This window comes from Somniosus microcephalus, chromosome 8 (assembly GCF_052327205.1).
Source record: "Somniosus microcephalus isolate GS21.2 chromosome 8, FLI_Smic_1.0, whole genome shotgun sequence".
Classification (NCBI taxonomy): Eukaryota; Metazoa; Chordata; class Chondrichthyes; order Squaliformes; family Somniosidae; genus Somniosus; species Somniosus microcephalus.
The window spans coordinates 244,836,079-244,980,257 of record NC_140994.1 but is presented as its reverse complement, the minus strand read 5'-3'; the positions used below and the strand labels follow the sequence as shown (position 1 = coordinate 244,980,257).

Here is a 144,179-nt window from a genome sequence, read left to right as displayed (position 1 = left end):
AGCCTCTGACCTGCTCTTGTTGCCACAGTATTTATGTGGCTGGTCCAGTTGAGTTTCTGGTCAATGGTGACCCCCAGGATGTTGATGGTGGGGGATTTGGCGATGGTAATACCGTTGAACGTCAAAGGTCGGTGGTTAGACTCTCACTTGTTGGAGATAGTCATTGCCTGGCACTTGTGTGGCGCGAATGTTACCTGCCACTTATCAGCCCAAGCCTGAACGTCATCCAGGTCTTGCTGTATGTGGGCATGGACTGCTTCATTATCTGAGGAGTTCTGAATGGTGCTGAATCAGCGAACATCCCCATTTCTGACCTTATGTTGGTGGGTAGGTCATTGATGAAGCAGTTGAAGATGGTTGGGCCTAGGACACAGCCCCGAGGAACTCCTGCAGCAATGTCCTGGGGCTGTGATGATTGACCTTCAAGCACCACAACCACAACTGTAAGATCCACAAAATTTGAACATTGTATTATAAGGGTCCTTTGGCAGAATAGGCCCTGTTTTAAAGACTGTTTTAAAAGAAGCCCAGGAAAAAGGGGCATATAAAATGGCCGCCAGACCCCATGACTAGCATTTTGGACACTTTAAAATGGTTCCTGCAGTCCCCAGACAGCCTTTGTGGATGCAACCCACAGTAAGTTCTGGAAGCCGTTTCGGAGAAAACGAAACCAGACAGAAACACATACAGATAGATTGGATGCAGATCCAGTCAGATCGGCCTGTAGATAAAGACAGTCTAAATGTTTACCCAGACAAAGGGAAACAGTTTTATATTCATAATGGGTGCATCAAAGACCCATTAAAGACATCAAGAGGACATTCAGAACAATGCAGGGTCATTCCAGACCAGAGATGGCCATCACCGGCCATCCCGAAAGCAGTTTAAATATAATAACTACCCCGCTGTGATACAAGCCCGCCAAAAGTTAAACAAAGACTAACTTTGATTTGGCGGAAGATAGAGGCTTCTCTTGAGAAGTATATTTGGGGAACCCGGGGTAGCCATCGAGAGCGATTAGCCATCGAGGACGCTGGTCATCCTCCTTCACAGATCACCAGCTCGAAAGAAGAAGAAGAAGAAGAAAATGAGGCAGCCATCAAGAAGGTGATTCGAGTCTGCGTCCCGCCCCGGGGTAACCATCGGGAGATCGTCGACAAACCCCGGGCCGTTGACGAGACCAAGGGCAGCAGCCCTACAGAAGAAACCCATGTGAAAATGGTAACCAGCTAGAGACCCCTCTAACCGTGGTCTCCGTCCCCGCCGACGTCCAGGCCTGCCAGTGTCCAGCCTGCCCGTGACCTTCACCTCGAGGAGAGAGAGAGTAGAGTAGCGCAGCTCGCTGTGGCTCCACTGACCACGCGGAAACAGGACGCCTGAGGGGATCAAAACGCAGACTTGTTTCAAAACTCTATACTTTTCCAACTGGATTGGTGAGCATGTTTCTGGCCCTTCATAATCGGATCTAGATAGGTTTAAGGGGGTGGGCATTTTGGGTATAATTAACATGAGTTGTCCCTCGATGTTCCGTGTGTTTCCCCATTTCATGATGACGTTTGTAAAGTATAATATGCCTGTATCTATTTTAGTTAGTACTGTATTTTGATTTGTTTTTCCCTCCCATGTACCCTCTTATTTGCTTGCATTTGATTTGTTTTTCCTTATGCAATAAAATTTCATTTTGTTTCATTAAACTTGGTCCATAAGAGTATTCTCTGCATTGTAGTTCCTGCATCTAAGTCCAGTGTCTAGAACCTAAGGGGTGAGTGGGTCGAACCACTCAAGGTTTTACTGCGCAAGAGGGAGAGAGAGGCCTCTAGAGAGAGAAACCTCTGCGATCCAGATAGGAGGAAACCCCTTACACAATCATTCACACCTCATCTAGAGTCATCTTTTGTTTCTTAACTTGTCCCAATACCTCTCTTTATGCCTTGCACCATCATTCCTTTTGTCAGTCAATCTCTCCTGCCTTCCAGCCTGTCACAGACCTTCCCTTTGTTCTTTCCGCCCCATCTCCCTGCGCCTGCTTAAAAATCTCTCTTCTCTAAACTTTTCTAGTTCTGACGAAGGGTCCTCGACCCGAAACGTTGACTCTGTTTCTCTCTCCTCAATGCTGCCTGACCTGCTGAGTGTTTCCAGCATTTTCTGTTGTTAAACCACAGCCATCTTCCTTTGTGCTAGTTATGACTCCAGCCAGTGGAGAGTTTTCCTACCAATTCCTATTGACTTCAGTTTTACTAGGGCTCCTTGATGCCACACTCGGTCAAATGCTGCCTTGATGTCAAGGGCAGTCACTCTCACCTCACCTCTGCAATTCAGTTCTTTTGTCCATGTTTTGACCAAGGCTGTAATGAGGTCAGGAGCCGAGTGGTCTTGGCGGATCCCAAACTGGGCATCAGTGAGCAGGTTATTGGTGAGTAAGTGCCGCTTGATAGCACTGTCGATGACACCTTCCATCACATTGCTGATGATTGAGAGGAGACTGATGGGCCGTAATTGGCCGGATTGGATTTGTCCTGCTTTTTGGAGGATGGACAAGATGTTTGCTGGGCTGGCAGCTTCTTTCTAAACTGCTCGTCTCTTCAACTGTATCCGTGGTCATCCATTGCCATCCTTTGCCCTTTCTTCCCCCAGTCTGCTCTCTTCAGTTGCTTAAGATACCCTGCCTCTGATAGTGAAGGCATTTCAGCCCAAACTACAAGTTCAAACTACAAGTTTAAAGCTCCCCCTGCAGAGTCCACTGCCCATCCCCCAGTGTCTTTGTTCTCACTGAGCTCCTTCAACTGCTGGAACTCTGCTGACCCTTGCCCTCTATCACTGGATTCCTCGCGGACAGGACCTCGGTGACTACACCGTTTGACTCAGCGGCTGTGGCACTGCTTTGTTTTTTAGTCACTTCAAGTCTTAAGCTGCGGAATTCTTTCGTCAAATTAGTTTCCGATCTCCTGGTCTTCTCCGGACATCTAGACTATATTTCTGCTTTGAACTACATTGGATTACACTATGTTTCTGCACTGGATTACACTGTAAGACATAGCTGCTGTGTCTCTATCTCTGAAAAGGTAAAATGATTTTTACCTTTAACCCTCGGGCTGTGTGCCTGCTGAACTGGTTCTACTGGTTTTTCAGCTCTGCTGGATTGTAGGTAGCAGCTCCACTTGCTGTCCGGTGACTCGTTTTGCCGGTTTTCAGCTTCGCTGGTCACTGGTTTATGGTTTTACATTTTCTCCGTCGCTTTGATCTATGGTGACCTCCAACTTGCGTCAATTTCACTATCATCTTTCTGCACGGCTACCGACTCTCATTCCTACAGCAACAACCTCCATCCTCGAACTCTCTACCCTTCAAATAGCTTCTGGACTTCACTCACCTGCTTTGGACAGCGGTTCGTCGATGCTCCGTGCCGGCCCCATCCTGCTCACGTCAGCTTGTCCTTCCATGGGACCTCTGGCTTTGACCCTGGTCTCCCTGTTATTGTCTCCAACCTATTCCCTGCTACCAGGAAATATGTATCCCATTAATTATTACATTAAAACAGGCCTGTGTAACCTGAGCTTTTCCCGTTTCTATTCGTTTTCGCACTTTGGCTGTCGCTCCAAACCCGAGCCATTCCACTTTTTCCCCCATTTTCCTTTTCTCTCTATCCCTCCCTGTCCGCTCTCTCCTGTCGTCATGCCTCCTTTCCTCTCTTCTCTCTCAGATACACTGCCCTCCCAAATCCCTACCCCAATCCTTCATTACACTTTGACCTTTCTACTCTCCTGCCGCCATCCCAGGATTGACTCCCTCTTAGATAAGCCTACAGCTCCTCACTGTGCCTCTCTAGGCATCCTACGAAGGGCCCATCGATGCACTGATCGCAGCCGCAACAATCCCAACTGTCCCATCCTGCTCTCTGGCCGACCTTCCAGCCCAGCGCGCCCACTGGGGGCAAATCTTGCCAATCTCCTCCCCGTCCATATCATCTCCCCCAGCGCTGACCCTGTGGATGCTGGCAGCGGGGCAGCCATCACCGACCCTCTCCGCATCTCCCTCCAGAATGTCCGTTCACTTGCCAACAAGGCCCTTGCCATCCATGAGCTTATCGTGGATGATTGCATTGACATCATGGCCCTGACGGAAACTTGGTTGAGGGGTGATGACACCTTACCACCTGGCTAGACATTCCACCACTTGCCCCGCTCAGACCGCCGTGATGGCGGTGTGGCTCTCATCACCAAATCTCACCTTGGTCTGTCCCGCTATTCCTCCGCCACTTTCTCCTCCTTTGAGCATCTCACCTTATTCCACCCATCTCACCTCTCATTTAAAAACCTTGTTCTCTACCGCCCACCCAAGTCCCATAAACATTTTATGACTGAGATATTTTCAATGCTCTCCGCCCTCAGCCTCTGCACCGAATGACTTCTCATCCTCGGTGATTTCAACCTCCATCTCAATTCATCATGCTCTCTCTCCTCTGAGTTCACTAGCCTTCTATCCTCCCTTAATCTCTCCCTCCATGTAAACTCCCCAAACCATACTCACGGCCACTCCCTTGACCTTGCCATCCATCATGTCAATTGCAGATAAAGCCATCGCTGACCATTTCCTTGTATCGCTCTCCACCCACATCCCCCTTCCACCCCCCCTACCCCACAACCCTACTTCCTTCAGTGTCTGCCCCTGGAAAAAACAGAAACATAGAAGATAGGAGCAGGAGTAGGCCATTTGGCCCCTCGAGCCTGCTTCGCCATTCAATGAGATCATGGTTGATCATCCAAATTCAGTACCCTGTTCCTGCCTACTCTCCAGATCCCTTGATCCCTTTAGCCTTAAGAAATATATACAACTCCTTCTTGAATATATTTAATGAATTGGCCTCTACTGCCTTCTTTGGCAGAGAATTCCACAGGTTCACCACTCTGTGGGTGAAGAAATTCCTCCTCATCTCTGTCCTAAATGGCTTACCCCTTATCCTTAGACTGTGACCCCTGGTTCTGGACTCCCCGACCATCGGGAACATCCTTCCAGCATCTAGTCTGTCTAGTCCTGTTAGAATTTTATAAGTATCGATGAGACCCCCTCTCATTCTTCTAAACTCCAGCGAGTACAAGCCCAATCGACCCAATCTCTCCTCATACGTCATTCCTGCCACCCCAGGTATCAGCCTGGTGAATCTTCGCTGCACTCCTTCCATGGCAAGGACATCCTTCCTCAGATAAGGCGACCAAAACTGCACACAATACTCAAGATGTGGCCTCACCAGGGCCCTGTACAACTGCAGCAAGACATCCTTGTACCTGTACTCAAACCCTCTCGCTACGAAGGCCAACATACCATTTGCCTTCTTAACCGCCTGCTGCACCTGCATGCTTACTTTCAGCGACTGGTGCACAAGGACGCCCAGGTCTCGTTGCACTTCCCCTTCTCCCAATCTATTGCCATTTAGATAATAATCTGCCTTCCTGTTTTTGACACCAAAATGGATAATCTCGCATTTATCCACGTTATATTGCATCTGCCATGTTTCTGCCCAATCACCCAACCTGTCCAAATCATACTGGAGTTTCTCGGCATCCTCCTCACAGCACACACGCCCACCCAGCTTTGTGTCGCCTGCAAACTTGGAGATATTACATCTAGTTTCCTCGTCCAGATCATTAATATATATTGTGAATAGCTGGGGTCCAAGGACCGATCCCTGCGGTACCCCACTAGTCACTGCCTGCCACTCGGAAAAAGAGCCGTTTATTCCAACTGTTTGATTTCTGTCTGCCAACCAGTTCTCTATCCAAGTCAATACCTTGCCCCCAATCCCATGTGCCTTAATTTTACACGCTAATCTCTTATGCGGGACCTTATCGAAAACCATTTGAAAATCCAAATACACCACATCCACTGGTTCTCCCTTATCTATTTTACCAGTTACATCCTCAAAAAATTCCAGTGGATTAGTCAGGCACGATTTGCCTTTTGTAAAGCCATGTTGACTTTGTCCGATCCAGACACTTTTTTCCAAGTGCTCTGCTATTACATCCTTTATAATGGACTCTAGCATTTTGCCCTCTGCCGATGTCAGGCTTACCGGTCTGTAATGCCCCGTTTTCTCTCTACCACCCTTTTTGAACAGTGTGGTAACATTAGCTACCTGCCAATCCATGGGTACTGTTCCAGAGTCTATCGAATTTTGTAAGATGAGCAACAATGCATCTATTATTTCTAGGGCCACTTCCTTAAGTACCCAAGGATGTAGATTATCAGGCCCTGGGGATTTATCGGCCCTCAATCCCATCAATTTCCCTAACACCATTTCCCTACAAATACTGATTTCTATCAGTTCCTCCCTTTCATTAGACCCTATGTTCCCCGACATCTTTGGGAGGTTATTTGTGTCCTCCTTTGTGAAGACAGAACCAAAGTATGTATTTAGTTGATCTGCCATTTCTTTGTTCCCCATTATAAATTCCCCTGTTTCTGACTGCAAGGGACCTACGCTTGACTTCACCAATCTTTTGCTCTTCACATATCTATAAAAGCTTTTACAGTCAGTTTTTATGTTCCCTGCAAGATTACACTCATACTCCCCCCTTTTTCCCCCTCTTAATTAATCCCTTTGTCCTCCTTTGTTGGATCCTAAACTGCTCCCAATCCTCAGGTTTACTGCTTTTTCTGGCCAATTTATATGTCCTCTCCTTGGATCTTATGCTATCTCTAATTTCCCTTGTTAGCCACGGTTGAGTCACCTTTTTTGTTTTATTTTTATGCCAAACTGGGATGAACAATTTCTGTAGTTCATCCATGCGATCTTTGAATGTTTGCCATTGCCCATCCACCGTCAACCCTTTGAGCGACATTCCCCAATCAATCCTACCCAACTCGCACCTCATACCATTGTAGTCTCCTTTATTTAAATTCAGGACCCTAGTCTCTGAGTCAACTATTTCACTCTCCATCTTAATGAAGAATTCGATCATATTATGATCGCTCCGACCCAAGGGGCCTCGCACAACAAAATTGCTAATTAATCCTTTCTCATTACATAATACCCAGTCTAAGATGGCCTGATCTCTGGTTGGTTCCTCGACATACTGGTCCAGGAAACACTCCAGGGATTCCTCCTCCACAGTATTGTTACTAATTTGGTTAGACCAATCTATATGTAGATTAAAGTCACCCATGATAACTGCTGTGCCCTTATTGCACGCTTCTCTAATTTCCCATTTAATGCCATCCCTGACCTCCGCATTACTGTTTGGAGGTCTATATACCACTCCCACTAACGTTTTCTGCCCCTTGGTATTTCTCAGTTCTACCCATACAGATTCCACATCATCAGAGCTAATATCCTTCCTTTCAATTGTGTTAATCCCCTCTTTAACCAGCAATGCTACCCCACCTCCTTTTCCTTTCTGCCTATCTTTCCTGAATATTGAATACCCCTGGATGTTGAGTTCCCAGCCTTGGCCACCCTGGAGCCATGTTTCCATAATCCCAATCATATCATATTCGTTTACCTCTATTTGCGCAGCTAATTCATCCACCTTATTACGAATGTTCCTCGCATTAAGACACAAAGCCTTCAGGCTTGTTTTTTTAACACTCTTAGATCTTTTAGAATTATTATTTACTGTGGCCATGTTTGATTTAAACCTCTGCCTGTCACTTTTGCTTTTCTACTTCCTGTCTTTTGCTTTTATCCTTGTTTCCCTTTCCTCTGTTTCCCCGCTCAGGTTCCCAAACCCCTGCCATTTTAGTTTAAACCCTCCCCCACAGCACTAGCAAACACTCCCCCTAGGACATCGGTCCCGGCCCTGCCCAGGTGCAAACCGTCCGGTTTGAACTGGTCCCACCTCCCCCAGAACCGGTTCCAATGTCCCAGGAATTTGAATCCCTCCCCTTTGCACCATTCCTCTAGCCACGTATTCATCTGAAATATCCTTCTATTTCTACTTTGACTAGCACGTGGCACTGGTAGCAATCCTGAGATTACTACCTTTGAGGTCCTGTTTTTTAATTTACCTCCTAACTCCCTATATTCAGCTTTTAGGACCTCATCCCAATTTTTACCTATATCGTTGGTACCTATTTGCACCAGTACAACTGGCTGTTCACCCTCCCCCTTCAGAATGCCCTGCAGCCACTCCGAGACATCCTTGACCCTTGCACCAGGGAGGCAACACACCATCCTGGAGTCTCGTTTGCGGCCGCAGAAACGCCTATCTATTCCCCTTACAATAGAATCCCCTATTACTATAGCTCTCCCCCTCTTTTTCCTCCCGTCCTGTGCAGCAGAGCCACCCCTGGTGCCAGGAAGTTGGCTGCTGCTGCCTTCCCCTGGTAAGCCATCCCCCCCATCAGTATCCAAAGCGGTATATCTGTTTGAGAGAGGAATGGCCACAGGGGACCCCTGCACTACCTGCCTGTGCCTAGTACTCTGCCTGTTGGTCACCCATTCCCTTTCTGCCTGTGCCACCTTTATCTGAGGTGTGACCAACAGATTAAACTTGCTATTCACGACGTCCTCAGCATTGCGAATGGTCCAGTATGTATCCAATCACTGCTCCAGCACCGCAATGCGGTCTGCCAGTAGCTGCAGCTGGACACACTTCCTGCACACGTAGTTGTCAGGGTCACAGTATATGTCCCTGAGTTCTCACATAGCGCAGGAGGAGCATACCACAGCACCGGGCTGTCCTGACATGAATTACACTTTAATTAATTGAAATTAAATGAAATCAAATCAATCCCACCAATTACACTACAGATAAATGATATATTTTAGGGCCCTGGTTCACCAACAGTCCCTGCTACACCACAGGGATCCTAGAAACTATAAACCACAGAGTTAGAGTTAAAAAGGAAAGAAATACTAACCAACCAATCACTTAGCTGCTTTCTGGTGACGTCACACTTCCATTACTTTTGACTTCTCTCCCTCTCTGAGATTGGAGATTAGTACGCTATGAGGCCTACCTGGTCTCTGGGGGCCTTTTAAAGCCTCGCCGCTCATGTATCCCGCCGCCGCTGCTGCCGCTGATGCTGTGAGGCCTACCTGGTCTCTGGGGGCCTTTTAAAGCCTCGCCGCTCACGTTTCCCGCCGCCGCCGCTGCCGCTGACGCTGTGAGGCCTACCTGGTCTCTGGGGGCCTTTTAAAGCCTCGCCGCTCGCGTTTCCCACCGCCGCCGCTGCTGCTGACGCTAACATCTCTCTCCCAACTCTCTTACAACTGCACTCATGAAATCCCAACTGTCCAGCCTCTGGCCCTCCATTCACCATAATATTTCTGCAACCACCGATCTGTTCAACCACACCCTCACCACTATCTTTGATGCCCTAGTCCCTACTAAAACAATTACCCTCTCTCATCCTGGCCATTCCCCCTGGTACGGCTCTCATCTCCGCTCCCTTTAGTCCAAGGGATGCAGACTCAAACGGATATGGCGGACAACTGGTTTAGCCATTCACCGCCAGATCTGGATGGACCACATGAAGCATTATCGGGTCCTGCTCTCGTCTGCCAAAATTACTCACTATTCCAGAATCATTCTGGATTGCAAAGATAAACCCTGGCTCCTATTCTCTACTGTTAACCGTCTTCTTAAAACCCCTCCCCTGTCTCCTCCACCATCACCTCCAATAACAAGTGCGAGGAGCTCATGGACTTCTCTGTCTCTAAGATTGGGACCAGCCGTTAAGCTGCCTCTGCCACTTCCCTTCCTTCCCCTAGCCCACTTGGCCAAACTTTCTCTAAGGTTCCCCCCTGCCCTAGCCCTGAACTCACATCTTTCTCCAGTTTCTCTTCGATCTCCCCTCATGAACTCTGTGCTCATCTTGTCCATGAGACCCACCTCCTGCTCCCTCGACCCTATTCCCACCAAACTGCTGACCACCCAACTTCCTTTTCTGGCCCCCATGTTAGCTGATATTGTTAACGGTTCGCTCTCCTCAGGTACTGTCCCACTCTCCCTCAAATCTGCCATCATCACCCCTGTCCTCAAAAAAACAAACCTTGATCCCTCCTTCCTTGCAAACTACCGCCCCATCTCCAAACTCCCTTTCCTCTCCAAAGCCCTTCAACGTGTTGTTGCCTCCCAAATCCGTGCCCATCTTTCCCGCAATTCCATGTTTGAATCCCTCCAATCAGGTTTCCGCCTTTCCACAGTACTGAAATGGCTCTCATCAAAGTCACAAATGACATCCTTTGTGACTGTGACAAAGGTAAACTATCCCTCCTCGTCCTTCTTGACTTCTCTGCAGCCTCTGATATTGTTGACCACTCCATCCTTCTCCAATTCCTCTCCACCGTCGCTCAGCTGGGTGGGACTGCACTCACCTGGTTCCATTCTTATCTATCTAATCATAACCAGAGAATCACCGGCAACGGATTCTCTTCCCGCTCCCACATCGTTACCTCTGGTGTCCCCCAAGGATCTATCCTTGGCCCCTCCTATTTCTCATCTACATGTTGCCCCTTGGCAACATCATCAGAAAACACAGCGTCAGTTTCCACATGTACGCTGACGACACCCAGCGCTACCTCACTAACACTTTTCTCGACCCCTCCACAGTGTCTAAATTGTCAGACTGCTTGTCCGACATACAATTCTAGATGAGCAAAAATTTTCTCCAATTAAATATTGGGAAAAACAAAGCCATTGTTTTCGGTCCCCACCACAAACTCCGTTTCCTAGCCACTGACTCCATCCCTAACATCTGTCTGAGGCTGAACCACACTGTTTGCAACCTTGGTGTCATATTTGACCCTGAAATGAGCTTCTGACCACATATTTACAGCATAACAAAGAACGCTTATTTCCACCTCCGTAACATTGCCTGTCTCCATCCTTGCCTCAGCTTATCCACTGCTGAAACCCTCATCCATGCCTTTGTTACCTCAAGACTTGACTATTCCAACGCACTCCTGGCTGGCCTCCCACATTCCAATCTGCATAAACTTAAGGACATCCAAAACTCGGCTGCCCGTGTCCTAACTCGCACCAAATTCCGTTCGCCCATCACCCCTGTGCTCGCTGACATACATTGGCTCCCGGTTAAGCAGCGCCTCGATTTCAAAATTCCCATCCTTGTTTTCAAATCCTTCCATTGCCTCGTCGCTTCCTATCCCTGTAATCTCCTTCAGCCCCACAACCCTCGAGATATCTGCGCTCCTCTAATTCTGGCCTTTTGAGCATCCCTGATTATAATCACTCAACCTTTGGTGGCCGTGCCTTCTGTTGTCTAGGCCCTAAGCTCTAGAATTCCTTGCCTAAACCTGTCCACCTCGCTATCCCTCTTTCCTCCTTTAAGACACTCCTTTAAACCTACCTCTTTGACCAAGCTTTTGGTCACCTGCCCTAATTTATCCTTATGTAGGTCGGTGTCAAATTTTTTTGTCTTAAAATACCTCTGTGCAGCGCCTTGGGACGTTCTACTACGTTAAAGGCGCTATATAAATACAAGTTGTTGTTGTTGTTGTTTTTGTGGTCAGGACATACCTGGGCAGTTTTCCACATTGTCGGATAGATGCCAGTGTTATAATTGTACTGGAACAGCTTGGCTAGAGTCGCGGCTAATTCTGGAGCGCAAGTCTGCAGCACGATAGCAGGGATGTTGTTGGGGTCCATAGATTTTGCTGTATCCAGTGCACTCAGCCATTTCTTGATGTCACGTGGAGTGAATCGAATTGGCTGAAGACTGTCTTCTGTGATAGTAGGGACCTCAGGATTAGGCCGATATGGATCATCCACTCGGCACTTCTGGCTGAAGATGGTTGCAAACGCTTCAGCCTTGTCTTTTTACACTCATGTGCTGGGCTCCACCATCATTGAGGATGTGGATATTCATGGAGCCTCCTCCATCGTTAGTTGCTTAACGGTCCACCACCATTCACGACTGGATGTGGCAGGACTGCAGAGCTTTGATCTGATCCGTTGATTGTGGGAATGCTTAGCCCTGTCTATAGCATGCTGCTTCCGCTCTTTATCCTGCATGTAGTCCTATGTTGCAGCCTCCGCAGGTTGGCACCTCAATTTTAGGTATGCCGGTGCTGCTCCTGGCATGCTTTTCTACACTCCTCGTTGAGCCAGGGTTGGTCCCCTGGCTTGATGGTAATGTTAGAGTGAGGGATATGCCAGGCCATGAGGTTACAGATTGTGGTGGAATACCATTTTGCTTCTGCTGATAGCCCACAGCACCTCATGGATGCCCAGTTTCGAGCTGCTAGATCTGTTCTGAATCTGTCATTTAGCATGGTGGAGATTGTCCTCAGTGTGAAGATGGGACTTAGTCTTCGCAATGACTGTGCGGTGGTCACTGTTACCAGTACTATCCTGTACAGATGAACCTGCACCAGGTAGATTGGTGAGGATGAGGTCAAGTAGGTTTTTCCCTTGTTATAGTTTTCACACCACCTGTCGCAGGCCCAGACTCGGTCAGCAGTGGTGCTACCAAGCCACTCTTGGACACTGAAGTCCCCCACCCAGAGTACATTCTGTGCCCTTGCTACGCTCAGTGCTTCTTCCAAGTGGTGTTCAACATGGAGGAGTATAGATTCATCAGCTGAGGGAGGGCGGTAGATGCTAATCAACAGGAGGTTTCCTTGCCCATGCTTGGCCTGAAGCCATGAGACTTCATGGGGTCCGGAGTCAATGTTGAGGACTGTATATATTATATCCGTGTATAATTGAGACACGGACTGCAGGAGTTGGTTATAACAGGTCTTTACTGAATGGAAGCAACCTGGAACTACTATGCAAATGTTACTACACGGGCTTATATACAGGGGTGGTCACTATTGGTACTGCAGTATACAGGGGCTGCAGAATATAGTTCCTTCTGCAAAGTACATACACTACAATTCCTCCCCTTTTAGCTAAACAGTACATAACATTCGATTAACAATGAAATAACATATTTACAATTACAGTTGCTAGATACATTAGTTGAAGTTAAGCAATTATAAGTTCAGTCTTTGAGGAGGCTTCCTGATTCTGTCTGGATAACGCCTCTTTGGGGTATCAGGTTCTTCTGGCAAAGTTGAGTCGGGATCAATGTCGTTGTATGGTTCGTCTGCTTCCAATATCACCGATTCCGCGGTAGATGCAATTGGTACTTCGGTTTCACCGCCAGGTGTATCAGATCGTGGTGTGGAGTTGACGTTTTCCAGTGACTCTAGAATCTGGTCAGCATGGCGTCTTACAATGCTCTCTCCAACGTCCACGGTATACATTAGAGGTCCTTGCCGTGTACAGATCGTTCCTGGCTGCCATTTCTCTGTGCGGTAGTCCCGGGCCAAAACTGGTTGACCTATCTTAAAACTCCTGGTCGGCCTTTCATTCATATTCTGAAACTGCCTGTTCTCTACATCTCTTCTGATGTTTGGCTTAATCAAATCCAAGCGGCATCGTAGTCTACGATTGAAGAACATCATGGCTGGAGTTTGGTTGGTAACCGCATGTGTCGCATTCCAGTAGGCAAACAAGAAGTTATCCACCTTGTGCTGTAGGGGTATATCTTCATTACACATTGCCTTGATAGCCTTCTTGAATGTTTGAACGAACCTCTCGGCCAATCCATTAGTGGCTGGATGATATGGGGCGGATGTGTAATGCTTAACACCATTGTTCTTTAAGAACCTCCAGAACTCTTCAGACACAAACTGTGGTCCATTGTCGGAGCAAATCTGTTCAGGCAGCCCATTCCTGGCGAATATGGTTCGTAAGACTGTGATAGTTTTTTCTGTGGTGGTTGAGGACATTTTTATTACCTCTGGCCACTTTGAATGTGCATCCACCGCAATTTAAAAAATCGAGTCCATAAAGGGACCAGCAAAATCAATGTGCACCCTTTGCCATGGAGATGAGGGCCACTCCCATGGATGTGGAGGGGCTTGTGGTGGGGCGTTTTGGACCTTCTGGCATCCTGTACAGCTCTTGGTCATCTCTTTGATTTCTCTATTGATTCCCGGCCACCACACAAACGCTCTGGCTAAGTTCTTCATTTTTACCCCTCCCAGATGACCCTCATGAAGCTCATTGAGCACTCTATCCTTCAATTTGGGTGGAATTACTACTCTGGATCCACACATCAAGGTTCCTCTGCACACTGATAGCTGTTCTCTTCTCGGCGAGAATGCTGGCAGCAGTGGTTCGCCATGTGCTGGCCATCCCTTCACCGTTAAATCATAGACCCAGGAGAGTGTCGGGTCATTTCGTGTTTCCTTTTCTATGTTTGCATTCGTCACAGGGAGACATTCGACTATGGTCGAGTGGAATATCTCCACTGGATCCACTGCAAGTTCTTCTTCCACCATCGGCAATGGTAGGCGCGACAATCCATCAGCATTCCCATGCTGTTTAGTTCCTTTGTACTCGATGTCATATTGGTGTGCCCCTAGGAAAAGGGACCACCTCTGTAGCCGTTGTGCTGTCATTATCGGTACGCCCTTCTGAGGGTTGAAAATGGAGAGAAGAGGTTGATGATCAGTAAGTAGAGTAAATTTCTGACCGTGCAGGTAGTGATTGAACTTCTTCACCCCCCATACCAGGCTGAGGGCCTCTCTGTCAATCTGGGCGTAGTTACGCTCGGCTGAAGTTAACGAGCGTGACGCAAAAACTATCGGCCTCTCTGAACCATCGAGGAATTTATGTGACAGTACCACCCCAATGCCGTAGGGAGACGCATCACACGCCAGTCTTATCGGTAGTGACGGGTTGTAGTGAGCCAATACTTCTCTTGAAGTGATTAGGTCCTTAGTCTTCTGAAAGGCCCGCTTACATTCATCGCTCCATTTCCATGCTATTCCCGTTTGCAGCAGGGCGTTCAGTGGGTGCAGAATTGTGGACAAATTCGGCAAAAACTTATGGTAGTAATTCACCAATCCGAGGAATGACCTCAGTTGCAACACATTTTCAGGCGCTGGAGCCTTAACTACCGCTTCAATTTTGTCAGGGGACTTATGTAACCCCTCTTCATCAATCACGTGGCCACAATACGATATCTGTTTCTTAAAAAACTCGCACTTGGGGCGATAGGCCCGTAGCCCATGTTCACGTAGTCTAGTGAGCACCTGCTCTAGGTTGGCAAGGTGTTCACTGTCATCTTCACCTGTCACTAGGATGTCGTCCAAGTAACACTGAGTCCCCGGAATTCCTTGCAGGACTTGTTCCATCGCTCTTTGCCATATCGCCGGAGCTGATGCTACTCCGAATACCAGTCGATTATACTGGTAAAGGCCTTTGTGAGTGTTTATCGTGAGATACTTCCTAGAGGATTCTTCAACCTCCATCTGCAAATATGCTTGTGCTAGGTCAATTTTTGTAAAACGCTTCCCTCCAGATAGTGAGGCGAAGATATCTTCTATCCTTGGAAGAGGATATTGTACTGTGTGAAGGACTGGGTTCACTGTCACCTTGAAGTCCCCACAGATGCGAACATTCCTTGGCTCCTCAGACTTATTGTTTAACGTTTTCTTCATGACAGGAACGATGGGTGTCGCCCACTCGCTCCAGTCTACCTTAGATAACACGCCTGCATTCTCCAGATTCTCCAGCTCTGCCTCGATGGCTGGGCGAATTGCATATGGTACCGGTCTTGCTTTGAAAAACTTGGGAATTGCATTCTCTTCTATTTTTATCGAGGCGGTTACGCCTTTAAGAGTTCCCAGTTCTTGTTGAAATACCTCTTTGGCGTTAGCTAAGATTGTTGACAATCGTCCAGGAGTGACGTCGTCATCCTTTTTACCAGCCACCGTCAGTGTCTGAATGGAGTGCCAGTCTAAACTTATCTTTCTGATCCATTCACGTCCCAATAACGGTGGTCCACCATCTTGCAGTATGTACAGATACAATTTCTGTATTTCCTTGCCGTTGTATTCGACAGGCACCCTTATTTTTCCTCTGGGGTATGCTTTTTGCCCCGTATACGTCTTCAAGACAATGGATGTCTCTTTCAAGGGTATGTGTGAGAATAGCCGCTCGTAGTCTCGTCGATTCATGACGGTTAGAGCTGATCCTGTATCCAATTCCATTTTGACTTGGGACCCTGCTATCGTGAGGGTGACCCAAATGGTTCGGTGATCCTCTTTTGCGATTATGTTGTGAAGTTTGAGACAGCTTAGTCTCTTGTTCCCGGATTCACTATCACTCATCTGGTCTTCGGAACTACTGTCCGTCGTCTTTTGTACTTTCCTGTACCGTTCCTTCGTAGCCTTTTTGTTGTCGTTGGTCTTCTTCCCAGACCTGCAAACTCGTGCAATGTGTCCCATCTTTCCGCATTGCCTGCATATTTTGTCCTTGGACCAGCAGTCCTTCTGGTCATGGGTTGTTCTGCCGCAGCGATAACATTTTGCAAATCCCCGTGTCATTTCATGTGTGCCGTATTCCTGTGGCTTTTGCTGTATTTCAGCAGCTCCCCTTGCTGCTGCTTCGTACGATACTGCCTCGCTGAAAGCCTTATCTAGCATCAGCTCTTTCTCTGAGAGTAACCTCTTCTGGGTTCCTTCACTCAGGAGTCCACAGACAAATTTGTCCCGTAAGGTATCTGCCAGTCCTGCTCCGAACTGGCAGTGCTTTGATAGCTTGTGTAGTTCTGTAAGGTAATCAGCATTGCTCTCATCTTTATGCTGATTTCTCCTGTGGAATTTAAATCTTTCTGCTATCAGCAGCGGTGTAGGATTTAGGTGTTCCTGTAGGATATCAACAATTTCGTTAAAACTCTTCGCCTTCGGTTTGGCTGGAGTAATCAGGTCCCGCAATAGGCCGTACGTCCTTGCACCCATTAAGTTTAGCAGTACCGATGCCTTTTTCTCATCGGCTACTTCGTTTGCCTCGCAATATACCTCGACTCTTTCCACATACGTGGTCCAGTCTTCTATTGCATTATCGAAGGCAGTGATATTGCCAGTCTTCGGCATCTTGGAAATCTAAGATGGCGCCTCCTGCGTTTTGCCTTCTTCCCCGCTGGATTAAGATGGTGCCTCCTGCGCTTTCTGTCTTCTCCGCTGTTGCTAGCGCTGTTGCTGGCGTTTTATGCCTTGAAGACGACGCCCTATGGTCTTCGCGCACTTCCCCCCACGCTGCTGCTAACGCCGCTCTCCGCGGTTCCCGTGGCAAACTGCTGCTCCTCGCGGCTTTCTGCGCGTTTAATTTTTATTATTTCCCCGTCGTCGGAACAACCCTGCGGGACACTTGCCTCCCTCTTCTCAGGTCTGTACGCTTCCCGGCTTCGTAGCACCGGCCGCGCCCTGTGTGCTCCACCCTCTCTCTCTCTCCTCTTCCCGACAACACTGCTCGGCCCCGTTGCAAAGCCACCCGCTCGAGCTCTCGACCGCCGCAGCCCAGGAAGGATCAGTGTACTACTTGCCACCAGCCCGATTAGCTGAAACACCATCGACAGGATAACCAAGCCCCGCTCTCGACAGCCTCTCCTGCAAATCTTCAACTCCGCTGACTCAGAGGCGGATGCCCACGGTCGACGCCCGTTTCTTCTGTTTCTTTCTTCCTTCTGGCCTCGACCTCTGATAACTTCGCTTCAGGGATGGATCCCCATGAGGTGGTGCAGACTGTAGGTAAGTTCGTATCTGCTGGTCGCCAGTATTATGTCCGTGTATAATTGAGACACGGACTGCAGGAGTTGCTTATAACAGGTCTTTACTGAATGGAGGCAACCTGGAACTACTATGCAAATGTTACTACACAGGCTTATATACAGGGGTGGTCACTACTGGTACTGCAGTATACATGGGCTGCAGAATATAGTTCCTTCTGCAAAGTGCATACACTACAGTATACCGCTGTGCCACCACTCCTGGTGGGTCTGACCTCCTGTGATGGAGGATGTTGGGACATTGGCTGAAAGTATGATACTGTGAGGATGACTATGTCAGGCTGTCTGTGCAGCAGCTCTCCCAATTTTTGCACAAGTCCCCGATGTTGGTGAGGAGGACTTTGCAGGGTCGACTTTGCCTTTGCTGTGTTGGTGCCGGGTGGTCTGTACAGTTTCATTCTTATTATTGTGTTTCGTAGCAGTTTGTTACAACTGAGTGGCTTGCTAGGCCATTTAAGAGTCAACCACATTGCTGTGAGTCTGGAGTCACATATAGGCCAGGTAAGGATGGCAGATTTCCTTCTTTAACGGACATTAGTGAACCACGTGGGTTTTTATAACAATCCGATAGTTCTATTGCTGATACTAGCTTTTTATTCCAGATTTTTTTAATTAACTGAATTTAAATTCCCAGCTGCTGTGGTGGGATTTTAACCCATATCTCTGGATCATTAATCCAGGCCTCTGGATTACTAGCCCAGTGACATTATCAGTATGCTACCATTCCCATAGGGAGACTGTAGTGGGAACTGGTCCAAGGCCCAGAGCTGCACAATCCAGGGAAAGGGGCACAGCCACAGGTTAGTAGGAACCCCATTCAGGGCCAGACAGGGCCGGTTACTGATTGGGGGCCATATAAAAGTATAAATTCAGCCCCACCCTGGGCACTGTTCCCGTGGATATCAATGGTCCCCTGTTCTGTTCCTCTCACAGTGAACGGGCAGCAACAAATCAGCAAACTCAGCGACAGATTGTAAAGGGCAGATTATTCATCAATTTACAGCTCCGCTCCCTCACATATTACTGCCAGTAATAACCTTTCACCCCAGCGTGCCTTGCCCTACCCATGAGCCCTGTCTATCCAGACTGGGGTGACACTGAGTAAAGATCTACAAATTGAATAGTGTGGGGAAACATGCTCGGGGGGTGGGGCAGGGCGACTACCCACTGCGGTTCACACCCGTGCAGGCAGCAGGTAAAATCTGCCCATGCTGTTCATTGGCTGCAGGCCTGAAGGTGGGGCCTAATATTGGGAGTCCAGGACACTACTTAAAGGCAGCCAGCACCTCTTAAATGGGAGGTGCACTGTGGCTGCAATTCCTGTTCTACAAGTACCTGAGAAAGAAATGGGTGAAGCAGGGAGAGAGAGGGCACCAAGGTAGTTAGCAAGAGCGGCGGACCTGTGGGAGACTCGGCGGCGACGGTGAGGTAATAAAAGCGGCAGCGGGGCCAGGAGAGGCCTCAGAGCAGTGGCGGCAGGTAGCGAGAGCGGCGGACCTGTGGGAGACTCGGCGGCGGCGGCGAGGTAATAAAGGCGGCAGCGGGGCCAGGAGAGGCCTCAGAGCAGCGGCGGCAGGTAGCAAGAGCGGCGGACTTGTGGGAGACTCGGCGGCGGCGGCGAGGTAATAAAAGCGGCAGCGGGGTCAGGGGAGGCTTCAGAGCAGCGGCGGCAGGTAACGAGAGCGGCGGACCTGTGGGAGGCTCGGCGGCGGCGGCGAGGTAATAAAAGCGGCAGCGGGGCCAGGAGAGGCATACCAAACTCCAGTCTGCGAGCTCAGAGGGCAGCAGAGAGGTAAAAAGTAATTGGGGTGTGACGTCACCAGGGAGCAGGTAAGTGATTGGTTGGTGAGTATTTCTCTCTTTTCATTACAAGCTTGAATTCTGTGGTGTTAAATTTCTAGGGTCTCTGTGGTGTAGTGGGGACAGTTGGTAATTAAAGCACCCTAGAGTATACCTGTAACTGGGGTATTGAATAAATGTTTTAATTAATTAAAGGAGTAAGTCATGGCAGGAGAGCTCAGCCCCGTGTTCTGCTCCTCTTGCTCCACGTGGGAAGTCAGGGATGCTGCCAGTGTCCCTGGCGACCATGTGTGCGGGAAATGCATCCAGCTGCAGCTACTTGTAGACCGCATTGCGGCGCTCGAGCTGCGGGTGGATGAGTTTTGGAGCATGCGTGATGCTGAGAGGGTCGTGGATAGCACGTTTAGCGAGTTGTTCACGCCGCAGGGTAGGGCTGCACAGGCAGAAAGAACTTGGGTGACCATCAGGCGGAGCAACAGAGGCAGGCAGGAAGTGCAGGGGTCCCCTGCGGACATCCCCCTTTCAAACAGGTATACCAAGTTGGATACTGTTGAGGGGGATGACTCACCAGGGGAAGGCAGCAGCAGCCAGCTTCCTGGCACCAGGGACACTTCTGCTGCTCAGAAAGGGAGGAAAAAGAGTGGGAGAGCAATAGTGGTAGGGGATTCTATCGTAAGGGGAACAGATAGGCGTTTCTGTGGCCGCAAACGTGACTCCAGGATGGTCTGTTGCCTCCCTGGGGCCAGGGTCATGGATGTCACTGAGCGGCTACAGGGCATTCTTAAGGGGGAGGGTGAGCAGGCAGAGGTCGTGGTCCACATTGGGACCAACGACATAGGTAGGAAGGGGGATGAGGTCCTGCATCAAGAATTTAGGGAGCTAGGTAGCAGATTAAAGAACAGGACCTCAAAGGTTGTAATCTCTGGATTACTCCCAGTGCCATGTGCTAGTGAGTATAGGAATAGGAGGATAGAACAGATGAATGCGTGGCTAAAGAGTTGGTGCAGGAGGGAGGGTTTTAGTTTCCTGGATCACTGGGCCTGCTTCTGGGAAAGGTGGGACTTGTACAAGTCGGACAGGTTGCACCTGAACCAGAGCGGGACAAATATCCTTGCGGGGAGGTTTGCTAGCACTATTGGGGGGGGTTTAAACTAACTTGGCAGGGGGATGGGATACAGAGGGGAGCTGAAATAGGGGGTGATGTGCTGCCAATTATAGAGAAAAAAACAAGTCAGCTTGGTAGACAGGGCAAATATACAAGGGCAAAGCTGGATGGCATCTATTTTAATGCAAGGAGTCTTGCAAATAAGGTGGATGAACTGAAGGTGTTGATAAACACATGGGAGTATGATATTGTTGCTATCACGGAGACATGGTTGAGGGAGGGGCAAGACTGGCAGCTCAATATTCCGGGGTACAGAATCTTCAGGCGAGACAGAGGGGGAGGTATAAGAGGAGGGGGTGTCGCAATATTAATTAAGGAGTCAATTACTGCAGTAAGGAGGGATGACATATTAGCAGGTTCCTCTAATGAGGCCATATGGGTGGAGCTTAAAAACAAAAAGGGGGCAAGCACTTTGCTGGGAGTGTACTATAGGCCTCCAAACAGTCAGGGGGAGATAGAGGAACAGATATGTAGGCAAATCTCAGAGAAATGTGCAAATAATAGGGTAATAATAATGGGGGATTTCAACTTCCCCAATATTAACTGGGATAGTCAGAGTGTGAAAGGCTCAGAGGGTGTAGAATTCTTAAAGTGCATCCAGGAGAGCTTTTTGAGCCAGCATGTAGAAGGTCCTACAAGAGAGGGGGCGGTACTGGACCTAATTCTAGGGAATGTGGCCGGCCAAGTGGAAGAAGTGCTAGTAGGTGAGCACTTTGGTGACAGTGACCGTAATATGGTGAGATTTAAGGTGGTCATGGAAAAGGACAGGGATGGGCCGGAAATAAAGGTTCTAAATTGGGGGAAGGCCGATTTTAATAGGATAAGGCAGGATCTGGCCAAAATGGACTGGGATCAGCTACTTGTAGGAAAATCCGCATCGGAGCAATGGGAGGCTTTCAGAACGGAGATTGAGATCATACAATGGCAACATGTTCCCGTAAAGGTCAAGGGTGGTTCCAAAAACCGCAGGGAACCTTGGATGTCAGGGGATATACGAGAATGGATTAGAAAAAAAAAGGAGGGCTTTTGGCAGATACAAAAGGCTAAAGACTGAGGAAGCCCTAGAGGAGTACAAGAAGTGCAGGGGGATACTTAAAAAAGAAATTAGGAGATCAAGGAGGGGCCATGAAATAACACTGGCGAACAAAATAAAGGAAAATCCTAAGATGTTTTACAAGTATATTAAGGGTAAGAGGATAACTAGGGAAAAAATAGGGCCCATTAGGGACAAAAGTGGCAATCTGTATGTGGAGCCGGAAGATGTAGGAGGGGTTCTAAATGAATTTTTTGCATCTGTTTTCACTATGGAGAGGGACGATGTAGACATAGAAATAGGGCGGGGGGACTGTGATACGCTCGAACATATTAACATCGAGAGGGAGGAGGTATTGGCGGTTTTAGCAGGCCTAAAAATGGATAAATCCCCAGGCCCGGACGAAATGTATCCCAGGCTGCTGTGTGAGGCAAAGGAAGAAATTGCGGGGGCTCTAACACATATATTCAGAACCTCTCTGGCCACAGGGGATGTGCCAGAGGACTGGAGAACCGCTAATGTAGTACCATTATTCAAGAAGGGGAGTAGGGAAAAACCGGGGAACTACAGGCCAGTGAGCCTAACATCAGTGGTAGGAAAATTATTGGAAAAAATTCTGAGGGACAAAATTAGTCTCCACTTGGAGAGGCAAGGATTAATCAGGGATAGTCAACATGGCTTTGTCAAGGGAAGATCATGTCTGACTAATTTGATTGAATTTTTTGAGGGGGTGACTAGGTGTGTGGATGAGGGTAACGCAGTGGATGTGGTATACATGGATTTCAGTAAGGCCTTCGATAAAGTCCCGCACAGGAGACTGGTCAAGAAGGTAAGAGCCCATGGAATCCAGGGTGCCTTGGCACATTGGATACAAAACTGGCTTAGTGGCAGAAGGCAGAGGGTGATGGTTGAAGGTTGTTTTTGTGACTGGAAGCCTGTGGCCAGTGGGGTACCACAGGGATCGGTGCTGGGTCCCTTGCTGTTTGTGGTCTACATTAATGACTTGGATATGAATGTAAAAGGTATGATCAGTAAGTTCGCGGATGATACAAAAATTGGTAGGGTGGTAAATAGCGAGGAGGGTAGTCTCAGTCTGCAGGACGATATAGATGGGTTGGTCAGATGGGCGGAACAGGGCAAATGGAGTTTAACCCGGAAAAGTGCGAGGTGATGCACTTTGGGGGGACTAACAAGGCAAGGGAATACACAATGAATGGTAAGACCCTAGGCAAGACGGAGGGTCAGAGGGATCTGGGTGTGCAAGTACACAGATCCCTGAAGGCGGCGGAACAGGTGGATAAGGTGGTAAAAAAGGCATATGGGATACTTGCCTTCATTAGCCGAGGCATAGAATATAAGAGCAAGGAGGTTATGATGGAGCTGTATAAAACACTGGTTAGGCCACAGCTGGAATACTGTGTGCAGTTCTGGTCGCCACACTACAGGAAGGATGTGATAGCTTTGGAGAGGGTGCAGAGGAGATTCACCAGGATGTTACCAGGGCTGGAGCGCTTCAGCTATGAAGAGAGACTGGGCAGATTGGGTTTGTTTTCCTTGGAGCGGAGGAGGCTGAGGGGGGACATGATTGAGGTGTACAAAATTATGAGGGGCATAGATAGGATGGATACTAAGGAGCTTTTTCCCTTAGTAGAAGGGTCAATAACTAGGGGGCATAGATTCAAGGTAAAGGGCGGGAGCTTTAGAGGGGATTTGAGAAAGAACTTTTTCACCCAGAGGGTGGTTGGAGTCTGGAACTCACTGCCTGAAAGGGTTGTGGAGGCAGGAACCCTCACAACATTTAAGAAGCATTTGGATGAGCACTTGAAATGCCATAGCATACAAGGCTACGGACCAAATGCTGGAATATGGGATTAGATTAGACAGGGCTTGATGGCCGGCGCGGACACGATGGGCCGAAGGGCCTCTATCCGTGCTGTATAACTCTATGACTCTAAGGTTCTCTGATGCTGCACTGGAGGCCTTGGTGCAAGCAGTGAACATGAAGAGGGCCATCCTTCCCGCCCCCCACCTCCCCACAACTGGCAGGATGCCATCCAGGCAGCTGATGATGCAGTGGGAGGAGAAGGGACATCCTTTAACCTGTGGGGGCAGGAAGCCCCTCTGGTACCTAAGGCAGAGGCAGTGGGAGGAGATTGCTCACAAAATCAATGCTAGGAGTATTGTTCCCAGAACGTGGAAGGAGTTCAATGATTTGACTAGAATCATCAAGGTAAGAGCACTGAAGTACTTTCTCATCATAGCTGCACCACTCACAGACCATGAATGACAACACTCACAGCACTCACTACACTCCCCTCCCCCACTACCCTGCACGGTGCTACAATCACTGCACCACACTTCACTCAATATCCTTCTCCTCATCCTCACACACTCAGCATGATTACAAACTTCACTTACCCACAACTCACATCTCACACACACATGGTCAGCTTTTCCACCATGACAGCCACATTCTCCAAACACCTCACAAGACTCTCACTGACACACTTCCCTCTTTATTGCAGGAGAACTATTAGTCGAACGTCTGTTGTGGGGAGGTTATTACAAACTGTTATTAGGGACAGAGTGACTGTCGGATTTTTTAATTTACTCTCTGAGTACTGAGTGCAGTTTAAACAGAGTTCTGCTAGTTGGGTGAGTCAGGGAGTCTTAACTGTTTGCTAAAATCAAACTTTTGTTTGTTTTACTTTTACTGTTACTGTTTAAAATCTACATTTCCCAGCTTTAAGCAGGGTTATAAAGGGATATGCAAGGCCTACAATTCAGAGGAGCTGAAGGCAGTTAATTAGGGGAAATAGATTAAACTGGTTCTCCTGTAGCAGGGCAGGGCCTAGCAAGCTCCTTGGTTTCAAGGCCTATAAAAACAGGCTTTGAATTGTGATTTTGCACTGTGTGCGGATTGAACAGAGTGCTGCAAGTTGGGTGAGTCAGGGAGTTAGGTGAGGAGTGGAAGGAGGAGCTCCCTTGCTTCGCCTTTGTTTTTCCTAACTTTTCACCCTGTAGGAATTGGTTCTTACTCTACACCAATGAAAGAGTCTGAGAGCGGGACCAGTCAAACAACAACAACTGCGAAACCGCTAAAGTGACGTCACAACCAGGGAAGGAGCTGATTGGTAGGTAGGGCCTGGTGAGTATTTCTACAGTCCAGTCGTTAAAGGCAAAGTAATGTCTAAAGGGAAGTGACGTCCCTCGTGTAATTAATATTATTTAATTTAAAGGGAGTAAATTAAGGGTAGGACATGGCAGGGCAGCTTGGCTGCGTGGAGTGCTCCTCCTGTGCTGTGTGAGAAGTCAGGGACAATTTTGGTGTCCAGGGCGAACACATACAGGAAGTGTCTCCAGCTGCAGCTACTCGAAATCTGCATTTCAGAGCTGGAGCTGTGGCTAGAGTCACTGTGGAGCATCCGCAAAGCTGAGATCTTCATGGATAGCATGTTTAATGAGGTGGTCATACTGCAGGTAAAGAGTGCACAAGCAGAAAGGGAAGGGGTGACCGCCAGACAGAGTAAAAGAACTAGGAAGGTAGTGCAGGAGTCCCCTGGATCCATCTCCCTTTTGTGGTAGATTTTCCATTTTGGATACTGCTGGGGGAGATGGTTTCTCAGGGGAATGCAGCAAGAGCCAAGTCTGTGGCACTAGGAGTGGCTCAGCTGCACAGGAGGGGAGGAAAAAGAGTGGGAGAGCTATAGTGATAGGGGATTCTATCGTAAGGGGAACAGATAGACGTTTCTATGGCCGCAGATGTAACTCCAGGATGTTATATTGCCTCCCTGGTGCCAGGGTCAAGGATGTCCCTGAACGGCTGCAGGGCATTCTGAAGGGGGAGGGCGAACAGTCAGAGGTCATGGTTCACATTGGTACCAACGACATGGGTAGAAAGAGGGATGAGGTCCTGCAACAAGAATTTAGGGAGCTAGGTAGCAGATTAAAAAGCAGGACCTCAAAGGTTGTAAACTCTGGATTACTCCCGGTGCCACGTGCTATTGAGTATAGGAATAGGAGGATAGAGCAGATGAATGCATAGCTAAAGCATTGGTGCAGGAGGGAGGGCTTTAGTTTCCTGAATCACTGGGTCTGCTTCTGGGAAAGGTGGGACCTGTGCAAGTCGGACAGGTAGCACCTGAACCAGAATGGTACCAACATCCTTGCGGGGAGGTTTGCTAGTACTTTTGGGGGGGGTTAAACTAACTTGGCAGGGGGATGGGATACGGAGTGGAGCTATAGTAGAGGGTGATGCACAGCCAAATATAGAGGAAGAAACAAGTCAGCCTGGAAGGCAGAGCAAATATGTAATGGCACAAGGGAGTATGGCAAGGCTGGATGGCATTTATTTTAATGCAAGGAGTCTTGCGAGTAAGGCAGATGAATTGAAGGTGTTGAAGAACAAATGGGAGTATGATATTGTTGCTATCACAGGGACATGGTTGAGGGAGGGGCAGGACTGGCAGCTCAATATTCTGAGGTATAGAATCTTCAGCCGAGACAGAGGGGGGGGGTGAAAGAGGAGGGGTTGTCGCAATATTAATCAAGGAGTCAATTACGGCTGTAAGGAGGGATGGTATCTTAGCAGGTTCCTCTAATGAGGACATATGGGTAGAACTTAAAAACAAAAAGGGGGCAAGCACATTGCTGGGAGTGTACTATAGGCCACCAAACAGTCAGGGGTAGATAGAGGAGCAGATATGTAGGCAAATCTCAAAGAAGTGCAGAAATAATAGGGTAATAATAGTAGGGGATTTCAACTTCCCCAATATTAACTGGGATAATCAGAGTGTGAAAGGCTTAGAGGGTGCAGAATTCTTAAAGTGCATCCAGGAGAGCTTTTTGAGCCAGCATGTAGAAAGTCCTACAAGGGAGGAGGCAGTACTGGACCTAATTCTAGGGAATGTAGCCGGGCAAGTGGTAGAAGAGTTATTAGGAGAGCATTTTGGTGACAGTGATCTTAATTCGGTGAGATTTAAGGTAGTCATGGAAAAGGACAAAGAAGGACCGGAAATAAAGGTTCTAAATAGGGGGAAGGCCATTTTAATATAATAAGGCAGGATCTGGCCAAAGTGGACTGGGATCAGCTACTTGTAAGAAAATCCACACCAGAGCAGTGGGAGTCTTTCAGAAAGGAAATAGAGAGAGTACAACGCAAACATGTTCTCGCAAAGGTCAAGGGTGGGTCCAACAAACCCAGGGAACCTAGATGTCAAGGGATACACAAGAATGGATTAGGAAAAAAAGGGAGGCTTTTTGCAGATACAAAGGACTAAAAAGGGTGGAAGCCCTAGAGGAGTATAGAACGTCCAGGGGGTACTTAAAAAATAAATTAGGAGAGCGAAGAGGGGCATGAAAAAACACTGGTGGGCAAAATAAGGGAAAATCCCAAGATATTTTATCTATGTTAAGAGCAAGAGGATAACCAGGGAAAGAGTAGGGCCCATTAGGGATCAAAGTGGCAATCTGTGTGTAGAGTCGGAAGATGTAGGTGAAGTTTTAAATGAATATTTTGCATCTGTGGTCACTATGGAGAAGGACGATGTAGGTATAGAAATCAGGTTAGGGGATTGTGATATACTTGAACAAATTAGTATTGAGAGGATGTACTAGCAGTTATAGTGGGCTTAATAGTGGATAAATCCCCAGCCCCTGACGAGATGTATCCCAAGCTGCTGTGTGAGGCAAGGGAGGAGATTGCAGGGGCTCTGACACAAATTTTCAGAACCTCTCTGGCCACAGGGGAGGTACCAGAGGACTGGAGGACAACTAACGTAGTACCATCATTCAAGAAGTGTAGTAGGGATAAACCAGGGAATTACAGGCCAGTGAGCCTATCATCAGTGGTCGGGAATTATTGGAAAAAATTCTGAGGGACAGAATTTGTCTCCACTTGGAGAGGCAAGGATTAATCAAGGATAGTCAGCATGGCCTTGTCAGCGGGAGATCAAGTCTAACCAATTTGATTGAATTTTTTGAGGGGGTGACTCGGTGCATGGATGAGGGTAGTGCAGTTGATGTAGTCTACATGGACTTCAGTAAGGCTTTTGACAAAGTCCCACATGGGAGACTGGTCAAGAAGGTAAGAGCCCATGGGATCCAGGGCAATTTGGCACATTGGATCCAAAATTGGCTTAGTGGCAGGAAGCAGAGAGTGATGGTCGAAGGTTGTTTTGGTGACTGGAAGCCTGTGTCCAGTGGTGTACCGCAGGGATCGGTGTTGGGTCCTTTGCTGTTTGTAGTGTACATTAATCATTTCGATACGAATGTAGGAGGTATGATCAGTAAGTTCGCAAATGACACAAAATTGGTGGAGTGGTAAATAACGAGGAGGGAAGCCTCAGGCTACAGGATGTTACAGATGAGTTGGTCAGATGGGCAGAACAGTGGCAATTGGAATTTAACCCAGAAAAGTGTGAGGTGATGCATTTTGGGAGGACTAACAAGGCAAGGGAATACACGATGAATGGTAGGATCCTAGGAAGGACAGAGGATCAGAGGGACCTTGGTGTGCATGTACATAGATCCCTGAAGGCAGCAGGACAGGTAGATAAGGTGGTTAAAAAGGCATATGGGATACTTGCCTTCATTAGCCGAGGCATAGAATATAAGAGCAGGGAGGTTATGATGGAGCTGTACAAAACGCTAGTTAGGCCACAGCTGGAATACTGTGTGCAGTTCTGGTCGCCACACGATAGGAGGGATGTGATTGCATTGGAGAGGGTGCAGAGGAGATTCACCAGGATGTTACCTGGGCTGGAGCGCTTCAGCTATGAAGAGAGACTGGACAGGCTGAGATTGTTTTCCTTTGAGCAGAGAAGGCTGAGGGGGGACCTGATTGAGGTGTACAAAATTATGAGGGGCATAGATAGGGTAGATAGAAAGGAACTTTTCCCCTTAGAGTCAATAACCAGGGGGCAGAGTTTCACGGTAAGGGGCAGCAGGTTTATAGGGGATTTGAGGAAAAACCTTTTCACCCAGAGGGTGGTTGGAATCTGGAACTCACTGCCTGAAAGGGTGGTAGAGGCAGGAACCCTCACAACATTCAAGAAGCATTTAGATGAGCACATGAAATGTCACAGCATACAAGGCTACGGACCAAGTGCTGGAAAATTGGTTTAGAATAGACAGGGCTTGATGGCCGGCGTGGACACGATGGGCCTCATTCTGTGCTGTATGACTCTATGACTCTACTGTTTAATCAGTGGTAAGATCAACAAGGCTTTAAACATTTCTAACTAATTGGTTTTATTAACGTTAAAATACAAGTAGTTTTACAGATAGAGATTCATACAAGCTTTAAGTCAGTAGTAGAACTCAACTCAGAATGGTCAATTCTTCTGCTTCGGGAGACTGAGGGGTTAATTCTCCATCGCCATCCTGTGTGGTGATCTTCTGGTCTGTCTCATGGACTGTCTCCTTCCATCTTACTAAAATGGCTGGTTTATACCCTTCTTGCTGGCAAAATCACACAGTTGGTACTTTTCCACTCTCTTTCCCACGGTTTAAAACAAGTTGATACGACAGCATCTGATGTTTACAGCAGTTTCTCACAGACCATCAAGGCCACGCGGCTGTCTGACCTTTAACCTTCTAGACAGTCTGCTGAATAAAACTTTCCCAATGTGGCCAACCTTCCCAGCATACCCCTCAACAGGCAGCTTAACAATTCCTTGGTTGAATTCATACTGTTCAACAAACTCAGCTCCTTTAACAGGAAATTAATAACTTGGGATTTAGAATTCCAAGATCCCTCAGTCCTCCCTCAGTGAGTGTGAGAGATCAAACAACTCCCTTTAAATCATTCATGGAATCTGAATTGTGCTCACCACAATCGGGCCCCGCCCACAGCATCACCAGGGGGCAGACAAGGAAGTGACATCATCAGTGCCCCCAGCCCAGAAGTGCCATCTTCAAAGTGCCAAAACAGGAAGTGACAGCAAAATTGACCCCAGCCAGGAAGAAACATCACAAACCCGTTTATGAGGACCCGCCCAAAACCGGAAGTGACATCCCCCAATCCCCGGAGCCGGAAGTGATGTCAGAGTCTGTTATGGGGCTTAATTTACCAGGGGGAGGAGTCTGAGAGCCCCGCCCACAGCCTGAGAGAGAGCCCCACCCACAGCATCACCAGGGTGCAGACCAGTGACATCATCATTGACCCCAGCCAGGAAATTACATCATCAGTGCCCCAGCCAGGAAGTGACATCACAGACCCGTTTCAGAGGCCCCACCCCAAACCGGAAGTTACGTCATCAGATTCCCGGAGCCGGAAGGATGTCGCCGAGTCTCAGTTACCGGGATTAATTTACCAGTTTTAGGGATTTGTTCCAACAATAAAATGCTGGAAACACGGGTTCAGTGAATGTGGTTTGAAATGTGTGTAAATGTGTCAGTGAGTCAGTGACTTGGTGAAATGACACAGTCCCGGCCTCGCAGTCCAACTGAACTCGGATCCTGCTCCCAGACCCGAACCGTCCGAGGTGAGTGAACTGGGAATTGTGCCGGGCCCAGAGAGAACCAGAAACATAACCCAAACCCCAGGATTTACTGCTGTTCCCAATGAGAGAGTTTTCCCCCGCCCTCTCGACGCTCCCACACACAATCCCGATTATCCATTCATTCCCATCAGTCTCCACATCCCAGGAATGGGATCCTGAGGAGAAGCTCTGGGAGCAGAGGACTTGGCGATAGTCTTTAAACCTCTCTGGGTGAGGTGGGTAGGGCTGTTTCTGTCCAGTCCGTGTCACTGATCTCAGATCATCAGACAGAACCAAGTTCCAGTTTGCTGTCTTTGGATCCAGGCTCATCGGTGAGCTTTGCCCTAGAGAGAAGAGAAGAGATTGGTCAGACAGGGTTATTCCACTCAGATCAATGATTGACAGCTGCAGGGTAGGAGTGTCAATATTTCCCAGACAGTGTCAGCCCCAGATTACCGGTTAGACTGGATTCTTCCCATGTTAAATCAATGGCCTTCAATCAGAATCCCTGTTCACTAGCAGTGTGTGGGCCCCAGTGCTGTACACTCAGGGCAAACACTACAGTGAGACACACAGTAGCAGTCAGTTTAATCACACAAGCCCCTGGCACTGTGCACACGTTCTCCCAGACACAATGGAGGAGATTCACCGGCACACAACACATCCCTCAGACTCACAGTTACAGCCCCACAATCTCAGCACTGGCTGTACTGGGAACGCACAGCTCACAGGAGTGTGCCTGGGGCTCACTCCCTCCTGTTACTGTTTATCCTGACTACAGGAATGTTCCTGGGCTCCCTTCCTAATGTTACTGTTCATCCAGAATACAGGGGTGTGCCCTGGACTCTCTCCCTCCTGTTACTGTCCCATCCTGAATACAGGAGTGTGCCCGGGGCTCTCTCCCTCCTGTTACTGTCCCATCCTCTATACAGGAGTGTGCCCTGGGCTCTCTCCCTCCTGTTAGTGTCTTATCCAGAATACAGGTGTGTTGCTCTGGGCTCTCTCCCTCCTGTTACTGTTCATCCTGAATTCAGCTTTATTAAAGCCTCCACCATTTTACACACAGCAGTGAGGATTCAGTTGTGAATTGAGATGAATCTGAGGACCCTTCTGTACATTAAACTGTTGCTCCCTGTTCACTCTGAATTCACCAACACCCCCTCGGCCCCAGGTTCTGAGACTCTGAGGAGGGAACAGGTGCAGGAACTTGACCCTCAAATCCCTCACACTGAACCCTGACTGACGAAACAACACAGAAAGACAAAGGGTTAAATAGAAATTTAAAACTGTCAGAGTGATCCCCGTTTCAGATTCTAAACACACATTGGGATACTCCCTCTCTCCCCCTGATCCCAGTCGACTGTTTGATGGCGCTCTGTGGGACAGGGGCTGCCCCAGAGGAGCTGTGTGGGGGAGGAGTTACGTTCGATGGGCCCCTGTATTCAGTGGAAGCTGGCACTGTAAACAAAGCAGACGGTGATTGGGAATTGTGACACAGCGAGGTCCCGACTCCTTCATATTACTCGATGGGGGGGGGGGGGGGGGTTATATATTCCATACTTAGATATTCTGACATTACAACTGTGACTACACCTCAAAAATAGAACTTCATTGGCTGTAAAGCACTTTGGGACCTCCTGAGGTTGTGAAAGGCGCTATATAAATGCAAGACTTCCTTTTTTTTTTTTACTTTACTCTTCAATAATACTGACGGCCCTGTGATGAACGGTGCCCCTTTAAGAGACACTCTGATTAAACATAAGAACATAAGAATTTGGAGCAGGACTATCCCCTACGGACCTTCGAGCCTGCTCCGCCATTCAATAAGATAATTGCTGAACTTCGATCTCAACTCTACTTTCCCGCCCGGTCCCCATACCCCTTGATTCCCCTGGAGTCCAAAAATCTATCGATCTCAGCCTTGAATATACTCAACGACTCAGCATCCACAGCCATTTGGGGTCGAGAATTCCAAAGATTCACAACACTGAGTGTCAAAATTCCTCCTCATCTCAGACTTAAATCCTGCGATTATGCCCCCTAGTTCTAGACTCTCCAGCCAGGGGAAACAACCTCTCCTATATGTTTCAATGAGATCCCCTTTCATTCCTCTAAACTCCAGAGAGAATAGGCCCAATCTACTCAATCCCTCCTCTCATCCCAGGGATCAATCGAGTGAACATTCGTTGCACCTCCTCTAAGACATGTATGTCCTTTCTCAGATAAGGACAACAAAACTGTGCACAGTACTCCCGGTGTGGTCTCACCAAAGCCCCATACAATTGTAGGAAGACTTCCTGACTCTTGTACTTCAACCCACTTGTAATAAAGGCCAACATGCCATTTGCCTTCCTAATTGCTTGCTGTATCTGCATGCTAACTTTCTGTTTTCCCTGTACGAGGACACCTAAATCTCTCTGATCACCAACATTTAATTATTTCTCACCTTTTAAAAAATATTCTGTTTTTCTATTCTTCCTACCAAAGTGAATAACCTCACATTTCCTCACATTATACTCCATCTGCCACCTTATTGCCCACTCATTTAACCTGTCTCTATCCCTTTGCAGGCACTTTGTGTCCTCCTCACAGCTTACTTTCCCACCTAGCTTTGTATCATCAGCAAACTTGGATACATTGCACTCGGTCCCTTCATCCAAGTCGTTAAAATAGATTGTAAATAGCTGAGGCCCAAGCAATGATCCTTGTGGCACCCCACTAGTTATAACATGCCAACTGGAAAATGACCCGTTTATCCCTACTCTCTGTTTTCTGTCCTTTAACCAATCATCTATCCATCCTAATAAATTGCCCCCAACCCCATGAGCCCTTATCTTGTGTAGTAAACTTCTATGTGGCAACTTATCGAATGTCTTTTGGAAATCCAAATATACTACATCCACTGGTTCCCCTTTATCTACCCAGCTAGTTGCATCCTCATAAAACACTAATACATTTGTTAACCATGATTTCCCTTTCATAAAACCATGTTGACTCTGCCTAATCATACTATGACTTTCTAAGTGCCCCATTATCACTTCCTTAATAATAGATACCAGCATTTTCCTGATGACTGATGTCAGACTAACTGGCCTGTATTTCCCTGTTTTCTCTCTCCCTCCTTTCTTGAATAGCAGGGTTACATTTGCTACCTTCCAATCTGCTGGGACCGTTCTAGAATCTAGGGAATTTTGGACGATCACAACCAATGCATCCACTATCTCTGCAGCCACCTCTTTTAGAACCCTAGGATGTCGGCCATCAGGTCCAGGGGATTTGTCGGATTTTAGTCCCATTAGTTTCTCAAGTACTTTTTGTTCACTGATATTAATGACTTTAAGCTCCTCACTCTTATCAGTCTCTTGGTTCCTCACTATTTTGGGTATGCTTGGCAGAGTATAACCCGCCCCTACCTGGCCCATGGGGGGTGAAGCTCTGGCCCATTACAGTGAGGAATGTTTAAAGCAGGTGTTACTGGGGGCTGAGGATTAATCTCAGGCTCCTGATCCACAGACACAGGGAGCTGATATTAAAGTTCGGGATATTCACTGTCTGAACACAACTAACCCGACCTGCTCCCAGTCCCTTATATTGGAGAAAAGCTGCATGTTCTTACTGATGATTCCCAATATGTCGGAGTGGTACTTTTCCCATCCATTCAGCCTCTTCTGGATAAGTTGAGATATATTGGACAGGTTGAGGGTGAGCGCTGGAACATCTGGGTCTGTGATTCTCTGAGTCTCAGTCACTCTAGAATGAAAGAGGAGAGAATGTTTTTATCAGTGGGGACATTTCGATCAGAAACCCAAAGGGGAACGAGTGATCAGTGCAACAACCTGCAGCCCTTCTAATGCTCGTACTGACACCCTGCAGCAACCCATCCTGAAAATGGCAGAATCCCGGGATTGTCAGTCTCCCTGCATTCACACTGATCTCCACACGTGCAGTGGGATCCTGCTTTGCTGCCACTTCAGCTCAGTTTGTGATTTTCAAAGCTGTCTGTGTTCAGTCCAGTGTCTCTGTACTGGAGCCTCATCTTTCCATTATTAATAATTATTATTATCCCGAGGGTCTCCAGTCCGTGCTCCCCCTCGCTGCAGGAACACACTCACTACAATCACGTGAAGTGAGGAGAGGAGAAGGAACAGCCTCCCAGGGACCTGGGATCGGTGGGTTTCCCTCACAGACGTCTCGATTTTAATCCCCTCACACCCCGATGGGCGGGAGAGGATCTGGGGTTAAAACTTCCGGATCGAGTAACCCGACCCCAGCCCGACCCCGTTCCCAGCTATTTCAATTTAAACAAACACAAATCAGGCCATCGACGAGGCTCCTGCGAAAGGCAGGCGGGGCCTCATTAACATTCGAAAGTCACGGCCTGATGTCATAATCAGGGTGGTGAATGAAATGTGAGTGTGGGTCAGGGGGAGGCCGGCGCTGTCGGCTGCCCCACAGCAGATCCGAGACGGGAGGAGCCGACTGGCCAAGGTAAGTGCGAAAGATCAGATCATTTTAGCACTCCTTGTGGGCCAGGAGGAGCAGGAGACCCCCAGGCCTCACAAGGAAGCATTGGGTCTGCCCCAGCCCCAATCTTTCAGTCTTCGTCCCCAGCCCCCCCCTCCCAGTGGGCCCCCGGTCCCTCTCCTCTCCCACCCTCCCTTCCCTCTCCCCCCCTCCCTTCCCTCTCCCACCCTCCCTTCCCTCTCCCAATGGGCCCCCGGAGCCTCTCCTCTCCCACCCTCCCCCTCCCTTCCCCCCGCCCCTCCCTTCCCCCCGGCCCCCCTTCCCCTCCCTCCCTTCCCTCCCCCTCCCTCCCTTCCTTCCCTCCCCCTCCCTCCCTCCCTTCCTTCCCCCTCCCTCCCTTCCTTCCCTCTCTCCCTTCCCCCACCCTCCCTTCCCCCCTCCCTTCCCCCACCCTCCCTTCCCCTTCTTCCCCCCCTCCCTTCCCCCCTTCTTCCCCCCTCCCCACCCTCCCTTCCCACCCCCCCTTCCCCACCTCCCTTCCCCACCTCCCTTCCCCCCTCCCTCCCTTCCCCCCTCCCTTCCCCCCCTCCCTTCACTCCCTCCCCTCCCCCCTCCCCCCTCCCTCTCTCCCCCTCCCTTCCTTCCCCCTCCCCTCCCCCCTCCCTCTCTCCCCCTCCCTTCCTTCCCCCTCCCCCTCCCTTCCTTCCCCCTCCCCTCTCCCTTCCTTCCCCCTCCCCCCTCCCTTCCTTCCCCGCTCCCTTCCCCCCTCCCTCCTCCCCTCCCTCCCTCCCCCCCCTCCTACCGTCCCTCTCCCCCCCCTCCCCCTCCCTTCCACCCCCCCTCCCCCGCCCTTCCCCCCCCCGCCCTTCCCCCTCCCTTCCCCCCCGCAGTGGGCCCCGGAGCTTCTGCTTCCCTCTCTCTGAGTGACGGGGAACGCCCCCACGGGCCCTCGGCTGCAGCCTCCTGCCACTTCTTTTGCTCCTGTCCGCCAGCCAGGCCGTCAATCAATAGGGCCTCCATGTCCCCGGCATTCCCACGTTAACGGCCTCCCCCGCACCCTCCCCACCTCCCCGTTAATATCAGGGTCATAGTGTCCAGTGACACTGACATTCCTGGGAAATCTCAGCACCCACTCATTTCTCTGTTAGTGGATAGAATGAGCCAATCACAACACATTTTACTGTCACTCTGACACTAGGACCCGCCCCGCTCCTCATTCTCCATGGGCTGGTTGACAGAACAAGCCAATCACACAGCACTTACTGAACCAATGGAATAAAGCTGTCACTGACACACATGGAGCCTTTAGGAAGCCTCGGTTAGATACAGGTTGAAATAAAGAATAGATTTGCCTTTCTAATCTAGGCTTTATTAACTTAAAAATCCTGTAGCACATCTTCAACACCCAGTCCCAACTAAAGGCTGGAAAGAACTGAATTTAAGATGGCCACCACAAATCACATGACATCAACTACCAATGAGATTACAGCATATATCCCAAGGCAGGAAACAAACAACCAATCACAATACTTCTTACTAAACATAAAGAATAATCACCACATTCACCCCTCCTTTTAAAATATACTCCAACCTAAATAACCTTTACAATTTATAATTAATTATTTACAACTAAAACTCTGCACAGACAAAATAAAACTATTCAACTTGACACAATACTAAGTGAGCAACAACAAATAGTAACATTGCACATAAGTATTAAGTATCTCTCAACTAAAACAATATATAATATTTCAACAATTTTAAAACATTACTATCAATTTAAAAGTGCATTTTCAATCGGTCGACCGGATATCTTGTTCGTGTCGACCTTCTTAACCTTGGTGAAATTCCTTGCCCTCCCACACCAGGAGACACAGAAGTATCTTCTGCAGGAAGGCTATCCATATCCCGATTTTCAACGGTTTCCGGATTAGAAATCCCATCAGGAGGTAAACTGGGACGGTCATGAACATCCATCGAGGGCTGACTAATAGAAGTATAATTATCTGCAGTCGGATTGGAAATATTTGTAGTATCTGTAACAACATCCACATTATCTGAATCATGACTATTGTTAATATCCTCAGAAGAGGGCTGGCCACCACAAGGAGCCAAGTCTTTAATTGAAACGGTACTTTCTTTCCCATCTTGGAATCGAATATGAGCATATTGGGAATTTGCCTCCAACAGCTCCACCTCCTCCACTAAAGGATCATATTTTGACAATCTAACATGGCGTCGAAGCAGCACAGGTCCCTGCATAGTAAGCCATGAAGGTACCGAATATCCCGTAGTAGATCTCCGCGGATAGTTAAAGAGCCTTTCATGGGGGGTCACATTAGTAGCCGTTGAAAGCAATGATCTAATGGAATGCAGGGCATCAGGCAGTACCATTTCCCCACTGTGTATTCTTAAGGTTCCGGGATGTCAAAGCCACCATAACTGCCTTCCAGATCACCCCATTGTATCGTTCGCACTGTCCATTACCCTGGGGATTATACGGGGTAGTTCTGCTAGTAGAAATTCCCCGACTCTGAAGGTATTCCTTCAACTGGGAAGACATAAAAGAACTTCCCTGATCCGAATGGACATACGCAGGCATCCCAAAGATGACAAAAAGTTGAGTCAGACATTTGATAACTGTAGCAGCTGATACATCTGCGCAAGGAAAAGCAAAAGGGAACCTTGAAAACTCATCCACAACAGTAAATATATATCGGTTTTGAGTAGTTGAAGGAAGAGGCCCCTTGAAATCGACGCTCAAACGTTCAAAAGGAGAAGTAGCCTTTATCAGACGAGCTCGTTGAGGCTTAAAGAAATTCGGTTTACACCGAGCACAGATAGAACATGATGAAGTCATCCGCTTGACGTCTTCAACTGAAAAGGGCAAATTCTTACTGCGTACGAAGTGTATCATCCTCGTAACCCCAGGATGGCATAAGGCATTGTGAAGATTAATAAGCGTATCTCCGTGAATCACAGAACAATAAGCCCTCGACAGCGCATCAGCAGCAACGTTATCCTTCCCCGGACGATAAACTATATCAAAATGGTAACATGCCAACTCAATCCTCCACCTCATTATTTTATCATTCTTAATCTTTCCAAAATGTTTGACATCAAACATAAAGGACACAGACTTTTGATCAGTTACCAACGTAAAATGTCACCCCGATAAATAATGTCTCCATTTACGCAGTGCTTCTACTATTGCATACGCCTCTTTCTCTATTGAAGAATGCCTTTTTCACTATTGTTCAAGGTACGTGAGAAAAAGGCCACAGGTCTTCCATTTTGGTTCCGAGTAGCCCCAATTGCAAAATCAGAAGCGTCCGTCTCAATCACAAAAGGAACCTGCTCATCAATAGAATGCACAACTGCTCCAAGGATATCCTTTTTAAAATTATCAAAACACGTCCTGGCCTCCCATGATAGAGGATATGTCGTAACCCGAATAAGAGGCCGGATCTTCGGTGAAAAATTTGCAATCCAATTAGAATAGTAAGAAAACAGTCCAACAACTCGTTGCAAAGCCTTAGAATTAGTAGGACAAGGTAAATCAATCAATGGTCGCAGACGTTCTGGGTCTGGTTTAATCTTGTTTCCCGAGATAATGTACCCCAGTAGATTTACCTCAGTGGTCGAAAAGGTACACTTCTCTTTATTGAAAGTTAAACCAACTTTTTCCGCAGCTTGAAGGAATCTTTCTAAATTAGAATCATGCTCCACCCTTGATTTGCCACACACCACGATGTCATCCAAGTATGAAAAGGTGTCAGAGAGAGAGTTATCACTTATAAAAGCATCCATTGCCCGTTGAAAACAAGCAACACCATTAGTAACACCAAATGGTATTCAGCAAAACTGATACAGCTTTCCACCAGCCTCAAAGGCCGTATATGGTTGATCCTTCTTAACAATAGGAATCTGATGATAAGCACTCTTTAGGTCAATAGTGCTAAAAACCTTATACGGAGATACTTTATTGATAAGCTCATCAATCTTAGGCAAAGGGTACGCATCTAATTGAGTATACCTATTAATAGTTTGGGAATAGTCTATCACCATTCGTTTCTTATGTCTCTCGTTAGTCGTGACAACTACCTGTGCCCGCCAAGGCGAACAACTAGGTTCAATGATTCCTTCCAATAAGAGACGTTGAACTTCAGAATTAATAAATTCTCTATCCTGACTGCTATACCTTCTTGACTTGGTAGCAATTGGCTTACAATCCGGCATCAAATTGGAAAAAAGTGATAATGGAGAAATGGATAAAGAGGTTAATCCACAAATAGATAAAGGTGGCTTAGTCCCTCCAAATGAAAGACTAAGAGACTCGTGTAACTGAAGCACATCATGACCAATCAAAATATCCGCACAGAGATTAGGCAAAACAGATAGGCGTATATCAGTATACGTATTACCTAGAAGAATCAATTTCACACGGCAACAACCAGCTACTTGTGAAGTGAGAGTCGTCTGAGCCATACACACCTGATAGGAAACAGGCGAAATTTTCAAATGCTTCTCCTTTGCAAACTGAAGACTTATAAAACTCTCGGTACTGCCCGTATCTATAAGGGCCTTCACTTCCAACCCATTAACTTGGGCTGTAACTATAGCTTTGTTTAGGCCATGAGCAAATGCAGCACAAATTGATGCAATAAACGCCCTATCTAAAGGCTGAATAGTCACAGAGGAGGTAATTGAACCTGATGATTTACACACACATGCGTAATGACCTCTCTTGCCGTATTTACTACACACAGCCTCCCGAGCAGGACACTTCAGACGAGGGTGCCGGATGTTCCCACAAAAATAACACTTCTGAATCCTAGAGGCAACAGCCGCTGAAGTAGAAACTTTCAGAATCTAGTAAACCACTCCTATTAAGTCCACATAATTCCTTTTCATCCGGAACTGCCGAAACCACAGTCACAGGCCGATTAAAAAGAGCATAAGAATCCGAACTTCTCTGAGCCACATCCAATGTAGAAGCTTGCTCAAAAGCACTCTTAAGATCCAAAGTCTTATTTTCTAACAACCGCTGATGAATTGATCTAGACAGTAATCCATTAATAAAAGCATCCCGTACCGATTCTTCCTTATATTCTTCAGCCATCACGGCCTTATAATTACAGTTAACACTAAGGCACCGAAGTGCTTGTAAATAAGTATCCAAAGATTCTCCCACCTGCTGCCTACGGGCAGATAGAAGGTGACGTGCAAATACCACATTCTTTGGTTTAACAAAAATCTTTTCCAATGTAGAAATAGCCACTTCGTAAGTTTTACAGTCCAAAATATACTTATACACATCCGGAGCAATGTAGTTGATCAGCATATTCAGCTTATTTAGAGACTCTTGATCCAACACGCCCAAAAAGTTTTTAAATGTACAATACCAATGTTTCCATTTATCATCCACTCCTGCAGAATTAGGGTCAGCATTGAATCGTTCTGGTTGAAGATATCGCTCCATTCTGACATAAAGTTAATAAATTGAAATAAAGAATAGATTTGCCTTTCTAATCTCGGCTTTATTAACTTAAAAATCCTGTAGCACATCTTCAACACCCAGTCCCAACTAAAGGCTGGAAAGAACTGAATTTAAGATGGCCACCACAAATCACATGACATCAACTACCAATGAGATTACAGCATATATCCCAAGGCAGGAAACAAACAACCAATCACAATACTTCTTACTAAACATAGAGAATAATCACCACACAGGTCACTGCAGCTTTAACTCTCTCTCACTTCCTGTCTAACAGGTTCCTGAGAAGCTCAACACACCGATGGAACAGCTCATGTCACTCAACAACAACAACGTGCTTTCATATCGTGCCTTTAATGTAGTAAAACATCCCAAGGCACTTTACAGGAGCTTGGTCAAAGAGGTAGGTTTTAAGGAGCACCTTAAAGGAGGAGAGAGAGGTAGAGAGGCGGAGAGGTTTAGGGAGGGAATTCCAGAGCTTGGGGACCAGGCAGCTGAAGGGGCGGCGGCCAATGGTGGGGCGAAGGAAATCGGGGATGTACAAGATGCCAGAATTGGAGGAACGCAGAGATCTCGAAGGGCTGGAGGAGGTTACAGAGATAGGGAGGGGCGAGGTCATGGAGGGATTTGTAACACAAGGATGAGAATTTTAAATTCAAGGTGTTGCTGAACCAATGGTCAATGTAGGTCAGCGAGCACAGGGGTGATGGGTGAACAGGACTTGGTGCAAGTTAGGATACAGGAAGAGTTTTGGATGAGCTGAAGTTTATGGAGGTTGGAAGATGGGAGGCCGGCCAGGAGAACATTGGAATAGTCAGCTCAGGGTCACACAGGACACTGAGGTTACAAACAGTCTGGTTCAGCCTCAGACAGTGAGCAGGGAGGGGGGATGGAATTGGTGGCCAGGGAACGGAGGTTGTGGCGGGGACTAAAAGACAATGGCTTCAATCTTCCCAATGTTTCATTGGAGGAAAGTTTGGCTCATCGGAGACTGGATCTCGGACAGGCAGCGTAACCAGACAGATGCAGTGGAGGGGTGGAGAGAGGTGGTGGTGAGGTAGAGCTGGGAGTCCTCAGTGGACATGTACAATCTCCCATTTCCCACAGGCTGCCTGAGCCAATAACCCCTCAAACCCCAGTTACACATCACTCAATATTCCCACCATTTGAAAGCTCCTTATCTGGGAAGGTTTCCAAGCCGTGATTCTACTTTCACTCTTCTCTCAGATACAGCTGAAGGTTCCCTATCAGCAGCAGCTACTGTATGACTGAGAGGAACTTACCTGGAAAGGAGCTGCTTCGAGTTCTGTGAATAAAGAGAGGAGATCAAATCAGTCAATGAACAAACCAACACCCAATGGAACCAAACCGTGAATTTGGGATTGAGAGTAAAGAGTTCAGTGTGGGACAGTAGGTGGGGCCAGTCACAGGAATGGGGAATAATCCCACATTTCACTGCACTCCATCCTGGGGCAGCACCAACACTCCGAGGGCAGGGCTGAGGGGCACCAACACTCCGAGGGCAGGGCTGAGGGGGCACCAACACTCCGAGGGCAGGGCTGAGGGGGCACCAACACTCCGAGGGCAGGGCTGAGGGGCACCAACACTCCGAGGGCAGGGCTGAGGGGCACCAACACTCCGAGGGCAGGGCGGAGGGGGCACCAACACTCCAAGGGCAGGGCTGAGGGGGCACCAACACTCCGAGGGCAGGGCTGAGGGGCACCAACACTCCGAGGGCAGGGCGGAGGGGGCACCAACACTCCGAGGGCAGGGCTGAGGGGGCACCAACACTCCGAGGGCAGGGCTGAGGGGCACCAACACTCCGAGGGCAGGGCTGAGGGGCACCAACACTCCGAGGGCAGGGCGGAGGGGGCAGCACCAATGCTGGGTCCCACCAACAATCTTCAAACAATTCAGCCCTCACACCAGCCTCACACAAACGCCCCATTCCCCAGCCATGGCCCTGTTTATATTGAAGATGTACCTGAATAAAGGAGAGAGGGTCCCTCTGTACCAGACTCTGGGTTTCTCCATCTATTAATGAAATCTGTTCCATCCTCTTGTTTAATGCTTCAGAACAGCTTCTAATCGGAGAGAGAGCTCGGAGCCCCTCCTCATCGATCAGTTTCAGTGCGTATTCTTCATCTTCTTCCAGCTGTCTCCTCCATTCAGAGAAGCTCTTCGATAGCTTTCCTTTCAGCTCATTGATTCGTGTCTGAAACCCAAACCAACTCTCATTACAAACGTCCCTTCCACACAGCTGTTACCCTGAGCACACGGCGCTCTCCAGGGACGGGACAGTTTGTTTAGATCACAACTCGATCACCCGTTAAAGATAGACAAGCAGTGGAGGGTGTCTACTGGGAGAGAAAACAGAGTTTAACCAGAGTTGCCTTGAGCCTTCTTAAAAAAACTGCAAAGGAGTTAACCCTTTCCACTGACAGCTGTTTAAGTTCACCAAGCAGCAACTTTAGTGTTGCTGAATGAAATTTAAAGATATTGGACATTATTACATTTAAGTTTCTTAATTTTAAGTTAATATTTCCCCACAGTGAATGAAGGAAAATTATGATTTGATAAATTAACCCCTTGGGTTCTTAAGCAGAGCCACAATGGATTCTCTGCTTTCTTTTGTTATATGGAAGTCACCTTGTAAACTAATTGTAGCACTTCTGTCTCTAATGATAAAACTCTGTGTAAACCACCTAGCCTGGGAATCACTGGTTTCTGAAATTGGAGTTAAGATAAATTGATAGAAATGAAATTTAACATTGACAAAACCGGTCAGTTCAACAGTACTGCTTTTTGGGTTTTGGGATAATTTTGAAATGACAAAATGGACCCAGGCACTATATATTGGGTTACTTTCGGGAAAATAAAAGATCCTCTAAATTAATGATAAATAAAAAGTGTTAATAACTTGGACCAAGTGAGAACGTGTGATCTATGCTTTCTATCTTAAATATTGTACTGGACAGTAAAGTTCCTCCAGGGCTGATGAATGAGATATGAATGGTAATTAATGGGATGTGTACAATGGAGAGAGGAAGTGATTGAGGGTGTAAGATAGAAGCAGGAAAATTACACGACCAAATGAGAATGTTCCGAGCTTTCTATTGAAAGGCAGAAAAGTGTAAAGAGTAGTAAACTGACAGCTTTCTCTCGGAGACATTAGTGTCCCTGCATTGACACATACTCCACCGAGAAACTATATAATTAATGAAACAATCAGAATAGAGTTAAACACACTGGTACCTGTTAGAGGAATTGAAATTGAAGTTGAAGTGAAGAGATACATGGAATTTGGATTGGACGGCTGAGGGCGTCTTTGGGCTTGTGTGTTCCCAATTTCCAGAGGTAAGGGCTAGACACAAACAGGATTGTGGGAGGGTCGATATGACACCCTTCATGATCAAGAGGGAAACCCACAAACCACATAAACAATATCCTACTTAATACTGGATGGTTTAGAGCAGTATCAGATAGCCGAAGAGCAGCATGGGAAGCCGTACTTATCCCAAAGGATAAGTCCGTACAGATTGTTAAAGACGGTGGATTAAACCCTGCGGGCGGCATATTAACGGAAGGAGAAGAACATCAGTGTGAACTAGCGGTAGAGGATGAGGAAAGTTGTGGGGTAAAAGATAGCCCACTTGAAGGGGAATGTGAAGTAATGCTTGTCGATGGTTCTAGGAAATTTAGAAGTGGTACACCCCATACGGGATGGGCAGTCGTGAGGAAGGATGGTCGGGTGGTCCGACAAGGGGCTCTGGAAGGAGGGGACTCCGCCCAGGTAGCGGAACTGGTAGCTCTTACCGAAGCATTACAGGCTTGTCAAGGGAAACGAGTGAATATTTACACCGATAGTCGGTACGCATTCAGCGTAGTCCATGATTATATGGCCTCATGGGCTTGAAGGGGATTTATAACATCCTCAGGGTGGTCACATTATACATGAAGTGCTAGTAAAGGCATTGGTGGAGGCTGCAGGGCTCCCACTGGAGGGAGCAGTAGTCAAGGTAAAAGCACATCAGAATGGGGGCGATTGGATACAGAAAGGATACGAATGAGCTGATATGGCGGCTAAAGGGGCCGCAGGAAATATGCCCCCTTCTCCGGCCCCGGTGGTAGCTTGCGCCATCGGACCAGAGGAAACAAATATGGTGCAACTGCCCGAAGATACGTCAAAGGGAGAGAGAGAGGTTTTGGAGAGTCACAGGGCAAAGGAAGATGTGACTGTGGTATGGGAGAGTCACAGGGCAAAGGAAGATGTGACTGGGGTATGGGAGAGTCACAGGGCAAAGGAAGATGTGACTGAGGTATGGGAGAGCCACAGGGCAAAGGAAGATGAGACTGGGGTTTGGGAGAGTCACGGGGCAAAGGAAGATGTGACTGGGGTATGGAAGTTAGAAGGGGCAGACCAGGTGGTAGCCCCCGAGTGTATCAGGCAGAATTGACTAGAAATCTATCATGGGGATATACATCAGGGACATGGCAAAGCACTGCCAGAGGTGCCTGATCTGTGCGCAGTATAACCCAGGAAAGGGGATAAAGGTTCTTATGGGAAATCACCCGAGACCGAAGGGACCATGGGAAAACCTACAAATCCATTTCACCGGTCCCCTTCCAAAGAGTAGGGGAAAGACCTACTGCCTGGTGATAATGGATCACTTCACTCGCTGGGTAAAGGCCTTCCCAACACGAGATTGCACCGCCGTTACGGCCGCAAGAATTTTGGCAAAGGAGGTGATACCCCGGTGGGCGGGTCCCCCTACAAATAGATACAGACCAGGGGACCCACTTTACTGGTAGGATCATGAAGACGGCATGTCAGTTACCGGTGGTAAAGCAGAGGTTCCACATACCTTACTACCCTCAGAGTTCCGGAATACTCACAATGGCGGCCTGGTGGACGGCCGTGTTGGCGATCACCCTCCTGACAATTACAGTAGCGTGGGAGGCGCCCACCGGGCGCATCGATAAAAGTACTTGATTACATCCAGAACAATACATGCAACTGCCACAGGGGGGGAAAGGGGAATGGATAAAGAAACCCAATATATGGATCACGGACCGGGTCACCGCACGTACCCATACGACCAAGGTATGGAAAATAAATCCCAAATGTAAAATGGGACAAGGATACTGGGACACTATCTGTGGCAGCAACCATGAACTGTCCGCCCCCGGTCAACCAGTCCGATTGGAACCGCCTCCCTGCCCATCACAAAGGGAAAGTTCAGTGTCCGGCGCCCCGGGCGGTTGGTCCTATGGCACCACGTAAGCAGACTCCTTCAACCCGGTCTGGATCCCTGTTATCGGACCCAGAAGTGACAATTATACACAACTACAAATTAGCGTGAATACTGATGGAGATATAACAGTCAGCGGCATATATGATGACGCCGGACTGTGACGTTGGTTATACTCCTGCTCGCTGCACAAAGGACAGCGCGGAAAAATGAGGGGTGCGGTCATCAGTACCGTCAACATTATAGCAAGGTGGACTAAATTTCCCCCATTCATTTGGGAACCAGGACTTGTGGGACAATATTGCCAAGAATTGTGTAGCGATGTTCTTAAGCGGTTGGGATGTACTGATATAAGATGCATTGATTTAACAACATGTGGATATCAAAAGCCGTCGCGATGTCCCACCACGGTGCCATCTCCAATGGATGGCATGATCAGTGTCGGGGGTCCAAAGGCACTGTTACATGATGTAACTATGGTCACTTTAGAAGTAACCTATAACCTGAGCAGTATAGTGCCAGCGTTAGAGGCCAATGGTGGTGATCACCCACCATCAATTACTTGGGCTAAGCATAAATTGCAGCGATTACTTAGTGATTATAAGGACCACATAGCCCCCGAAGTAGAGGCCCCCAAGGGGCGGCAGAGACGGAAAATATATGGGGAAGTGGGGGGCTTGTTTGGAAGTGCCAACTTGGTCCTAAATTCATGGCAAATCACGGGCCTGGGTAGCTATGCCTCCTGGGTGGCGCAGGAAAGTGCCAAGGGTCTGCGGTTCACAGCTCAGGGAACGGAGTATGCGCTTACAGCAGTAGAAGTGCAGGGAATCTGGTTACAGAGAGGTATAGAGGTCCTAGGGAAAGCCGTAATGAAGGCGAGTGATTTACAGTCCAAGGGGCGAGCATGTGATATGCTGGCTTGGGACTTGATTGACAGTGTTGAAGCAGACATTGAAGACATCAGGATTGGGACGGTGCCCCGGCAGGTGCAGAAGGAAGTCAGCAGTCTTAATCTGATTAACTGGGAGGAAGATAGACAGGAACTCCTGGTAACCCGACCAGCAGGCAGGGGGGCCTGCAGATGCATTTAGATTTCTAATGCTGATGCCACAGGGGCACAAGAATGGGACATATAAATGGGGATGTAAAGTAGAGTCTCTGGGAGTGGTCAGAGGCGAATCGGCGTACCAGGTGGGTACCCGCGGATACGTAGCACCTGGCAAGAATGGCAACCTCCTTATGACCATGGATGAGTGCTGTACTGTGTAGATTTCAACAAACCCAGTACAATAGCAAAATGCTGGAAGCCTGTTTGGCCCAGTGGTAGGGGCGAGGTGCAGTTGGACCTAGAAGCACAGACACACCTGTGAGTTTCAATTTAACTTTGGAAAAGACATTTACTTTGGACAATGAGCGTCTCGATAGGTGATTTAACGGTGAATAGATGATTTAACTTTGGACATCGAGACTTCGTGTTTTAATGGGTTTCGATGGATCTTCAATGGATAAGACAACGATGCCAATTTTGCCGGAATAATGGACTTCCTGGCTTCAATGAAAAACATTTTAACCTTGGACAAAACACATCAGCAGTAAGACTAAATCACATCAAATATGTACCACAGGGAGGGGGAGACAAGATAAGGAGTTGTCTTCCATCCCCCAGCCCTGTACGTGTCCTGTGGTTTGGATTACTGGGTGTGGATTGTTGGGGGAAGGCCCAGACTCGAAAAGGCGGGACGGAAGAACTGTAAGAAGGAACCACACACAGCTCTCTCTCCCTTTCACTCAGAATCTCTCTCGGAAGCTCTCTCTCTCGGAAGCTCGCTCTGACTACAGCGACTGCCAAGTGTAAGAAGGAAGGGAAGACGGTCATCTCCAGCTCCCAGCCTGCAATCGACGTCGGACACGAACAGCCGGCTGGGTGATTTTAAATATCAGTTGACTCTACAAGGGGTTTGTGCTGTGTAGGCAGCTGCAGTCAGATAAAGGAGGACGGGGACAGGTCATCTCCGATCCAGGCCCACAGTCCACAATGGGAACGACTGTCCGGATGGGTGATTGTAAGTTTCAGCCAAATCTGAACAGGTTTTTGTCTGTGTTTTGTTGGTTTTAATAAACTAACAGTTTTGGGTTGAACCTAATCCTTTGTGTCATCTACGATTTTGTTCCTGTAAAACCCAGAGTCAAGGTACCCTTGTAAGGACGAGGAAACCAAATACCTTCCATATCTTGGCGACTGTGGCAAGGACTCTTGAGGTGTGGAGCAAAATAAGGCACAAAGTAAGGGCAACAAACTCTTGGGAGGCTAAGGTAGTCTCAGGGAGGCTAAGGTGGTCTCAGGGAGGCTAAAGTGGTCTCAGGGAGGCTAAGGTGGTCTCAGGGAGGCTAAGGTGGTCTCAGGGAGGCTAAGGTGGTCTCAGGGAGGCTAAGGTGGTCTCAGAGAGGCTAAGGTGGTCTCAGGGTAGCTAAGGTAGCCAGAGTAAACATTTCTGAGCCAGGGGCAAATGAAATGATGTACTCTCCGCAGGAGAAAACGGCAGAGTGGGCGGTTAGAAGTAGCCGTAGGAAGTCTATGGGGGCTAAGGTAGCCTCGTATATATGTAGCAAGTTAGACATTTCTGAGCCATGGGCACGAGGAATGTTACACTCTGAGGATCCGCAGGAGAAAGCGGCAGAGTGGACGGTTAGTGTAAACCATAAAAGAACGAGAGAGAAGGCGATTTGGCTACTGTGTCTACAGAAGCAAACCTCAATTCTCAGGGAAAAGGTGAAACAGCTGGAAGATGAGAAAAGGGAACTAGAAACCAAGGCAAGCGATAAGGACGCCGTCATAGAGCGACTGACGAAAGATTTAAGTGAAGAAAGGCAGGAGAGAAAGGTTAAGGAGGAGAGGGTGCAGAACAATTTTGAATACTTACAGTGTCAGGTGTCAGAGGGTAAGAGGCTGTGTCAGACTCACTGCGAACAAAGTGAAAGGAATCTAGAAAGAGGCGAAGAGGCGGAGGAACGATTGAAAGGTATCAGGGTAGCGAATAGAGTAGCCCAAACTCCGGGTTATGAGGGGGCAGATCACAGGCCTTGTAATGAAAAGATCTGTAAGTTGACCTTAAAACTATCCGGGGCCAGAGGGATGGTTCATCTCATGTCACCTGGAGAGGTTGTGGAAGACTGGGATATGGAGAGTAAAGAATCAGATGATGGGCCCCCGTACAGCGAGCATCGGCCGGCTCCCGAAGCACCGGGACCACCGAGACCAATGTGTCCCCTACGACAGCAGAAGTTCGGTCTGCCACCAGTGGGCGGTGGCCCGGTGCCATTGCAGAACGATTATGTGCTCCCATTTACACCGCTTCAGCTACAGGGAATGCTGACGAGTGTGGCTAAATTAAAGCAGGGAGGAGACGCCTCCGTTCATTTCGCCAATGTAGAGCAGGTAGGGGGCATTAATAACTGCAACAAGCAGGAGATGAGGAAGTTGATATTGTTCTCCCTAGAAGGGAAGCTATATCGGAGTTTGTCGGCAGCCACCAAGGGGGAGGAACCGTGCACGGCTTAAAAGATGAGATCTTGGTAGCACTAGGGCACAGCCAAGGTAGTCCGTTCTTGCAGGTGGAGCAGACGAGGCAGCAGGCAGGCGAGTTACCAGATACTTTTGCAGATAGATTGTGGCCGACTTACGTGAGGGCCACTGGAGGAGATCTAGTGCGCGCAGAATTAAGAGGGGCTCCCAGGAATCATTGGCTGAGGACCGTAGTGTCCAACAGTTTGCTGTGAATCAGCGCAAAGGCTGAGTCATGGTTTGACCCAGAGGGCCTCCACAATACGGAGATGGGTGTGCTGAGGAAGCTGACTCTAGCTTTCAAGTCAGGACAAGGGAGGAAGAGGAGAAACACACGGGGAAGGTGCACGAAGTGAAAGGGAATGTGAGGAGTAAAAGGGAATGGAGACAGGAGGGAAGTAATGCGGGTCGATCCCAAGCGTGTTGTAACTGTGGGAAGTTGGGACACTGGAGTAAGGAGTGTAAGCTCCCGAAAGGGGGGAAACCAGGGCACGAGGGTCCCAAGGTAGAGACAAACCGAGGGAAGGTAGAAGACGACCCAATAAAAATCTTAGTGGCCGCATTACAGCAGGTTCTGGGCAAGGATAAAGGGAAACTGGATGTTGCTGTGGGTGACAGAGGACCCAGCGCGTCTGCACCCTCACTGTGACGGGGCCGCGCCCAGCCCGAGTACCTGTGTCCGCTCATCTACAATGAGTGGGGTGTGGAAATATGATTTTGCCCTTACTAGTGCATGATGGGATACTTGACATCTAATGTATTTTTGTATCATTGCCGCTGGACTAAAGTCGAGTCAGCAGCAATTAACGTAATCTTCTGACCTATTGCAAAAGTTAATCACAAACTGCCAGAACAATACATTGCAGAACTATTGGGTAACCGCACCACGTTTTGTACGCTTGCAAACTGAGAGGTGATAATGACATCTGATCAAAGAGTGAAAAGTTCTGTTAAAAGTTAATCTCGTTCTGCATGAATACTGAAATAGCTTTGTACAGAGTTGACTTGCTAACTTTTAGACATGATCATATGGAACTTGTGTTCTTCACTGTATAAATATGGTAATCAGACATGAGTAAGCAAATCATTTTTGGTAACAAGATTCAGACAGAACCTCCTGACAGAATGTAATTAACTAACCTTGTCTGAAGATATTTCTGTCCTGCTGACCTTTTGATTGTCCTTGTGCCAAACTCTTAATTTGTTTTAACTCTTAATTCATTTAAAAATGATACAATCCCATTACACGTGATTTATGGAACACTTGCTTGTTTGAGTGTATCAATATGCTGCATTCACAGATGTTCTCTGGAGTTGTGAGCCGAGCCATTGACTGGGCTCTCGCTCCCCTTGTGCAAGTCAAAATAAAGCTTTGCTTATCTGACGGTATTTACGTGTTTCAGAGTCTTACTCGGAGTCGAGATTTTGACGGGGCAGACCATGTGTAGATGTGAAAGTGGAGACCGTTAGGGGAAGGTATTTGATAGATACAGGCGCCTCTAGCACGGTGGTCCACTCACCGAATCCGACCACTTCCCCATGGTCGAGCGGGGTCCCATTTACACTAGCAGGTTTCACAGGTAATGAACAGGCTGGGGCGGTATCGAAACCCTTAACAATAGAATTAACAATAGAATTAACAATAGAATTAGGACCCAACGTAACAATATGGGAAGGGAATCAGAAGGCTGATGTACCTGCCAAAATGGGGGTAGGGGAAGGGATACCTTGGGACCCGTACCGATCTGGACAGATCATGGCTGTAAAAGGGAAAAGAGAGACCCAAGGAGGTACAATTGCCACCCGATTTGAAACAGGCTCAGTTGCAAGATGCATTCCTTAAAATGGTAATTAAGGATAAGGAATGTGGGAAGCCTGTAGAGGGACCTTTGGAGCAGCAGACGTAGCAGTGAAACAGGGGATGTTAGTCAAGGGCAATAGGTGGGTCGTGTCCATGCAGTACAGGGAAGAATTTTTGCAGCCAGCTCATGGGGGTCCGGGGGCCGGACATACAGGGCCAGAAACGAGTTGGAATAAAGTGGAGGCTGTGGGATGGTGGCCCCAGCTCAGGGAAGATGTAAGGGATTATTGCGAGAACTGTTTAGTGTGCGCGGTGAATAATCCAGACCCCCACCGAAGGAAGGTTCCGTTGGGACACACAAGGAGGGTAGAGGGACCATGGCAGTCTGTACAGGTAGATTGCATTGGGCCACTGCCCACCACAAGTAGGGGCAATAAATATTGTCTGGTATTAGTGGATACTTTCTCGAAATGGGTGGAAGCTTTTCCTTGTAGGGCAGCGACAGCGTTAAACACGGCGAAGATTCTAGTGAAGGAAGTGTTTTCCCGGTGGGGACTGCCCCGATAGTAGAGTCAGATCAGGGAAGTCATTTCACCGGACTAGTAATGCAGGACACCCTGAAGCTGCTGGGAATACAGGGAAAGTGGCATGTGATGCATAACCCCCAATCATCGGGTATAGTAGAGAGGATGGACCGGACCTTAAAAGAGAGGCTTAGGAAAGAGATAGGAGAGGTCCTGAAAAGATGGGATGAGGTCCCACCCCTGGTCCTAATGAGCATCAGAGCCAGTCTCTGTAAAAGTACGGGACACTCCCCGCATGAGTTAATGACAGGGGGGTCGCTGAGAACCCCGACTCATGTGTTGGTCCTGGTCCTGACCCAAACACAGGTTCAGCAGGTCACACGGGACAGGTTTGTTAGAGATCTGTACCATACTCTAAGGGGGCTGCATTGGGAGGCAGCTAACAATATGGGAAGGCAGCACCAACAGAATAAAATGCTGTTGGAACCACGAGTGGAAGGTAGGGGACCAGGTAATGGTCAGGAATTATGCCAGAATAGGGGCATTCGAGCCATTATTTAAAGGACCCTATAACATCGTGGATAAGGCAAGTCCTATGGTCGATGCGATCCAGCTGCCGAGGCGAGTAAAATGGTTTCACATTAACCAGTGCAAGCTGTACGACTCCGGAGAGAGAAGCACAAAACGGGCCAAGGCCCAAGGAACCGTAATGAGTTTGATCAATGTGAGCCTTTCTCCCGTGCTGTGGGATGGTGAGGATGACTCAGAGGGCGGAGCGGTGAGACGAAGTAGTCGGGTGCCGAGACCCAGGGTGCTCTGGACACCTCCTCCTACTCCACCCCCGGGCCTCAAGAATCCCAAACATCGGGACAAGAAAAAACAAAAGCAGTGATTGAACCAAAGTGTAAATATGTGTATCAGTTAAGTGTGACCTGTGAAGGGGAGACCCCTCACAGAGCAGTGTTATTCTCTTGTTTTGTTTTTATAGAAACGAATCGAATCAAGGACGCGAGATGAGGTGGACGCTGCGGCTGAGCGTGTGGATGATCCTGCTTAAAGCAGGGTGGGGAGATCGGGGAGACACCGAGACATTCTTTACATACGGGTGTATGGGAGGAACTGGCCCCACCGTAACTCAGCGGGGGCAACACGGGGTGATAATGGTACAGTTACATACTCCCACATTGGGAATTGGCCGGGTTGGCTAAGGTCGAGCTCGGCCAAGTATTCAAGGCGAACCGGGGACAAGATTTGGGAAGTGTCAGTGTCCTGCCCAAAGGTAAGCATCAGGACTAAGAGGGTACGGGTGAAAGAGGGTAGACGGGTTTGTCTGGAATGTAAGGGAGCACCCCCATGGGATGGTGGTGGTGGTTGCGGAAAACAGACAAAGGTAAAAATAATGCATCCACGGAATGGGAAAAGTTGGATAATAATTCAAACAGACGGACCATGGGAACAAAGGAAGGGGTAAAATTGTGTTGGGATAAAAGGTGGAAGAAGGAGCAAGGAGTGTATGTGCTCATGGTCGGGTCGGGGCACAACTGCAAAGGGGGGGTTGCCATTACTTTCAAATGGCAGTGGCAGGACTCCGGATCAGGAGTGAATTGGACTCAGAGTTTTGACTCTTGCGTGACCCCGGATCCTCCAAAAGCAGTCAATGCGACCGAACTGGTCGCGAGCAAGATGAAGCTTCTACCGAAAGCCCCAGAGACTCAGGGTCCAGAGGTCAAATGTCCCGTAACAGCACCCGGGCCTAAAACTGGGCTGGTGTTGATCCCAACAGGAAAAATAATGGCCCAGAAATTCGGGTATCCACGGGTGAGTACGCACGGGGTAATCGCCCGTAAGCCCAATGGAAGTGCCGGTTTCATGCATGCACTGCACATGCGTGGGAAACCGGCACTTCCGTTCCCCTGAAAGAAGGGGTTCAGAAGTCGAACGCGTGCGCAGGAGAGGCAGCGCGTGCGCTTAGAACTTACGTTGTTTTTGCAGGTTTTCCCGGGAGGGTAAGTTTCCAGAAGTTAGACATGTAAAAAGCAGTCGCAAGGCCTGCTTTTTACAAGGTAAGTGGTGAATTAATTGAAATAAAAACATTTTTTCCACAGGTTTATTATTTTTAAATACTTTAAAGAAAGGTAAGTTTATTTTTAGCCCCGTTAGAAAATGTAATTACTTTTTTCAAAATTTAAATTACTGTATTGTTTAAAATAGTTATTTCATGTAATTTATAGTTTATTTTGAAAATGTGATTTTTAAAAAATTTATTTGAAGATTTAGTGATGTTTTGGGGTTTACAGTATTTATAGGTTTGACAGGTCTTCCTGTCAAACTTATGAATGAAGCATTCCCTGCTACCATTGGCTCTCCATGGCCCACGTGATCCCAGGGGATGCATCGAACTAACTGCGCCCCTGGGATACGCAAGCACTGTGCGCCGGCAGTTGGAGGAGGCCCAGGATCGGAATCCCACGCGGGCCCACAGCTCAATGGCCGGCGCGGTAGGAAAGTGCAGGTTGGGGGCTTGCACCCGCTGGAAGCCCCTGACCTGAATTTCTGGGCCGATGTATCATACCATATATTATGAAGTAGCGTCGGTTATTCTTAATTTAACGGAGTTACAGTTGCCCCGGTGGTGCCCGCCAAAAGTTGTTAAAAGGAATGTTCAGACAATTCTACTAGAGGAATTATGGGGACGAAAGTCGGGTGGGAGCATACATACCGGGAAATAACAGCCACACGGGCTGGGGGAGATGAAAAAGGGGACTGATTAATGATGTGGCCACGGTGTTTAATACAGGGACGTCACTGGTCAACAGTATGGACAACGCGCAGTTGCAATTACAAGTAAATACCCTAAGGGACCAGCTGAGGAAAATACTGGGGGGGCGGGTAATGACATTGAGGGTCACAAATTGCAGGAAGACCAGGTGATGACGATTCATCTAAAGGAAATGGCAGCTAAGCTGGAGACTCATGCTCAGACCATCAATGTATTAATAAAGGAGGGCCGAAATGCGTCGGATCGGGCTGCCCAAAATGATGTGTGTGTCATGTACGGGGCCTGGTTGTTAAACGAGGGGCGCAGTAATTTAAAGGATAATCTCCATCTCAGACCACAAACACATCGGTATCACAGTTAACGGTACTTCACTGAACCTCCAACAATACATATCACGTTTTGGATACGATATCCTGCCGTCACCCGAACATTTGGTTAAGCTATTAAAGAAACTAGAGTTGTCCCAAAAACATTATTACGCGTTACAGCAAAAGAATGAGAAAGAAAGGGAGGAAATCGAAGAGATGATTAACCCTCTGTGGTGGGATGTGGGACTCAATATTGAGATCTCTCCTTGGATTCGAATCGCATCGCATGTGTTGGTAATTGTACAATTGTGTATTATGTTGTATCTATTAATCTTGTCATGTAAATTAAAAAGGAAGACAAGAAGGGGGAAACTTAAAAGATTGAAACGGGAGGTTCAGAGTGTTTGAACTGAATGTATTATGTATATATGTAATAAAAGTGAAATGTAAAGGTTTCATTGAGACCGGCAATGCACCCAAAGGCAAAGAAGAAGTAGAATTTGTCAGGAGTAATGTCTCTAGCTTAAAAAGAGACATTAAAGTGAGGAATGTAGATTTCAAAAAACCCAGCACAATAGCAAAATGCTGGAAGCCTGTTTGGCCCAGTGGTAGGGGCGAGGTGCAGTTGGGTCTAGAAGCACAGACACACCTGTGAGTTTCAATTTAACTTTGGAAAAGACATTTACTTTGGACAATGAGCGTCTCGATAGGTGATTTAACGGTGAATAGGTTATTTAACTTTGGACAGAGACTTCCTGTTTTAATGGGTTTCGATGGATCTTCAATGGATAAGACAACGATGACAATTTCACTGGAATAATGGACTTCCTGGCCTCAATGAAAAACACTTTAGCCTTGGGCAAAACACATCAGCAGTAAGACTAAATCACATCGAATATGTACCACAGGGAGGGGGAGACAAGATAAGGAATTGTCTTCCATCCCCCAGCCCTGTGTGTCCTGTGGTTTGGATTACTGGGTGTGGATTAGAATACAAGAGTTGGGGGAAGGCCCAGACTCGAAAAGGCAGGACGGAAGAACTGTAAGAAGGAACCACACACAGCTCTCTCTCTCTTTCACTCAGAAGCTCTCGGAAGCTAGCTTTGACTACAGGAAATGCCAGGTGTAAGAAGGAAGGGAAGACGGTCATCTCCAACTCCCAGCCTGCAATCGACGTCGGCCACGAACAGCCGGCTGGGTGGTTGTAAATATCAGTTGACTCTACAAGGGGTTTGCGCTGTGTAGGCAGCTGCAGTCAGATAATGGAGGACGGGGACAGGTCATCTCCGATCCAGGCCTACAATACACAACGGTAACGACTGGCCGGATGGGTGATTGTAAGTTTCAGCCAAATCGCAACAGGATTTTGTCTGTGTTTTGTTGCTTTTAATAAACTAACAGTTTTGGGTTGAACCTAAACCTTTGTGTCATCTGCAATTTTGTTCCTGTAAAACCCAGAGTCAAAGAATCCTTGTAAGGACGAGGAAACCAAACACCTTACAAATGAGTCAGAGCACTACATCATATGTACCTGTAACACCCTGAAACCGATAGATGAGGCCTCAGCAGTGGTGGTGATGATAGAGCCTCTGGAAGGTGCCTTTAGGGCGATTCAGGCATCTCCAACTCAGTGGTGTTCTCTGAGCGATGAGAAGAACTACCTCTACGGAGGATTGGTTTGTGCAAATAATCATACGTTTTGCCTTCAAGTTTCAGACTCACCTTGGGTGATTTCCATCTCCCAGGCAGAACCCTCGCCGGCCTGGTCTTCAGCTCATGGTGGGATGACGAGTTGAGTGTGGATGATACACCAGCAAGGGCCGCTAGGGTGGCGGTGGAACAGTCCATGAATGCCACAATGGAATACATTGCACGAAGTAAACAGGCCCTCACGGGGAAGAATGGAAGTGGACTTGGCCAAAAGAACGGCTAGAAGGCTGGAGGTAGGACATTTAGGACTGAGATGAGGAGAAATTTCTTCACTCAGAGGGTGGTGAACCTGTGGAATTCTTTACCACAGAAGGCTGTGGAGGCCAAGTCACTGAATATATTTAAGAAGGAGATAGACAGATTTCTAGACACAAAATGCATCAAGGATTGTGGGGAGAGAGCGGGAATATGGTACTGAGATAGAGGATCAGCCATAATCATATTGAATGGCGGAGCAGGCTTGGAGGACCGAATGGCCTACTCCTGCTCCTATGTAGGCTTTGCAGTTATGGAAGATTTCAGGATTGTTATATGGCGCTTGCAAAGCCACGTGGGGGCAGTCGATGGCGCCCTGCACCATGGGGAAGCCCCTATCCTGGCAAAGCCACATGAGTCCTCGTCCTTCTCTCTGCTCAGTGAGAGGACAACGTAGTCCCTTCTCCTGGTGTAGAGAGCCTCAGTGACCTCCCGGATTCAGAGATGGACGGTGAGCAGTGAGATGTTATCTATGTCTCCTGCTGCAGACGGGAAGGATCCGCTGGCAAAGAAATTGAGGGCCACGGTGTAGGATTCGCAAAAATCCAGGAAAATACATTCTACATTGTAAAACCCCTGAAATGGCCACATTTTATGAACACAAGATGGAGTTGGCAAATCACATGACTCATTTCAGGAGGACATACCACTGCAGTATCTTAAAGAAACCTGAGTCGCCACCAATTAGAAGATTCCAGAACTGACTGCAATTGATATGGTAAAATGGTTACAGTAGTAACGAAGTCAAAACAAAAGTATTTACACCTCAAGGTGTGTTAATTGCTAGCAAAATGCAAACCCATCTCTGAAATCGCAGAGCACAGACAAAACCTATTATCTGTACCAAACTCAGAGGGACACAGGACAGATTCCATTAGGTTCATTTACAAGACATTAAAATAAAGTACCCGCTTTTGTCAAAGCAGCCTGCCCATTACTTTAACAAAAGAAAACCCCTGATTTGGCACCAAGATAAGAGCAAGAAAACAGTATAACTGTTGGGGGAAAAGAGACAAGGACTGCTGTGTGGAAGAAACACGAGGAAAAAGGGCAGAGCGAGTGGAGAGGTTCGATTACGGTTCGAGGAGCACGGAGGGCCTACAAGTTCGAGCAGGAGAGCAGGTTCAGGAGCCGGTCCCATAAGGAAGATTGGAGATCCCGGACGATACAGGAGCACCAAGGTCAAGGACAGTTTTTTAAAACCCTGGTGAGCATAAAGGCCCAACTCCACCTAGCTGATCTAGTTGAGGTATACTGTAGAGACGGGAGGGTTTTTAATATTAAGGGCTTTGTAATTCGGGAGTGTTATTCATCCTTCGTTGTGCCGTGCGCTTTCTCCACCCCCGTTTTATTATATCGCTGATCTAGAATTGATGTATTATGATAGTCAAAGTAACTCTTGTGTGTTAAATTTTAGTTCCCATTGAGAGGCGTGTTCATGATTTTTGTCTGCATTGTTTCTTCTTTCTCTATGTTTTATTCTCCTTAAAAATAAAGATACCTTTGATTTAAAACTTACCTTGTCTCACCTGATCCATTTGTCTTCCGAGTCACAAGTTGGGCCAACACATCAAGGTGGTCTGGCAATAAGCCCAGTGTCTAGAACCGGTGAGGGGGGAGCGCTTCGGAACCGTTCACGAGCAGTGTGAAATCAAAAACCGATCTCGCACACCACAAGCTCGTTAAAACGACCCCTTACAACGGTGACCTTGACTGTCACTGGGAGAGCCGTGTTCACCCTGCTCTCAGGCTGCAGGTCTGGCAGAGTTCTGTGACCACCTCCTTTGTGAAGTGTAGCCTCCTAATACACTGCTCCTTACTTAAATGGACATAAGAGAAGTGCTCTGGGAAGACCCTAGGTGGGTAAGGCCTCCTGTTGAGAACCCTCATTGCCCTCCTCCTCCCCGCTCTGCGCATATCTTCTCTTCTTCGCTTCCACCATTCCCTCTCCCAAAGATACTTGACTGCGAGGCCCCTGTGACTGTGAGCAGAAGCCTTTAAAGAATAATGACGGCATTCTCCACTTGCAGCAACTTCAGAGTCACATATAGGCCAGAGCAGGTAAGGACGACAGATTTCCTTCCCTAAAGGACATTAGTGAACCAGATGTTTTTTTTTAAATTAACAGAATTTAAATTCCCCAGCTGCCATGGTAGGATTTGAACTCACTTCCCTGGATCATTAGTCCAGGTCTTTGGATTGCTAGCCCAGTGACATTACCACTACGCTACCATTCCTGGTTGGGACTGAGCCCCAACAGAACCAGCCTGGTTTGGAAGGCCTGTTTCTGATGTGCTCATTGACTCAGTGGGGAGAGAAACCCTTTCGAAATCCAGTTCCACTTTCCCCTACCTTTATTTCAGCTTCTGATCTCCCCAAGTCTCGCTCTTTGCTGGAACAATTCTGCTGGACTCGCCGAAGCTTCTCGATTTCTCTCTCCAATTCTTCCTGTAAAGTTCATTGGAAAGTGTTTAAATTAACAACCTGCATTTATATCGCGATTTTAACGCAGTAAAACATCCCAAGGTGCTTCACAGGAGCGTAATCTGACAAAAATTGACACTGAGCCAAAGGAGGAGACATTAGGACAGGTGAGAAAATGCTGGGTTAAAGAGGGAGGTTTAGAGGAACGTCTTAAAGGAGGAGAGGGAGAGGCGAAGAGGGTTGGGGAGGAAATTCCAGAGCTCAAGGCCTAGACTGATGAAGGCGGGGCTGCCAATGGTGGGGCAAAGGAAGTTGGGGATGTAGAAGAGGCCAGAATTGGAGGAACAGAGAGTTTTCGGAGTGGGATTGGCTGGAGGAGATTACGGAGATAGGGGCGGGGGAGGCCATGGAGGGATTTGAACACAAGGGTGAACATTTTGAAATCAGGGTGTTGCCGGACCAGGAGCTAATGCAGGTCAGTGAGCACAGGGCTGATGGGAGAACGGGACTTGGTGCGAGCTAGGATACGGGCAGCAGAGTTTCAGATGAGCTTTAGTTTATGGAGGGTGCAAGGTAGGAGGCCGGTCAGAGAGCTTTGGAACAGTCAAGTCTGGAGGTAACAAAAACCTGAATGAGGGTGTCAGTAGCTGATGGGCTGAGGCGGGGCGGAGACGGGCGATATTACAGAGGTGGAAGTAGGAGGTCCTCGTGATGCTGAGGATCAGGGGTCGGAAGCTCAGCTCAGGGTCAAATCGGCCACCGAGATTGCGATAAGTCTTGTTCAGGCTGAGACAGTGGCCAGGGAGGGGGATGGAATCGGTGGCTAGAGAACAGAGTTTGTGGCCGGGACCGAAGACAATCGCTTCGATCTTGCCAATATTTAGTTGGAGGAATTTCTGCTCATCCAGTACTGGATGTCGGAGAAGCAGCGTGACAAATCAAAGCCAGTGGAAGGGTCGATAAAGGTGATGGTGAGGTAAAGCTGGGAGGAGTCAGTGTACATGTGGAACCTGACGTTGTGATTTTTAGATGATGTCGCCGAGGGGCAGCATGTAGATGAGAAATAGGAGGGGTCAAGGATAGATCCACGGGGGACTCCAGAGGTAACAGTGCGGGAGCGGGAGGAGAAGCCATTGTAGGAGATTCTGTGGCTATGACTGGATAGGTAAGAGTGGAACCAGGTGAGGGCAGTCCCACCCAGCTGGACAACAGAGGACAGGCGTTGGAGGAGGGTGGTGTGACACCGTGTCAAAGGCTGCAGACAGGTCGAGAAGGATGAGGAGGGATAGTGCACCAGGGTCATCGTCACACAGGATGTCATTTGGGACTTTTTAGTCGGGCTGTTTAAATACTGTGGCAGAGGCAGAAACCTGACTGGAGAGGTTCAAACATGGAGTTGCTGGAAAGAGGGGCACCGATTTGGGAGGTGACAACACATACAAATACTTTGGAGAGGAAAGGGAGGTTATGATGGGGCGGTAGTTTGCGAGGACCAAGGGATCAAGGTGATTTTTTTTGAGGAGTGGGGCGATGATGACAGACTTGAAAGGGAGCGGAAGAGTACCTGAGGAGATGAGAGCCATTTACACTATCAGTGAGCATGGGGGCCAGGAAGGGAGGTTGGGTGGTCAGTAGTTTAGTGGGAAGAGGTTCAAGAGAGCAGAAGGTGGGTCTCATGGACAAGATGAGCACGGAATGGGCATGAGGGGAGATAGGAGAGAAATTATGGAGAGATGTGAGTTCAGGGCTAGAGCAGGGGCAACCTTGGGGATGGTTTGGTTTGGTGGGCTAGGGTGAAAGGAGGTAAGCGGCAGAGGGAGCTGAACGATGGCCTCAATCTTGCTGAGAAAGAAGTCCCTGAGCTTCTGGCATTTGTTGTTGGAGGCGAGGGAGGTGGGGCAGAGGAGAGGGGTTTCAGGAGACTGTTGGTGGTGGAGACAAGAAGCGGGGAAGGTGCCTCCTTCCGGTTTAACGGCGGCGGGTTGGGTCTGGGCCGAGTAACCCGCTCAGGAGAGGCGGGCCAGTAATTATAATATTTAAATCAGGCTCCGTGCCTCAGATTTTGGCAGCGATTGGATTTAACGGCTGTGGGCCGTCTATCCCGGGGCTCGGGAATCCCCACAGCTGAAGGGAGGTGGGAGCTGCCAGATCCAGCAGGCAAGTGTTTTTCCAGCACTGCGTGTGGGCCTGGAGGAGCAGGAGAGCTTCCCCCGAACCCTCAAACAAACCTGCCCTTGACCTTCTAGGTGGAAGAGATCGCGGGTTTGGGAGGTGCTGCCGAAGAAGCCTTGGCGAGTTGCTGCAGTGCATCTTGTAGATGGTACACACTGCAGCCACGGTACGCCGGTGGTGGAGGGAGTGAATGTTTAAGGTGGTTGATGGGGTGCCAAACAAGCAGGCTGCTTTGTCCTGGATGGTGTCGAGCTTCGTGAGTGTTGTTGGAGCTGCACTCATCCAGGCAAGTGGAGAGTATTCCATCACATTCCTTACTTTTGCCTTGTAGATGGTGGAAAGTCTTTTGGAAGTCAGGAGGTGAGACACTCGCCACAGAATACCTAGCCTCTGACCTGCTCTTGTTGCCACAGTATTTATGTGACTGGTCCAGTTAAGTTTCTGGTCAATGGTGTGCCCAGGATGTTGATGGTGGGGGATTCGGCGATGGTAATGCTATTGAATGTCAAGGGGCGGTGGTTAGACTCTCGCTTGTTGGAGGTAGTCATTGCCTGGCACTTGTGTGGCACGAATGTAACCTGCCACTTATCAGCCAAAGCCTGAACGTCGTCCAGGCCTTGTTGCATGCGGGCATGGACTGCTTCATTATCTGAGGAGTTGTGAATGGCACTGAACACTGTGCAGTCATCAGTGAACATTCCCATTTCTGACCTTATGTTGGAGGGAAGGTCATAGATGAAGCAGCTGAAGATGGTTGGGCCTTGGACACTGCCCTGAAGAACTCCTGCAGCGATGTCCTGGGCCTGTGATGATCAGTACAAAAAAGGTTCACTCGGTTAATCCCGGGGATGAGGGGATGGACATATGAGGAGAGGTTGAGTAGATTGGGACTCTACTCATTGGAGTTCAGAAGAATGAGAGGCGATCTTATTGAAACATATAAGATTATGAAGGGGTTGGATCGGGTGGATGCAGGGAGGATGTTCCAGATGATGGGTGAAACTAGAACTAGGGGGCATAGTCTTAGAATAAGGGGCTGCTCTTTCAAAACTGAGATGAGGAGCAACTACTTCACTCAGAGGGTGGTAGGTCCATGGAATATGCTGCCCCAAAAAGCTGTCGAAGCTACATCATTACATAACTTTCAAACAGAAATAGAGAGTTTCCTAGAAGAAAAGGGAATTAAGGGTTACGGGGAGCGGGCAGGAATTTGGACATGAGTCTAGGTTCGGATCGGTCATGGCCCTGTGGGCAGCGGAGCGGGCCCAGGGGCCGTGTAGCCTGATCCTGCTCCTGTTTCGTGTGTCTAATTCTGTTAGATTCAGGAGATAGTCCTGTCATAGTGGATTGGCGGTTAGGATCAGATCAGCCATGATCTTATTGAATGGCGGAGCAGGCTCGAGGGGCCAATTGGCCTACTCCTGCTCCTATTTCTTATGTTCTTATGTTCTTATGACCTTCAATCACCACAACCATCTTCCTTTGTGCTAGGTATGACTCCAGCCAGTGGACAGTTTTCCCCCTGATTCCCATTGACTTCAGTTTTACTAGGGCTCCTTCACGCCACACTTGGTCAAATGCTGCCTTGATGTCAAGGGCAGTCACTCTCACCTCACCTCTGGAATTCAGCACCTTTGTCCATGTTTGGACCAAAGCTGTAATGAGGTCAGGAGCTGAGTGGTCTTGGCAGAACCCAAACTGGGCATCAGTGAGCAGGTTATTGGTGAGTAAGGGCCGCTTGATAGCACTGTCGAAGACACCATCCATCACTTTGCTGATGATTGAGAGGAGACTGATGGGGCGGTTATTGGCCGGATTGGATTACATTGACAAGTCCTGCCAGTTCCACAATACTGCTCTCTGGATTTGGGATAATTTTGAAATTATATAATAAACAAAAATGTGTTGATGACTTGGCCCAAGTTGGGAACGTTTACTCTGTGTTTTATGGGTTGATGATAATATTGTATTGGACAGTAAAATTCCTCCAGAGCTCAGGAATGAGATGAAATGGTAATTAATAGGATGAGTGAAATGGTGTGAGAGGCAGTGATTGAAGGGTTGTGATGGAAGCAGAGAAACTGCCCCACCAAATGGGGTCCAGGGGCATTGCCCCAGGTGGTTGAAAGATGTGTGAGGGCACCCATGAGTACATTATAGTGAAAGTCAGGAAAGTGCAGGTGAGAATCATTAATTGATAGCTTTCTCTTGGAGATGTTTCTGTCGCCATCTATACTGAACAATGAGAAAAGTGTATTAGATAGCCTGGCCGCTAACAGAGACATTGGGACCACACGGGGCAGATAAGCAAAGACCTCCAGACACCCCCCCGATCTTCTGATCAGATAATCTGGTGAGAGAGAAAACCTGGAGAGAGAAAACCTGTTAATCAAAGCCCAACAACAACAACTTGCATTTATAAAGCACAGTAAAACATCCCAATGTCCGAAAAGGAGACGTCTACCCTTGGGAATGTTGCATGGTGGGAGATGGTTAACCTCACAGCTCAGCACCCAGGGGCTAGAATAATATGAATGAGTTTTGTCACAGCCCAGATAATTGCCCTCATCATTCTAATTGGTGCAGTGTGTTGGTTCAAACGGTTAATTAAGAGACTGTCACAGAAAACCCAGAGCTTGGAATTGTCTGCTTTGATTAAAGGATGAGGGGAGTTGGAACATCCTGAACCCTCCCTACCTGAGGAATAGGTGAGAACCATTAAAAACACCAAGAGAAGGACTTGGAGTTGGAAATTCCCAATGTACATGTGTGTGTGGGATTGAAAGGGTTAATTTCAAACCAGCCTGTGAGCCGCCAGCTCCAACACAGAGAGAGAGAGACTGCCAAAATTGGGCTCTAACAGTAAATCTAAAGAAAACCAACATCATGATTTTTCAAAAAAGGCCCAGATGTCAGGAAAACAAATACCAGTTTACCCTCAGTGATATCACTATAGGACACACTATGAGCTACACCTACCTTGGTCTAACTATTACAGCATCAGGGAGCTTCAGCATAGCAGTGAATGCACTAAAAGAAAAAGCCCGAAGAGCCCTATATGCAATAAAAAGAAAATTCTACAACATCCAAATCCCAATCAAAATCTGGCTCAAAATATTTGACAGCATAATCCTGCCCATTGCACTGTACGGTAGTGAAGTATGGGGCCCGCTAAATCACCAAAGCTACACTAAATGGGAAAAACATACAATAGAAGCCCTACATGCAGAATTCTGCCGAAGCATCCTTCGCACCCAAAGAAAAACGCCAACAAATGCATGCAGAGCCGAACTAGGCAGATACCCACTGATAATAAACATCCAAAAACGAGCACTAAACTTCCTAAATCACCTCAAATCTAGCTCCCCAGACACCCTTCATTTCAAAGCCTTTCAGACCCAAGAGCTAAACCCAGAAAAGAGTCCCCTGAGTCAGCTGCTACGGAAACTAAGTACTCAGCCGGACCCTGACCAGCCCCAGACCAACACATCCGTCCAAACACCAATCCGAGTGAACCAAATCATTAAAAAATGCAAAGAAACCTACCTGGAACATTGGAACAAAATAACCGAAAACCAAAGCAGATTAGAATGTTACCGGGCCCTAAAAAGAGAATATAAACTGGCAGACTACCTCACGACCATCAGAGACACAAAACAGAGACAGACCCTCACCAGGTACAGACTAAGCGACCACCAACTGGAAATTGAAAAAGGCAGATACAAGAAATCCTGGCAGCCTAGAGAGAATAGAATATGCGATCAATGTCTGGCTGGCGAGGTTGAAACAGAAATGCATTTCCTCCTAAAATGCGAAAAATTCAACACATCAAGAAACATATTATTCAACAAGCTAAGCCAAACAACCCCAGATTTCAAGGAATTGGATGATCTGTCAAAATTGAGATTAGTCCTAGGAGAAGGAGACAGACCATACCTTGGGGCCAAATATGTAACAACATGTCACAACCTGAGGACTGTTTAAAATTAAGACTGTTTAAAATTAATATTGAACGTACCAAATGAAGTACAAAGACTGTTTAAAATTAATATTGTTTAAAAGTAATATTGTATGTACCCAACAAATGTCAAATCGATTGACACCTACAGAATGTTGGAAAACTGTACCTTTTTGCTATGTAAGCTTTGGCAATATGGTTCTCTGTAAACTTTCATGCCAATAAAGCATTTTAATTGGAATTGGAATTGGAATTGGAGAGAGAGAAGCTCGAGTCTCTCGCATGTTGCTGGCTGCTCGCCAGCTCCAAAAGAGAGAGAGAGAAACCTCGGGAGATGAGGCCGAGCGAGTCTCTCGCAGGTTGTTTTCAGGGTTTGTCTCAGTTAAAGAGATTGTCCGACAGGGTCAGGGAGCCGTGTGTGTGGCCGGGGTGCCGCAAATTAAAGGGCAGGTGCCGGGCGGACATTTATTTTGGGCCGCCTGCCAGCACCTGCTCCCTCTCGCCGCCTCCTGCGGGGTGCCGGCCGCGATCGGTCAGCCCGACACTCCTCTTGAGTGCCGGGCTCTTTTGCCGACACCCCGCTCCCCGGTGGTCCAGCAGGGCCCCAGTGCGTGCTTTGCCAAACCCCTCCCCTTTAAACAGGGGAGTGAGGCCTGCAGCACCGCCTCGCTCTGGGCCGACACACATGGCGCTGTTACATGTGGCGCCGCGATACTGAATGGGAGCCCCCCCAGAGGGAGGGGTAGCGCTTCCAGTAGCCCCGCCTCCTGCTGGGGGCTGTTACCATTCAATCTCCGGCAAGAGGGCAATAACTTTTTTGAGGGGCTAAAAGCAGCGACCCGGCGAAGTTAATGCTCCAAAGGGGGCGCGACCCAATTGTTCCCCATTATTCTTTAAATTAGATCATTTAGTGAGATTGAAGCCCTGATTTAGTCAATGATTATCGATATTTTACGCTTGCAACCTAAACACTCAGTGCTGTCAGATATTAACCAAGAGCATATATTCCCTCTTTCAGATATATTCCCGCGGTTGACCCATGACCTTATTGCTCGCTGGCGTGTTGGGCAGCGTCGTGCCCCTCGGTGAATCGAGAAGCCTCTCGGGTGACTGGCACTGTGTCGTCACGAGTTATACCAGCAATGAGACCCGACCATGGTCAACACGGGGCGGTTCACACACGGACCAGCAGGGAAAGGGCTTCGATTGACGTGTATGTGTATCGGTAAGGGGATCACCAATGGCACAGCATCAGCTATCAAGTGGTCTCGGATAGAGTGAACACCAGTAAAGACAAGGATGTTGAGCCTTTTGCCAAACCCTATATGGGAGACACTAAGAACACTTTGCGTTTCCTAATGGGACTCGGGCAATGAGCAGCTCTCGCAATTCCCCTCGGGTCTAGAAATAACAGGCTGACTGAAAGGGGGTGAATGAACAGAGAGCCCATGGGGTATATGTGCACAAATCATTGAAGGTAGCAGGGCAGGTTGAGAAAGCAGATAAAAAAGCTTACGGGATCCTGGGCTCCATGAATAGAGGTATAGAGTATAAAAGCGTGGAAATTATGATGAACCTTTATAAAAAAACTGGTTCGGCCTCAACTGAAGTATTGTGTCCAATTCTGGGCACGGCACTTTAGGAAGGATGTGAAGGCCTTAGAGAGGGTGCAGAAAAGATTTACAAGAATGATTCCAGGGATGAGGGACTTCATTTACGTGGATAGACTGGAGAAGCTGGATTTGTTCTCCTTAGAACAGAGAAGATTGAGAGGAGATTTGATCGAGGTGTTCAAAATCATGAGGGGTCTGGACAGAGTAGATAGAGAGAAAATGTTCCCATTGGCGGAAGGGTCGAGAACCAGAGGACACAGATTTAAGGTGATTGGCAAAAGAACCAAAGGCGACAAACGAAAAAACTTTTTTGTGTAACGAGTGGTTAGTATCAGGAATGCACTGCCTGAAAGGGTGGTGGAGGCCGACTCAATCACGGCTCTCGAGGTGGGACTGAACAGGACCGGACACAGTACTCGAGGTGGGACTGAACAGGACCGGACACAGTACTCGAGGTGGGACTGAACAGGACCGGACACAGTACTCGAGGTGGGACTGACCAGAACTGGACACAGTACTCGAGGTGGGTCTGACCAGAACCGGACACAGTACTCGAGGTGGGTCTGACCAGAACTGGACACAGTACTCGAGGTGGGACTGACCAGAACTGGACACAGTACTCGAGGTGGGTCTGACCAGAACTGGACACAGTACTCGAGGTGGGACTGAACAGGACCGGACACAGTACTCGAGGTGGGTCTGACCAGAACTGGACACAGTACTCGAGGTGGGACTGACCAGAACTGGACACAGTACTCGAGGTGGGACTGACCAGAACTGGACATAGCACTCGAGGTGGGACTGACCAGAACTGGACACAGTACTCGAGGTGGGACTGACCAGAACTGGACACAGTACTCGAGGTGGGACTGACCAGAACTGGACACAGTACTCGAGGTGGGACTGACCAGAACTGGGCACAGTACTCGAGGTGGGACAGACCAGAACTGGACACAGTACTCGAGGTGGGACTGAACAGGACCGGACACAGTACTCGAGGTGGGTCTGACCAGAACTGGACACAGTACTCGAGGTGGGTCTGACCAGAACTGGACACAGTACTCGAGGTGGGTCTGAGCAGAACTGGACACAGTACTCGAGGGGGGTCTGACCAGAACTGGACACAGTACTCGAGGTGGGACTGACCAGGACTGGACACAGTACTCGAGGTGGGTCTGACCAGAACTGGACACAGTACTCGAGGTGGGACTGACCAGAACTGGACACAGTGCTCGAGGTGGGACTGACCAGAACTGGACACAGTACTCGAGGTGGGACTGACCAGAACTGGACACAGTACTCGAGGTGGGACTGACCAGAACTGGACACAGTATTCGAGGTTGGACTGACCAGAACTGGACACAGTACTCGAGGTGAGACTGACCAGAACTGGACACAGTATTCGAGGTTGGACTGACCAGAACTGGACACAGTACTCGAGGTGGGTCTGACCAGAACTGGACACAGTACTCGAGGTGAGACTGACCAGAACTGGACACAGTACTCGAGGTGGGACTGACCAGAACTGGACACAGTACTCGAGGTGGGTCTGACCAGAACTGGACACAGTACTCGAGGTGGGACTGACCAGAACTGGACACAGTACTCTAGGTGGGACTGACCAGAACTGGACACAGTACTCGAGGTGGGTGTGACCAGAACTGGACACAGTACTGGAGGTGGGACTGACCAGAACTGGACACAGTACTCGAGGTGGGACTGACCAGAACTGGACACAGTATTCGAGGTGGGACTGACCAGAACTGGACACAGTACTCGAGGTGGGACTGACCAGAACTGGACACAGTACTGGAGGTGGGACTGACCAGAACTGGACACAGTACTCGAGGTGGGACTGACCAGAAGTGGACACAGTACTTGAGGTGGGACTGACCAGAACTGGACGCAGTACTCATGGTAGGACTGACCAGAACTGGACACAGTACTCATGGTGGGACTGACCAGAACTGGACGCAGTACTCATGGTGGGACTGACCAGAACTGGACACAGTACTCGAGGTGGGACTGACCACTACTGGGCGCAGTACTCGAGGTGGGACTGACTAGAACTGGACACAGGACTCGAGGTTGGTCTGACCAGAACTGGACACAGTACTTGTTGTTGGACTGACCAGAACTGGACATACTACGCTACGCATGGCTGCTAACCACCTCTAGAATTTTGCCCGGACGCTAACGAGAGGCTTCATTTTGTTGTGGGTAGTGAAGTGTCAACCACATTGCTGTGTGTCCTGAGTCACATGTAGGCCAGACCGGGTACGGACGGCAGATTTCCTTCCCTAAAGGACATTGGTGAACCAGTTGGATTTTTACGACTATCCGATAGCTTTTTATTCCCGATTTATTTATTTAAATTCAAATTTACAAACTGCCATGGTGGGATTTGGACCACATCTCGGGATTATAAATCCAGGCATCTGGATTACTGGTCCAGTAACATAATCACTATCCTACCATCCCCATTGGCTGAGGGCTTGACATTAAGAATGTTACGAATGTTTAACAAGCTGCAGCTTTCCTTTTGTTTGAAAGTCTCTCTTAACAATGTGTCTGTGTGATGTTTGTTTGTGGTGTCAGCTCCGCCCTCTTTTCCCTTCACAGAGCGAAAAGCAGTTTAACCCTCTGTCATCTTGTCCGTCATGTTGGGAGTATTTCAAGCATGTTAATCAATGTCTTTTCTGTAAGCATAGGCTGTCTTCAGTTTGTTCATTGCTTTCTCTGTGTGTGCACACACATGCGGGTATTAGTTTTGAGATATTGAGTCCTTCTGTTTTGAATTCATAAATTCAGTGGTAGCACCCCCAGCAGGTGGTGGTGTGCTACTGGAAAGTGCTCCCCCTCCTGCTTGGGGAGCCACGACTGAATTTCACGGCGCTACGTGTAGCAGCGCCACGCATGGCGGCTCGTAGCACCGCGTCATTGTTCGCCTCCCCCCTGATTAAAGGGGAGGGGCCTAGCACTGCGCGCACCGGGGCCCTGCTGGACCCCCGGGGAGCGGGGTGGGTGAAAACAGCCTGGCACTCAAGAGGAGCGATCGCGGCCGGCACCCCGAGAAACAAAGGGAAAGGGGGCAGGTGCTGGCAGTCGGCCAAAATACAAATGGCCGCCCGACACCTGGCCTTTAAGTAGCATCACCACCGCTGCAGAAACGCCCCCTGATCCTGTCGGACACATCGTCCGGCGATAGGTCAGGGGGCAAAAGGGAAGTTTGCGGCCGGAGCGCGAGCGGGGCGCTGCGTACGGCGATGATGTAATTGCCGGCGGTGCAGCTTCGCGGGGCGCTACCGGCTACCGCCGCCGCTAACCACCCGCTGAATTTCGCGGGAGGCGTTAGCAGCGCCGTGCCCGGGCGCTAACGAGCGGTGCAAACCAGCCCAATTTTCCCCCCAAAGAGTTTTTCTACAGAAGAAGATAAAATGCAGCTTTGAAGAATCCCAAGTTCCAGGTGCAGGACGGGGTCGGGTTGTCCATCAATTGGAATTTCTTCAAAGCGCTTTGTTTGAATTGGATTTCAGCTCAAAACTGCTCTCGCTTTCTGCAGTTTAAATGAGATGAACCAACTGAAAAGCTGCCTTTCCTGACAAGACTGTGTTTAAAGTTAATCCAGAATTGAATTGTATCAGGATCTTTGTGCAGGTTTTGACGGCACTGAGACTTTTGGAGTTTGGTTCCTTTTCTCTGGGCGATGCTTTGAGCTTCAGGTGAAAGCTGTGTTACACAAGCTGCGCCAGTCTGACCATATCTGGCTCCGCCTCCTTATAAACACACAAAGCACTTAACCCCTTCCGCTGACAGCTGCTTTAATTCACCAAGCAACAACTTTCACATTGCTGAATGGAAACAGATTTTGGGCTTTGTTTAATTTGAAGTTTCTTAATTTGAGTGGATATTTCCCCAGGGTGACAGAAGGAAATCATGAATTGACCAATTAACCCCTTGGACTCTCTAGAAGAGCCACAGTGGATTTTCTGTTTTTCGGGACTGCGAGTGTTAATGGTGCAGGATTACCGAGAGTAGCCTTGACATAAAAATGGTTTCACAGAGTTACGGAGCGACCTCTGCTGGAAAAGTGTTGGTGCGGGCGGAGATCCAACAGTGTTTAGAGTTCCAGACCTCATCTGCAGACATCAGTAGACATCAAATGTCACATCGTGGTGACGATTTGGACCAAGACTTTGCCTCTCAAAAGCTCGGCTTCAACCCATTCATGGCCATTTTATGATTTGACCTGGCCATCTCACGTGGCCTCGTACTCCCATCGTGTCAATGACAGATAAGGCCATCTCTGACCACTTCCTCGTATCGCTCTCCACCCACATCCGCCTTCCACCCCTGTCCCCTCCCCCCGCAACTCTACTTCCTTCTGTGTCCGCCCCTTGAAAAAACTCTCTCCCAACTCACTTACAACTGCACTTCCAAAATCCCAACTGTCCAGCCTTTAGCCCTCCATTCACCATGTTATTTCTGCAGCTACCGATCTGTTTAATCACACCCTCACCACCCCCTTTGATGCCCGAGTCCCTATTAAACCCATTACTATCTCTCTCACCCTGGCCGTTCCCCCAGTATGGCCCTCATCACAACTCCCTTAAGTCCAAGGGACGCAGGCTTGAACAGATATGGCGGACAACTGCCTTAGGATTCACTGCCAGATCTGGCTGGAGCACATAAAGCATTATCAGGTCCTGCTCTCGTCTGAAAAAACTGCTTCCTATTCCAGGATTATTATGGAATGCCAAGATAATGCCCAGCTTCTTTTCTCTGCTGCAAACTGTCTTCTTAAACCCCTCTTCCCGTCTCCTCCACACTCAACTCCAATAACAAGTGCGAGGAGCTCATGAACATCTTTGTCTCTAAGATTGAGACCATCCAATCAGCTGCCTCTGCCGCTTCCCTTCCTTCCCCTAGACAACCAGGCCAAACTTCCTCTAAGGTTCCCCCCTGCCCGAGCCCTGAACTCACATCTTTCTCCAGTTTCTCTCCGATCGCCCCTCCTGACCTCGCTGACCTCATCTTGTCCATGAGACCCACTTTCTGCTCCCTCGACTCTATCCCTACTAAACTGCTGACCACCCAACTTCCTTTTCTGGCTCCCATGTTAACTGATATTGTTAACAGTTCTCTCTCCTCAGGTACTGTCACCCTCTCCTTCAAATCTGCCGTCATCACCACTCGCCTCAAAACATCAACCCTTGAACCCTCTGTCCTTGCAAAACTATCTCCCCATCTCCAACCTCCCTTTTCTCTCCAAAGTCCTGGAACGTGCTGTCGCCTCCCAAAACCGTGCCCATCATTCCCGGAACTCCATGTTTGAATCTCTCCAATCAGGTTCCTCCCCCTGCCCCAGTACCGAAATGGTTCTTATCAAATTCATGAATGCCATCCTCTGAGACTGTGACAAAGGTAAACTATCTACGCTGTGTTTGCGGCCGCGGCGGAGCAAATTAAAGGGCAGGTGCTGGGCGGACTTTTATTTTGGGCCGCCTGCCAGCACCTGCCCCCTCTCGCCTCCTCCTGCGGGGTGCTGGCCGCGATCGGTCAGCCCAACACGCCTCTTGAGTGCCGGGCTCTTTTGCCGATACCCCGCTCCCTGGTGGTCCAGCTGGGCCCCGGTGCAAGCTGCGCTAGGCCCCTCCCCTTTAATCAGGGGAGGGAGGCCTGCAGTACCCCCTCGCTATGTGCCAACGCTCGTGGCGCTGTTGCACATGGAGCCGCGATATTGAATGGGAGTCCCCCCCAGAGGGAAGGGTTGTGCTTCCAGTAGCCCCGCCTCCTGCTGGGGGCATTTGAAAGGATTCGCAAATTTCATGTCTCCCCCGAAGATTTACTTTTGATTTATTAAAAAAACCCTGGTTGGACTGAGTTTAAAATCCAGGGCTCCAGGGCTCAACAAGATGGCTGCAGTCAGCCTCATGGCCAAGGCCTGTAAGTTTCAGTTTGGACTGACAAAGAAGGAATTTTCCAGAAATTAGAATGCAGACAGACCTTCTGCATTTATGCATGAGAAGCAAACCCAGTGGCATTCGGGCCTCTGATTAAAACCCATCAAGGTTGTTTGCACAAGCAATCAAGAGCAAGCAAGGCCTATTCAATATGTAATGGGACAAGCATAGCTGCATTCAGACCTTCGTTAGAGAACATCAACACTGTTTGCAAATGATCAACGGGGCATTCAAACTGGAATGGCCCCATCACAAAACCAGTTGGACAAAGGGGAAGACTGATAAGACGTTTAAAACCGATTAACTGGCCATTCAGGTCGATGGGCCCAGATCGGTACCCTTTGTATGAGCTTCAACACGTCCAGGTCAGACAAAAGAAATGAGCTGATCTGGCGGGAGATAAGGGCTACCAGGAAGGGTATAACTAGTCCCTCGGGAAGCCATCTCTCTCTCTCTCGCCTCGCCTCCAGTGCCCTGCCGTATCATCAACCCAGCGAGAGGATCGTCAATGAAGAGCCCGTCCAGGGAAGTAGGACACCCGCAGTTATGTTTGAATTACTGGGGTATCTCTGCTTTGGGCGGTGAAAACCTAAAAGCATCGGCAGGCAACAGGGCACGGAGCAAGCGTTTCAACATCCTAGACTGGTGAGCCTCAATTTTCTGGCCCATCACAAGACAACCTAGATAGGCGTAAAGGGTGGAGTTAAGGGGAATTGCTAAAGTGTCATTTTAGTCATTTTCTCTTGACGTGTCTGTTTCTCCTCCCCCGCTAAGTGTAATTGTGTTGCATCCATAGTGATTTTCTCTGTATAGTAATTGTTTCTCTATTTTAATAAACATTGGTTTTCTTTGCACTGAACCACTGGCCTCGTTTGTCTATATCGCTACTCGTAAATAAGTCCGGTGCTCAGAACTAAAAGGGGGAAGCGATTCGAACCGCACGGGGCTGGGGCAGCTCAGGCACATGACTGACTGACCAGACAAAAAACCCCAAACCAAAACCCCCTACAGAAATGGCGAGCCAGGTAGGAGGATCGGCGACAGTATGCAATATGACAAACAGTGGTGCGGAGGGAGAAACCGCAATGGAAAAGAGGTTGTCCACTTATGTGTGCAGAAAAGTCAATATCACCAAGAAATGGGTGGGCGCTATGTTAAAGGCCGAGCGTCGCATAGACGCCGTTGCCCAGTGGACGGCGAGTAAACAGCATAAGAGGGCAATTGAAAGGCAGACTGGTTAATGTGTTATAAGAAACAAGTCCCAGTGCTGGACAGTGTTGTAGCAGCACAGGCTGCCAAGCTCAAGAAATTGGCCCTAGAAATGCAGGATAAGGTTGTAGCGGAAGAGAAAATGCAAGTGGCACTTCAGGCGTTAAGCCAAGAAAGAGCGCAGATGGCAAGGGTACACCAGGCAAAGGTAGAGCGTCTGGAATGCCAGACCGCTGAAACTAAAGCCAGCGCTAGGCGCAAGATGGAGCACTTGGAATACCAGGTCAGAGAGGCGAGGGGCAGCGAGATAAAGCTGCAGGACACGATTTGTGACCTCACCCAAAAATTAAAAGAGCAGGAGGAGAAAGTAAGGGAGGTAAAGGCAGCATACAAGCTAGCCTGCGACCGGGGGTTCGAGGAGGCAGATCACGGGCCCTGTAGGGAGGAGATAGAAAGCTTGGGCATGGCCTTATCGAGGGCGAAGGGGATGATACGCCTTATCAGCCCAAAGGCAGGCCAGTTGGACTTTACCGGCAACCCAAACAGAACCGTCCCACAGGCAGCACCCAGAACAAAGTTGGCTAGGGAATCAGAGGTCCCACGGCCGCCACCCATAGCTCCGAGCTTTCAGGAGTTCTGGCAGCAAGAGGAGGTGGAAGATGAAGTGGTAGGGGAAGCACAGCAGGCCCCGCTAGATAGGCCGGGACCAGGACCAGTGTACCCCCTCCGACAATGGAGGTACGGCCCGCCCGTTGATGACGAGGACCCAGGGGCCATCCAAAATCAGTTTGTGGTGCCGCATGGCACCCAACAGCTCAGGGCCATGGTTAGTCAAATCCCCAAGCTCACCAAAAAGGGAGACCCCTCTCTGCATTTCAGGGGCATAGAACAGGCAGCGTGCGTTAATGACTGTGATGATGCAGAGCAAGCTAAGATGCTGCTGTTTTCTCTGGGGAGTGATCTCCTCCAGACCCTATCTGATTAATGTAAAAAGGGGCAGAAAGATTATGAGGATTTGAGGAACGAGATATTGGAGGCCATGGGACTCAATTGATAAGCTAAGCAAATCACATATTGCCTTACAAATGCCTTGCAAGGCATGATGGACTAGTTGACATTGACCACACAATGGGAAATTGTGGATGGGGACCATTGTGTCTATTAGATGGACTATTTGGAGGACTGTTTAGAACCATCTTGGAATGGGTCATTTGTCTGGTTGTCTCATATGTACTAGTCTCGGTGATAATCAACCGACTGATTAGGTGTGGATCAGGAGGTGAAAAGCAGATGGTTATAATCAATCAACCTCAAGGAAATGTCAATGTCACACAGGATTGGACTAGGATTAACATGGAAGAGCTGCAAGAATTAGAGGAAGATAATAGCATTTACGAAGATTCGGCATAATACTAAGATAAAATGGGACAAGAATGGACCCAACCCCTGGACATTGATAACGGGTTACTTTGCTTGATTGTATGCTTATATTGTATGTTGCATTTAACTCCCAACTGAAATATGGCGACTGACTCGGATAACCATATATGGTGTATATGTTCGGAGGAAACTATGAATGATAAAAATATAATCTTTGAATATGTAATGTATGTATGGAATAGTTGACACCCTGTCCAGTATGTAGAGAAAAAGGTCGAGGTTATCATGTAATGATAAAAGGAGGGAATGATAAGCTAAGCAAATCACATATTGCCTTACAAATGCCTTGCAAGGCATGATGGACTAGTTGACATGGGTTAAAAGTTTAAATGTTAAAAAACTGATGCAGGACTATGGGAATGCAGTAGAAGTAGATAAGAAGGAACAGAAGGAGCAGCATGTTCTACTCCCTAACCACACTCAAGGAGACATAAGATAACTGTAGCAGTCTCATGGTCACTATTTGTTGAAAGTTAAATGTGAAACTTAAGCAAAACTCTGTAAAAAACAAGTGACTCGTGGAGCGCGTGATCGCCTAGTTTTCTGTTTTCACTTGACTTGCAATTTATGAAAATGTATAAATATTGTAGCCCCGTGAGTCTCGGGGCTCACTCTTTGGGAGGCATAATTGTGTGTAGACACAAAGGGTTTCTCAGAGTGAAGTCCAGGTACCTTAATAAAACTTTACTTATTTCACAGTTTCTGACTTTGTGTATTACTGAGAAAGTGATAGACTGACCGGCGTGTTTAGTCTCCTAAAGCAGCGAACCCTGATTCCCCAAGTTAGGGGTAGATCCTCCTCACAGAAGCGAGGGGTTAACACAATGACGGTAGTCCGTTCGCCCGGGTGGAAAAAATGGTACAGCTCCCAGGGGAGTCCCCGCAGGCATTCGCAGACAGGCTGTGGCCAGTCTACTGGAGCGCATGCCCGGGAATGCCAGCGCGGACATTACTGAACCAAGTCCAATTGACCCACTGGCTCTGTTGTCTAATGACAAACTGCCTGCCCCAAATCCGAGCCCAGGCTGCGGCCTGGTTTGACCCCAGTAGCCCCCAGACCACCGAGGAAATGGTGATCCGCCAGCTCACGAAAGCATTAAAAAATATGAGGGGTATCGAGATGCCCCAACCCAAGGAAAAAGTCCATGAGGTTAAACCTGGGGGCCAGAATAAGAAAGAGTGGCACCAGGAGGGGAACCGTCCATCCCAGACTAAGTTAAACTGTTACGGGTACGGGAAGGACGGCCACTGGCGCAAGGATTGTAAGAATCCCTGGAAGGAGAATAAGGGAAAGAATTCATCAGCCCCAGCCCAAAAGGCAGAGCCAGGTATCCCTCCCGCTGCGATCGAGCCACTCTTGGACTTGATACGATCTCTCTTCCTGACCAGCCAGGGGAAAATAGCAGCCACCACCGGTGTGGTGGTTCCCTCGGCCCCCTTTGACGCCCCACAATGACTGGAGCCCACGCAGCCTGTCTACCTGTGTGCTCTCCGGTATGACGGATGGAAGAGACCGCTCGTGCAGATGGAAGTAGAGAAGGTTAAAGGAACTTATCTGCTGGATACGGGAGCATCATGCACCGTGATCCACGCAGCTAACCCCGCCACCTCACCTCTGTCTAGCGGGGTTCACCAGTAAGGAACAGGCGGGAGCATTCTACAAGCCGCTTTCAATCCGCCTGGGCATGCTCCAGACCAAGTGGACGTGCATCCTGACGAAGTGGGAAGCAGAGGGAGGAAAGGGGATCCTAGGGGCCGACTTCATCGTGGGCCATGGGATCCTCGTGGATCTCCGCAATCATTGCCTTTGGGGAGCCAATACGGGTAAAGAGGGAGGTGTAGTAGTCATCCCGAGCAAGGAAGGGAAGGGGACCCTGTGTACTGTGAAGCCGAAAGAAGGTTACAACCTCGGACTCATGGTCGACGGTGTCCCGAGGGAATTTCAGGCATTCGTGCAGGCTAACCTAGCTGCGTTTGCCACGCACAAACACGACTGTGGGAGGGTCACCGGGTTTGAGGTCAGAGTAGATGGGGACCCCATGGCCCGGCCCCAGAAGCAATATAACTTCCCCAGAGAAGCAGAGCCTGACATGGAGGCAGCCATGTCCTCTTTAGTACAGCAGGGAGTGTTGAGGCCCATAGCCACCCATGTTAACTCTCCGCTTTGGCCGGTTAGAAAACCGGACAATTCATGGAGAGCCACGGTGGACTATCGGGTGCTCAACAGCAATATCCCCGCATGTGCCCCCACAGTGACAGCAGTGGCCGACCTCATCGGGAATATTCCAGCATCTGCGAGCACGTTCACGGTGCTGGATATTTCAAATGGGTTTTGGTCCATCCCCTTGAGGAGGGAGGACCAGTATAAATTTGCTTTTCTTTTAAGGGGCTTGGAATACTTGGAACTGCTTGCCACAAGGCTTCCATATCAGCCCCAGCATCTTCCACCAGTGTATGGTGGATAGCTTAAAGGAATTTAGTCAGCCCACCCAGTTGCTGCAGTATGTGGATGACCTGCTCTTGTTTACCGACTCAGTCGGGGAGCATGGCCCGCTATTCGCCGAACTGCTGGAGCTGCTACAGAGTAAAAGGTTCAAAGTCAACCTGAAAAAGGCGCAGATCGGCCAGCGGGAAGTTAAATTCCTGGGCCTAACCGTCCGCGCAGGGGAGAGAGCCATAGACAAGGCTAGGAGGGAAGCGGTCCAAGAGTTGCCGGTCCCCAACACAGTGAGAGGTGTGAGGTCGTTCCTAGGGTTAACGGGGTACTGCAGGGACTTCATTGAAGACTATGCAGCCACAGCAGCCCCTTTGCTCCGACTCCTACACAAAGGATTGGAGTGGTCTTGGGATGAGGGTTGCCAGGCAGCATTTGTCAAGCTCAAGGGAGACTTGCAGACCGCACCAGCCCTAGGAGCCATAGATGGGGGGAAAGAGTTCTTCTTGGAGGTAGCGGCCAGCGGGGATAGTCTCAGTGCTGTGCTGCTCCAGGAGCGGCGCGGCAGGCTAAGGCCCGTGGTCCACTCCTCCAGAGTACTCACTGATGTGGAGAGGAGCTACTCAATTTGCGAACAGCACCTTTTGGCCATGTATTGGGCTGTGAAAAGATCCTTGATCTTCACAGGCACCTCTCCCATCACCCTCCTCACACACCACACGCCCACCCAGATGCTTCTGGATGGGAGGATTAAAGATGGGACAGTCAGCAGTGCACGCATTGCGTGCTGGACCCTCCTCCTCTCGCAGATGGATCTGAAGGTGAGGGGCCTTTGCGAGCCAAAGCTCGCGGCCAATATGGTATATCTTGGAACAGCCCATCGGTGTTCCATAGAAGGGGTATGGGAGGTGATCGTAGGTTTATGGGCCGGGATACACCCGTCAGGCCGCAAAATCTATGTAGACGGTTCCAGCATGGTATCTGCTGGCGAACGACTCACGGGTTGTGGAGTTTATGACCCAACGGCAAACATTGCCCTGGCGATCAAGCTCCCCAGCACCATGAGTGCCCAACAGGCTGAACTGTCCACGGTGGTGTACGTGGTTACCCACCCCGAAATCTTCCCCACCCCATACACGATTTGCTCAGACAGCATGTTCACTTGCAACTCGTGTACGGAATACCTGGCCATCTGGTCCCGTCGCGGGTATACCTCCGCCGACGGGAGGCCCTTAACAGTAAAGCCCCTGCTGGAGAAAATCCTGGCAGCTGTGGGGGGAGGAAGGCGAGGTCTTCATCCACAAAGTGAAGGCCCATTCCTCCACAGAACCCCGCAGCCAGGGTAACCAGCAAGCCGACATGCTGGCCAAGGAGGGTGCACATGCAGGCACTTTCTGGGACCCGTATGAGTCCGGGCCCGTGGCGGCAGTTAGAGGCAGGGATGGGACCCAAGGGAGCTTAGGAGTAGTGTTAGCCCCGGACCTTAAAACGATCCAAGCCCAGGACCCTGTCCTGAAAGTTGTCATTAGTGCAGTAATGGAGGGCAGGAAGGTAGAAGGCCCTTACGGCGCAGCGGCCCTCTCCATAAGGGAAGGCATGCTGTTCAAAGAAGAACAGTGGGTAGTACCCCAGCAACACCGGAGGGAGTTCCTTCAACTGGCCCATGAGGGTCTGGGAGTGGGACACCCCGGGCCTGGGACCACCTGGCAACTGGTGGAACAGGTGGGATGGTGGCCAGCACTCCGGGAAGACGTCCGCGAGTTCTGTGCTAGCTGTCTTGTGTGCGCTGCAAACAACCCCGACCCCCACAGAAGGAAGGTGCCCATGGGACACGTTAGGAGGGTAGAGGGACCATGGCAGTCGATCGAGATCGACTACATCGGGCCACAGCCCACCGCCCAGGGAGGCTACAAATACTGCCTCGTCCTGGTAGACGTGTTTTCCAAGTGGGTGGAAGCCTTCCCCTGCAAAACGGCCACAGCATTGGGGACTGCAAGGGTCTTGGTGCGAGATGTGTTCTCGCGGTGGGGACTGCCCCAGTTCGTGGAGTCCGACCAGGAAAGCCACTTCACTGGCCAAGTCATGCAGAACACACTTATGCTGCTCGGCATCAAGGGGAAGTGGCACGTAGCTCACAATCCACAGTCCTCAGGGATTGTGGAGCGCATGAACCGCACCGTTAAAGAAAAGTTGAGGAAGGAGACAGTGAGCTCGCCCCAAAAATGGGCGGAGGTCCTGCCTCTAGTCCTCATGGGGATCCGGGCCAGCCAGTCCAAGGGTACAGGGTATTCCCCGCACGAACTCATGACCGGTAGGGTTATGAGGACCCCCACCCATGTCCTAGCCCCAGTTCTTACTGAAGGGCAACTTCGGGAGATAAATCGGGATAAATTCTCCCGAACACTCCTCGAGCGCCTGAAACAGATATATGAACAGGCAGCAAGTAGCATGGGGAAGCAGCATCGGAATAACCGGTTGCTGCTCGAGCCTAGCAAGAGTCACCAGTGGGAGATAGGGGACCAAGTGATGGTTAGGAACTACGCCCGAGTAGGGAGTTTAGAGCCACTGTACATGGGACCCTATAGCATAGTCGATAAAGCCAACCCCATGGTTTACGCAGTAAAAATGCCCCGGCGCACAAAATGTTTCCATGTGAATCAATGTAAGTTGTTTAAGCCGGAGGCAGGGAAACAGGCAGCTGGGATTCCACCCGAGGTTAGAAATCCTCAGCCCGCAGCGGGTACGCTCACGCAGGCTGCACACGCAGGTGCAGTCGCGTGCGTCAAGGGAGAAGTTCCCCAGCACTTTGTCCAGACTATTCCCCCTCTCCTATGGGATCCCGAGGAGAAGGAGCCCGAATCAGATGGCCCCGAGCCCGAACCAGGTTTTGAACCTGGAGGGGAAGACCCTCAGCCACCGGCAGCCGGTGGCGAGGGGTTGCCCATCCCCAGTTCAGGTTTGGGAGGGGAGGGGCCCCGAGGGAAAAGGCCCCCAGCCAGCGAGGACTGTGACCCAAGCCAAGGCTCCGCTCGTCAGGGTAGCCCCACTGGTAGCACTCCCTAGGAGGTCTCCTCGGCCACCCCAGCACAGAAAATTATGGTCACCGGCTCTTCAGTTAAAAAGGGCGGCCTCCCGGGTCAGAGAGAAGCCGAAAGACAGAGGTCCCCAGCCAGCAGCCATAAGCTGCGAGGGACCAGAAGTGGAGATCAGTGCAGCCACGCCACAGGGAGCAGCCTGCAGCAGCCCAAACAGGGATTAGGCTGGCCACCTGGAGACGGGCAGCGGTTGTATATAGTTTAGGTAGTATAATTTTAAGTAATATGATAAGGTTAAGTTAGGGTGTTTTAATTTAATCCTATGTAAGGAACCGGTAGTCTATAAGTTTTAAGTATGGAACCATTCCAGAGTGCTGTCTACGTGAGCCGAAGTCGCGGGGCCCGATCACACTTCCCCCGAGCCAGGGAGCCTCCAGGGAACCTGGCTAGGTGCTTTTATGTCTTTTTCAGAATTTCGAAATGTGCAGAGGCATAATCCTGCTCGCCCTGTTCGGGCTGAGCCTCGCGAGAAGGGGCGATGTCGAGGACCATCATATCTTCGGATGCTCGGGGAAGAGCGCGCCCCTAGCACACGATGGAAGTGGTCTACGGGAGGCGGATGAAATCATCTCCTATGTCCACGAGGGGAGCTGGCCAGGATGGCTGGGATCCAATTCAACCCAGTATTCTGGCGAGACCGGCTTCACGTATGGGGAGGCCTCCCTCCAGTGCCCGATGATACGAATCGTCACCCCAAGGATTAGCGTCACCGTGGGCAAAAGAATATGTTTGACGTGTAAAGGGAATGTTCCCCTGGATAGGTGGTGGTGGCTCAGAAAGTTAAGCAAAGACATGGGGAACCCCAGGGTAGAGTGGGAAAGGTTAGGGAATGACACTCACAGGACCATTACAGGGACCCAGGGAGGGTTAAGTGTGTGCTGGGATAAATGGAGGGAACCGGATCAGGGGATCTACGTCTGTATGTGGGGATCAGAGAAAGTCTGCCCCACAGACATTTCCATCATTTTCCGCAGTCAGTGGCAAAATAATGGGAGGGGGATGGACTGGGAGCCCCGCCTGGCTGCATGCGCGATCCCGTACTCCCCAATCTCGGTTAATGCCACTGAACTAGTGACCCGCCCCCGACGGCCCCTGCCCATGACCCCGACATCACGGACAGTAGCAGAAGGATGCCCCGCCACCACCAAGGGACCAGGGAATGGCCTGGTGCTAGTACCCACAGACCAGGTGCTGTACCAAGGGGTGCATTACGCGGTGGCCTCTGTGATTTTAAACCTCAATGAGGTACACTTACCCGCGTGGTGCCCCGCAGAGACTGCAAAAGTGTATCAAGCCCTATTAGCAGACATGTTTCGAAAATTCCGTGAATTTGACTTTTCAGAGGTCAATAAGACTGCATTGTATACTCACTACGAGATTTGGGACGGGGTTGGGAAGCAAAGAAGGGGTGTTTTTAATGACATTTTAACTGGTTTTAACACGGGGTCCTCGGTCATCAACAGTTTAGATGACATCGAGCTGCAGACCCAGATTAATGGTAAATATGTCGCCCACTTCGGTTACCCGATTCCCCCTCTCCCAGAGCACCTTACCAAATTATTAAAAGCCGTTCTAGTATCGCAAAAGCACTTCTACACTTTGGAACAGAAGACTGTACAGATAGGGGCCGACATTTTACATATTACGACCCCGCCCTGGTGGGACTTTTTGAGAGTATAGTGGTCCCCTCCTGGATTCGAATGGCATCCCACGTTTTAGTAGTCTGTCAGCTAGGGATCGTCCTCTACCTGGTTTGTGTCCAGTGTAGGAGAAAGGGTCCTGAGGTAGAATTTAAAGCAAAAAGGTTGTGGAAGGACCGGTATGCCCGGGTGGAAGAAGAAACACCCGTGTGAGCTTTGTGTCATATCACTGCCGAGTGATGGCAGATCCGTTTGTTATTTTTAATAAAGCTCGTTCCTTCCATTCATTATTTTTAATAAATATGGTTTTGGCCTGATGTTGATTTTTATTAAAGGTTATGTGTTGTAATAAAGTTTTATGATTCCCAAGTAGTGCAGGGTGTTGGACGCCTCCGTGCTTGGACTATTGTAACAGGCTGGACAGGCTGGGGTTGTTTTCCTTGGAGCAGAGAAGGCTGAGGGGGGACCTGATTGAGGTGTACAAAATGATGAGGGGCATAGATAGGGTAGATAAAGAGGAACTTTTCCCCTTAGTGGGGGGGTCAATAACAAGGGGGCATAGATTCAGGGTAAGGGGCAGGAGATTTAGAGGGGATTTGAGGAGGAACTTTTTCACCCAGAGGGTGGTTGGAATGTGGAATTCAATGCCTGAAAGGGTGGTAGAGGCAGGAACCCTCACAACATTCAAGAAGCATTTGGATGAGCACTTGAAATGCCATTGCATACAAGGCTATGGACCAAATGCTGGAAAATGGGATTAGACTGGACAGGGATGGATGGGCGGCGCAGACACAATGGGCCGAAGGGCCTCTTTCTGTGCTGTAAATCTCTATGACTCTATGACTCTATGACTCTATAGTAATTGTTTCTATCGACAGATGCCTGTCGTGCACTGCGGTTTTCTCTAAGTAAGGGGAATGTATGTGTCGAGGGATTATGGATAGATAAATATAGGGGAAGGTTGTTTGTGGGGAGTTAGAAATTTGCTCACCTTGATTGCACAATTCAAGCAAGTTTCAGTATCCTAGGGGGGACTGAAAGGATGCGCAAATTTCATGTCTCCCCCGAAGATTTACTTTTGGCTTAAAAAAAAACCCTGGTTGGACTGAGTTTAAAATCCAGGGCTCCAGGGCTCAACAAGATGGCTGCAGTCAACCTCATGGCCAAGGCCTGTAAGTTTCAGTTTGGACTGACAAAGAAGGAATTTTCCAGAAATTAGAATGCAGACAGACCTTCTGCATTTATGCATGAGAAGCAAACCCAGTGGCATTCGGGCCTCTGATTAAAACCCATCAAGGTTGTTTGCACAAGCAATCAAGAGCAAGCAAGGCCTATTCAATATGTAATGGGACAAGCTTAGCTGCATTCAGACCTTCGTTAGAGAACATCAACACTGTTTGCAAATGATCAACGGGGCATTCAAACTGGAATGGCCCCATCACGAAACCAGTTGGACAACGGGGAACACTGATAAGACGTTTAAAACCGATTAACCGGCCATTCAGGTCGATGGGCCCAGATCGGTACCCTTTGTATGAGCTTCAACACGTTCAGGTCAGACAAAAAATAAGCTGATCTGGCGGGAGATAAGGGCTACCAGGAAGGGAATAACTAAACCCTCGGGAAGCCATCTCTCTCTCTCTCTCGCCTCGCCTCCAGTGCCCTGCCGTATTATCAACCCAGCGAGAGGATCGTCGACGAAGAGCCCATCCAGGGAAGTAGGACACCCGCAGCTACGTTTGAATTACTGGGGTATCTCTGCTTTGGGGCGGTGAAAACCTAAAAGCATCGACAGGCAACAGGGCACGGAGCAAGCGTTTCAATATCCTAGACTGGTAAGCATCAATTTTCTGGCCCATCACAAGACAACCTAGATAGGTGTAAAGCGTGGGATTAAGGGGAATTGCTAAAGTGTCATTTTAGTAATTTTCCCTCGATATGTCCGTTTCTCCTCCCCCGCTAAGTGTAATTGTGTTGCATCCATAGTGATTTTCTCTGTATAGTAATTGTTTCTCTATTTTAATAAACTTTGGTTTTCTTTGCACCGAACCACTGGTCTCGTTTGTCTATAACGCTACTCGTAAATAAGTCCGGTGCTCAGAACTAAAAGGGGGAAGCGATTCGAACCGCACGGGGCTGGGGCAGCTCAGGCACACGACTGACTGACCAGACAAATAACCCAAACCAAAACACCCTACACGTTACCGTTCCATTTCCGGCGCGGGGGCGATAACTTTTTTGAGGGGCTAAAATGAATGACCCGGCGAAGTTAGTGCTCCAAAGGGGGCGCCACCCAATTGTTCCCCCATTATTCTATAAATTAAATCATTTAGTGAGATTGTAGCACTGATTTAGACAACGATTATGGATATTTTATGCTTGCAACCTAAACAATCACTGCTGTCAGATATTAACCAAGAGCATATATTCCCTCTTTCAGATATATTCCCGGAGTTGACACTTGACCTTATTGGTCGCTGGCATGTTGGGCAGCGTCATGCCCCTCGGTGAATATCTCTCCTCCACCATCTTTCTCCTTCTCCATCTCTCCCCCCCACCATCTCTCTCCCTGCCATCTCTCTCTCCCCCGCCATCTCTCTCCCCCACCATCTCTCTCCTCCTCCATCTCTCTCCTCCTCCATCTCTCTCTCCCTGCCATCTCTCTCTCCCCCGCCATCTCTCTCCCCCACCATCTCTCTCTCCTCCTCCATCTCTCTCCTCCTCCATCTCTCTCCCCCGCCATCTCTCTCTCCCACCATCTCTCTCTCCCCCGCCCTCTCTCTCTCCCCTGCCATCAATCTCTCTCCCGGCAGCTCCCTCCACCCCCACCCCCCACAATCTCTCCGCTGTGCTCCGAGCCCACCCCCACCCTCCCACTCCACAAGCCCTGATCTTTGATTCCCCGTCCCCAGCGTTCCCCGGCTCCTGCCTTGTCCCGCAGGATTTCCCGTCGGCAGTGCTCAGCCTCGCCGTGTGGCTCCGCTGCTGGAAGGGAAACAGTGTCAAACAATTCTAATGAGGTCGTGCTGTTAAATTCAGCCGGACCCCCGTGTTCCCGGAATTTCCATGTTTCCCGGTCACTGGCAGGCCCCCTGCTCCCTCCCTGCCTTCCCGTGAATCTCGGGGCCTCAGTGTCTGGGCCCTGAGCAGGAATATTGCCTTCTGTGTCTCTCAGTAAAGAGGCTCGTGCCCTGTATAAACTGAGTGAGCTCACACACACCGGCTTCTTTTCACAGTGACACACCGTGTGCTGCATTTTCACAGCGACTCAGCTCCTCCATTTCCAGCAATCAGCCGCGGGGAAAGGGAGACAGACTCCAACACACCAGCATTTCTCAAACAGCAATTCCCTCTTGTTGTGAGGAACAGTTTCTCCACCCAGCCCCTGAGTCTCCCCCTGTGGGTGTCCCTCACTCCCCCACCGGTGATGGTCCTCTCCCTGCTGCTCAGAGGGCAGAATCCCCCAGCGTTACACAGGGCCACAACATGCTCTGCTCTCCAGCCCTATGCCATGGAGTGCCAGTTCTCACAGGTGCCCACACAGTGAATTACTGAGCTCTACAGTGCCCTCCCCAGGAGGGGCTGAGTGTGGGTGAGGGGCAGTCACCCGGGGCCACTCTCACACCCCTCCCAGTGCCCACCCTGCTCTCTCAGACAGACTGTAAGAGAAAGGGGAGGGAGCAGATCTGACTGACAGAAAACAAACACCCAGACCCAGGGCAACAAAAAACACTGGGCTAAAGCAGCACTGTCTGCAGCCAGTGGGTATGTCCTGTCCCACCTGACTTGGGAATATATCGCCGTTCCTTCATCGTCGCTGGATCAGAATCCTGGAACTCCCCCACTAACAGCACTATGGGAGTACCTTCACCACACGGACTGCAGCGGTTCAAGAAGGTGGCTCACCACCACCTTCTCACGGGCAACTAGGGATGGGCAATAAATGCTGGCCTTGCCAGCGATGCCCACTTCCCAGGAATGAATAATTTAAAAAAGGAGAACTCTCGCTCACTGTATATAATATCGGGAATTGTGTCACTCACCTTAATTGCAGCGTGTGCCTGATCTAGGCTCAGCAGTGTGTGGGGTTTATGTTTCCCTATTATTGTACAGGAAGCACACACACACTCTTCATCATCTTTACAGTAGAATTCTAGGATCTTCTTATGTTCCGGACACTGTCTCTCTGTAAGGTCAGTCACGGGTTCGATTAGGGTGTGATCTTTGTAGGCCTCTTTCAGTAAATGTGGCTTTAAATGAAGGGAGCAAAAAGATGTTTCACATTTCAGACACGTCTTCACAGCTGGGGTTGGATTCTCGATGCAGTTATCACACATGACACCGGCTGAATCAGCAGCAGGCTGTGAGCGGTTGTATTTTTCCACTATATTACACAGCGTGAAGTTTCTCTCCAGACTGGGCCTGGGGTTGAATTTCCGGCGACACTGAGGACACTCAAACCCTCCCGGGCCTGCTGTCTGGGCCCAAACTCCCTCAATACATTTCAAACAGAAACTGTGCAGACAGGGTAATATCACAGGATCCTGGTACACGTGGAGACACACAGCACAGGTTAATTCAGCCTCTAAAGCTCCGGGCTCCATTGTTACAGCACCTGAAGAGTTTTCACACAGCACCGGAGAGAGCGAGGAGCCAGAGCAGGAAGTGAAACTCTTATAAACAGTCCGTGCAGGGAGTGACAATGTTAGTTTCACTTTTATGACTCACATTGGCTGAAGATTAACACTTTCAGGCCTGCAGCAGCAGTTCAGAACCAAAATCAGAAAAACAAGATTGCAATTTTACAATATGGAGCCAGAATACAGCAAGCTGGGCCCAGGGAACACAGACCCAAAACTAATCAGCTCAAACCAGACCCAAAATAGTTCACAAACAAATTAAAACTGATATAAAGAGGAAAAATAAACTTTACAAACCCTGCCGAGAGGAAGGGGAAGGAGCTCTCTGGGAGGAATAGAAAAATATACAGAAAAAGTTAAAGGTTCATCAGAGGGGCAAAGAGAGATGGGAAAAAGCAAAGCAGCAGAGGCTACAAGTCTCAGTAAACTCAACACGAAACATGTCCAACCAACACAGAGCTGCAACAACAAAGACAAAATAATGTTGGACTAAAAATCCTGAACAGGAGAATCCAGTCACAGGAAATCATGATCAAACTGCACAGGCACTGGTCAAATCCATCTCGAGTACTGTGTCCAGCTCTGGTCAGTCCCACCTCGAGTACTGTGTCCAGTTCTGGTCAGTCCCACCTCGAGTACTGTGTCCAGTTCTGGTCAGTCCCACCTCAAGTACTGTGTCCAGTTCTGGTCAGTCCCACCTCGAGTACTGTGTCCAGTTCTGGTCAGTCCCACCTCGAGTACTGTGTCCAGTTCTGGTCAGTACCACCTCGAGTACAGTGTCCAGTTCTGGTCAGTCCCACCTCGAGTACTGTGTCCAGTTCTGGTCAGTCCCACCTCTAGTACTGTGTCCAGTTCTGGTCAGTCCCACCTCGAGTACTGTGTCCAGTTCTGGTCAGTCCCACCTCGAGTACAGTGTCCAGTTCTGGTCAGTCCCACCTCGAGTACTGTGTCCAGTTCTGGTCAGTCCCACCTCGAGTTCTGTGTCCAGTTCTGGTCAGTCCCACCTCGAGTATTGTGTCCAGTTCTGGTCAGTCCCACCTCGAGTAATTTGTCCAGTTCTGGTCAGACCCACCTCGAGTACTGTGTCCAGTTCTGGTCAGTCCCACGTCGAGTACTGTGTCCAGTTCTGGTCAGTCCCACCTCGAGTACTGTGTCCAGTTCTGGTCAGTCCCACCTCGAGTACTGTGTCCAGTTCTGGTCAGTCCCACCTCGAGTTCTGTGTCCAGTTCTGGTCAGTCCCACCTCGAGTACTGTGTCTAGTTCTGGTCAGTCCCACCTCGAGTACTGTGTCCAGTTCTGGTCAGTCCCACCTCGAGTACTGTGTCCAGTTCTGGTCAGTCCCACCTCGAGTACTGTGTCCAGTTCTGGTCAGTCCCACCTCGAGTACTGTGTCCGGTCCTGGTCAGTCCCACCTCGAGTACTGTGTCTAGTTCTGGTCAGTCCCACCTCGAGTACTGTGTCCAGTTCTGGTCAGTCCCACCTCGAGTACTGTGTCCAGTTCTGGTCAGTCCCACCTCGAGTACTGTGTCCAGTTCTGGTCAGTCCCACCTCGAGTACTGTGTCCGGTCCTGGTCAGTCCCACCTCGAGTACTGTGTCCAGTTCTGGTCAGTCCCACCTCGAGTACTGTGTCCGGTCCTGTTCAGTCCCACCTCGAATACTGTGTCCAGTTCTGGTCAGTCCCACCTCGAGTACTGTGTCCAGTTCTGGTCAGTCCCACCTCGAGTACTGTGTCCAGTTCTGGTCAGTCCCACCTCGAGTACTGTGTCCAGTTCTGGTCAGGCCCACCTCGAGTACTGTGTCCAGTTCTGGTCAGTCCCACCTCGAGTACTGTGTCCAGTTCTGGTCAGTCCCACCTCGAGTACTGTGTCCAGTTCTGGTCAGTCCCACCTCGAGTACTGTGTCCAGTTCTGGTCAGTCCCACCTCGAGTACTGTGTCCAGTTCTGGTCAGTCCCACCTCGAGTACTGTGTCCAGTTCTGGTCAGTCCCACCTCGAGTACTGTGTCCGGTCCTGGTCAGTCCCACCTCGAGTACTGTGTCCAGTTCTGGTCAGTCCCACCTCGAGTACTGTGTCCGGTTCTGTTCAGTCCCACCTCGAGTACTGTGTCCAGTTCTGGTCAGTCCCACCTCGAGTACTGTGTCCAGTTCTGGTCAGTCCCACCTCGAGTACTGTGTCCAGCTCTGGTCAGTCCCACCTCGAGTACTGTGTCCAGCTCTGCGGTGCAGACCATGGAACCTAAAGGGGTAGGAAGCACTAATGATGTTAATTCTACTTTCTCATCTTGTATCTTTCCCCCAAAATCCTGTTAAGACTGGAGGTCAATTGCAAACTTCAAAACTGAAATTGATATATTTTTGTTCCTAAGGCAATTAAGGGTTACAGAACCAAGACGGGTAGATGGAGTTAAGATACAGATCAGCTATGATCGAACTCAAAGGAGGAACAGGCTCCAGGGGCTTAATGGCTGAATCCTGTTCCTGTGTGTGTGCATGTGTGTAGGTGTCTGTGTGTCCGTGTGTGTAGGTGTCTGTGTGTGTGTGTGTGTCCGTGTGTGTAGGTGTCTGTGTGTGTCCATGTGTGTGTGTGTGTGTGTGTGTGTGTGTGTGTATGTGTAGGTGTCTGTGTGTGTCCGTGTGTGTAGGTGTCTGTGTGTGTGTGTGTGTCCGTGTGTGTAGGTGTCTGTGTGTGTCCATGTGTATGTGTGTGTGTGTGTGTGTGTGTGTGTGTATGTGTAGGTGTCTGTGTGTGTCCGTGTGTGTAGGTGTCTGTGTGTGTGAGTGTGTGTAGGTGTCTGTGTGTGTCCGTGTGTGTAGGTGTCTGTGTGTGTGCGTGTGTGTGTAGGTGTCTGTGTGTGTGTGTGTGTGTAGGTGTCTGTGTGTGTGCGTGTGTGTGTAGGTGTCTGTGTGTGTGTGTGTGTGTGTGTGTGTGTGTGTAGGTGTCTGTGTGTGTATGTGTGTGTAGGTGTCTGTGTATGTGTGTGTGTGTGTGTGTGTGTGTAGATGTGTGTGTGTGCGCGTGTGTGTAGGTGTCTGTGTGTGTGCGTGTGTGTAGGTGTCTGTGTGTGTGTGTATGTGTAGATGTCTGTGTGTGTATGTGTGTGTGTGTGTGTGTAGGTGTCTGTGTGTGTGTGTATGTGTAGGTGTCTGTGTGTGTATGTGTGTCTGTGTGTGTGTGTGTGTGTGTGTATGTGTAGGTGTCTGTGTGTGTGTGTAGGTGTCTGTGTGTGTATGTGTGTGTGTGTGTGTGTGTGTGTGTGTAGGTGTCTGTGTGTGTGTGTATGTGTAGGTGTCTGTGTCTGTGTATGTGTGTGTGTGTGTGTGTGTGTAGGTGTCTGTGTGTGCGCGTGTGTGTAGGTGTCTGTGTGTGCGCGTGTGTGTAGGTGTCTGTGTGTGCGCGTGTGTGTAGGTGTCTGTGTGTGTGCGTGTGTGTATGTGTGTATGTGTGTGTGTGTGTAGGTGTCTGTGTGTGTATGTGTGTGTGTGTGTGTGTGTAGGTGTCTGTGTGTGTGTGTATGTGTAGGTGTCTGTGTGTGTATGTGTGTGTGTGTGTGTGTGTAGGTGTGTGTGTGTGTGTGGATGTGTAGGTGTCTGTGTGTGTATGTGTGTGTGTGTGTGTGTGTGTGTGTGTGTAGGTGTCTGTGTGTGTGTGTATGTGTAGGTGTCTGTGTGTGTATGTGTGTGTGTGTGTGTGTGTGTAGGTGTCTGTGTGTGTGTATGTGTAGGTGTCTGTGTGTGTGCGTGTGTGTATGTGTGTGTGTGAGTGTGTGTAGGTGTCTGTGTGTGTGTGTATGTGTAGGTGTCTGTGTCTGTGTATGTGTGTGTGTGTGCGTGTGTGTAGGTGTCTGTGTGTGCGCGTGTGTGTAGGTGTCTGTGTGTGCGCGTGTGTGTAGGTGTCTGTGTGTGTGCATGTGTGTAGGTGTCTGTGTGTGTGCGTGTGTGTGTGTGTGTAGGTGTCTGTGTGTGTGAGTGTGTGTAGGTGTCTGTGTGTGTATGTGTGTGTGTGCGCATGTGTGTAGGCGTCTGTGTGTGTGCGTGTGTGTAGGTGTCTGTGTGTGCGCGTGTGTGTAGGTGTCTGTGTGTGTGCGTGTGTGTAGGTGTCTGTGTGTGTATGTGTGTGTGTGCGCATGTGTGTAGGTGTCTGTGTGTGTGCGTGTGTGTAGGTGTCTGTGTGTGTCCGTGTGTGTAGGTGTCTGTGTGTGCGTGTGCGTGTGTGTGTAGGTGTCTGTGTGTGTCCGTGTGTGTAGGTGTCTGTGTGTGTGTGTGTGTGTGTGTGTGTGTGTGTGTGTGTGAGCCCTCTCTAGGGCAGTACGGAGGGAGTGCTGCAGTGTCGGAGGTGCCTTCCTTCCGATGCTGCATTAAACTGGGGCCCTGCGGACCTGCTCAGGTGAATGTCAAAGATGCCAGCATATTATTTGAAGAAGAGCAGGAATAGTATGTTCTGGTGAACATACTTCCCTCTACAAACATGCGGTGGGGGGTAGGAGCATTGTGGGGGGAACACGGGGGTGAGAGGGGGAGAAGCATGGGGGGAGTGGGCGCACTGGGGGCCAGCACAGGGCGGGGGGAGGGGAGCACGGGGGGGTGCGTGGGGGAGCACGGGGGAGGGGGAGCACGGGGGAGGGTGATTACGGGGGTGAGGGGGAGCACGGGGGGGAGGGGGAGCATGGGGGAGGGGGAGCACGGGGGAGGGGGTGGAAGGGGGAGGGGGAGCACGGGGGAGGAGGGGGAGCACAGGGGGAGGGGTGTGGGTGTAGCAGAGCCACTTGCCCCAACATTTACTCAAGTTTTGCAGCATGCTCGTGATTAATAACCGATTGCCGGAATCAAGCTGAGTTTAAAGAATTGTCTTCCTGAATTCATAAAACTCCCGAACACATATCTGAACAAATCAAATAGCAGATTTGTTTTTGAAGTTCAGGGGCTCGGCTCCTCCCTCAGTAACTATCTGGTGAACCAATCCAGCAATCGCTGCAACAAATCCATCGAGTTAAACTGGGACATGACTTGTCTTGAGTGAAGCTGGTTTTTAACCCCTTGTTTTCCACGACAGAAGCCGAAACATCTACAACACTGGCAGAAACTGAAGAGCTCGAGTATTGACCTCTACAACACACAAATGTGCCCAAATTACAGGTCCAGTGTCAGGCCTGAATCGGGAAGAGTTTAAAAATATCCACCCAAGTAAGGGAAGTGTAGCAGCAACTTGTCAGGAAACACATGGTGACAACATGCTGGATCATCTCCGATCTATCCCACCTCCTGCACTCACACAAATCACAGCAAACACACATCTGTCTCCAGCTGGGAGTTTGAGCAGCAAAGCATTTCTGAAATGTAATTGTAGGAAACGGTCACTGAGTCACCAACATCTTTCAACAATTCGAACCCCCCACCCCCATTACATGATCCCAATGAGCGTGGATGGGAAATTGCAAAGGTCACAGGGTCAGTATCCTTTCAGTGTCTCTTCTCACTTTCTGCAGAATTCAATGAATTTAGTTGCATTATTTTCCGTATTTACTTCTGTCATTCACAGCTCCTCAGAAACATAAAACCAATTTAAGACAGAAGAACACTTTTTCCTCCCCCTGCCTTGTGCCCCCATTATTCTGCCCTTTACTCTGCTCCTCAGCGGAAGCCCCTTAGCTGGGCCAAGGTTCCATGGGAGACAAGTTGCTGTTCTTCATGGAGGAGCCGAGACTGCAAGTGTCGGCAGGTTATTCAACAATGGAGGGCATCTTGGCTGATCCTAATCGCATCCACATGTGCACTTCCCCCCCTACCAAGCCCAGTAGAAACTGAGACCAGTTTTAGTCCCATATCACTGCCCTAGTTGGGATCAGCTCCAAGACCTGTGGTCTGTGTGACTCAGTGCCACACCAAGGGGTTCATTTACCTACTGAGCCATCCAGGGAAGCTCTGAATATCACAATTAAATGGCATGAAATCATAATTCTCTGTGAAGCATTCAAACTGTAACTTTTTCTTCTTGCAAATTATTCAATCCAAGTCCATGTCTGTTCCCTCTGCTCTAAGCCAGCCTGGGAAGCTGGATTCTGGTTTCTCTCTGACCACTGGCAATGCCGTGCTGTTATCTGGCAGCAGGAAGCAGGACTGAGTTAACATGAGGTTAGTTGTTCCTCTTCCTGAGATCTCCAATGTCCATCTGTCACACACCACCACAAACAAGGCAGCCAAAGCCTGAGGGAACTTTCCACGCCCAGACAGCATTTATGCTTCGTCTGTTCTTTTAAAGCAGAAATTGAGAAATGAATGTTGTTTAAACCCAATGCAGAGCTGATGGGATATGACTGGGTATTTCGACAACTTCACGCCTGAACTTTGTCGTTGGTTATCGGCATTCACGGCATCTAACGAGGTTAGGATCTCCCCAATACTTCAATAAGAAATCTTTTTAAACTGAGAAGCCTCAGTAAAGGGGCCAAGTTCCAAAGCTCATTGTACAGGTGTTGATGAGGCCTTGACAAAGTGTCCCAGAAAGTTTCCCGATGTGTTTCAAAAGTCCTCTTCAAACCTCCAGCAGCAAGTGAACAGTAAAAGGTGATCTACCTTTAAATAGCGCTGGAAATCCTCAGCAAGGACGAGTTTACTGACAATCAGCTGGTCGCTGTTAGGAGAGGGTGTTAGGACAAGCGCTTGCCACCAAAATTCCACGCAGCCTCATTAATGAGTGCCGGCTGGCAACTTAAGTGGCAATCGGCAGCTTAACCATCCTCCGGGCGTCCATTCCTAGCGCTGGCTTCAACTCCTTTACCAAGATGGCGTCTTGTGCTAAACGTGGGCTAAACCAGCGTTGCAGCTTAAGACACAATCTTGGGCCCTTCGGAGGCTCTTTAGCGTCTAAAGTACCCGGGGGAAATCGCCCCCTTGAAGTTTTAACATCTCACTTGACCCCAACCCACCCGTTTTTGAGGTTATGATTCAGTCCCCAGAGTCAGCATCAAGCTCTCCCAGGTCAGATACAGCACAGTGAAGGTTCTCTAGCCTGCCCCAACCTCAGAAGAACAGAACACCCCCTACTGTACCATTGTGATTTTTATATCCCCATTTCCCCCATCAGCCATCCTGAAGCCTCGCTGAGTGAGGTAATTGGGGACAAATTAGGGAGAGTTTTGTGTTGTAGGCCCGTGCACACTTAGAACTGTTGCTGCCCGTTTCACACCGGACCCTTGCAGTCAGCAGATAGAGGGGATTTCCATCTCATCAGCCTGCGCTGGATGTGAAGCCAGGTCCCAGAGGGGAAAGGTCACTGTCTAACCCACTGCAGTACCCAGTCCCCCTAAAGCATTGGTTTAATGATATTTTAGATCCTTATTCAGCAACAAGAAGTCAGACTATTCACCGAGAGCAGATTGGATGTTGACCGAGTTGATCTTTTCCAAGTCTACACAGCATAAAAAGTCCTGCGCCTGTACCTGTGTTCCCTTTTAACCCGTTGAAGGAAGGAAGTGTTCCACATCATTGAGGATAATCACCCAGTTCCCAGGCTCATGTACTTGGCTGCAAAAACAGCAAAGTGAACTTTGACCCACCCACACCCAGTTCCAGCCTGTGCTTGTGTGACAGGCAAAGTAGGGAGTGTCGGACCAGAAGAAGTGAAGCTAATTATCGAATGATGAAATGCTGTGGTTTTCAGAATCATGAGATTTCGAGGATTAATTAGCAATCTTGTTGTACGAGGCCCCTTGGGTCAGAGTGATCATAATATGATAGAATTCTTCATTTGGATGGAGAGTGAAGTAGTTGACTCGGAGACTAGGGTCCTGAATTTAAATAAAGGAAACTACGATGGTATGAGGCGCGAATTGGGTAGGATTGATAGGCAATGGCAAAGATTCAAAGACCACATGGATGAACTACAGAAGTTGTTCATCCCAGTTTGGGATAAGAATAAAACAAAAAGGGTGACTCAACCGTGGCTAACAAGGAAAATTAGGGATAGCATAAGATCCAAGGAGAGGGCATATAAATTGGCCAGAAAAAGCAGTAACCCTGAGGATTGGGGGCAGCACGGTGGCATAGTGGTTAGCACTGTTGCCTCACAGCGCCAGGGACCCGGGTTCGAATCCGCTCTCGGGCGACTGTCTGTGTGGAGTTTGCACATTCTCTCCGTGTTTGCGTGGGTTTTCTCCGGGTGCTCCGGTTTCCTCCCACAGTCCAAAGATGTGCGAGTTAGGTTGATTGGCTATGATAAATTGACCCTTAGTGTTAGGGGGATTAAATACGTGGGGTTACGGGGATAGGGTGTGATATGTGTTGGTATAGGGGTTACGGGGATCGGGTGGGATATGTGTCAGTGCAGGCTCGATGGGCCGAAATAGCCTCTATCTGCACTGTGGGGTTTCTGTGATTCTGTGATTCTGTGATTTAGGATTCAACAAAGGAGGACAAAGGGATTAATTAAGAAGGGGAAAATAGAATATGAAAGTAAGCTTGCAGGGAACATAAAAACTGACTGTAAGAGCTTTTATAGATATGTGAAGAGAAAAAGATTAGTGAAATCAAGTGTAGGTCCCTTGCAGTCAGGAGCAGGGGAAGTTATAATGGGGAACAAAGAAATGGCAGACCTATTAAATGCATATTTTGGTTCTGTCTTCACAAAGGAGGACACAAATAACCTCCCAGAGATGTTGGAGAACATAGGGTCTGATGAGAGGGAGGAACTGAACGTAATCAGTATTTGTAGGGAAATGGTGTTAGGGAAATTGATGGGATTGAAGGCCGATAAATCCCCAGGGCCTGATAATCTACATCCTAGGGTACTTAAGGAGGTGGCCCTAGAAATAGTAGATGCATTGCTGATCATCTTCCAAAATTCTCTGGAATCTGGAACTGTACCCATGGATTGGAGGGTAGCTAATGTTACCCCACTATTCAAAAAGGGTGCTAGAGAGAAAGCGGGGAATTACAGACCGGTAAGCCTGACATCGGTAGTGGGGAAAATGCTAGAGTTCATTATAAAGGATGTAATAGCTGAGCACTTGGAAAACAGTGACAGGATCGGACAAAGTCAACATGGATTTACAAAAGGTAAATCGTGCTTGACTAATCTACTGGAATTTTTTGAGGATGTAACTGAGAAAATAGATAAGGGAGAACCAGTGGATGTGGTGTATTTGGACTTTCAAAAGGCTTTCGATAAGGTCCCGCATAAGAGATTAGCGTGTAAAGTTAAGGCACATGGGATTGGGGGCAAGGTATTGACTTGGATAGAGAACTGGTTGGCGGACAGAAAGCAGAGAGTAGGAATTAACGGGTCTTTTTCCGAGTGGCAGGCAGTGACTAGTGGGGTACCGCAGGGATCGGTCCTTGGACCCCAGCTATTCACAATATACATTAATGATCTAGATAAGGGAACTAGATGTAATATCTCCAAGTTTGCAGATGACTCAAAGCTGGGTGGGCGTGTGTGCTGTGAGGAGGATACCGAGAAACTCCAGGATGATTTGGACAGGTTGGGTGATGTGGCAGATGAAATATAACATGGATAAATGCGAGGTTATCCACTTTGGTGTCAAAATCAGAAAGGCAGACTATTATCTGAATGGCAATAGATTGGGAGAAGGGGAAGTGCAACGAGACCTTGGTGTCCTTGTGCACCAGTCACTGAAGGTAAGCATGCAGGTGCAGCAGGCGGTGAAGAAGGCAAATGGTATGTTGGCCTTCATAGCGAAAGGCTTTGAGTACAGGGGCAAGGATGTCCTGCTACAGTTGTACAGGGCCTTGGTGAGAACACACCTTGAGTACTGTGTGCAGTTTTGGTCGCCTTATCTGAGGAAGGATGTTCTTGCCATGGAAGGAGTTCAGCGAAGATTCACAAGGCTGATCCCTGGGATGGCAGGAATGACATATGAGGAGAGATTGGGTCGATTGGGCTTATACTCGCTGGAGTTTAGTAGAATAAGAGGGGATCTCATCGAAACTTATAAAATTCTGACAGCTCTGGACAAACTAGATGCAGGTAGAATGTTCCCGAGTGTCGGAGGGTCAGGGGTCATAGTCTAAGGATAAGGGGTAAGCGATTTAGGACAGAGATGAGGAAGAATTTCTTCACCCAGAGAGTGGTGAACCTGTGGAATTCTCTACCACAGTAAGCGGTTGAGGCCAAATCTTTAAATATATTCAAGAAGGAGTTTGATATATTTCTAAGAGCTAAAGGTATCAAGGGATATGGGGAGAAGGCAGGTACGGGGTACTGAGTTTGGTTGATCAGCCATGATCTCATCGAATGGCGGAGCAGGCTCGAGGGGCCGAATGGCCTACTCCTGCTCCTATCTTCTATGTTTCTATGTTTCTTTCTTTCATTGTGTCACATATTACTTCATTAATTCTCTCCTGAGTCTGCCGAAAGTTGTCAACCATTTCCTTCAAATACACTAAACTTGTTGCTGTTCATCCAACGACCCTGTCACTGTCCTATTCTCCCCTCTCATAATGCCCCTTAATTGCTCTCGCATGGCTTCATCATGCTCCCACATGCTTTCTCTATCCTGTTCCAAGCGGCCATCCCTGCTGTAGCCCCGATACCCAACCATTCAGCTCGATCCCGTTTTCCTCGCTGTCTAATGGGGTGTGTGGTCTTATCCCTTGGAACTGCATCTATATCTCCACCTGAATTTCTCTCCATAAACTGTTGAAGTTTTTCAGACAATATCTGTTAGTCGAGCCTCTCATATGTTTTATTACACAAGCCTGATAGCACAGCAATTTTTGAAAAATCAAACAGAGCCGGGAAGATTTCAAATCTCACATCGTCATATAAGGTCTGAAGTGTTTTGAAAACCAATAAATCATTGCTGGGACCCTTGTCCACAACTGGGCATCCGGTACAGGCTGATGTGCCTCAATAAATCCGAGACTCGATGTTAGCGAAACAAAACAAGGCTTTTATTGACTTAGAAGGTAACACACAGAGGAGAATGTATCTTCCATCCAGAGGTCTGCCGTACTGGATGTGCTGCAGGCTGGGCCAGCTTACATAGGAGCCAGGTATGGGCGGAGCCCTACACACAGTACAATACAATGGAAATGAAACTGAAACCAACCACAGTCACAGGCAGAGAAATACTGATGAATGATGAATGGAATATTTCATCACATTCACCCCTTCTATAGATTTAGTCTGTTCGGGGGTTTGATAGTCCTCTGCGACCGACGTGGCTGTTGTGGTGCCGCGGGTGTCGGCTGGGTGTCCCCGGTGGCCTCCTGGGTCTCTGCCGGGGGTGCCGCCAGGGTTGTTGAAGGGGTAGTTGGTGGGGGTACCATTGGTCGATGTTCTTCCGGGGGTGATGAAAGAGTAGTGGGTGGGTAAGAGTTGCTGTGGTCGTTGTTGCTGCTGTTGTCGTGGTTGTTGTCATTACCGGCTGGGGCGACGTCTTTTATGGACACGGTGTCCTCCCTTCCGTCGGCGTGCCGGACATACGCGTATTGGGGGTTGGCGTGGAGTAGGTGCACTGACTCCATGAGAGGGTCCGTCTTGTGGCCCCTCACATGCCTTCGCACGAATACCGGACCTGGGGTGGAGAGCCATGACGGCATGGATACGCCTGAGGTGGATTTCCGGGGAAAGACAAACATTCGCTCGTGAGGCATGGCATTAGTGGCAGTACACAATAGCGACCGTATCGAATGGAGCACATCTGGGAGGACTTCCTGCCAGCGGGAGATAGGGAGGCCTTTGGTCCTTAGAGCTAGAGTGACTGCTTTCCATACTGTCCCGTTCTCTCGCTCCACTTGACCGTTACCCCGGGGGTTGTAGCTGGTGGTAAGGCTCGTGGCGATCCCCCTGGACAGCATGTACTGGCGTAGCTCTTCACTCATGAAGGACGCCCCCCTATCCGTATGGATGTAGCTCGGCATACCGAACAGGCAGAACAGGCTGTTGAGGCATTTAATGACCGTGGCGCTGGTCATGTCTGGGCAGGGGAAGGCGAATGGGAAATGAGAGTATTCGTCCACAATGTTCAGGAAGTACACATTGCGGTCGACGGACGGGAGGGGGCCCTTGAAATCTAAGCTGAGCCGCTCAAAGGGCCGTGTAGCTTTGATTAAGTGGGCTCTATCTGAGCGGTAGAACCGAGGCTTTCACTCAGCGCAAATGCGACAGTTCCTGGTCAGGGACCGAACTTCCTCAATCGAGTAGGGTAAGTTGCGGGACTTTATGAAGTGGAACAGCCGCGTGACCCCTGGGTGGCAGAGGTCATTGTGGAGGGTCTGTAGCCGATCCCCGGTGGCGCTGGCACACATCCCTCGTGAGAGGGCGTCGGGGGATTCGTTAAGGGCCCCTGGCCAGTAAATGATGTCATAATCGAAGGTGGAGAGCTCGATCCGCCACCTAAGAATCTTATCATTTTTAATCTTCCCCCTCTGTTTATTATTGAACATAAATGCTACCGACCGCTGGTCGGTAAGTAGGGTGAAGCGTTTGCCGGCTAGGTAGTGGCGCCAGTGGCGCACTGCCTCCACGATGGCTTGGGCCTCCTTTTCTACGGAGGAGTGTCTGATCTCGGGCCCTTGGAGGGTCCTCGAGAAGAAAGCTATGGGCCGCCCCGCCTGGTTGAGGGTGGCCGCCAAGGCAAAGTCAGACGCATCACTTTCCACTTGAAAGGGGGTGTTCTCGTCCACTGCCTGTAGCGTGGCCCGCTCAATATCCTGCTTAATGCTTTTGAAGGCGGCATGGGCCTCAGCAGAGAGCGGAAAAGAGGATGCTTTCAAGAGGGGGCGGGCTTTGTCGGAGTAGTTGGGGACCCATTGGGAATAATAAGAAAATAACCCCAGGCACCTTTTCAGGTCTTTGGGAGTGTTGGGCAGGGGCAGCTCCCGTAGGGGGCGCAATCGGTCGGGGTCTGGTCCGATTTCCCCATTCTCCACCACGCTGCCTAGTATGCAGAGGCGCGTGGTGTTGTAAACGCACTTGTCCTCGTTGTAGGTGAGGTTGAGTTTTTGTGCGGTTTTCAGGAACCTCTCGAGGTTCGAGTCGTGATGCTGCTGGTTGTGACCGCAGATGGTGACGTTGTCGAGGTAGGGGAAGGTTGCCTGCAAGTGGTGGTCATCGACCATGCAGTCCATCTCACTCTGGAAGACCGAGACCCCATTTGTCACCCCAAAGGGGACTCTGAGGAATTGGTAGAGGCGTCCGTTCACCTCGAAGGCGGTGTACGGGCGGTCCTCTGGTCTGATAGGGAGCTGGTGGTACGCTGACTTGAGGTCGATGGTGGAGAACACCCGGTATTGGGCGATTTCGTTCACCATTTCTGATATGCGGGGTAGCGGGTAGGCGTCTAGTTGGGTGTACCTGTTGATCGTTTGGCTATAGTCGATCACCATCCGTTTCTTCTCGCTACCCCTTACCACCACCACTTGGGCGCGCCACGGGCTATTGCTGCGTTCAATAATGCGCTCTTTCAGGAGCCTGTCTACCTCGGTCGTGATAAACCGCCTGTCCTCCCAGCTGTATCGCCTGCTTTTGGTCGCTATTGGCCGGCAGTTAGGGGTAAGGTTCGCGAATAGCAAAGGTGGCTTTACCTTCAGGGTAGCCAGACCGCACACTGTGAGGGGTGGCTGGGACCCACCGTAATTGAGCGTGATGCTTTGGTGGTAGCACTGGAAATCCAGGCCCAAGATCACGCTCGCACATAGATTCTTCATGATTAATACTTTAAAATTATCGTATACAGTTCCGTTAACGGACAATTGTACCGTGCAGTAACCCATAATGGTCGATGTCTGGGTTTTATCAGCCATAGAGATGGTACCCCGAGTAGGGACCACCTTTAGGGAGAGTTGTTGTACCAGTTCAGGGTGGATAAAACTCTCCCTGCTTCCACTGTCAATTAAACATTTAACCCTGCACCCGTTTACCTCGATGTCCACCATTGATTTGGATAGCGGGTGCGGCCTGGTCTGGTCCACTGTGACCGATGCCACTGTAGGGCCCTGATCGAGGCAAGATGGTGTCCACGCTGTCTGCTTACAAGATGGCGGACCCCACGAGGTCGGGCAAGATGGCGTCCAAGATGGCCGCTCCCACGGCGCACACGCGGCGGTGGCGGGTTTTCCGGCGGGGTTCCCTCTGCACACCTTCCCGAAGTGCCCCTTCTTACCGCACTTAAAGCAGGTGGTGCCTTTCGCCGGGCACAGGTTTCTGGTGTGCTTCGGCTGCCCGCAGAAGTAGCAGTTGGGTCCCCGACGCGTCGCAGCTGTCGTAGGGCTTCTGGGGGGAGAGCGGGGCCCCGACGGTGTCGGGCTGCCGGGCGGGGTTGGTGCCTTCCAAGATGGCGGCGCCCTTGGTGCACACGTGGCGGCGTGGACGGCGCGGGCTGAAGAGTAGGCATCCGAGTTTCTCTGGGCCACATCCAGGGATCGTGCTGTGTCCGCAGCCTGTTTCAGGTCCAATCCCGTTTTTTCCAGCAGTCTCTGCCGGATGTAAGTGGAGCTGAGGCCTGTGATAAAGGCATCGCGAACAAGCTCATCAGTGTACACTGCGGCTTTTACATCTTGGCACTTGCAGTCTTTGCCAAGCGTTTTCAGGGTGCCTAGGAACTCCTCCACCGATTCCCCAGGTCGCTGTGCGCGAGTAGCGAGCAGATGCCTAGCATACACCTCATTCGTAGGCTGCTGGTAATGCGCCTTTAAGATGTCACAGGCGGCCGGGTACGTGTCGGCGTCTTGGATGAGGGGGTAAACCCGGTGGCTTACCCAATTCCGCAGAATTCCGAGTTTCATACTCGCAGCGTCCGTAGCGTCTTTGACGGCTGCGGAATTGTCCAGGAAGAATTCCATACATATAAACCAGTGTCCGAAGCGTGCCGATGCGTCCGAAGCATGCTGGTCCAAATCCAAACGTTCGGGTTTCAAGAGTTGATCCATTGTGTTGAAAATTAAGTCAATAAAATTGATGTGCCTCAATAAATCCGAGACTCGATGTTAGCGAAACAAAACAAGGCTTTTATTGACTTAGAAGGTAACACACAGAGGAGAATGTATCTTCCATCCAGAGGTCTGCCGTACTGGATGTGCTGCAGGCTGGGCCAGCTTACATAGGAGCCAGGTATGGGCGGAGCCCTACACACAGTACAATACAATGGAAATGAAACTGAAACCAACCACAGTCACAGGCAGAGAAATACTGATGAATGATGAATGGAATATTTCATCACACAGGCCGAATGGGCAGTTGCCCCTGACAACTCTGCATTCTTCAGCACTTTGAAGCAGGAGGCCCAAGATGAAAGAGTGCGAGTATAGTCCCGAAACCTGGCTTCACACCCACAGCAGTCAGCATGTCGTCTCCAGACCTGAGGGGAATTGAGAGAGCTGCTCATTGCCCGTGTCCCATTAGGGAATGCAAAGTGTTGTTAGTGTCTCCCATATAGGGTATGGCAAAAGGCTCCACGTCCTTATCTTTACTGGTGTTCACTCTCTCCGAGACCACTTGATAGCTGATGCTGTGCCTTTGGCGATCCCTTTACCGATACACGTACACGTCAATCGAAGCCCTGCCCCTGCTGGTCCGTGTGTGAACCGCCCCGTGTTGACCATGGCCGGGTCTCATTGCTGGTATAACTGGTGACGACACAGTGCCAGTCGCCCGAGCGGCTTCTCGATTCACCGAGGGGCACGACGCTGCCCAACACGCCAGCGAGCAATAAGGTCATGGGTCAACCGCGGAAATATATCTGAAAGAGGGAATATATGCTCTTGGTGAATATCTGACAGCAGTGATTATTTAGTTTGCAAGCGTAAAATACATATAATCATTGACTAAATCACGGCTACAATCTCACTAAATGATCTAATTTAAAGATTAATCTCTGTAACTGAGATAAACGCTGAAAACAATGTAAGGTGTGGTGGTGTGGGTGTTATTTGTCAGCTTCACCTCTGACTCCTTTGAGCGGTTCGAATCGCTCCCACTCCCTTTTGTTCTAGACTTTGGATTATTTGGGGTTTGTAATAAACTTGCAACAGACACCTGGGTGAGTCAAATGAATTCAGATCTTTATTTTGAGACAGGAAAAATATATAATACAATAAACTTACACTTTAAAAGGGTGGGGAACACACGGAATAAGTGAGGGAGAATTACAATACACAAAATCCCTTACCCTCCCAACCCCACTACACTAGCTAGGCTGGAATCTAGAGGACCAGGAAATGTTCACCAAAACGACTTTCTTGACAGACTGTAGAGGTTTGCGATTTTGGGGTTCTCTTTAGTTGTGGCAGTTGGGGCCTGCCGTACCTCAGATGTGGTAGAAGACTGCACCTGCACTGGGTCTTCAGATGGGTTTGGTCCGCTGATGCGGTTAGTCGCGCTCTTGGATCTATCGGGTAAGCACCAATTTTTTTGGTTCGAGCTAGTTTTAGGGTCTTTATGTTCAAAATCTTACCCAGGGGTAAGTCAGGCTAGCCTGTAGAGTGGAAACAAGTCTTTGGTTCGTGAGTTTTTCGGCAGTTGGTTCCTTGTTGGTCGCTGTGGCCCAATATTACCTGGTTGGTGGTAATATTGGCTGTTGTTGGTTTCTGTAGGCCTTTGGTTGCTGCGATCTCTGTTTCTTCTTTTCTTCCTTCGAGTCTCCAATGATGATCTCTCTCTTGAGCTGGTTGGCTGAACTTGACCTCAGACTGGCTGTCCGTTTGAACTGTCTCACTGTCTCTGCTGTCTATGTTCCAAACTGTACTGCCGAACTGTACTACTGAACTGAAAAGGCAGGCCTCAATTATACTAATTTGGGGCCTGGCTTATCTGCCCGCCAAATCTCAGTTTCCTTTGTTAAATTTGGCGGCTCATTATTTTAATGTCTTTTAAAACTTTAATGAGCTTCGGAGATGGCCCATCCAAACTTAACGAGTTTAGGGGATGGCGCATCCAAACTTAATCGGCCTTGAACTGGTTTTGGGATTGCCTTGAAACCAGTTTAAAAATGCAAAATTTTGTCAATCTCTTTAATTGACTTTGGACTGTGGTTTGTTTGTGGTAACTGCAGGGCTGATGTTCTTTCTTTTGTACGGCTGGGGACATGTCCTGTTTAATCGATACCTGGCTCCGCAACTTCTGGGTGGGAAAACAGGCTTCATTGTCCTTATGTAAAACTGGGGCGGCCCTGGACATTCCTCAGACAGTCCAATATCCAAACCTCGGGGGCCCACCCCGCCTCCCCGTTGTTCCAGCCTTTTCCAAGCCTGAACATGTCTTTTAAACCAGCCAAATCTTCCTGGGATTTTTATTTTAAATCCCCTTTTGCCCAATAACTCTTTAAAACAGTCCAATAAGTCTTTTCCTTAAACAATCTCTTTAATCTTCTGTTTGGCCCAACCACTACAATTATCCTTTTTGCAGATTCCTTCTGTAGTTTTCCCAAAATCATTTTAAAAATGACTTTCCTTGTGTTCTGGGGTTGTGCAGAAATTTTCAAACCTTACACACCCCCCTGTGATACTTTATAACACTACAGTATCATGCAGGTGTGAGCAAAATTTCTGATCCTCGGGAGCCAACCTTCCCCTGTATTACCTAAACTAATCCCCAAACAAAACACTCTCCCATCCCTTTAGGTGTAGTGTTTATCAAAATACACAAAGTACAAAACTTTTATTACATTCCCATCCAAGCACGGAGGGGTCCAACACCCCTGCACCACTTGGAAACATTACACACAGGAAAAATAAATTGGCACACACACTCGTCCAACTTTATTTTTCATCACATTCACGGTTGTTTTTATGCCTTTATTTTTGGTTTTGTCCCATGCTCCCTCATGCTGAGAGCGGAGCATTTGGTCCCTTCCTTTGCACTTCGCACACAACAAAGAGAAAACTATTCCCAGCTGGCAAACCACTAAAATGTGCGAAGCCAGCCTAATCCAAGAGGGGACTTCTATGTTATCAAAAATGTCCCACCAGAGCGGGACCACAGTATCCAATATCTTGGCCCCTATCTCTACTGTCTTCTGCTCCAATGTATAGAAATGTTTCTGTGAGACGATTACTGCTTTTAACAGGGCGGTAAGATGTTCTGGTAAAGGGGGAATCTCATCGCCAAAATGTGTGACGTAACTTTGCAGGTTGGTGATGTTTTCCCTGACAGTGAGATGAACAGTCGAGGGCTTAGGGATGGGTACAATCCGTTCCTGGGCCACTTGAGCTTCTGCCTCGGGTTTAAAACAAAAACTGCTGTCACTCACCAGACACCAGATGTACTCTCCATGCCGGTAGTGTGGCGCACTTGTGGTGACACAATATGTCCCAACCCCTATGAATGCTACCTGAGGGGAAACATGGGGGGAGAAATTCGGTATCGCCCCGTTTGGGGCGCTAGTACTGGCGGTGCGCAAAGTTTAGCGCCAGGCGCAATTTATCGCCACCTCGAGCGATATTGGGTAGCTGTGCCCCTGAAGGTGATTGTGGCACTAAATCAGGCGCTGCACGATAGTCTTAAGGCACTAACCCGGCGGCGCGACGCAATTTCTCCGCGGGCCCAGCGCAGGTGCTGTCAATTATCGATTTCAGCCAGACACGCTGGCGCCGGCCAGCTCTTAAATGGGCGGATCGATTATCATCTGCAGCCGCACCCTGCGACTCATAGGCCTCAAACTCGGCAGTAACCTACCTCTGGCGTCAACAACTGCATCAATATGGAGAGGGCCAGGGAGAGAGCGCAGTGCTTCAGCGAGGCGGCATTGGATGCTCTGGTTGGCGCGGTGGAGCGCAGACGATCTGTGCTCTACCCAGAGAATGGCAGGAGGCCTCAACACAGCGACTATCGCAGAGCTTGGAGGGAGGTTTCCCACAGAGTCACCTCCAGCAGCATGGCTCCCAGGACTCCTGTGCAATGCAGGAAGAAGTTCAACGACCTCACTCGGGTCGCCAGTGTGAGTGCCTTTTTCAGAATCATCTTCATCCCTCCATCTGCACCTCACTTTATGGCCAGAGGGTCTGCAAAGCCCCAATGGCCAGCAGTCATCCAGCACCCATGGCCCTTTCTGGAAACACACACGCACATTCAGCTCTGTGCATAATGAAGGGGCTAATCGACCATGGGAGGCATGTCATGCCAGATCAGGACAGCATAATGTAAGGGCTAATCGACCATGGGAGGCATGTCATGCCAGATCAGGGCTGCAGGTTTCATCACACCCCATCCTTTCTCTTGCAGGCCAAGGTGGCGAATAATAGAAGGCAACAGCATCGGACCGGAGGAGGCCGGCCTCACCTGCAGACCCTTACAGACCTGGAGGAGCGAGTCCACCAGATTGTGGCAAGCCGGATGATTGGCCCCGTCACCTCTGGAGATGCCGACCCCATTGTGGACAGCAATGGTAAGGTCATCGCCTTTTTGACCTCTCTCCTTCCATTTGTTCCCCACACCAGCATACTTTTTTCACTCTCAAGCCAACCCAGAGCAATTTCAGCACTCATGCACCCCTTGCTGCCACCCTGTCCTTTCGCTAAAGCCACTCTTGAACCTCCCTGCTTTCAGATGCTGCATCACCAGCTCAGGAGGTGGGCCCTCAAGCTGCCAGTGCGAGTGACTCTGGAGGCGACGAGGAGGAGGAAGCCGGACCATCCGTACCACCCTCAGGCGAGCCAGCCCATGTCCAGACTGGGGAGACGCCTTCTCTGGAGGGGAGCTGGGGGGAATGGTCTGAGGAGGATGCAGCTCCAGGACCCAGCGGCCTGCAGCAATGCGAGGGGGGTAGGGAAGCTCGGGGGCCGTCTCCCCGGAGGGCGAGTCGGGCCGCGAGTGCTGCTGCACAGAGCGCAGAAGAGGTGCGTGCCCTCGTAGAAATGAGCGCCCAGGCTGGGCTGAGGCACACTGAGCTCATGGCTGCAGTGGCAAGGATGCCCGACTCCATTGAGACACTGGCAAGGAGTGTCCAGGACTTCGGCGCAGCACAGGCAAGGAGTGTGCAGGACTTCGGCGCAGCACTGGCAAGGATTCTCCAGGACTTCGGCGAAGCACTGGCACCTGCCACGCAAGTGCTGAGTGCTGCCACGCAGTCAGTGGCTGGTCTCATGCAGACGCAGATTGAGGCCACGCGAGCACTGACTGCTGCCACCCTCGCTGGATCGGGCAGGATTCCCCGGGGCCCTTGCCGCGCCACAGCAGGCCAGCAATCTGTGCACCAGTCGACTGATGTGCATGCTGCGGTGCTGCCCCGTCAGAGTGCCAGTGTTTTGGCCGACCAGGGAGCTGCTGTCCGCTCTCAGGATGACAGCATTCCTGATGCCACCACTGGCACTTCTCCACTGCAGCTGCCACCACCTGTAGGAAAGACTGCTTCCGCCCATGCAGAGTTGGAGCAGTCAGCAGCCGGGCCCTCCAGGCCCAGAGCTGGTCCAGGCCGTCCCTCAAGGGCATCTGCGGTCTCAGTTTCAGACAGTCAGCAGGCCTCCCCCAGCTTTGCTGCAGCCACTGGGATCCCATTACGGAGGAGCTGCAGGGCGGGAAGGGTGCAATTCCGTAAGGGAAGCAGATCACCATCAAGGAGCAAAAAGTAGAAGGTGCTGCTAAATTATGTTATTTCTTTCATTCAAGGCCAAGAATGCTGGTCTGAATGTTGGTTATGTTTGGCACATTGTCTCCAGGGTGTGAGAGACAGTTATGTTTTGGACATTGTCTCCAGGGTATGAGAGACAGTTATGTTTTGGACAGTCTCCAGGGTGTGAGAGTCAGTTAAGTGGCAGTCTTTTTGTTTTGATATTTGTTTCCATTGCTTTTTCATGCGGGAAGGATACATATTTTGTTAAATAAAGAAGTTTATTTATTCACAATGTCCATGTCTGTTCTTTGCACAAATTTTTGCCTTGACCGGCTTAGGGGTAGCAGAACAGTTCCATTCATGTTCTTGGAATGGCAGAAAGCATTCCCTCAGAGGGGCCTAGAAGTGACTTGCTATAAGCCTCTGATGGATGGCCCTTGCAGTTTGTGCCTCCCGTCTTGGTGCTCCTCCTCCTCCTCCTCCTCCTCCTCCTCTGCTGTTGCTTCAATGTCTGGTGGCATTGGTTGGGTCCTGAGGATTGCCAGGTTATGCAGCATGCAGCACACAACCATGAAGTGGGAGACTCGCTTAGGTGAGTACTGAAGGGCTCCTGTGGAATGGTCCAGACAGCGGAACCGTTGCTTCAGCACGCCGATTGTGTGCTCAATAATGTTCCTGGTCGCTTGATGGCTCTCATTGTAACGTTCTTCAGCAGGAGTGCTGGGCGAACGGAGCGGGGTCTTCTGCCAGGGGCCCAGAGGATAGCCCTTGTCCCCGAGAAGCCAGCCTCCTGGGTGAGCCGGGGCTTCAAAAAGGTCTGCCACAGAAGTCTGGCGCAGGATGAAGGTGTCGTGGCTGCTGCCTGGAAAGTGGGCATTGACAGCGAGTATCAGCTGTCGGTGGTCACAGACCAGCTTCACATTCAAAGAATGGAACCCCTTTCGGTTAGGCGCCCGCAAAGCCACATGCGTGCAGTCAATGGCACCCTGCACCATGGGGAAGCCCGCTATCCTTGCGAAGCCCTCTGCACGCTCTTGCTGCTTGTCCGGGGTCATTGGGAAGGAGATGTACTGCTGTCTCCTTTTAAAGAGGGCATTAGTCACTTGACGGATGCAGCAATGCACCGCAAACTGAGATGTTGGCAATGTCCCCAGTAACGGCCTGAAAGTAGCCACTGGCATAGAAGTTTAGAGCCACAGTGATCTTCACAGCCACCGACAGAGATGTCCTGCACCTTAGTTGAGGCTGCAGATCTGGCTGAAGCAGGTGGCAGAGCTCAGTGACCACCTCCTTACTGAAGCGCAGCCTTCGGAAACACTGCTCCTCCGACATGTTGATATACGAAAATTGTTGCCGGAAAACCCTGGCAGCGTAAGGTCTCGTGTGCCGACATCTGTTGGCCCTCCTCCGTCTGGCCATACCTGCCACTCTATCCCTGTGTCTCTGTGCCCTGTCAATATGATTGAGAAGGACGACGTTCCCATCCAATGCAGCCCCATAGTAAGTGCGCACTGAAAGTTATGCCGGTTGAGAAGCTTACCAACTGCAAAGTTATGTTCAGAAGGCTAAAGTTCCTCAGCCAGCGCTGGCTCACTGCAGAAATGGCTCTCCGTTTGTCTCTGAGCTACTCTCTCTCTCACTCTCACAGAAGGTATGCCCCAAAAATGGCTACCACTAATAATCCAGGAAGTGTCCCCTTTAAATTGCGCCCCCCCAGCCCGACAGCGACTGGGAAACGTTCCAGGTAAGCTGTCCTTGTTAGCGCCAGGCAGAACGGAGGGGGGCGCCACTGAATTTCCGGTCCGGGGTGCCCCAAGGGCGTTGCACACTGAAATGACTTCATGATCTGCGTGCGCCGGTGAGCGGGCGCAACGGTTTAGTGCCGGCGCTAAATGTCCGCTCAATTTGAGAAGAGGCGCAGGGTTTGCTGCGCCCGGGCGCTAGTTGGTTAGCGCCCCATTTCTCGACCTCTTTAGGCGCTAATGGGTGGCGCAACCAACCAAATTTTTCCCGCATGGTCTTTTGTCATTACCTCCATGGTACAGTTCACAGGTCGTGCACCAGCAGCTTTAAACCCGCACTGTGGTCTCGAATAGGCATTCAAGTGCTGGGGACACAGGATTATGTGCGCTCTCCGGCTCCGACACCCGGAGAGGTCTGTACCTGTCATAGCGTACTCCCACTTTATGACATAAGGTGGGACCTCTGCAAAACGAATGTATGCACCCCCTTGAATGATCCCAATGTTCTCCACCCTGTATACCGGTGCGGGTCGGGCTGTCCCACCCATGACCGGCATCCTCACTACTATCTCCATGATAGTGTGATTGGAACGTCCACAATCCATTGGGGCAGGGTAGGCTTCAGAAGCTAGCCGGAGTTGATATGGGCTCAGTGAATTACTAAATGGGTGGAGGGCTGCAAGGTGCTTGTTGCTAATCCAGGAGGGGACTAAACCTTGTTTAAAATCCTTCAGGTTGCTGTGGCCCTCGCCCAGCAACCATGCCCCGTATAGCACGCACACCTCATTCTGTGCAGCTTGGTCCGAAGCATTCCTGTCCTCCCATATAAGTGCATTTACTTTTTTGGCATGTCTCTCCAGCTCAGCTATTATCTCCTTTAAATGGACCGTCATGGCCTGGTCCTCATGCAGCTCTGAGCCCACCACTGTGTTCTCCTCTGTTAGGAGTTTTCTTAACTGGGTCTTGTAATGTTTGTACCTTTAAGGGGAGAACTACTTTTTACAGCTCCTGTATACTGTAGTACCGGCAGTGACCACACCTGTATATAAACCCTGAGTAGTGATCTGTACAGTTAGTTCTAGAGCAACCCTCATTCAGTAAACACCTGTTGATCGTTCCCTGCAGTCTTTTGTCTGATTATTGAAGGACACAACATTAAGATACACTGATCTAACATTGGCGACGATGCAGATTCGAACTTACCTGCAACTCTGCATCACCTCCCAGGGATTCGCTCCTGGAGAACAGTGGAAGGAGGTCAAGTCCAGAAGCACGGGCGTCGACCACGGGCAACCGCCCAGTCATCCGGCGGAGATTTGAGCATCGCAGGGGAGACTGTCGAGAGCCAGGCTTGGCTTTCCAGTCACGGTGGTCCAGTGAAACGGGCTGGCAACAGGTATTGCTAAGACCATTCCTGGACAGCGGCAGCTAGAGCCCGACCGAGCGGCACAGAAAAAGGCCGAGCAGCGTCAACGGGGGAGAGAGAGAGGGCAGAGCGCACAGGACACAGCCGGTGCTCAGGACCGAGCGGCGTCAATGGGGAGAGAGACGAGAGAGAGCAGAGCGCAGCCGATGTTCAAGGGCCGAGCAGCGTCAACGGGGGAGAGAGGCGAGAGAGAGCAGAGCGCAGCCGGTGTTCAAGGGCCGAACAGCGTCAATGGGGGAGAGAGGCGCGCAGGAAAACGCGAGGCACTGCCATTGCCACGAGGACCACAGAGAGCAGCATTGGCAGCAGCGCAGGAGCAGCGCACGAAACCCACAGGGCATTGCCATTTGCCACGAGGACCGCCGAGAGCGGCGTTGGCAGCAGCGTAGGAGACGCCATTTTAAGCCGCAGCGGGGAAGAAAGGAAAGCGCGGGAGACACCATTTTAAGCCACAGCGGGGAAGAAAGGATAGCGCGGGAGACACCATTTTAAGCCAGTCTAACCACATCCAAAAATGCCGAAGAGTGGCAGTATCACAGCGTTCGACAATGAAGTCGAAGATTGGACGACATATGTCGAACGCATAGAAGTATACTGCAAGGTGAATGAAGTGCCAGATGACAAGAAAGCGCTGGTATTGTTGAATTTCATGGGTGCAAAAACGTATGGCTTACTACGAACCTAGTAACCCCAGAGTAGCCAGTAGAAAAGGATTTTGAAAACATAGGGCTAAAATTCAGTTGGGTGCCGTTTGGGGCGCCAAGCTCGCCTGGGCGCCGGAATTACTGCTGCGAGCGGAGCCACTTGCGCCATCCGGATATTCAGTTTCTGCGCCCCAAATGGAAGCGGGCCGCTAAACGAGGCTTCCCGCGCCCCGCTTGGGGTGCTGAAACTGAATATCGGCGCGCTAAGGGCCGCAGCGCCACACGCTGCGGCACGGCAGGCTGCGGTACTGCAGGCCTTCCTCCCACTGTTAAGGGGGAGGTGCCTGCAACAGCGCGATCCCCGCTCGCGAGTGCCGGCAAATGAGCCCGGCACCAAGGAGAAGTGCCGGGCTCTCGGGAAACAGCCGGCAATGCTGCGGGGGAGGGTGTAGGAGGCCGGGGACGGAGGTGCTGGCAGGCGGCCGCCGAAAAAGCGGCCGGCCGCACCTCCACCTTAACTAGCGCCACTACCGCCACAGGTAGGCCCCTGTGTACCGGTCGCTATTTGCGGCCGGCGCTGAAGAGGCGGGCGCGACCAAATATGGTCATCGGGGCGGGAGCGGGGCGCTGCGCACACCGATGACGTCATCGGCAGCGGCGCAGCGCTACAGGCTAACGCCGCAATTAGCGCCCCGCTAAATTTCGTGGTAGGTGTGGCCAGTGGCGCAAAAGCCTCTGAGCGCCCTCTTTGGGCGCAAACTGGTGGCGCAGGCCACTGAATTTCTAGGCCATAGTGTCAATCCTACAGGACCACTTATACCCCACACCGCTGCTGATAGCAGAAAGAGTTAAGTTTCACAAAAGAAACCAGCATAAAGATGAAAGTAATGCTGAGTATTTAACGGAACTGCACAAGCTATCAAAACACTGCCAGTTTGGAACGGGACCAGCAGATACATTAAGGGACAAGTTTGCGTGTGGGCTTCAAAGTGAAGGAACCCAGAAACAGCTTCAATCAGAAAAGGATCTTACGCTGGACAAGGCTTTCAGCATTGCAGTATCACACGAAACATCCGCACGGGGCGCTGCAGAGATACAACAGAGACCGCAAGAATATGGCACAAATGAAATGTCATACGGAAGAGTGAAGTGCTATCGTTGCGGCAGAACAACACACGACCATAATGATTGCTGGTTCAAGGACAAAGTGTGCAGACAGTGTGGAAAAGTAGGACACACAACAAGAGTCTGCAGGTCGGGAAAGAAAACCAGCAGCAAGAAATCTCCACAGGAGAAGTACAAGAAGGTACATACGGTGACGGAGAGTAGTTCAGACGAACAGAAAAGTGATACAGACTCCGGAAGCAAGGAGCTGGGTTGTCTGAAACTACATAATGTGATCAAAACGGAGGATCACCAAACTATCTGGGTCACGCTCAAGATAGCAGGAGTCCAAGTGAAAATGGAATTGGGCACAGGATCAGCCCTAACAGTCGTAAACCGAAGGGACTATAAGCGGCTATTCTCACATGTACCCTTGAGAGATACAAAGATTGTCTTGAAGACGTACACGGGGCAAAAAGTCTACCCCAAAGGAAAAATAAGGGTGAACGTTATATATAACGGCAAGGAAACACCAAAAATGGACCTATATGTATTGCCAGATGGAGGACCACCACTACTAGGTCGTGAATGGATCCGAAAGATACAGCTAGATTGGCATTCCATACAAGCACTGACTGTAGATGCCAAAAAGAATGACAACGTCACACCTGGACGATTGTCAAAAATGCTAACTGACGAACAAGAAGTGTTCCAGCAGGGACTCGGAACACTAAAAGGCATAACAGCGACGATCAAAATAAAGGAAAATGCAAGCCCAAAGTTTTTTAAGGCCAGACCGGTACCTTATGCGATCCGCCCAGCCGTCGAAGCAGAGCTGGAAGGTTTGGAACATTCAGGAGCACTGTCCAAAGTGGACTGGAGTGAGTGGGCTACACCCATCATTCCTGTAATGAAGAGGTCGTTGAGTATTACGCCTGGGGAACCAAAGAAGGTTCACATCTGTGGGGACTTTAAGGTGACAGTGAACCCAATCCTTCACACTGTACAATATCCGCTTCCGCGGATTGAAGATATTTTTGCCTCGCTATCTGGAGGGAAACGCTTCACTAAGATTGATCTGGCCCAGGCGTACCTGCAAATGGAGGTAGAAGAAGCCTCGAAACAGTACCTCACGATCAATACTCATAAAGGTCTCTACCAATACAACCGGCTGGTGCTCGGGGTAGCATCAGCTCCGGCTATTTGGCAAAGGGCAATGGAACAAGTCCTGCAAGGGATTCCAGGGACCCAGTGTTATTTGGACGACATCCTGGTCACGGGCGAAAATGACAGTGATCACTTCGCCAACCTGGAGCAGGTGCTCACTAGATTGAAGGAATATGGGCTCCGAGCTAATCGCCACAAATGCAAGTTTTTCCAGATCTCGTATTGTGGCCACATTATTGATAAAGAGGGGTTACATAAGTCCCCTGAAAAGATTGAGGCAGTAGTCAAGGCTCCAGCACCGGAAAATGTGTCACAACTGAGGTCATTCCTCGGGCTGGTGAACTACTACCATAAGTTCTTGCTGAATTTGTCTACCGTACTACACCCACTGAACACCCTACTGCAAACGGGGTTACCATGGAAGTGGAGTGATGAATGTAAACGAGCTTTCCAGAAGAGCAAAGCATTGATCACATCAAAAGAGGTGTTGGCTCATTTCAACCCAGCATGACCAATTCGGTTGGCGTGTGATGCATCACCCTATGGCATTGGAGTGGTGCTGTCGCACAAATTCCCAGACGGCTTGGAGAGGCCAGTAGCCTTTGCGTCTCGGTCACTAACCTCAGCCGAGCGTAACTATGCCCAGATTGACAGGGAGGCACTCAGCCTAGTGTGGGGAGTGAAAAAGTTCAATCACTATCTGCACGGGCAGAAGTTCACCTTGCTGACTGACCACCAACCACTTGTCTCCATCTTTAATCCAAAGAAGGGTGTTCCAGTGATGACTGCGCAACAGCTACAAAGATGGTCCCTTTTTCTAGGGGTGCACCAATATGAAATCGAGTATAAGGGCACGAAACAGCATGCAAACGCTGATGGGCTATCACGCCTGCCACTGCCTACTGTGGAGGAAGCACCAGCAGTGGATCCTGTCGAAATATTTCATTCGACTATAATTGAATGCGTGCCAGTAACTAACGCTGGTATAGAGAAGGAGACCCGAAATGACCCGATGCTGTCTCGGGTATATGATGAGACGATGAAGGGATGGCCAGCACATGGCGACTCACTGTTGCCAGCATTCTTATCCAGAACAGAACAGCTGTCAGTATGCCAGGGGACCTTGATGTGTGGATCCCGAGTGGTAATTCCACCCAAGTTAAGGGAGAGAGTGCTCAATGAGCTTCACGAAGGTCATCTGGGAGGGGTGAAAAAGAAAAGCCTTGCTAGGGCTTATGTGTGGTGGCCAGGGATCGATCAGCAAATCGAGGACCTGACAAAGAGCTGCTCAAGATGCCAGAAGGTTCAAAATGCAGCACCACATGCCCCTCTACACCCATGGGAGTGGCCCTCATCTCCATGGCAACGGGTGCATATTGATTTTGCTGGTCCATTCATGGACTCAATGTTTTTAATAGCCGTGGATGCGCACTAGAAATGGCCTGAGGTGATCAAAATGTCCTCCACCACCACGGAGAAAACTATTGCAGTCCTACGGACCATTTTTGTCAGGAACGGCTTGCCAGAGCAGATTTGCTCTGATAACGGACCACAGTTTGTGTCCGAAGAGTTTCGAAGATTTATGAAAAGGAATGAGGTAAGGCATTACACATCCGCCCCGTATCATCCAGCCACAAATGGATTGGCTGAGAGGTTCGTACAAACCTTTAAAAAAGCAGTAAAGGCCATGTGCAATGACAACATTCCACTGCAGCATAAGGTGGACAATTTCCTGTTAGCCTACAGAAATGCGACACATGCAGTCACCAACCAGGCCCCGGCCATGATGTTCTTTAACCGAAGGTTGAGATCTCGTCTGGATTTGCTCAGACCAAATGTACGAAGAGATGTTGCGAGTAAGCAATTCCAGCACATCAATGAGAAGCCAACAAGGAGCTTCGATGTAGGGCAACCAGTCTTGGCCCGCGACTACCGAACAGAGAAATGGCAACCAGGAACGATATGCACATGGCAGGGGCCACTAATGTACACAGTGGATGTTGGGGAGAACATTGTGAGATGCCATGCTGACCAGATCCTAGAGTCACAGGAACGAGTCAACCCCATGTCTCGGCCATACGTACCTGGTGAGGAACCCGACGTACAGGTCGCATCTACCTCAGAAACAGCAGCATCGGAAGCTGATGAACCAACCGGCGACAGGGGGCCAGAATCGCCTCCGCACCAAGAGCAAGACACTCGGGAAAGGCGCTATCCAGAAAGGATCAGGAAGCCTCCCCAAAGACTGAATTTATAAATAGACTATTTTCAGCTAATGTTGCAAGTTAAAAGTATTAATTGTAATTAGTTTGATATTTAATTGTTAAATGAGTATTATGGTACTGTTAATCTAAAAGGGGAGGAATTGTAATGTATATACCTTTAAGGGGAGAACTGCTTTTTACAGCTCCTGTATACTGTAGTACCGGCAGTGACCACACCTGTATATAAACCTTGAGTAGTGATCTGTGTAGTGTATGTACCCGTCTACCTTTAAGGGAACTATTGAATGTAACCGTTCACCTTTAAGGGAACTACTTTAGGTGTGGCACTATTTGTTTGGCTTCTGTATACTGTAATACCGATAGTGACCACACCAGTATATAAGTGTTGTAGCAGGATTTCTGGGGCAGATTCGCCCGGACCTTCGAATAGTAAAGACCTGTTTGTTTGTTACTTCTGAAGTCTGTGTATTTATTAACTGCACAACCCACAGACTTTACAGTGGCGACGAGTCCGATCGTACCCTGCGGCAAGATTACCATAAGCAACGAAGAGCGTCGAAGAGAGACAACCGCCCTCGTCGTGCTACCAAAAGAAAACACGAGGCTGCAACAACAGAAAGCTGGAAAACTAACAACAAAAGCTGTATCAGCAACAGGCACTGACTACCCTTCTGCCACGGTGCGGAGTGAGCCGACCAGCAAGAAACAAGGCGGCCGAAGAGACTGTGAGTAGGGGAAGGTGTAGAAGCATCCGGAGGATAAGGGCAGAGCACTCGACCTCGGTCGAGGGGGAGCTGTGCAGGCCAGAAGTCGGGTCCAACGGCGTCGGGTGACAGCCGGACCGCGATCAGTGGGACAATCGGGGCAGCGACCGCAGCCACGAAGCGCTGAGCCTGCGAGTGGGCGCGGGAAGAGAAACCCAGCCGCAGCCGGGGAGGGAAACACCGGTCTGCGAGAGGGCTGGGGAGGTGAACGGTAACTGTGCGGGTGAGAGCCGGGTGCGGAGAGAGAGACTGCGAAGAGCCGGTCCAGCGGCTGAGCTGTTCTCCACCAACGGGGTACTCAGAGCCGGCAAAACCGAACGTGCGGGAGTGGGTGAGAGACACAGCCGAAAACGGGGTGAGAGACTGCGCGAGAGCCAGTCCAGCGGGGAGCTGTTCTCCACCAACGGGGTACCCAGGGCCGGTAGCATCGAACGTGCGGGTGAGAGAGACAGAGCCGGGTACGGAGAGAGAGACTGCGCGAGAGCCAGTCCAGCGGCTGAACTGTCCTCCGCTAACGGGGTGTACCCAGCGCCGGTAGAGCCGTGCGGGCGGGAGGAAAAGACATAGCCGAGTAAGGGGAGCTGTGCGGTAGCCAGCCAGCGGCTGAACCTGTCCGCTGAGGGGGAAGCGTACCCCTTCCACCGGGAAGAAACGCGGGAAGCCGCCATTAGGCGGAGAAGACGCCAGAAGCGGGAAACCGCCATTGAAGTGGGCGGGGTGAGAAAGGAAGAGCGGGAAACCGCCATTTTCGCGGGAAAACCGCCATCTTGATTGACATACCGCCATTGAAGTGGGCGGGGAGAGAAGGAAAGAGCGGGAAACCGCCGATTTCGCGGGAAAACCGCCATCGTAGAAACAAATAAATAAATAAGAAATACTGGTGCTGCTCCCAAGGGAAGAAAGATGCCTAAGCGAGGGAATATTAACGACTTTAATTCTGAAATAGAAGACTGGGCCACGTATGTGGAACGCATAGAGATCTATTGCGAAGCCAACAAAATAGAGGAAGACGACAAGGCGATAACATTGCTAAACTCGATGGGGGCAAAAACATACGGGCTCTTGAAGCATCTAATAGCACCAAATAAACCAGCGGATCAGACCTTCGAAGAGATTGTGGCTGTGCTGAAGGACCACTTGAACCCCACACCGCTGATGCTGGCTGAACGGTTCAAATTCTACGCAAGAACGCAGAAGAAAGACGAAAGCAATGCGGAATACTTGGTCGAACTGCGTAGGCTAGCGAAATACTGCCAGTTCGGAGGGAATCTGACAGAAGCGCTGCGGGACAAGTTCGTATGCGGATTGTCCAAAGAAGGGACGCAGAAGCGACTACTGGAAGAGAATGACCTCACACTGGACAGGGCTGTCCTTATAGCTGCATCGCACGAAGCTGCAGCAAAAGGAACGGCGGAAATGCAACTAAAGGCGGCGGCACTCGGGGTGGACCAAATTACTTCAAGCACAACAAAATGCTACCGTTGTGGGAAGACAACGCATGACCAGAATCAATGCTGGTTTAAGAACCAAGAGTGTAGGAAATGTGGCAAACTGGGTCACATCGCGAAGGTATGCCGGTCCGGGAAAAAGATCAATAATCAAAGGAAGCCACCACCAGAAAAGTACAACAAGGTACACAAGGTGGCTGAGAAGAGTTCAGACGAACAGAATTCAGACTCAGACCCAAACAACCAGGAGCTGGGTAGTCTGAGAATCCACAATGTGGGTAAAGAAACGGATCTACAGGCCATCTGGGTCATACTAAAAATAGCTGGAGTCCAAATAAGAATGGAGCTGGACACTGGATCAGCTCTATCAGTCATCAACCAAAGGGACTACCACCGGCTATTCTCTCACATACCTTTAAGAAATACCAAGTTCGTATTACAGACATACACGGGGCATAACGTATACCCCGTGGGGAAAATAAGAGTAAAGGTGAGAGATAGGGGTAAAGAACACCCAAGAATGAGCTTGTACGTATTACCTGAGGGAGGACCACCACTTCTAGGACGGGAGTGGATTAAGAAAATAGACATGGAATGGCATTACCTAAAAGCCATAATGAGGGAGGACTCGGTGCAAGCTATTAGCTTAGATTCTGAAATGGATGATGATAAGACCAAGTCGAAAACGAAGACAGGCAGAAGGACTTATGGTACCAAGAAGAATAAAGCTGCAGAGCAGAACTCCAGGTTGACAGAGAATTCTGAGCCTGTTCAAGCAAAGGATTCATCCATGACGGAAGAACACCGAGCTCGGACGCAAACTTATGTCAAAGTATGACAACAATTAGAACAGTTGAGTGATCGTCTCATACAGGAGATGAAAAATATGGAAAAGTTCTGGGACACCGAATGGGGGAACCTGGAAAGACTACAGAGACAGCTAGCTCAAGCAGAGAACGACCATAGAGCCATCATGGTCAAATACCAATCACATTCCCCTGATGCTGTTCAGGAACTAGAATATTTACAGAATGAACCAAAGGAAGAGGAATCTTCAGGGAGCCAGGATTTTATTCCAGTTCTTCTTTACGACTCCTTGCAAGCAGAGTGTGAGAAGTTGAAAGAACAGTATGAACAGGCCCAGGCTACAATTCAGAAGGGGGTTACCTCGGCAGCCTCCGAAAAGCTACTGTCAGTAGAAGCATATGAACAACTAAAGGTTGAACATGAGCAAGAAGTCCAAAGGCTGCAGGAAATTCTTGATGAGCTCAAGGCCAAGACAGACTCATCGATAGAAGCTCCATCCATAGATGAGCAATTAGAGGTGAAAATCATGGCAGAGCATGAAAGACAGGATGTCCAAGAACTTATAAAAACATTGAAGGACACCCAAGACAAATATGAGGCGGCAATGTCTGAGGTTCAACAACTTGAAGAACAGATTCAACTGGGAATCCTTGCAGTGGAAGAACAGGACACTGTAAGAATGGTCCCTGAACATGAACTAGAGAGCATCAGGGCGCAACTTTTCCGAGCGCTGAAAGCCAAAGTTCAAGAGGAACGTAAGGTGGAAGTATTGGAGAAAGAGGTGGATGAAATGAAGAAGACTCTGATCCACCGTGTTCCCAGGGAAGAGTTAACGGTCGGCCAACTCCTTCATATGCTGAAGGACAAGACTCTACAAGGGGAACAATCTGAACACGAGCTTCAATCTTCAGGGGGAACGAGTTCGGAGCTCTCAAAAGTCACGGAGATAGCTGAGGTGGCAACACAAATTTTACAAGGGTGCCAAAAGTACGTTGAATTACGTCAAGGTGAACAGAAGAAGGGGGAAACCGTTACTTCAGTAGAAGGGTTAAATAGCCTGATAACGCAATTACCGGTGGAAAGGAAGGTATTGAACTCACAAATGAGGTCCGTCGTGAAGGAATGGCAGATAACCCAGGAAGAGCGGGATGAATATGAATGCATGAAGAAGGCTTTTCAAGGAAGATGTTTAGGGAAGGAACCACCATCAGCTAACGTCCAGACGGGTGAGGAGGAAGAAGAAGTCTCTCTCGCTGGCCTAACTCAGGACGAACCTGAATATTACCATGACCTGTTGAGTGACACTGAATATTATGAGGATGTGGTCTGCCCAGCTTGTGATGAAAACTCTCAAAGTGCTGAAATCCAGATGAAGCACTTAAGGTCTAAGGAACATAGAGAGTTGGTGGCGCTACAGCTGGCAGCCGAGAAAGGAGCTCCGAGAGTTTCAAAAAGGCAGAAAAGAAAAAGAAGAAGCAGAAGATAATAACTGTCTAAAATATTAGCACTTCTACCATTCCAGGCGGGACATTACGAAAGGAGCTAAATTAGTTGAAAAACTGGAAAATGTCAAGACAGCCAGTTGGTTGTCAAAGTCCGCACTGCTGGTTCAACAGGACGAAAGTTCAAGCTGCTACGTCAAGAAAAAGGCTATGGAGGAGTCACGCTAGCCAGGTGAACCGGCTACCCCAAAGAAATGTTGTTCGGAACGAGTCAAGATCAGAGACTGAATCTATGAACTGTTTCCGCAGAGACGGAACCTGTGAACTGTTTCCACCGAGATTATATTTGTAAATTGTTTTATATGACATTGACTCCACCGAGATTATAGCTGTAATTTGTTTTATAGGAAGTTGAAGATATGTATGTTTAACGGGGACTCTGTAAGTAATAAGCTAAAAAGGGAGGATTGTAGTGTATGTACCCGTCTACCTTTAAGGGAACTATTGAATGTAACCATTCACCTTTAAGGGAACTACTTTAGGTGTGGCACTATTTGTTTGGCTTCTGTATACTGTAATACCGATAGTGACCACACCAGTATATAAGTGTTGTAGCAGGATTTCTGGGGCAGATTCGCCCGGACCTTCGAATAGTAAAGACCTGTTTGTTTGTTACTTCTGAAGTCTGTGTATTTATTAACTGCACAACCCACAGACTTTACAATCTGTACAGTTAGTTCTAGAGTAACCCTCATTCAGTAAACACCTGTTGATCATTCCCTGCAGTCTTTTGTCTGATTATTGAAGGATACTACATTAAGATACACAGATCTACCAGGCCTTTAAACCATTTATCTGGGTTTGCAGCTCTATGTCATCTAGGCTGTTTATCACTGAGGATTCTGTACTATAAGCAGTAACAATATCATTCCAGGTCCCCCTTCTTTGTCTCCCTGCACCCATATTATGCTCAGGATGTAAACTGTACTGCTTCGCTTTGTCCACATTGGCAAAGTTGCACTCATAAAATTTTCTAAACATTTCCTTCAGCAGGGCTTGGTACAACCGTTCTGTCTCTTTAGGCACCACTCAGGTAAATGCACCTTGGTCAGGTTCAGGATCACTGAGGCCACTGCATAGTGTACCCCCTGGTACAGCAGCTTATCTGTTGGTACTAGGACTAAACCATTCCCTGGTCCCTTGGTGGTGGTCGGACACCTCCGTACTATAGTCCGTGATGTTGTGGTCGTGGACAGGGGCTTTTGGGGGCGGGTTACAAGTTCCGTGGCATTCACTGGGATCGGGGACTGTGGGACCGCGCACGCATGCAGGCTGGAATCCCACTCCACCCCCTCCCCGGCATGTTGCCATTGCTGGTGGAAAATGATGGATACGCCTGTGGGGCAGACCTTCTCTGACCCCCACATACAGACATAAATCCCCTGATCCGGTTCCCACCACTTGCCCCAGCACACACTCAATCCCCCTCGGGTCCCTGTAATCGTCTGATGGGTATTGTTCCCCAATCGTTCCCAATCGACTGCAGGGTTTCCTATATCCTTGCTCAGCTTTCTGAGCCACCACCACCTATCCAAAGGAATCTGTCCCTTGCATGACAAACATACACGTTTTCCCACGGTGACACTGACCCTTGTAACAACGACCTATACCCTGGGGCACGGGAGGAAGGCCTCCCTGTACGTGAACCCGGTCTGGCTGGAGTACTGGGTCGAGTTAGACCCCAGCCACCCTGGCCACCTTCCCTCATAGAAGTAGATGGCGAGCTCCTCCACACCCCGTTCGCCACCCCCTGTGGTAACGATCGGTGCTCTCTCTCCTGAACACCCATAGATATGAGAGTTCTCCACGTCTCCTCAATCACTGATGCTCACCCCTACCAGGGCGAGCAGGAGCAGAACCTTCCTCATCCCGATTTCCTTTCTGTAGGGACACACAAACAAAAATAGGCATGTCCCGAGAAGGTTCTCTGGCCTGACACAGTTATCAAAATTCAAAAACTTAAACTTATACTGAACTGAAAATTAAACTATAAGAATCCCAAACTTCCAAACTGTAAAAACACACTGAACATACTTCAGAAAGCTATGTACATCCGCCACCCGTCTCCGGACGGCCAGGCTAATTCCTGATCAGCCTGTACCTTTTGTGGAATCTGGGCAGTTTGTACGCCTGGGCGTAAGGTGACCTGTGCCACCGGACTCAGATAGTCCTTCTTAAAACAACTGGGAGTTTCCCTGACTCCCAGTTAACCAGGGGAGTGTGTCCTCCAGTGCTGCAACACACTACTCCCTTCTTTGTGGCTGCCGAGTCCCTATCCTGTCCTGTGGGTTCCCCGCAGCCTGATGCCGCAGGCTGGGGACACTTCTCTTTCTCTCTTTCCAACACTACCTCTCCTGTGAGTCCCTCACCCTTGGAGGCTGTAGGCTGTGGATCCGTATCTCTAGACTTGTCCCTAACCTTTGGTTTTCCCTTCCTGCTTAGGGTTCTCCTGGGGCTGGACCGTACTCTAAGATGACACTCAGGTGACCAAGGTAGCTTAGGCTGTGGTGTGCGAGGAGACCTTCTTAAGGCTCCGACTACTAGGAGTGTACCTGAATCCCACTTAATTGGTGGGAGGGCCTCTCCAGCCACACAACTCACTGCCCCCACCTTTGCGGTCTGTGATTCAGCTACAGCTGCAGGCGGCTGCTCTCTAGCCTTAGTGCGGTTAATCCGTGCTGATCGTTCTCCACTCTCCGCCTTAAACAGCTTGCACTGATTAATATGGAACCACTTTGTGCGGCGGGGCATCTTGATGGCATACACCATGGGACTTGCCTTGTCCACAATGCTGTATGGACCCATATACAATGGTTCGAAACTTCCCATCCGGGCGAAGTTTCTTACCATGACCTGATCCCCTATCTCCCACTCGTGGTGCCTGTTTGGTTCCAGCAGCAATTGGTTACTCCGATGCTGCTTTCCCATGTTACTAGCAACCTGCCAGTGAATCTGTTTGAGGTGTTCAAACAGATTTCTGACAAAACTGTCCCGGTTCACCTCTCTGAGCTGACCCTCTGTCAGCACCTGTGCTAGCACATGGGTGGGGGTCAGCTCGTGTGGGGAATACCCCGTGCTCTTTGACTGGCTGGCTCGGATCCCCATCAAGACTAATGGTAAGACCTCCACCCACATCTTGGGTTAGTCTCCCGTTTCCTTCCTCAGCTTTTCCTTGATGGTACAATTTAAACGCTCTGCAGGACCCGATGTCTGCGGGTTGTAGGCGACGTGCCATTTTCCTTTAATGCCGATCACCATAAGGGTCTCCTGTATGACATGTCCAGTGAAGTAACTCCCTTGGTCAGACTCCACATACCGTGGGAGTCCCCATCGTGAGAACACTTCCCTGACCAGGATCTTGGCTGTACCAAACGCGGTAGCTGTACAGCAGGGAAAAGCTTCTACCCACTTTGAAAACACATCCACCAGGACTAGGCAATACTTGTAGCCTCCCTGGGCGGTGGGTAGGGGCCCGATGTAATCGATCTGGATCGACTGCCATGGTCCATCTACCCTCCTGATGTGTCCCAAAGATACCTTCCTTTTCTGGGGGTCAGGGTTATTGGCAGCACACACCAGACAGTCAGCACAGAACTCGCGGACCTGTTCCCTCAGTCCTGGCCACCAACCTGCCTGTTCCACACTTTGCCAGGTGGCCTGAGACCCGGGATGCCCCGCTCCTGGACCCTCATGGGCCAGTTGGAGGAATTCCCTTCTGTGCTGCTGCGACACTACCCATTGCTCCCCCCTGATCAGCATGCCTTCCTTTACGGTGATGGCTGCTGTACTGTACGGGCCTTCTACCTTTCCCCTTTTGTGAGCGCGTCCAGGACGGCTCTAAGGATGGGATACCATACCTGGGCCTGCTTTAGGTCCGGGACCAAGGATACACCTTGTGTGCCTCCCTTGTCCCGGATTGCGGCTACTGACCCAGTCTGATAGGGGTCCCAAAACTCTCCTTTGTAGGGGGTGGCGGGGTGGTGGTGTTGCCTGGCGCGTGCGTGCGCCCAGTCAGTTATGCCTCTGACTGTTTTGTGAGTGGTTCGAATCGCTCCCACGCCCCTGGGTTCTAGACACCGGACTTAGGTACAAGGCAGCAGTACAGAGAAGACTCGAGTAGACAGGTGGTTGGATGCAAACAGAACCAAGATTTTATTGAGAGGAAAACTTGATAAAATCTTATGGAAAAATTACTGGTGTACACTTCTGCAGGCAAAAATTACAAAAGAGTCATAATAATACTATACTTATACAGGGAATGGGGAACACACGGCACATCGAGGGAAAACAACTATCTTAACAATCCCCTTATCCTCATCCCACCCCCTATACCTAACTAGGTTAAGCTATGAGGGGTCAGAATTCATGCTCACCAATCAAAAGGGTTTGTTAGACTCAAAACAGCGGTTGGGTTCGGGGTTCGCTCTTGGTGCTCTCTGGAGCCTGCCGTCGTCACGTGGTCTCCGGGTGCTGCAAGGGCATTGTCCAGGTTCGAGTACCCCAAAGTTAAAGTCTCTGCTTGGGTACTTTACCTTGCAGGGATGGTTCTTCGTCGACAGCCGCCAGCTTGAGTTTGCATGAAGATAATCACAGCGTGGCTGAGGCTGAAGGCCCGATGATTCGAAGCCTACCCTCAGTTGGTCTTCCTCAGTTGGTCTTCCCTCCTCCCCTCTTCGCGTCCCGCCTCGCCTGGCCTGAATTTGTCCGTGTCCGCTCGATGTAATGCCGGGGCTGATGGAGTGGCAACAGGCACGGGCAAAGGCCAGGGGGTAAGCGTGGGACGGGGAAAGAGCGGCAGCCAAGAGAGCGGGCAGAGAGAGAAGAGAAGGAATGAGCAGAGCAGGGCCGAGAAGAGAAGAGAGCGATTGCTACCCGGGGCCTTCAATTATACCTTCGTCGAAAACCCTTATCTGCGCGCCAAATCAGGTTAGTTCTTTGTTTTAATTTTGGCAGGCTAGTTAAAATAATGGTAGCAATTCATACTAACTGGCTTTTAGATGGTCGGTAATCACATCTACCGGCCCGATAATTGGCTTGTATTGTCCTGAAAGTTCCTTGATGGGCTTGTCCAGCCTCGATGGCTGTGTTAATCTGTTTCCGATAATATATGCAGACTGTTGATGGCCTTAACTACAGGCCTAACTGAATTTAGATTTTGTCTCCAGTTCGGTCTAATGCATAATTCAGAGTCCTGTCTGGTTCCAAAATACAAATGCTTCTCTTCGCAGAAAACCTGCAGCTTTGGTTTTGATTCATCCCAGGCTGTCTGCGTTGCAGAATCCATTTTGGAATCCCACAGGCTTTCTGCCATGAGGCACGGACACCATCTTGGGTACCCTTTTGAATTTAAAATGTCCACGCAGGGTCCCATTTATTAATAACAGCCTTACGGAGAAATGCAGAAATTTTGTGAATCTTATATTCCCCCCTGTAATACTAAAACTTGCTTGAAGTATCATACATTCAAAGTGAGCAAAAATTTTCTGACCTCCCATAGTCAACCTTCCCCTGTAATTATCTATCTAATATACCCACGACACATGCACTTCCCATTCCACAAAAATGTGGTGTACATCAGCATACAGAGAGTAAAATTACAGACTTTACACACACATCCAAGCATGGAGGGGGTCCTACACCCCTGCACCACTTGGTACACATATCTTTATTAAACCGCGTCGCAAAAGAAAACAACAAAAGAAAAACCTTTCCTTAAAAATAACAACACAAAGAAACAACAATCCTTTAATCAAAATACAGGGAAAAACTTAAACCGGCATATCTTCCTCCACCTTTACATAATGTTCCTTCCAAAATCTCTGGTTCCGGAACTCTGACCACCGACCTTTTCCCTTACACTGAACACAAACTAAATACAACAGTATCCCTAACTGGCAAACCACGAGAATGTGGGAAGCCAGTCTGATCCACGAAGGGACCTCTATATTACTGAAAAGGTTCCACCAGGGTGGAGTCACAATATCCAATATTTCTAGTCCCTATCTCTACTGTTTTCTGTTCGAGTGTATAAAAATGTTTCTGCGAGGCTATAATGGCTTTGAGTATTTTGCTCAGATGTTCAGGGAGAGGGGAAATTTCGTAGCCAAAGTGCGCTACGTACTCTTGCAAGTTCGTAAAATTCTCCTTCGCAGTGAGCTGAACAGTGGAGGGTTCAGGAATGGGGACAATTTGCTCCTGGGCCACTTGAACTTCTGCCTTGGGTTTAAAACAGAAGCTGCTGTCACTAACCGGACACCAGCTATGCTGTCCATGCTGATAGTGGGACGTGCCGGTGGTGACACAATATGTCCCACCCCCTATATATGCTACCTGCGGGGGAACATCGCCTTGTGCCATTGCCTCCATGGTGCAATTTATAGGCTTCGCGTCAGCAGCTCTGAACCCACACTACGGTTTCGAAAAGGCATTCAAGTGCTGGGGACACAGGATTATGGGCGCTCCCCGGCTCCGGCACCCTGAGAGGTCAGTACCTGTCATAGCGTGCTCCCACTTAATGATGTAAGGCAGGACCACTGTGAAATGAATGTGTGCACCCCCTTGAATGACTCCAATGTTCTCAACCCTGTATATCGGTGCGGGTCGGGCTGTCCTACCCATGACCGGCATCCTAACTACTACTCCCATGATTTTGTGGTTGGACCGCCCACAATCCACGGGGACTGGATAGTCTTCGGAGAATAGCTGGAGTTGGCACGGGCTCAATGCATTCTCAAAAGGGTGGAGGGCTGCGAGGTGTTTGTTGCTAATCCAGGAGGGGACTAAACCTTGTTTTAAATCCTCCAGATTACTGCGGCCCTCACCCAGTAACCACGCACCGTATAACACGCACACCTCATTCTGCGCAGCCTGGTCAGAAGCATTTCTGTCCTCCCTTATGAGAGCATTCAATGTCTTTGTGTGCTTTTCCAACTCGGCTATGATCTCTTTTAAATGGACCATCATGGCCTGGTCCACATGCAACTCCGAGCCCACTACCTTGTTCTCATCCAGTAATATCCTTTTTAACTGTGTTTTTAAACCGTTTATCAGGGTCTGCAGCTCTATGTCATCCAAGCTGTTGACGACAGAGGACCCAGTATTAAACACAGAAAAAACATCATTCCATACACCCCTTCTTTGTCTCCCTGCATTGCCCAAAAATTCTCGGTGTGTGGTGTAGAGTTCGGTCTTGTCCACGTGGGCGAAATCAAACTCGTAAAACTTCTCGAACATGTCCTTTATTAGGGCCTGGTATAACTGCTCTGGTTCTTTGGGGCACCACTCCGGCAAATTTACCTCCATGAAATTTAAAATCACAGTGGCTACCGCGTAGTGTACACCCTGGTACAGCATCTGATCGGTGGGGACTAGTACCAACCCATTCCCTGGTCCCTTGGTGGCGGTGGGGCAATCTTCCCTGGATAATCTCGCTGCCTGTGCCATGGGCAGGGGCTTACGGGGGCGGGTTACCAGCTCAGTGGCATTGGCTGGGTTCTGGGAATACGGGACCGCACACACCTTCCTGCTGGCATCCCACCTTATCCCCTTCCCGGTGTCGTGCCACTGCCAGTGGAACATAATGGATATGCCTGCGGGGCAGACCTTCTCTGACCCCCACATACAGATATAAATCCCTTGATCCAGCTCCCAACATTTGTCCCAACACACGCTTAGTCCTCCATGAGTCCCGGTAATTGTCCGATGGGTGTTGTTTCCCAATCGCTCCCATTCGACTTCAGGGCTCCTCATGTCCTTGCTCAACTTCCTGAGCCACCACCACCTATCCAGTGGAATGTGTCCTTTACACGTCAAACATATTCGCTTTCCAACGGTGACGCTGATCCTCGTGGTAACGACTCGCATCCGGGGGCACAGGAGGGAGGCTTCCCCATACGTGAATCCGGTTTGGCTGGAGTACTGAGACGAATTGGACCCCAACCATCCTGGCCACCTTCCCTCGTGGAAGTAAACGGCGGTCTCCTCCGCATCCCGTTCACCGCTCCCATCGGTCGCCAGGGGCGCCTTGTCTCCCGAACAACCGTAGATGTGGGAGTCCTGGACGTCGCCCCCTCCTCGCCTTGATCAGGGCGAATACATAGAAACATAGAAGATAGGAGCAGGAGTAGGCCATTCAGCCCTTCGAGCCTGCTCTGCCATTCAATGAGATCATGGCTGATCATCCAAATTCAGTACCCTGTCCCTGCATTCTCCCCATATCCCTTGATCCCTTTAGCCTTAAGTAATATATCCAACTGCTTCTTGAATATATTTAATGAACTGGCCTCCACCACCCTGTGTGGCAGAGAATTCCACAGGTTCACCACTCTCTGGGTGAAGAAATTCCTCCTCATTTCAGTCCTAAATGGCTTACCCCTTATCCTTAGACTATGACCCCTGGTTCTGGACTCCCCGGCCATCATAAACATCCTTCCTGCATCTAGTCTGTCCAGGCCTGACAGAATTTTATAGGTTTCGATGAGATCCCCTCTCAATCTTCTAAACTCCAGTGAGTATTGTTGAATACGTGATTCTTAAAGTATGATGTTTTCCAATAACTAGACGGAGGCTGTAAATTAACAATCAACAGGTGTTTACTGGAGGAGGGTAGTCTAAAGACTAACAGTACAGAGGCATGCTCAAAGCTCATATACAGGTGTGGTCACTGCCGGTACTACAGTATACAGGAGCTGTAAAAGTAGTTCTCTCTTAAAGGTACATACACCACAATTCCTCCCCTTTTAGATTAACAGTACCCATAACATTCAAATAACAGTTAACACTTTAACATGCACTTTAAACAGAAATAGTCCATTTATAGATTCAGTCTTTGGGGCGGCTTCCTGATACTTTCTGGATAGCGCCTTTCCTGAGGTTCTTGTTCTTGGTGTGGAGGCGATTCTGGCCCCCTTTCGTCAGTTAGTTCATCAGTTTCCGCTGCTACTGTTTCTGAGGTAGATGCTACCGGTATGTCGCGTTCATTCCCAGGTACGCGAGACATGGAGTTGACTCGTTCCTGTGACGCTAGGATCTGGTCGACGTGGCGTCTCACAATGTTCTCCCCGACATCCACTGTGTACATTAATGGCCCCTGCCGTGTGCATATCATTCCGGGTTGCCATTTCTCTGTCCGGTAGTCGCGGGCCAAGACTGGTTGTCCTACATTGAAGCTCCTTCTCGGCTTCTCATTGATGTGCTGGAATTGCTTATCCTCAACATTTCTTCCCACATTTGGCCTGAGCAAATCCAGACGAGATCTTAACCTTCGGTTAAAGAACATCATGGCCGGGGTCTGGTTGGTAACGGCATGTGTTGCATTTCTGTAGGCTAACAGGAAATTGTCCACCTTATGCTGTCGTGGAATTTCATCATCGCACATGGCCCTTATCGCCTTTTTAAAGGTTTGTACGAGCCTCTCAGCCAATCCATTGGTGGCTGGATGATACGGGGTGGATGTGTAATGCCTTACCCCATTCCTTCTCATAAATTTCCGAAACTCTTCGGACACAAACTGTGGTCCGTTATCAGAGCAAATCTGCTCTGGCAAGCCGTTCCTGGCAAATATGGTCCGTAGGACTGCAATCGTTTTCTCTGTAGTGGTTGAGGACATTTTTATCACCTCAGGCCATTTCGAGTGCGCATCCACTGCTATTAAGAACATTGAGTCCATGAATGGAACAGCAAAATCAATATGCACCCGTTGCCATGGAGAGGAGGGCCACTCCCATGGGTGTAGAGGGGCATGTGGTGGTGCATTTTTGAACTCCTGGCGTCCTGAGCAGCTCTTTGTTAGGTCCTCGATTTGTTGATCGACACCCGGCCACCACACATAAGCCCCAGCAAGGCTTTTCATTTTCACCCCTCCCAGATGACCTTCGTGAAGCTCATTGAGCACTCTCTCCCTTAACTTGGGTGGAATTACCACTCGGGATCCACACATCACTGTCCCCTGGCATACTGACAGCTGTTCTCTTCTGGATGAGAATGCTGGCAACAGTGAGTCGCCATGTGTTGGCCATCCCTTCACCGTCAAATCATATACCTGTGGTGATTATTCCTTGATTAGTAAAAGTATTGTGATTCATTGTTTGTTAACTGCCTTGGGATATGTGTTGTAATCTCATTGGTAGTTGATGATCACATGATGTGTTGTGGCTACCTTAAATTCAGTCCTTTTCTAGCTTAGTTGGGACTGGATGTGGAAAGATATGCTGCTGATTTTAAAGTTAATAAAGCCTAGCTTTGGAAGGCAAATCTATTCTTTATTTCAATTTATTAACTTTATGTTAGAATGGAGCGATATCTTCAAACAGAACGATCCAAGGCTGACCCCAATTCTGCTGGAGTGGATGATAAATGGAAACATTGGTATTGTACATTTAAAAACCTTTTGGGCGTGTTGGATCAAGAGGCTCTAAATAAGCTGAATATGCTGATTAACTACATTGACCCGGATGTATATAAATATATTTTGCACTGTAAAACTTATGAAGAGGCTATTTCTACATTGGAAAAGATTTTTGTTAAACCAAAGAATGAGGTATTTGCACGTCATCTTCTATCTGCTCGTAGGCAGCAGGTGGGAGAATCTTTGGATACTTATTTACAAGCACTTCGGTGCCTTAGTGTTGACTGTAATTATAAGGCTGTGACGGCTGAAGAATATAAGGACGAATCGGTACGGGATGCTTTTATTAATGGATTACTGTCTAGATCAATTCGTCAGCGGTTGTTAGAAAATAAGACTCTGGATCTTAAAAGTGCTTTTGAGCAAGCTTCTACATTGGATGTGGCTCAGAGAAGTTCGGATTCTTATGCTCTTTTAAATCGGCCTGCGACTATGGTTTCGGCAGTTTCGGATGAAAAGGAATTATGTGGACTTAATGGGAGTGGTTTACTAGATTTTGAAACAGTTTCTACTTCAGCGGCCGTTGCCTCTAGGATTCAGAAGTGTTATTTTTGTGGGAATATCCGGCACCCTCGTCTGAAGTGTCCTGCTCGGGAGGCTGTGTGTAGTAAATGCGGCAAGAGAGGTCATTATGCACGTGTGTGCAAATCATCAGGTTCAATTACCTTCCCTTCTCCTGGTGTGGGAGGGTCTTCCTCCACTACCTCTTCTGTGACTATTCAGCCTTTAGATAGGGCGTTTATTGCATCAATTTCTGCTGCATTTGCTCATGGCCTAAACAAAGCTATAGTTACGGCTCAAGGTAATGGGTTGGAAGTGAAGGCCCTTATAGATACGGGCAGTACTGAGAGTTTTATAAGTCTTCAGTTTGCGAAGGAGAAACATTTGAAAATTTCGCCTGTTACGTATCAGGTGTGTATGGCTCAGACGACCCTTACTTCACAAATAGCTGGTTGTTGCTTTGTGAAAATGGTTCTTCTAGGTAATACGTATACTGATATACGCCTATCTGTTTTGCCTAATCTCTGTGCGGATATTTTGATTGGACATGATGTGCTTCAGTTACACGAGTCTCTTAGTCTTTCATTTGGAGGGACTAAGCCACCTTTATCTATTTGTGGATTAACCTCTTTATCTATTCCTCCATTATCACTTTTTTCCAATTTGATATCGGATTGTAAGCCAATTGCTACCAAGTCAAGAAGATATAGTAGTCAGGATAGAGAATTTATTAATTCTGAAGTTCAACGTCTCTTATTGGAAGGAATCATTGAACCTAGTTGTTCGCCTTGGCGAGCACAGGTAGTTGTCACGACTAATGAGAGACACAAGAAAAGAATGGTGATAGACTATTCCCAAACTATTAATAGGTATACTCAATTAGACGCGTACCCTTTGCCTAAGATTGATGAGCTTATCAATAAAGTATCTCAGTATAAAGTTTTTAGCACTATTGATTTAAAGAGTGCTTATCATCAGATTCCTATTGTTAAGAAGGATCAACCATATACGGCCTTTGAGGCTGGTGGAAAGCTGTATCAGTTTTGCCGAATACCATTTGGTGTTACTAATGGTGTTGCTTGTTTTCAACGGGCAATGGATGCTTTTATAAGTGATAACTCCTTCTCTGACACCTTTTCATGCTTAGATGACATCACAGTGTGTGGCAAATCAAGGGTGGAGCATGATTCTAATTTAAAAAGATTCCTTCAAGCTGCGGAAAAAGTTGTTTTAACTTTTAATAAAGAGAAATGTATCTTTTCGACTACTGAGGTAAATCTATTGGGGTATATTATCTCGGGAAACAAGATTAAACCAGATCCAGAACGTCTGCGACCATTGATTGATTTACCTTGTCCTACTAATTCTAAGGCTTTGCAACGAGTTGTTGGACTGTTTTCTTATTATTCTAATTGGATTGCAAATTTTTCACGGAAGATCCGGCCTCTTATTCGGGTTACGACATATCCTCTATCATGGGAGGCCAGGACATGTTTTGAGAATTTTAAAAAGGATATTTTAGGAGCAGTTGTGCATTCCATTGATGAGCAGGTTCCCTTTGTGATTGAGACGGATGCTTCGGATTTTGCAATTGGGGCTACTTTGAACCAAAATGGAAGACCTGTGGCCTTTTTCTCACGTACTTTGAATAATAGTGAAAAAAGACATTCCTCAATAGAAAAAGAGGCATACGCAATAGTAGAAGCATTGCGTAAATGGAGACATTATTTATCGGGGCGACATTTCACGTTGGTAACTGATCAAAAATCTGTGTCCTTTATGTTTGATGTTAAACATTTTGGAAAGATTAAAAATGATAAAATAATGAGATGGAGGATTGAGTTGGCATGTTACCATTTTGACATAGTTTATCGTCCGGGGAAGGATAATGTTGCTTCTGATGCACTGTCGAGGGCTTATTGTTCTGTGATTCACGGAGATACGCTTATTAATCTTCACAATGCCTTATGTCATCCTGGGGTTACGAGGATGATACACTTTGTACGCAGTAAGAACTTGCCTTTTTCAGTTGAAGACGTCAAGCGGATGACTTCATCATGTTCTATCTGTGCTCGGTGTAAACCGAATTTCTTTAAGCCTCAACGAGCTCATCTTATAAAGGCTACTTCTCCTTTTGAACGTTTGAGTGTTGATTTTAAGGGACCTCTTCCTTCAACTACTCAAAACCGATATATATTTACTGTTGTGGACGAGTTTTCAAGGTTCCCTTTTGCTTTTCCTTGTGCAGATGTATCAGCTGCTACAGTTATTAAATGTTTGACTCAACTTTTTGTCATCTTTGGGATGCCTGCGTATATCCATTCGGATCAGGGAAGTTCTTTTATGTCTTCCCAGTTGAAGGAATACCTTCAGAGTCGGGGAATTTCTACTAGTAGAACTACCCCGTATAATCCCCAGGGTAATGGACAGTGTGAACGATACAATGGGGTGATCTGGAAGGCAGTTATGTTGGCGTTGACATCCCGGAACCTTAAGAATACACAATGGGAAATGGTGCTGCCTGATGCCCTGCATTCCATTAGATCATTGCTTTCAATGGCTACTAATGTGACCCCCCATGAAAAGCTCTTTAACTATCCACGGAGATCTACTACGGGATATTCGGTACCTTCATGGCTTACTATGCAGGGACCTGTGTTGCTTCGACGTCATGTTAGATTGTCAAAATATGACCCCTTGGTGGAGGAGGTGGAGCTGTTGGAGGCAAATTCCCAATATGCTCATATTCGATTCCAAGATGGGAAAGAAAGTACTGTTTCAATTAAAGACTTGGCTCCTTGTGGGGGCCAGCCCTCTTCTGAGAATATTAATAATGGTTATGATTCGGATAATGTGGATGCTGTTACAGATACTACGAATATTTCCAATCCGATTGCAGATAATCATACTTCTATTAGCCAGCCTTTGATAGATGTTTATGACCGTCCTAGTTCATCTTCTGATGGGATTTCTAATCCGGAAACCGTTGAGAATCGGGATATGGATAGCCTTCCTGTTGAAGATACTTCTGTGCCTTCTGGCGTGGGAGGGCAAGGAATTTCACCAAGGTTAAGAAGGTCGACACGAACAAGATATCCGGTCGACCGATTGAAAATGGACTTTTAAATTGATAGTAATGTTTTAAAAGTTGTTGAAATATTATAGTATATTGTTTTAGTAGAGAGATACTTAATACTTATGCGTAATGTTATTATTTGTTGTTGTTCATTTAGTATTGTGTTATGTAAATAGTTTTATTCTCGTGCATAGTTTAGTTGTAAATAATTAATTGTAAATTGTAAAAGTTATTAGGTTGGAGTATATTTTAAAAGGAAGGGTGAATGTGGTGATTATTCCTTGATTAGTAAAAGTATTGTGATTCGTTGTTTGTTAACTGCCTTGGGATATGTGTTGTAATCTCATTGGTAGTTGATGATCACATGATGTGTTGTGGCTACCTTAAATTCAGTCCTTTTCTACCTTAGTTGGGACTGGATGTGGAAAGATATGCTGCTGATTTTAAAGTTAATAAAGCCTAGCTTTGGAAGGCAAATCTATTCTTTATTTCAATACCCGAGACAGTGTCGGATCATTGCGTGTCTCCTTCTCTATGTCCACGTTAGTTACTGGCAATCTTTCAATTATCGACGAATAACATATTTCGATAGGGTCCACTGCTGGTGCTTCCTCCACAGTAGGCAGTGGCGGGCGTGATAGCCCATCAGCGTTTCCATGCTGTTTCGTGCCCTTATATTCTATTTCATATTGGTTCGCCCCTAGATAAAGGGACCATCTTTGTAGCCGTTGTGCAGTCATCACCGGAACGTCCTTCTTTGGATTAAAGATGGAGACAAGTGGTTGGTGGTCAGTCAACAAGGTGAACTTCTGCCCATGCAGATAGTGGTTGAATTTTTTTTACTCCCCATACTAGGCTGAGGGCCTCCCTGTCGATCTGAGCGTAGTTGCACTCGGCTGAGGTTAGTGACCGAGACGCAAAGGCTACTGGCCTCTCCAACCCGTCTGGGAATTTGTGCGACAGCACCGCTCCAATACCATAGGGTGATGCATCACATCCCAACCGAATTGGTAGTGCTGGGTTGAAATGGGCCAGCACCTCTTTTGATGTGATCAATTCTTTGCACTTCTGGAAAGCTTGTTTACATTCATCATTCCACTTCCATGGTACCCACGTTTGCAGTAGAGTGTTCAGTGGGTGTAATACTGTAGACAAATTTGGTAAGAACTTATGGTAGTAGTTCACCAGCCCGAGGAACGACCTCTGTTGTGACACATTTTCCGGTGCTGGAGCCTTGACTACTGCCTCAATCTTTTCAGGGGACTTATGTAACCCCTCTTCATCAATAATGTGGCCACAATACGAGATCTGCTTCTGGAAAAACTCACACTTGTGCCGATTAGCTCGTAGCCCATATTCCTTGAATCTAGTGAGCACCTTCTCCAGGTTGGCGAGGTGATCACTGTCATTTTCGCCCGTGATGAGGATATCGTCCAAATAACACTGGGTCCCTGGAATCCCTTGCAGGACTTGATCCATTGCCCTTTGCCAAATAGCCAGACTCAATGCTACCCCGAACACCAGCCGGTTGTATTGGTTGAGACCTTTATGAGTGTTGATCGTGAGGTATTGTTTCGAGGCTTCTTCTACCTCCATTTGCAGGTACGCCTGGGCCAGATCAATTTTGGTGAAGCGTTTACCTCCAGATAGCGAGGCGAATATATCCTCAATCCGTGGAAGTGGATATTGTACCGTGTGAAGGACTGGGTTCACTGTCACCTTAAAATCCCCACAGATGCGGATCTTCTTTGGTTCCCCAGGCATATTACTCAACGACCTCTTCATTACAGGAACGATGGGTGCAGCCCACTCGCTCCAGTCTACTTTGGACAGTACTCCTGCACGTTCCAACCCTTCCAGCTCTGCTTCGACGGCTGGTCGGATCGCATAAGGCACCGCTCTGGCCTCAAAAAACTTCGGGCTTGCATTTTCCTCTATTTTAATCGTCGCTGTTATGCCTTTTAGTGTTCCGAGTCCCTCCTGGAACACTTCTTGTGCGTCAGTTAGCATTTTTGACAGTCGTCCAGGTGTGACGTCATCATCCTTTTTGGCCTCAACCTTCAGTGCCTGTATGGAATGCCAATCTAATTGTATCTTCCGGATCCATTCACGTCCTAGTAGTGGTGGTCCTCCATCTGGCAATACATATAGGTCCATTTTGGGTATTTCCTGGCCTTTGTATATCACGTTCACCCTTATTTTTCCTTTGGGGTAGAATTTTTGCCCCATGTACGTCTTCAAGACAATCTCTGTAGCTTTCAAGGGTATATGTGAAAATAGCGGCTTGTAGTCCCTTTGGTTTATGACTGTTAGGGCTGACCCTGTGTCCAATTCCATTTTCACTTGGACTCCGTCTATCTTGAGCGTGACCCAGATAGTCTGGTGATCCTCCATTTTGATTACCTTATGTAGTTTCAGACAACCCAGCTCCTTGCTTCCGGTGTCTGTATCACTTTTCTGTTCGTCTGAACTTCTGTCCATCACCTTATGTACCTTTTTGTGTTTCTCCTGTGGAGATTTCTTGCTGCTGGTTTTCTTCCCTGACCTGCAGACTCTTGCTATGTGTCCTGCTTTTCCACACTGTCTGCACACTTGGTCCTTGAACCAACAATCCTTCTGGTCGTGTGTTGTTCTGCCGCAGCGATAACACTTCCCTGCTCCATATGACATTTCATTGGTGCCATATTCTTGCGGTCTCCGTTGTATCTCTGCAGCGCCCCATGCGGCTGCTTCGTGTGATACTGCCATGCTGAAAGCCTTGTCCAGCGTAAGATCCTTTTCTGACAGAATCCGTTTCTGGGTTCCTTCACTTTGAAACCCACACACAAACTTGTCACTTAATGTATCTGCTGGTCCCAATCCAAACTGGCAGTGTTTCAATAGCTTGTGCAGTTCCGTTAAGTACTCAGCATTACTTTCGTCTTTATGCTAGTTCCTTTTGTGGAACTTAAATCTTTCTGCTATCAGCAGCGGTGTGGGGTTTAAGTGGTCCTGTAGGATTTCCACTATGCTTTCGAAATTCTTATCCACTGGCTTCTCTGGGGTTATTAGGTTTCGCAGTAAGCCATAAGTTTTTGCACCCATGGAATTCAACAAAACCAGTGCTTTCCTAGCATCTGGCATTTCATTCGCCTTGCAGTACACCTCAATGCGTTCCACATATGTCGCCCAATCTTCAACTTCATTGTCGAATGCAGTGATACTGCCACTCTTCGGCATCCCTGGGTGTGATTAAACTGTCTAAAATGGCGTCTCCCGCGCTCTCCCTTCTTCTCCACTGGCACAAAATGGCGTCTCCCACGCTCTCCTTTCTTCCCGCGCTCGCCCTTCTTCTCCGCTGCGGCTTCTAAAATGGCGTCTCCCGCACTCTCCCTTCTTCTCCGCGGCTCAATGGCGTCTCCCGCGCTTCCTTTCTTTCCCCCGCGGATGCTGTTCAGCCCTTGAGCCCTGGCTGTGCTCTGCGCATTCTACTGTGTGCCTCTCTTGTTGCCGCCGCTCGGTCCTGAACCCGGCTGCTGTTTTACCCTCTCTCTCTTTTTGTTTTCCGTCGACGCCGCTCGGTTTTCAACCCCCGGCTGCGCCCTGTGCGCTTCACCCTCTCTCTTACCCCATCGATGCTGCTCGGCCTTTTCTGTGCCGTCGGTCGGCTCCAGCTGCCGCTGTACGGGAAGGGTCTGTGCTGTACCTGTTGCCAGTCTGTTGCTGGATCGTCGTGGCTGGAGAACCAAGCCCAGCTCTCAACAGCCTCCCCTGTGATGTTCACTCTCTGCTGGATGACTGGGCGGTTGCTCGTGGTCGACGCCCGTGCTTCGGGCCTCGACTTTCTTCCACCATCCTCCCGGAGCGAATCCTTGAAAGGAAATGCAGAGTTGCAGGTAGATTCGAATCGACCTCGTCGCCACTGTTGAATCCGTGATTCTTAAAGTATGATGTTTTCCAATAACTGGACGGAGGCTGTAAATTAACAATCAACAGGTGTTTACTGGAGGAGGGTAGTCTAAAGACTAACAGTATAGAGGCATGCTCAAGGCTTATATACAGGTGTGGTCACTGCCGGTACTACAGTATACAGGAGCTATAAAAGTAGTTCTCTCTTAAAGGTACATACACTACAATTATAAGCCTAATCGACACAATCTCTCCTCATACGTCATTCCTGCCATCCCAGGTATCAGCCTGGTGAATCTTCGCTGCACTCCTTCCATGGCAAGAACGTCCTTCCTCAGATAATTGACCAAAACTGCACACAGTACTCAAGGTGCGATCTCACCAAGGCCCTGTACAACTGCAGCAAGACATCCTTGTTCCTGTACGCGAACCCTCTTGCTACGAAGGCCAACATACCATTTGCCTTCTTAACCGCCTGCTGCACCTGCATGCTTACCTTCAGCGACTGGTACACAAGAACACCCAGGTCAGATCACGATCCATTCCATCCCGAAAATCTTTCTGCAAAAGATGTAAAAACATGCAGCCAGGTCCCCAAGAGATTCTCTGGCTTGGTGAAGCATGGTCGGGACCCGCGACCTCGACCCAAAGATACACTCTTAACAGACTACAGGAAACTCTTTGGTATCCGGCACCGACGGGACCGGGATGGTGCCGGTTGATAAAAAATTCAGGATAACGGAGAGGTATATCTACCGAGGCTATTTTTAACAAACAAAAATTAAAAAATCAAGAAATGTGCAGTATAATTGGGTACTCACCTACAGAATGTTGTGTTAATGGATGGTGGAAGATGCTTGATTCAGTACAGTAATGCCAGTTGAGGGTAATCCATAACTCTTTAATTACTTAACAGTAAAACAAAACTTATAAACGACTGTATACTGTAGTTTTCGGAGTGAGAATTGTGCCGGTTATTAGGCAGTTCCGGTTAAACGAGAATTCCCTGTACTTAACTTAAAACTACCCATCACCTTATTTAACTTAAATTATAAACACCCAAACTTAAGCTAAATAATTACACTTTACTTAAAACTTAAACTTAAACCAAAACTATATACATCCACCACCCGTCTTCGGGCGGCCAGGCTAATCCCTGGTCAGACTACAGCTCGCCGCTACCCCCGGCGTGACCGCACCGTCCTTCACTGTTGGTCCGCCGCAGCCCATGGCTGCTGGCTGAGGACCTCTGTCGATGGACCTCTCCCTGGCTCGAGGGGCGGCCTTTGGTAACTGGAGGGCTGGTGACCATGGCTTTCTTGGCTGGGGCATCCGTGGGGACCTTCTAGGGGTTTTGGCAGGTGGGGCTGTTTTGGCCGCTGGGCCTTTTACCCGAACCGCTGCTCCCCCAGGCTTGACCCCTCCCGAACCTGGGCTGGGGGCAGGTAACTTTTCGCAGCCTGCTGCTGCGAGCTGAGAGTCTCCGCCCCCAGGTCCCATGGCTGGGTCCGGTGCGGGGTTTTCGACCTCAGGTCCCTCCCTCTCTACACCTGGGTTAGGTGCGGGGTTTTCGCCCTCAGGTCCCTCTCCCTCATCTGGATCCCAGAAGAGAGGGGGAGTGTCCCAACCGATGGGCGGGATGGCCCCTCCCTTCAAGCAAGCCACAGCGCCTGCCTGTGCAGTCTGTGAACTCGCTCCTGCTGCGGGCTGAGGATCTTTATCCTCAGGCCTTTTCCAAACTAGCTGCTTTCCCCTTTCAGGCTGAAACAGCTTACACTGGTTAATGTAACCAGCGACCTGTTTTAAAACCTGTGCTGAAAGCTCGCCCGCTGCCCCGAGCAGACCTTCTAGGGGCTGTCTTTTCTCTTTTCTCACCGGAACGGTCTTACAGACGGGATCTTGGGCCCGGACCCGCTTTAGGTCCGAGGCCAAAATTACCCCCCATGTGCCTCCCTTGTCCCGGACTGCGGCTTCCGGACCTGCCCGATAGGGGTCCCTGGACTCTCCTTCCCCAGCCCATCTATGGCCCTTTCTCTAGCGCGCACGGTCAGACCGAGGAATTTCACCTCCTGCTGGCCGATCTGCGCCTTCTTGGGATTTACCTTGAAACCCTTCTGTCCTAACAGCTCCAGTAGTTCGGCCAATAGTGGGCCATGCTCCTCTTTCAAATCAGTGAACAGTAGCTGGTCATCCACATATTGAACTAACTGTCTGGGCTGGCTAAAATTCTTCAAACTGTCGGCCATGCACTGATGGAAAATGCTGTTGTGGAAGCCATGTGGCAAACAGTTCCACGTGTACTACTGCCCTTTAAACGTAAAGGCAAACTTGTACTGATCCTCCCTCCTTACAGGGATGGACCAAAACCCATTTGAAATATCCAGGACTGTGAAAGTGGTCGCGGATGCTGGAATACTCTCGATGAGGTCGGCAACTGCTGCTACTGTGGGTGCGCAGGCTGGGATGTTGCTATTGAGCACCCGATAGTCCACCGTGGCCCTCCAGGAATTGTCCGGCTTTCTGACCGGCCATAACGGAGAATTCACGTGGGTCGCTATCGGTCTCAGAACTCCCTGCTGCACTAACGAGGACATGGCTGCTTCCATGTCCGGCTCTGCTTCCCTGGGGAAGTTATACTGTTACTGTGGTCGGGCCATGGGTTCCCCGTCTACGCTGACCTCAAACCCTGTGACCCTCCCGCAGTCGTGTTTGTGAGTGGCAAATGTGGCCAGGTGGGCCTGCACAAATGCCTGGAACTCTGGTGGGGTGTCGCTGACCATGAGCCTGAGGTTATAATCCTCTTTGGGCTTCATGGAGCAGAAGGTCCCCTTCCCTTCCTTACCCGGGATAACTAGGATCTCACCGTTCTTTACTTTTCCTGCCCCCCAAAGGCAGTGATTCCTCAAATCCACTAGGATCCCATGACCTACAATAAAGTCGGCCCCCAGGACCTCTCTCCCATCCTCCACATCCCATTTCATCAGGACACACGTCCACTTGGAGCGGAGCAGCCCTGTCCGAATGGCGAGTGGGATGGAAACCGAGCCAGCCTGTTCCGTACCCGTGAACCCCGATAGACTGTATGGGACCCCGCTGGAGAGAGGTGAGGTGATGGGGTTAGCTGAGTAGATCAAGGTGCGCGATGCCCCCGTGTCCAACAGATAGGTGCCTGCCACCTTATCCACCTCCATCTCCAAAAGGGGTCTCCTCCATTCATCATATCGGAGCGAACACAGATAAACAGGCTGCGCCGACTCTAGTCACGGCTGTGGGTTGGATGGGGCTGACGGGGTGAGAGCACCGGTGGTGGCTGCTACTCTCCCCTGGCCAGTCAGTAAGGACCTCATGGCTTCCAAAAGTGACTCGACCTCTGCGGAAGGGGTCCCTACCCCTGCCTTTTGGGCTGGGGCTGTGGGATGCTTTCCCTTGTTATCCTTCCAGGGGTTCTTACACTCCTTCCGCCAGTGACCACCCTTCCTGCACCCGTAACAATTGGTCTTCGTGTTGTGGGGGTTACTCCCTTCCTGGTGCCATTCCTTTCTATTCTGCACTCCTAGTTTTATCTCATGCACCTTCCCCTTGGGTGGGTGTGCAGTGGTTCCCCTGCCGTTTTTGTAGGCTAGGGTTAGCTGCCTAATTACCGTGAGCTCTGTGGTCTGGGGATCTTTGGGGTCGAACCAGGCTTCTGCCTTGGCCCGGACCTGTGGCAAGCTGTTCGCCACAAGGCAACAGAGCCAACACATCAGGGAGTCCCCGTTCAGGAACGTCCGGCCTGGCATTCCTGGGCAAGCTTTCCGGTACACCGGCCACAGCCGGTCCGCAAAAGCCTGCCGGTTTTCCCCAGAAAGCTGGATCGTCTACCCCACGCGGGAGAAGGGACTTCCCTTATCCATCCCCATGGCCTCTAGAACCGCATCTCTAAGCCCCTTGTAACCGCTCTGCCCCCTTTTACACTCGTCAGTGAGGGATTGGAGGAGATTACTCTCCAGGGAAAAGAGCAGCATTTTGGCCTTCTCAGCGTCATCGCAGTCGTTGACGCTGGCGGTCTGCTCTATTTCCCTGAAGTGGATCGAGGGGTCTCCCTTGGCCGAAAGCTTCGGGATATGGTTGACCATAACCCTGAGCTGTTGGGTGTTAAAGGGCAACACAAACTGGTTTTGGAGGGGTCCCTCATTGTCGCCATCAGCGGGTGGGCCGAACCTCTGATGCCGTGCTGGGCACATCGGTCCTGGCTCTGGCCTCTCGGGCGGGGGTTGCTCTACCTCAGCCTCCACCTCTGGCTCTGCTTCGGGTTCCCCCACCGGTTCCACTGCCCCCTTGCTGCCAAACCTCGCTGAAACTTGGCGCTACGGGTGGTGGCCGTGAGGTCTCCTCTCTCTCTACCGGGTCGTCACTAGGCACCACCGGTGATGTTGGAACTGTCCTCCCCTCGTTCCCCATAAAATCTGCCTGGCCTGCCTTTGGGCTTATGAGGCATACCATGCCTTTTGCCCTCCGGAGGGCCTGGCTCAGATTTTCTATCCTCTCTTTACAGGGGCCGTGGTCTGCCTCCTCAAACCCCTGTTCATTAGCTAGCTTGTAAGCGGCTTTTACCTCCTGCACTCTCTCTTCCTGTTCCCTGATCTGTCTTGCCAAGCGGGCATTTTTCTCCCGCAACCTTAACTCATTTCCTTTGGCCTCGGTGACTTGGCACCATAGGTATTACAACTGGGCCTTGTGTTCTCCTATTAAATGTACTCTCTCTTGGTTTAAAGCCTGCAAAGCTACCAATAACTATTCCCCTGCGAGAGCCTTATCCCGGATCTCCAGGGCTGACTCCCTTAACTCGACTGCCTGTGCTGTAACGAGCCCGTCCAAAAGCTGGACCTGCTTTATAAAGCACATCAGCCAAACTGCCTTCTCTAAGGACTTCTTGTGTTCCTTTCCCTCTGCCCACTTAGCTGCTGCATCTATCAGACGCCCAGCCCTTAACAGAGTGGTGATCATCTTCTTCGTGATATTCACCTGGCTAAACACATAATCAGAAATCCTTTACTCCATCACGGTTCGCTCATCCGAACCACTGTCTACTGTATCACAACCTTGTTGCCGGTGTCCTGCCGTGGTCGCCATTTCTGTAGGGGGTGGCGGGGTGGCGATGTTGCCTGGCGCGTGCGTGCACCCAGTCAGTTATGCCTCTGACTGTTTTGTGAGTGGTTCGAATCGCTCCCACGCCCCTGGGTTCTAGACACCGGACTTAGGTACAAGGCGGCGGTACAGAGAAGACTCGAGTAGACAGGTGGTTGGATGCAAACAAAACCAAGATTTTATTGAAGTGGAAAACTTGATACAATCTTATGGAAAAATTACTGGTGTACACTTCTGCAGGCAAAAATTACAAAAGAGTCATAATAATACTATATTTGTACTTATATAGGGAATGGGGAACACATGGCACATCAAGGGAAAACAACTATCTTAACAATCCCCTTATCCTTATTCCACCCCCTATACCTAACTAGGTTAAGCTATGAGGGCTCAGAATTCATGCTCACCAAACAAAAGGGTTTGTTAGACTCAAAACAACGGTTGGGTTCGGGGTTCGCTCTTGGTGCTCTCTGGAGCCTGCCGTCATCACGTGGGCTCTGGGCGCTGCAAGGGCGTTGTCCAGGTTCGAGCACCCCAAAGTTAAAGTCTCTGCTTGGGTACTTTACCTTGCAGGGATGGTTCTTCATCAACAGCTGCCAGCTTGAGTTTGCATGAAGATAATTGCAGGGTGGCTGAGGCTGAAGACCCGATGATTCGAAGCCTACCCTCAGTTGGTCTTCCTCAGTTGGTCTTCCCTCCTCCCCTCGTCGCGTCCCGCCTCGCCTGGCCTGAATTTGTCCGTGTCCGCTCGATGTAATGCCAGGGCCGATGGAGTGGCAACAGGCACGGGCAAAGGCCAGGGGGTAAGCATGGGACGGGGAAAGCGTGGCAGCCACGAGGGTGGGCAGAGGGAGAAGAGAAGGAAGGAGCAGAGCAGGGCTGAGAAGAGAAGAGAGCGATTGCTACCCGGGGCCTTCAATTATACCTTCGTCAAAAACCCTTATCTGCACGCCAAATCAGGTTAGTTCTTTGTTTTAATTTTGGCGGGCTAGTTAAAATAATGGTGGCAATTCATACTAACTGGTTTTTAGATGGTCGGT

General features: G+C 49.2%; 1 protein-coding gene and 1 long non-coding RNA gene across 6 annotated transcripts; one reads left to right on the top strand and one right to left on the bottom strand.

The window, feature by feature from the left end:
• Positions 1-28,818: 28,818 nt before the first annotated feature.
• LOC147114245 (E3 ubiquitin/ISG15 ligase TRIM25-like) lies at positions 28,819-86,868 on the bottom strand. 5 transcript variants are annotated; one of them, XM_085995925.1, is made up of 7 exons: positions 86,214-86,868; positions 58,575-58,670; positions 42,016-42,246; positions 41,315-41,337; positions 33,684-33,817; positions 31,391-31,525; positions 28,819-30,411 (listed from the first exon to the last, which is right to left on the bottom strand). In XM_085995925.1, the coding sequence occupies exons 1-7, from the start codon at positions 86,772-86,774 to the stop codon at positions 29,891-29,893; spliced, it is 1,701 nt and encodes a 566-aa protein (XP_085852051.1). In that variant the 5' UTR covers positions 86,775-86,868; the 3' UTR covers positions 28,819-29,890. The 5 variants fall into 5 exon arrangements, with proteins under 5 accessions (XP_085852051.1, XP_085852048.1, XP_085852050.1 ...); XM_085995922.1 differs by lacking the exon at positions 31,391-31,525 and having other exon boundaries at positions 86,214-86,797; XM_085995926.1 differs by lacking the exon at positions 31,391-31,525 and having other exon boundaries at positions 30,234-30,411; positions 33,674-33,817; positions 86,214-86,864.
• LOC147114246 (uncharacterized) lies at positions 34,461-41,584 on the top strand. Its single transcript, XR_015079393.1, has 3 exons — positions 34,461-34,555; positions 40,309-40,434; positions 41,259-41,584. It is a non-coding gene; the product is annotated as an uncharacterized LOC147114246 (long non-coding RNA).
• Positions 86,869-144,179: the final 57,311 nt, after the last annotated feature.

Bases quoted from the DNA above. Each gene is read 5' to 3' on its own strand.
- LOC147114245 (XM_085995925.1), bottom strand. From the start codon at position 86,774: ATGGAGCCCGGAGCTTTAGAGGCTGAATTAACCTGTGCTGTGTGTCTC. The intron at 58,671-86,213 runs GTGAGTGACACA...TGAACTTTACAG, and splicing joins AGGCACACGCTGCAATTAAG to GAAGAATTGGAGAGAGAAAT. The intron at 42,247-58,574 runs GTAGGGGAAAGT...TTTGGGTTTCAG, and splicing joins GATCAGAAGCTGAAATAAAG to ACACGAATCAATGAGCTGAA.